The sequence below is a fragment of the Xiphophorus couchianus genome, chromosome 14 (genome assembly GCF_001444195.1).
Source record: "Xiphophorus couchianus chromosome 14, X_couchianus-1.0, whole genome shotgun sequence".
NCBI classification, from domain to species: Eukaryota; Metazoa; Chordata; class Actinopteri; order Cyprinodontiformes; family Poeciliidae; genus Xiphophorus; species Xiphophorus couchianus.
Window position 1 is genome coordinate 24,188,125 of NC_040241.1, and position 139,232 is coordinate 24,327,356.

At 40.5% G+C, this 139,232-nt stretch overlaps 10 protein-coding genes and 5 long non-coding RNA genes across 24 annotated transcripts in view; 5 read left to right on the plus strand and 10 right to left on the minus strand.

Annotated features, from left to right (window-relative positions):
- Window positions 1–29,222: 29,222 nt before the first annotated feature.
- LOC114157068 (uncharacterized) lies at window positions 29,223–33,348 on the minus strand. 2 transcript variants are annotated; one of them, XR_003598086.1, is made up of 3 exons: window positions 31,474–31,651; window positions 31,262–31,376; window positions 29,223–31,164 (listed from the first exon to the last, which is right to left on the minus strand). It is a non-coding gene; the product is annotated as an uncharacterized LOC114157068 (long non-coding RNA). The 2 variants fall into 2 exon arrangements; XR_003598085.1 differs by lacking the exons at window positions 31,262–31,376; window positions 31,474–31,651 and adding an exon at window positions 31,781–33,348.
- Window positions 33,349–59,085: 25,737 nt separating this feature from the next.
- LOC114157608 (zinc finger protein 2-like) lies at window positions 59,086–62,431 on the minus strand. The gene is made up of 6 exons (XM_028038711.1): window positions 61,780–62,431; window positions 61,454–61,541; window positions 61,232–61,356; window positions 60,803–61,047; window positions 60,619–60,716; window positions 59,086–60,349 (listed from the first exon to the last, which is right to left on the minus strand). The coding sequence occupies exons 1-6, from the start codon at window positions 62,003–62,005 to the stop codon at window positions 59,182–59,184; spliced, it is 1,950 nt and encodes a 649-aa protein (XP_027894512.1). The 5' UTR covers window positions 62,006–62,431; the 3' UTR covers window positions 59,086–59,181.
- A 105-nt stretch (window positions 62,432–62,536) lies between these two features.
- On the minus strand, window positions 62,537–66,488 carry LOC114157643 (vascular cell adhesion protein 1-like). 4 transcript variants are annotated; one of them, XM_028038774.1, is made up of 7 exons: window positions 66,372–66,488; window positions 64,275–64,379; window positions 64,127–64,162; window positions 63,779–64,045; window positions 63,454–63,699; window positions 62,858–62,974; window positions 62,537–62,761 (listed from the first exon to the last, which is right to left on the minus strand). In XM_028038774.1, exons 2-7 carry the CDS (start codon window positions 64,303–64,305, stop codon window positions 62,649–62,651), a joined length of 810 nt encoding a protein of 269 aa, XP_027894575.1. In that variant the 5' UTR covers window positions 64,306–64,379; window positions 66,372–66,488; the 3' UTR covers window positions 62,537–62,648. The 4 variants fall into 4 exon arrangements, with proteins under 4 accessions (XP_027894575.1, XP_027894576.1, XP_027894577.1 ...); XM_028038775.1 differs by having other exon boundaries at window positions 64,275–64,409; window positions 66,372–66,463; XM_028038776.1 differs by having other exon boundaries at window positions 64,275–64,415; window positions 66,372–66,456.
- Window positions 66,489–69,889: 3,401 nt separating this feature from the next.
- LOC114157640 (high affinity immunoglobulin gamma Fc receptor I-like) lies at window positions 69,890–73,321 on the minus strand. Its single transcript, XM_028038768.1, has 6 exons — window positions 71,729–73,321; window positions 71,581–71,616; window positions 71,233–71,499; window positions 70,908–71,153; window positions 70,269–70,439; window positions 69,890–70,077 (listed from the first exon to the last, which is right to left on the minus strand). Exons 1-6 carry the CDS (start codon window positions 71,757–71,759, stop codon window positions 70,004–70,006), a joined length of 825 nt encoding a protein of 274 aa, XP_027894569.1. The 5' UTR covers window positions 71,760–73,321; the 3' UTR covers window positions 69,890–70,003.
- Window positions 73,322–73,478: 157 nt separating this feature from the next.
- On the minus strand, window positions 73,479–83,865 carry LOC114157602 (RPA-related protein RADX). Of its 4 annotated transcripts, XM_028038705.1 has the most exons (19): window positions 83,724–83,864; window positions 81,072–81,183; window positions 80,809–80,998; window positions 80,627–80,736; window positions 79,615–79,755; window positions 79,370–79,536; window positions 79,011–79,167; window positions 78,561–78,669; window positions 78,391–78,482; window positions 76,848–76,973; window positions 76,677–76,778; window positions 76,432–76,605; window positions 75,819–75,943; window positions 75,605–75,750; window positions 75,478–75,528; window positions 75,370–75,410; window positions 74,775–75,038; window positions 74,572–74,706; window positions 73,479–74,043 (listed from the first exon to the last, which is right to left on the minus strand). In XM_028038705.1, exons 1-19 carry the CDS (start codon window positions 83,814–83,816, stop codon window positions 73,919–73,921), a joined length of 2,460 nt encoding a protein of 819 aa, XP_027894506.1. In that variant the 5' UTR covers window positions 83,817–83,864; the 3' UTR covers window positions 73,479–73,918. The 4 variants fall into 4 exon arrangements, with proteins under 4 accessions (XP_027894506.1, XP_027894504.1, XP_027894505.1 ...); XM_028038703.1 differs by having other exon boundaries at window positions 78,391–78,669; window positions 79,370–79,538; window positions 79,620–79,755; window positions 83,724–83,865; XM_028038704.1 differs by having other exon boundaries at window positions 75,478–75,525; window positions 78,391–78,669; window positions 83,724–83,865.
- Window positions 83,866–84,790: 925 nt separating this feature from the next.
- On the minus strand, window positions 84,791–88,332 carry ift46 (intraflagellar transport 46 homolog (Chlamydomonas)). The gene is made up of 5 exons (XM_028038749.1): window positions 87,868–88,332; window positions 87,185–87,483; window positions 86,089–86,182; window positions 85,701–85,832; window positions 84,791–85,616 (listed from the first exon to the last, which is right to left on the minus strand). The coding sequence occupies exons 1-5, from the start codon at window positions 87,994–87,996 to the stop codon at window positions 85,263–85,265; spliced, it is 1,008 nt and encodes a 335-aa protein (XP_027894550.1). The 5' UTR covers window positions 87,997–88,332; the 3' UTR covers window positions 84,791–85,262.
- LOC114157667 (uncharacterized) lies at window positions 88,285–89,194 on the plus strand. Its single transcript, XR_003598204.1, has 2 exons — window positions 88,285–88,422; window positions 88,975–89,194. It is a non-coding gene; the product is annotated as an uncharacterized LOC114157667 (long non-coding RNA).
- Window positions 89,195–90,080: 886 nt separating this feature from the next.
- LOC114157634 (high affinity immunoglobulin gamma Fc receptor I-like) lies at window positions 90,081–111,402 on the minus strand. The gene is made up of 6 exons (XM_028038763.1): window positions 111,281–111,402; window positions 105,968–106,003; window positions 105,586–105,861; window positions 105,261–105,506; window positions 90,446–90,640; window positions 90,081–90,254 (listed from the first exon to the last, which is right to left on the minus strand). The coding sequence occupies exons 1-6, from the start codon at window positions 111,309–111,311 to the stop codon at window positions 90,181–90,183; spliced, it is 858 nt and encodes a 285-aa protein (XP_027894564.1). The 5' UTR covers window positions 111,312–111,402; the 3' UTR covers window positions 90,081–90,180.
- On the minus strand, window positions 101,898–102,714 carry LOC114157676 (uncharacterized). Its single transcript, XR_003598213.1, has 3 exons — window positions 102,529–102,714; window positions 102,135–102,440; window positions 101,898–102,052 (listed from the first exon to the last, which is right to left on the minus strand). It is a non-coding gene; the product is annotated as an uncharacterized LOC114157676 (long non-coding RNA).
- A 3,718-nt stretch (window positions 111,403–115,120) lies between the features above and the next one.
- Window positions 115,121–120,679, plus strand: LOC114157659 (myelin-oligodendrocyte glycoprotein-like). The gene is made up of 4 exons (XM_028038803.1): window positions 115,121–115,276; window positions 115,389–115,504; window positions 116,279–116,611; window positions 120,609–120,679. Exons 2-4 carry the CDS (start codon window positions 115,435–115,437, stop codon window positions 120,662–120,664), a joined length of 459 nt encoding a protein of 152 aa, XP_027894604.1. The 5' UTR covers window positions 115,121–115,276; window positions 115,389–115,434; the 3' UTR covers window positions 120,665–120,679.
- A 210-nt stretch (window positions 120,680–120,889) lies between these two features.
- LOC114157633 (Fc receptor-like protein 5) lies at window positions 120,890–135,929 on the minus strand. 3 transcript variants are annotated; one of them, XM_028038762.1, is made up of 7 exons: window positions 135,793–135,929; window positions 135,679–135,714; window positions 135,325–135,597; window positions 135,063–135,245; window positions 129,666–129,728; window positions 121,361–121,519; window positions 120,890–121,293 (listed from the first exon to the last, which is right to left on the minus strand). In XM_028038762.1, exons 1-7 carry the CDS (start codon window positions 135,821–135,823, stop codon window positions 121,196–121,198), a joined length of 843 nt encoding a protein of 280 aa, XP_027894563.1. In that variant the 5' UTR covers window positions 135,824–135,929; the 3' UTR covers window positions 120,890–121,195. The 3 variants fall into 3 exon arrangements, with proteins under 3 accessions (XP_027894563.1, XP_027894562.1, XP_027894561.1); XM_028038761.1 differs by lacking the exons at window positions 120,890–121,293; window positions 121,361–121,519; window positions 129,666–129,728 and adding exons at window positions 134,024–134,250; window positions 134,441–134,617 and having other exon boundaries at window positions 135,000–135,245; XM_028038760.1 differs by lacking the exons at window positions 120,890–121,293; window positions 121,361–121,519; window positions 129,666–129,728 and adding exons at window positions 134,024–134,250; window positions 134,441–134,635 and having other exon boundaries at window positions 135,000–135,245.
- LOC114157600 (uncharacterized) lies at window positions 123,875–128,069 on the plus strand. Its single transcript, XM_028038699.1, has 2 exons — window positions 123,875–127,288; window positions 127,873–128,069. Exons 1-2 carry the CDS (start codon window positions 124,391–124,393, stop codon window positions 127,897–127,899), a joined length of 2,925 nt encoding a protein of 974 aa, XP_027894500.1. The 5' UTR covers window positions 123,875–124,390; the 3' UTR covers window positions 127,900–128,069.
- An 87-nt stretch (window positions 135,930–136,016) lies between the features above and the next one.
- LOC114157644 (high affinity immunoglobulin gamma Fc receptor I-like) lies at window positions 136,017–137,641 on the plus strand. Its single transcript, XM_028038778.1, has 4 exons — window positions 136,017–136,249; window positions 136,362–136,397; window positions 136,479–136,745; window positions 136,825–137,641. Exons 1-4 carry the CDS (start codon window positions 136,048–136,050, stop codon window positions 137,094–137,096), a joined length of 777 nt encoding a protein of 258 aa, XP_027894579.1. The 5' UTR covers window positions 136,017–136,047; the 3' UTR covers window positions 137,097–137,641.
- Window positions 137,642–137,773: 132 nt separating this feature from the next.
- Window positions 137,774–138,674, plus strand: LOC114157673 (uncharacterized). Its single transcript, XR_003598210.1, has 2 exons — window positions 137,774–138,222; window positions 138,414–138,674. It is a non-coding gene; the product is annotated as an uncharacterized LOC114157673 (long non-coding RNA).
- Window positions 138,675–139,098: 424 nt separating this feature from the next.
- Window positions 139,099–139,232, minus strand: part of LOC114157682 (uncharacterized) — a 910-nt gene continuing 776 nt past the window's right edge. Inside the window, exon 2 of the long non-coding RNA XR_003598219.1 lies at window positions 139,099–139,232. This exon is cut by the window's right edge and continues 86 nt beyond it. This is a non-coding gene — a long non-coding RNA (uncharacterized LOC114157682).

The following is a 139,232-nucleotide window of genomic DNA, read 5'->3' on the forward strand; positions in this document are numbered from 1 at the left end:
ATCATAAGGAAAACCATTTATGAAAGATAATGGCAGCCATTTTGTGTTAGTATTATTAGAGTTTATTGATCAAATGAGAAACAGTCATGATCCTGATATGTTAAATTCACTGCAAAAAACACAAAATCTAAATTCTTTTTGGCAAAGTTTCCTGTGCAGATAGTACACTTTAAATAACTAACAAGATAAATTATCTGGTTTTAAGTCAATAGTTTATTAATATTCCAGGTTTCTGGTCGATCGGCGATTATGATCTTTAAAAAGCCTGATGATTTTGGCCGATGCCATAAGACGAGGTAAAGACGTGAGACGTGTTTCCCAGCATGCACCTGGTGGTTAACATCTGAAAAAAAAAACAATTACAAGGAATGAAAACCGTTTATTATGAGTTAATCTGAGCTTAATTAGTTCAAACTCTGCAAACCTGCAGCTCAGCAGAAACTGGAGACGGGATCAGTTTATTAAATGTTGCTTCAAGGTGAAAAACAAGAACGAAGTTTTAAAACACAAACAGGGAGAAAATATCTGTTTTCCAACTGCACAGTTTGAGAAAATGACAATAAATTTGCTTAAAATGAACAGAGTTTCCATAGAGGCTCCTGATAATTTCATCCAATAAAGACACAGAACTAAACAGTTTTAATAGAAAACTTTTCAAAAAGATTCTCCAAACTAATGCTGTCAGGAATTATGTTTGCTTTAATTAATAAAGAAATACAACTTTTTGTTTTACAGCTCCAGACAAATAATATTTAATAGAAGTGAAAATAACTTGTTGATTGTAAAAGTTGCTGATATATTATTTATTACTATAAATGATTAAAAAAATCAACTGGATTAACCAGACAAACACACATTTTCTTACTTTTTGCTTTTATCTTCACCTTTGTGGCAAAATAAATAAATAAAAGTGAAAATGATTAAATCTGAAGAATGAAATGAAACAAATGACCAAATTTTAAAAACCTGAATCCCAGCAGCTGCTTCCCACCAACCTGAAACCAAACTGGACGTAAATGTTTGATTTTTCAAAGTGTTTTATTTTACGCTAAATTTAATCTGGTAAATGATTTTCATATCGAAGGCAAACGATGGTCTGGATGCTCCAAGGTTGATTTAGAGTCAGGATGACATTCATCTGAACAAAACTAATAACCAACCATAAACACTTTATATGACATTTTGTCACTTTATTATCATAAAATCCATTTTATTGACTGTTATTTAATAAATTCTAGTTTTCTGAGCTGATTGTTATTTTATCTATTTCTACCTGCACTTAGTTTTAATCTGAACCAGAAAACCAGAATAAAACTCAGGCATCTTGTCATCAGTATGTTTCATTTGTGTGAAATATATTAATATAACATCAGGAAACAAAAGCACATAGTAAAAACCCATCACCTTTAAAAGTTATATTCTCAAACTCAGTGGAAACATTAAATTATCTAAAGTATCTAATTTTACTTTTCGGTTAACTTCAGCCATAAGACAATAAACACATAATATTTGACTGCTTCACTTATTTTTGAAACATAACTGCAAAACAAAGTTCTTCATAAAACAGAAACATTTTCAAACTAATACATGATTTCTCAGAAACAAGTGGGGGCAGAACATCTTTGCCCAGCAAACGTTGGCATAAAAATGAAATTACAATAAACCATAAACTCTGTCATCCTGCAGGGATGTAAAGCTGAGCAGGAGGAACTTTCACACTTCCTAAAATAAATATGAAATTAATGAGAAATAAACGTCACCAGTTGGTCAATGACAGAAATTATGGCACCAAATTATGGACAAAGCGGCTTAATGACAACAGAACCATTTATTGGAGAGGAGACCATAAAGCACAAAGGAGTCTGTGAGCAAAGAGGCCCAGAAACCCGACTTTGTTACACCGGTTCTGTCTGGGGAAGTGGGACAAAACTCTGGCAAACTATGAGGAAAATCCTGTGGAAGAAAAACATTTGACTCAAATCAGACTGTCTGTCTTTCTGGCATTTAACAAATAAATCAAATGTTGATCAAATCTGGTTTAGAGTCAGACTGGGAGGATAAATAGCTTTGTTTTTACAGCGTATTAAAAAGTTAAATGTGTTGAAACATTGGATGTTCAACCCAACACTAGTTACTTAAAAAACACTTTATGAAATCCATAGTTCCAGAAACCGTAACATTATCGTTACTGTTGGTTTTGGGTCAGTAATTACTGTCATCAGCTAAAATGATAAAGTAGTTTCTACGTCTTTGTCCTTATTCACGTTCTCTGGCTGGTTAAAATGAACTGGGCGGTTTCAGGGCTTCACTTGTTGCTCTGCTTCTTGCAGCTTGTTAATTTTCCTGCTCGGTGCAGAAACAGGAGCGGAAGAACAAAACTGCTGGGCAGAGACATCAGCTCTGCACACTGCGCTGAGAAGCAATCAGCGTTTCCATCATTAACCACGGAGCTTTTAATGGCTTTGCAGACCGCCACACCGCCTAAACTCAGCAGCAGCACCGCCATTATCAGCAGGATGGTGTAAAACGCTCTGAGCTTTGACTGGTCCGCCTGCTCTCTGTCTCTGCCGCGGGCCGGACCCTGCCGCTTCAGAGTCCAGAGAACCGAAACGCAGCAAAAACAAATGACAAACAGCAGAAACAACATGTGGAAGAAATACAGAATCAAAGCGTCTTTATCATTAATGGCGGTAACGGTGAGAACGGCACAGGCAGCGCAGTTCAGCCAAACCCAAGCGACGCTGAAGTTTCTGATGGCGACGCCAGCCGAGGCCTTGTGGCGCAGATAGGAGATGGGAAAAACGACGGCCAGGTGGAGCTCAACACACGTCAGCATCTGAAACTCTGGCTTCACGCTCAGCGTGATGAAGATCACATACTGGCTGAACTCATTCATCCACTCGTCTCCTATCAGTATGTTGGCGGTGAAGCAGATGCTAGCTAACACCTGAGCCATCTCCATGGCGGCCATGTTGTAGGTAAAAACGTCCGAGTAGCTGGATACGGAGCAGGAACGTTCCCTCCACCGCCGGCAGCCCAGGAACAGAACGAAAACCAGCAGAGGGACTTGGAAGAAAACGTTGGCGACAGCGAAAGCCGTGTAGGTCCAGAAGGGAGCGAGGAAGCTGCTGAAGCTGCATTTGATGAGCAGGGAGGAGTTCAGGGCGGCCATGACGGTGGAGTCACCTGACATGTTCAGGGTCACCAACATCTGGACAGGAAAACCACCAGAAGCAGAGAGCAGCAGGAAATACGAAATGAAACGTTTGGACAGATTAATCTCAAATGTTACACAGATAATCACCAAGTTAACAAGCAGAGAGGAATCAACCCGTTTGGACCTGATTTTCCAGAATGCTGACGTTGTGGAACAACAGGAATCTATCAGACATTTAGTCAGAATCCAGGTTTTATTTTTGGTTGCAGATTTCTGATTTACAACATCTCAAAATATCTTAGCTTAAATTCTGTAAATTTATGCCTTTAATCATAAAAACATCTTTCTTCCTTGGAAACATACAACTTTTTGAAATCAGAGAACATCAAAGATTTTTCTTGGATATTGTCACTTCCCTAAAATAATACCTTAAGTCATTTTCACCAACAGATTCAGGCAAAGAATTTGGGCAAAAATGACTTTATTTATTATTTTAGAAACAAAACGTCTTAAATTCATTTGTTGGTTTGTTGTTTTGGCAGAAATGTTCTCCATAGCCACATTCTTATTTTTGTCTTATTTCTACAATGTCTCTAGTTTAATTAATTACTAAACATGTTAAATCAAAACAAATCAAAACATTGCATCTCGTCGCTGAAGCCAATTAATTTCTGCAGCTCAGCAGGAAAACATGCAGCAGAATAAAACTCCTGAATGTGTTGGAGACAACAGAGTTTAGCTTTTATATGTTTTATATTTGTATAACTCACATTATACAGCAAACCTAAAGGTTGTTTCAAGAAGAAATAATATTAAATATTTAACCTAAGAGGATTTGTCAGCTAATAAGAGTAAAAGACCTGGAAACCATGGCAACAAGCCAACGCTGATGCTCCTTAAAGTGATAAACTTGAGTAGATCCCAGCGCGGCTCTCAGGACTCCTGAGTTTCTCTTCCTCTAGATGGATGTGAGCTGCAGCCTCAGGCATCGTGACTCCATGTAGAAACACAAAACAACGACGGCTGGACCACGAAACTTTTAACATCTGTTACACTTTCAAATCCTGCTGATGGGAACTTTTTCATTTTGAAAGTTGGAAAAGACAAACAGCTGAGAACTCCCACTATATGATCAAATTTATTATATTTTCAATAACATCACAGAAAAATGTCACCTTTCTACTTGAGGTAAGGAAAATATTATTGATAATAACTTCAGTTTTCAGTGTGTAATATTATATACCAATAAAAATCTGATTTGGTTTTAAAACCTGGAGCAGATCTTCTATTCACAGACAAATGATCCCAAAACATCCACATTTTTAAAAATGAAAAATGCAGAATGAGAATTTTAACCCAGGAAATAAAATACATTGAAGGACTAAAAAATTTTCACCAACACTCACCTCAGTCATAAATGTATAAAACTCTGAGAGATGCTGGCCTGAGCCTCACAAACCAGGAGATAAACGTCTCAGCAAACAGGCGCGAAAAACATTCAGAGGATTTTTGCATTTTCCAGAAGCAGCGAATCTTTTATTCTAATCTTTCCGGTAAATTTAAGCAGGCAAATGTTTTTTACAGATCATTGATGTGCAGAGAAACGAGTGCAAACACCACAGAACGACGATTAACCCAACAAGTACGAGGAAACATCTGCAACAGACGTTTCCTGAACCAAAGAGGATGAAAATATATATATATATATATATATATATATATATATATATATATATATAATCTTTATTGTTCCTCATTGGGGAAACTTAGAAGTAAAAACAGCAAAGTGGAAGGAAGATTCACACAAAGGTAGAAATTTTAAATTAATAAGTAAAAGACTGTACAGTAACAGCAAATTAATAATAGAAATGTTAAGCCAAGAAAAATAATACATTAATTTTACTATTTGTAATGTATAAATATAATTTCATATTGATGCAAAAAGTCCAAACAGCAGAGATCAGAGCATAAATAGATTCAACGGGATGTAAGTCCAGAATGTTGTGGCCAAAGAAAAACTGTTAGCATCTATTTTAGTAGGTTAGTTTTGTGAAGCAGTCAGGAAGCTGCATCTCATCCAGAATGCTGCCGTCTGAGTCCTGACTGAAACCAGGAAACGCCTCACATCACGCCCAGATGTCGGCTACCACAACGCGGAAAATTATACCAACCAGAAATATGGTGAAAGAAAAACAGCTTTGTTCCTAATAAGAGGTTAAAGGTCAAGTTTATTTTTACAAGCACTTCACAGTTCTTAAAGTAAAACTCATCATACAGTCATCAGATGTTAAACAAGTGATAAGTATTTCATTTTGTCAAACATCATCAAAATCATCAAGCAAACACAAATCAAATATTTCGATCAATGTTCCAGTTATTATGGTTTAAAGACAATTTCAAACAGCTGGGACTTCAGTCCAGATTAAAAGAACTCTGACACGGCAGGAATCAGTTACTGAAGATAAAAACATGCTGAGTCATGAGTCTTCTGATCCCGGAAATGTTCTGCAGGGGATGGAAGGCCGACTCTGGAACCGTCTTTATGTGGCTCTGAAGGTTCAGGTCAGAGGTCGTCCTGATCTCTAGTTTCCAGCTGGAATAATTGAAGCTGTGCGTTGACTCCAGATCTATAACTAGATCTATAACTCTATGTCCAAGGATTCTGTCCCTCTTCCTCAGGCCTTTTTCTGGCTTCCACACGGTAGTTTTACTGTCTTGTACAAATAGAGCAGAGGTAAAATCAAGCTGCCGGGCAGACTAAACCAGAGCAAAGAAATCTCCAGGACACATCTGTCGCTCCCAACCATGACCTCTGACCCTATCAGAGAGGAGGACACAAAAACCCCCAGGAGCCACAGGCAGAGAACCCCCAGGATGGCCGTGACAGTAAAGCAAGCCCTCTGCTTTGTTTGGTCGACATGCTTCCTGTCCCCGCCTGCGTCCCCCGGCCCCGGACTGATGAGAGCCAGGAGGACGCAGAAGCTGCAGAAAGAGACCAATATCAAGGCCAAGATGACAAAGGAAAAAAACAGGGCCAGAAATATCTCAGGGATGATCCATGCGTTCACGACGTAGGTCATTAAGCAGCACAGCAGCCAGACGCAGACGATGGCAGCGTTCCTGAACGTGACTCCGCGCGTGTTTCGTAGATCTCTGTAGACGACCGGATGAACGACAGCCAAGTAGCGATCCAGACAGGTCAGGACGTGAAATGAGGTTTCTCCTACGAAAACGGTGGTTGCTAGGAACATCCCCGGAGTCTTCATGGGGAGAACGCCGACATATGTTAGCAAAGTGTGCAGAGACGTGCCCAGAAGCCAAACCCACTCCATTACACACTGCTGGTAGGTAAAGATGTCGGAGTGGCTGGCTGCGCTGACGGAGCTCCTCTGCTGCTGCCACTTCTGGAAGCCCAAGTAGAAAATGAAGATGGAAAGAGGAGTGAAGAAGAGGAATTTGGTGGAAATGAAGGAAATGCCGATTAGAGAGGAAACCGTGTTGTTTGCACAACTATCGTCAGCCGAATGAAAGGAGGAGTTGGGAATTGTTGAATTGACCGACATCCTGGTGATGATCTGTGCAGAAGAAAATAAGCGTCAGAAAGTCTGAAACTAAACCAGTTTAGTGAAAATGTTGAAACTTTGTTCATTCCCTACTAAACAACCCGAATCAGATTTATTCACTAAGGTTGTGCAAGACTGTAGCGCCTGCAGCTGTACGGCCTGCAGCTGCACGGCCTGCAGCTGCAGCTGTACGGCCTGCAGCTGTTCGGCCTGCAGCTGTACGGCCTGCAGCTGCACGGCCTGCAGCTGCACGGCCTGCAGCTGCTCGGCCTGCAGCTGCACGGCCTGCAGCTGCACGGCCTGCAGCTGCACGGCCTGCAGCTGCACGGCCTGCAGCTGCACGGCCTGCAGCTGCACGGCCTGCAGCTGCACGGCCTGCAGCTGCACGGCCTGCAGCTGCACGGCCTGCAGCTGCACGGCCTGCAGCTGCACGGCCTGCAGCTGCACGGCCTGCAGCTGCACGGCCTGCAGCTGCACGGCCTGCAGCTGTACGGCCTGCAGCTGCACGGCCTGCAGCTGCACGGCCTGCAGCTGTTCGGCCTGCAGCTGCACGGCCTGCAGCTGTACGGCCTGCAGCTGCACGGCCTGCAGCTGTTCGGCCTGCAGCTGCACGGCCTGCAGCTGTTCGGCCTGCAGCTGTACGGCCTGCAGCTGCACGGCCTGCAGCTGTTCGGCCTGCAGCTGCACGGCCTGCAGCTGTTCGGCCTGCAGCTGTACGGCCTGCAGCTGGCCGCGCTCCGTACAGCTGCAGGCTGCAGCTGTGGTTTGCGCTCCTCCTGAGCGTCGCTCTAAGACTGCGGGTTAAACAGTTAAATCTAGTCGAAACGTTGCCAAATAGAGCAGAAACTAAGCAAACGTTGCTGCTTCACCTCCTCCTCCTTTGGACGTCTGACACCACCTGAACCTGCGGTTCTCCACCCTCCTCCTCCCGTGGATCGCCCAGGTAGGCTTTGCTTTCCCATCTTTATTATTTAGTATAATTTGTTTAAAATAAAAAAGCTGTTTTTGTGGGCTGTGTGAGTGTGTTTGTGTGGTTTGTGCTGGTTTGGTGGTTGTGCTCTTGTGGGTCTGGTGCAGTGATGGTTTTGTGTCCTTCATTAACATCCTGCAGGCGCCTCTGTTCACTCAAACAGGGAATTTGACTTCAGCTCCACTTCACTCTCAAAGGTTTTAAAGTTAAATATCTAAAAATAATTGTTGGGATTTTTTCTTCTGATTTATGGCTAGATAAGGTTTGTCACATTTAACCAATAATAAAAAGTTTTCACAACAAGCGACACATTTCTGCTCAGAGTTTGGATGTTTTTCCCACGGATGGATCCATTCTCAGAGTTTCCCTCCCACAGACACAAAAGTGCATGTTAGGTTTATGGCTCCAACTAATGATTATTTTAGTAATCAACTAATCGATTAATCAGATAAAAATGGTCTCAGATATTTAATTTTAAACAATATTATAAATACATTGAAAGATGCAAATAAACAAACAATTTGATAAATTTTTAAATAAGAAAAAAACATTTTATTGTCTGAAATGAATTAGCAGCACTGCTGGAGTGAAGGCTTGATCATTTGTATCAAATGATGAATCTGCAGCTAAGAAAACACCAATAACATCAAAATACGTCAACAGTGCAACACTGATCTGTTAATTATTCTTTAGATTAGTTTATTAATAATTAGGTAGCAAAAGGTGCTCAATAAGACATTTTGTTTTACAGGATTTGAAGCTAAAACTGAAACTTGAGTTCTGGGTAGAAAATTAATGGACAAAAGTTGCTTAACTTGTAAATCTGTTGTACAGTTTTGACTTAATTTCTGCTCTGGGTATGTTGTTCTTTCAGTAATTTTTAGAGTTTGTCCACTCCAGTTAATTAATTTGCTACTAAATTAGTTAACAATTAAATAATTTATTAAATGATTCATCACAATTAATCCAGTTAATCGTTTTGTTTACTATTTTAGAAGAAAAAAACATTTCTAGAGCACAACCTCTGCAAACCTTTCAACATCTAGACTGATTTTTATTTATATAATTCCAGCTGACCCATAAAATGCTGATAAATCATGAAGAGTCGAGTAACTGACCTTTGGAGACGTGATTAATCGTTTTCTTTCTGCCTCTGGAATCGGCTCACCTGTCAGTCAGCGCTGACAGGTGTGCAGGTATATATATAACTGCTCCCTGTTTGTACAGTGAAGGTGATTAATCATGTAGATGTGACAGGATTACAAATGATGCCGGGTCAAATGTTTGCATGATTGGACCAGGACTTTATGCAAAAGGAAAAACTCCCAGCAGGCAAATGGAGCAGCGTGTGAATGTTCACGTGATTTTATCAGAGATGAACCGAAACAAAGTTTACAGCCGTCACATCAGAGCCATGGCAGCAGGTCAAACGGACATTTACATAATAAAACAGGTTGACACATTAAAATGTTACATTTTATTGAAATTTGCTCCATATGGGTGAACTCAAGCTAAACCAAAAATAAAGTTTATTCTTGATCTGCTTTAACTTTATTTTTGAGTTAAATTAGAATTTTTTTTCCTGTATTTAAAACTTTTTCACAGCAAATAACAAAAATTCACTCTCCTTTATTACCAAACAGGAAGTAATGAACCATCAGACCGAATGCTGGGCATTTCAAAAGTGTGACATTTGAAGTAAATATGATTCTAGCACAACGTTGTTTTATCCAGAAATGTGATTTACAGTCGAGCCACGCTGCAACATTTTCATAAAAATGTCAAAAAACTCCTTCAGTTCTGAGACACAGTGAATTCAGACACAACTCCTACAGGATTTATGAAAGTTTGAATCTGAAAATAACTCTTGATTTCATGCAGAAGCTCTGTCAGCGCTGATGAAGGTTCCCTCACGCTGAAGAGGCTCCAGAAACAGAACAAAACACATTTCTGGTTAATATTTAACGTCTCACAAACTAAAACACATTATATCCAATAAGCAGCCAATCAATAAGCACTTTAATAAAACTCAAACCGTGTTCTTTATGAACTATATCACTCACTGACAGGAACATTCTGACTATTTCTAAAAATAGAAACCCAATTATTCAGTGATTATTTACACAAATAAAACACTACATTAGAAAAATAAATAACACAATGACAACAAAAGACACAACAGAAAAGTTATATTATATAACTTGTTTGAATCCGTAGCCCAGCACTGCTTTAGCCATGCTCACCATCTTCTGTACAATAATTTCATAAACTAAATGTCTGTAACTTTATTTAGCTCCAATGACCTAATTTATAATAATCTGTTACATTATGAGTTGGACCAAGCTCCTTTCTTCTGGATGTAAAGTAAAGGTAAAATAAAACTACTGGGGAGACTGAACCACACCACGTAATAATCAACCACACAGCTGAAGCGTTGAGTGAACAGATTGCCATATTTAGCCGCGGTGGAGATAAGAAATGCAAAAAACCACAAAAAAATCGCCGCCAGTATGGCGGTGACCGTAAAAAACGCCCTCAGCTTCATCTGGTCCATTTGTCCCCTGGTTCTGGTTCTGTCTCTGTCCCCCGGCCCGGGTCGGATCAGCGCACAGAGGACAGAGCAGCTACATACTGAGACGATGATCAGAGGCAGAAACAGGAAACACAAGAATGCGATGGTGGACATCATGCTGTCCTGTAAAACTATCACACAGGCCCACATCCAGGACAGCAGCCAGGTCAGAACCACGCAGCCGTTTCTGATCGTGGCTCCGCGCCGGTTCTGGAGCCCCCTGTAGGTGACAGGGTGAACAACAGCCAGGTGACGCTCCAGACAGGTGAGAGTGTGAAACAGGGACTCTCCAAAGAAAACGATGCTGTTAAAAATGTAGCCGCAAACTGAAACATGTGGGAGATTAAAATAAAACCCCAGAACAGTGAGTCCTGCCCCCAGAGCCCAGACCAGCTCCATGACGGCCTGGTGGTGGGTGAAGACGTCGAAGTGACTCGCTGCTTTAGAGGAGCGGCACTGATGGGCGCCCAGGACAAGGACGAAGATGGACAGAGGGAGGATGAGGACGGCTCTGCTGATGCTGAATACAGAGGTGAGAAACATGGTGCTTGCAAAGTCACAGTCAGTTTGAACAAACTGAATGGACGAGTTGGAGGAGGAAGAGGAGTTGGAGGAAGAGTTGGCTGACATTTTGAATGGATGGTTGATCTGGATCTGGACAGACAGAAAGGAGGAGCCATTAAAATATAGTAAAATTACAGTTAAAGAACCTCATTATGCAAAATTCAAAATTTCTATTCAACAGAGCAAAAAATAAATCCAAAAGTAAATCTACTTTAGTTGATTTATATAAATGACACCAAAGGTTAAATAATATAGATAGTAAAGAGAGTTGCTGCTCCGCATCCTGAAGGGTTTAGTTTTATTTAACATGAACAAATCTGATTCCTTTGATCAACAAGTTTAATCTGGTCTAAGAACATTTTATGGTCAATTCTTTTAAATTGCATCCTCTATGTGTTAAAAGCAGCAGTTTATCTCTAATTTCCCAGCTCTGTGCTATAAAGTGTCATTACTTTATTTTCTAAGAGATAACATTATCTAATGCGGCGGTGTCCAAAGTGAGGCCCGGGGGCCTTTTGTGGCCCTCAGGCTGATTTTGTGCAGGTCCTAAATACTAAAGTTTGGCCTGCAGACGTAGATTTTTAATTTGTAATCAGGGTAAAAACTGTTAATAACGTAAAATGTGAACTACAATACAAAGTATTCATGTTTTTCTAACCAAGTTTGAACTAAATCAGCTTTTATATTTTTTAAACTTGGCCAGATGTACCAAGTGTTTTGAAAGAAGGTGATCCAAATCCTGTTATTGAAAATAAATGTATTAATTTGAGCCCAGAAGAAACTGAAAACTAGATGTCTTTCTTTTAATACAAATAAATGTGCAAATTCTGCCACAGCGTATAATATTAGAGTAATATTAATACTAATATTAAATGTAGTATTAGAAATTTTCTAGAAAAGACAAAAAGATTTACTAGAAAAAAATCTAATTTTTCAGATTAATCAAAAACTTTCTACAAAAAACTTGGACATTTCTGAATTTCAAATGTTAAAAATTTTCTTTTTAAAATCTTTCTAGAAAATTTCTGAATTTTTAGCAGAAATGTATTCCTTTTTTCTATCCACAATCGCTCTAATGTAAAACTCCTTTTCCAGTTTTGGATTCTTTATTTGCTTGATCTTGGATTTTTATGTTTTTTGCCCCACAATAACTTTTGAATCTACAGTTTTGGACACAAAGTTGATTTAATGCAAAACGTATTGAAGTTTTTGCCTTTTGTTGAGTTTTTCTGATAGAAAAATGGAAACTATTATTTTTAAATATTATCACTGTGTGATAAAGATCTGCTGTAGTGAAATTGTCTTATTAGATTGAATAAAAAGGTTATTAAAATGGTTTGATAATGGAGGATTATGAGGACAAGAGTTGGAAGGTCTGAACTTCTGAGCAACACCAACGAGTCTAAGAAAGCAAAAAGCTGGATTTAGTCTCTGACTGTTAATATGAAAGTAAAAGTTTGTCTGATGGAGGTGAATGAACCAAACGATCAGGGTAAGCTGAAGTATAAAGTCCCTTCAGGAAGAAAAACTAATCACCATGTTGTCCTTCAGGAACTGAAACTTCTGGATAAAATCTCAAATCATTCATGAACTTTGACCTTAAAATAAATAACTTCAGCTCCCTGTTGGAGACGTGATGCTGTTTGTTTTATTATATTTTGTTTATCTCATTTCTCCTTCAGAAAATCCCTTTTTTTCTCCTCCCTCCTGGAAAACATCCTGAACCTCCACGATGAACCAGCACCTACCTGATGCAGAGCGATTCCCCCAAACTGTCCTGCTTTATCTGGCCTGCACTTTGTCTGTGAGCTTTAAATAGTTGTTGATGAGATCCAGGTCCCAATATGACAAATGATGGCCTGTTGCATGATGGGGGCTCATTCGGAGCTGACCTAAATACATCTTCAGTTTTCAGGGAAGGAAAAACGAATTTTGTGCATCTCACACTTTATTTTATTTTTTACTTTTTCTTAAGGAAACATAAATTTAATGAGGTGGTGGCACTTCCACCTGTTCATTTGAATATTCTATTTTTTAACTTGTTATTTATAGAAAATGTTTCTCCTTCATCAGAGCGTCCAGCATGTGCCAGAACACCTGTGAGCTCCTCACCTGTGGCCGTCTGTGTTATTTCAGCTCAGCGTGACGAAGCTTCACATGGAAATCATTTGAATTTATTCCTGCTGTGGCTAAACTGCAGAATAAACATCAGATTATGGAGCCGAGGTTATTAAATATAAACTGGGAGTGGAAGCATGAAGACACACACAGCAAGTCACACACTTATTGATAAACCTGCTTTTTACTGCAGTAATATAATTATTTTACAAAATACCTCAAGCTTAGTCAGATCAGATATCTTATTACGTCATACAGACGTAAAGACGCTGACATTTAAATACACTCAACATTAAATACAAGATGGCCAAATGTTTAGTTGTTTAAATGAAGTTTATAAAATAAAATATTTTGTGTAAAACTGAGCAGCCTAATGTTGCTCTATGAAAGTTTTAAATCAGTAAAAATTGAAAACAACCTTGTTTTCTTTCACTCTTTGCTAATTTTAGCAGAATATCAATTATTGATGTTTATATCTTTATCCAGGAATTTACTCTTTACACAAAAACAACCAGATGTAAAATAAATGAACCTTATCTGATGACTGTAACATAAATATTACAGTAAATGTGAACTCAGTTGAAGAGAACTTGAGATTATGTGAACAGAAAATGTTCCTCTCAGTTTTTATTGTTTGCTTTAAACTTTAGACAAAGATCATCTGTTTTAACTCAACCAGTAAAACAAAAGAGACAAGGAATCATAAATTATATCCATTTATTTCAACAGAATATGACCTACATATTTTAACACTCAAAATCCTATAATTAACAATAAATATTTTACATTTCAACCAGTAAAAGCAAAATTATCATAACCAACACACAGCAAACAAAAACAAAAACAAAAACAAAAGAGGTCCCTCCCCCTGCTGGTCACTGAGCAGAACGCAGGTTTATAACTTCAGTATTTTTTATCTTACAAAGCAGGAAATTATAATTTTTTTATCTTCCATTCATAACCCGTGGTTTGGTTTTACACTCATTTATCCAGTGATTGTTTTTTTAATCTATATGTATTTTATTTTTACATATTTCTATCTAGTAGCTTGAAGAGCTTATATTGTTTTATTCACTGATCATTTCCCTGATCATAAACACAACATAAACATTACATTTTATGGAATGAAAAGAAAATTAAAGCTTAACAGGATTTATGTTCAATAAACATCACATAACTTATCAATTCAAATACATTCTGTTTATATAAAAACATGTCGTCTCAAAACACAAGAAAGAAAAACATCAAATTTATATACAGAAAAACAGAATCAGTTCAATCCAACCATAGAGACAGAAAGTAAATTACATCTCATTAAAGTTATTAATCCGGTCAGTTCAGGTTATTATTCAACCAAATTAAAAAATGTTTAATCTGAGGAAACCAGATTATTGACCTGAAACATCCAGGATGATCATCCAGTCATTGATTGATTGATTGATTGATTAATTGATTGGTTTATTGTTCGTTGCATTCAGTCTGGGACTTTGTAGGAACAATGGAAGGAAAAAAACTCTCTAACAAGAAGAAACCTCCAGCAGAACCAGAACCGGGTTCAGTGTGGATGACAAGTTAACTATTAATCAATACTAAAGTGACTTTATGTACATATTAACAAACAAGTTTAAGATATGAAAATTCTCATTAGTGTCATTCAGATAAACCCATAGTGAAGTTATATAACAGTGACAAAGCAGCAGATAATAATAATAACCATCAGATTTTACTTCAGGAAAATAAAAGCTGGTTAATTTAACGTCTAACATTTACTTTTAATTCAAAACGTTCCCTATTATTGATCACAGGAATATTTTCTAATAAGGTAGTAATGATGCAGCAGTGGTTCATTAATGTTTGTTTGATCTTTTATGACACTTTAAAATCATTTCAGGAGTGGAATATTTCCACTCAAAGATTTCCTAACAGTTTTGAAATGATCGATTATTTGAAGTAATGATGAACTTGAAGGTTTTGATGTTTAACTTCCTAATTATTTTGTTTGCAATGATGAAAAGTTTTGTCTTGACTGAACCACTTTTTACTCGACTGAAGGATTTTTCCAGAGATCTACCAACAAATCTCATCACTTCTAAATCTGAATTTGACCAATTTTTCAGTTTAAACCAGAAAGGTTTAGTTTATTGCAGTGACCATTTCTTGCCCTTCATCACTACCACTGTGTCCACACTGTAGCGTTCTGGCTTTGAGTAAATAAAGCAGAGGTAAGATCAGACTGCAGGGCAGACTGAACCACAGCACAGAAACCTCCAGAACACAGGAAACGTTCTCCGCCACCAGCCCAGAACTGAGTAAGGAACTGGACACCAGAAACGCAAAGAACCACACGCAGAGAATGCCGGTGATGGCGGCGACCGTAATGAACGCCCTCAGGATGGTTTGGTCAACAAGCTTCTTGTTTTCCGCCTTTTCCCCCAGGCCTGGACCAATCAGAGCGCACAGAACCGAAAGGCCACAGAAAAGCACGAGGAGGACGGAGCAGGTCAGAAAGCAGCTGAACAACCTGAAGTAGATCACGGACCTGAGGTTGTTGGCTGCACAGCTAAACAGGAAACACAACAGCCAAACACTCAAAACGGCGACGTTCCTGACTGAAACTCCCCGGCTGCTACGTAAGCTAACATAAAGAACCGGATGAACAACGGCCAGGTAACGATCCAGACAGGTGAGCACATGAAACAAGGTCTCTCCTGGGAAAATGCAGGAATTGAGGTAGATAGCCACCCTGAACAAGACCTCAAGGCCCATCGTTGAGCCTAAAACCTGTAACGCAGAACCCAGAATCCAGATCAGCTCCAGGACGCAGTGGTGGAAGGTAAAGACGTCAAAGTGGCTCATCGCCGTCAAGGAGCGCCGCCGCTGCCGGACGCCGTGGCAGAGGATGAAGAGCGACACCGGAAAAAGGAGGAAGACTCTGGTGGAAATCAAGGCGAGGCCGATTAGTGAGCCGTTGGTGGTGTTGCAGCGAGAAGGTCCAGACTCCAGGGAAGAGTTTGGAAAATGGAGCAAAGACATGTTGGTTGTCTAGTCAGAAGATTGAGTCTGTAAAGAAAAAGAAACCAAAATGAAGTCAGAAATATAACAATTTTAAATATGAAGAGATTGTATGATCATGAAATCATGGCCTAGTCATTTCCAAGTCTTTAAAACTTTTACACTTCAGCTACAAAAATGTCTTCAACATAGAAAAATGAGCAACTGCCTCATTACTGAATCAATAGAGAACATAGCATCACAAATTGTTGTCTAAAATACTTTATAGCTTAATATCAACCTGCAAATTGTATTTTATTTTTTTTCATTTTTTGGAAAAGACATTCTTATGAACATTTTGTTGTTTGCCTGAATGTAACGAGTTCAATAAAGATTAGAAATGATCAGGTGACACCTGCAGGTCTGAAAATAAACAATAAAATGTTGAAATATTTTAACATTTTCATCCCTTAAAGTTCAGATTTACCCAAAATTGTACAGTCAGAATATTCATGGTTCTTCTGATTTATTTAAAAACATGTTTTCATCACAAGAAATGCTCAACACTTTACTAATGAGCAAATACATAAACATATAAACATAATACAGCTCTGGAAAAAATGAAGAGACAACTTTAAATGATCAGTTTCTCTGATTTTACTCTTTATAGGTTTATGTTTGAGTAAAATGAACCTGGTTCTTTTACTCTATGAACTGATGACATGTCTCTGAAATTCCAAGCAAATATTTAGTATTTATTTGCAGAAAATGAGAAATGGTCATCAGCACTTTCAGACCTCAAATAATGCAAAGAAAACAAGTTAATATTCATTTAGAAACAATACGAATGTTTTAACTCGGGAAGAGTTCAGGTGGAATAACCAGGTTTTCTGTGGTTTCATGTTTTAAACTCACCTACGAAGAAGCGACTTTCTGCTGCAGCCTTTTGAAATGCAGTCCTGACGTAACGAGCCTGATGTTAAACTGCGTTTTGTTTGTTCCGAGGTGATTCAGTCAGCAGACGACAAGATGACAAACGATGGAGCTGAAGCTGTTTTGCATCATCACTGCAATGAAATATTAGCAGGGAGATGTTTGGCTTTGCTTTGAGTGACAGCGGGAAGCTTTTCTCAGCTCAAATTAAACCTCAGCAGAGAAAGGATCCGAACCACCAGAACCAACAACAGAACCAGTAACAGAACCAACAACAGAACCAGTAACAGAACCCTGCAGAACTGAACTCATTCTCAATGCTGAGTTTGTTTTGTTGCGGTTTCTAAACTCCGTTTGGTGACATGAAGAAGGAAAAGACATTTGTTCAACATGATGAAGAGATTTTTTCCAGCTGTTTTCCATCCAGACCAGTTGACGAAATAAGAAAACAGTTTGCAAAATTCAAACCAAAAATTATTCAAGTGTTCATGTTAAACTGCTGATTTAAGATGGAGAAACTAAACATTTCCAGGTTTTTGGATCAGGAATAAAAAGTTTAAGTGATTTAAACATGGAGCTGGAAACTTGTAAAGATTGTTGACTTAAATTATAAATGTTGTTTTTCAGTTACACAAGAAAATAAGGTGTTTAATTAAATATCACAAGCAGATGGAAATACCATCATAAATTATCTCACATTATTCTGGCACATTGAAAACCATTTCTTTCTTTTTTACAAATGTGAGGCTGACATGAACATCGATATGATTTAATAAATATCTGATTTCAATCCAACATGATGGAAACCAAAATCATAATTCCTGTTTGGACCAACAAACACTGCAAAAAAAATATTCTGATTCTACAAATATTGATTTATACATATTACTATATTTATTCATGAATATAATGAAAAGCAGCTAAATATATAAGCATGAACAAGGCCGCCATTTTGGGTTATGAAGTTTGGATTTGGAGAGGAACGCGTAAAAAATGCGTAATCCAGGCATATCAGCCCAGTTTCCACTCTTAATAAGAACCAGACAGAAATCAGCAGATGGTTTTTACCCTGATCATCCACCAGATCAGCCTCTTCTTCAGTTCTGGCAGCTGAACTTGCCCTTCTTGTGCAGGAAGAGCAGCTGCAGCACCAGACTGCTGGGCAGGCTGAACCAGTGCACGGACTTGTGCAGCAGGCAGCTGACTCTGGTGCTGAACATGTTGGACTCCCTGAGAGACGTGGCAACGATGAAGCCCAGGAACCAGAAGCAGAGCACGCCAGTGATGGCCGTGACCGTGCAGAAAGCCCGTTGCTTCATCTGGTCAACGTGCTTCCTGTCTCGCTCTCTCTCCCCCGGCCCGGGGCGAATCAGAGCACGGAGAACCGAAAAGCTGCAGAAGGAGACCATGACCAAGGAAAAGACCAGGAAGCAGAAGAACTGGATGACGGGTAGTTTAGGGTAGTAGGTCTGCGTCAGATGACTCCACAGAAAGGAGAAGAGCCAAGTGAGCAAAGCGCAGACGTTTCTGACCGTCACTCCGTGGGTATTCTGGAGTTTCTTATAAGCGACCGGATGAACCACGGCCAGGTATCGATCCAAACAGGTGAAAACGTGGAAAAGCGTCTCTCCAACAAACATGATGTTCATGAGATAAAACCCGGCCAGGTTCACGGCTGGCAGCTCCAGGGCGCCGTAGAACAAGGCGTTCCCCAAACCCCAGAGGAGCTCCAGGACGGCCAGGTGGAAGGTGAAGACGTCCAGGTGGCTCTGCGGCTTGGCGGCGCACTGCTGCCGCCGCCACTGCTGCTGGCCCAGGTAGAGGATGAAGACGGAGAGGGGGAGGAGGAGGAGGAACCTGACCCCAGTGTAGGCATAGACCACGGCGAAACTGAGCGTAACGTTCACACAGCGGGACCGGAGCAGGTAACCAGACGGCTCCAGGTCCGACAGCTCCGCAGCCATGATGGACGGATCACCTGGAAAATTTAATTAACAAACTTTTCTCACGATAAAAAAACTCTAAAACATTTGGATTAAGAATATTCAGGCTGTTGTCATACTGAACAGTTTAGGGAAGAGGAACTCATTTATTTCTTAATTCTGATTTAATCTCAACTTTTTAGATTCAGTCTCTCAGTTTGCAAACAAGAATTCAGTCATTTCAATTTTCAGCTTGAGTTTCTCCATTGGCGGAAAATCTTGAAAAATTAGGATTTAAAAAAATTATTATAAACAATGAATTTGTTATGTTTGAGACTCTGAAATCTATTTAATGCAGAAACAACTATTTAAAATAAATCTCACATTATCGGAAGCAAGAGTACCCAAATTAAAATAATCTCATTTTATACATAATTTATTTGGCGTAAAACTTTAAATAAGAGCTTAAAACAGCAGCAGATAATCTGATCAACTCACCTTTTTCTTAACGATTGCTGCTTTTATTGATCCACTTCTGAGGCTCCAGAAACTCAGACTGGAGTTCACTGACAGATGGTGATCAGGTTCAGCTGGTGAAATGAAATGAATGACGCTGCAGCTGTTTTACATGAATGAAGAACAACAAGCAAATGTTCATTTAACAACTCGGACAAAAACCAGCTGTCATTTTATATATTTGTTAAATCAATTCATCGTATTTACTTTTGCATACTTCAGGTTCAGTCATCTGGGAGAAACAAAACCACGTTTGTAAATCCTTCATCCTAAAACAACAATGGATGTAAAAAAAATAATAATAATAATCCACTGTAAGGCATCTGGAGCAAGCAGCCTTATCTGTTATTGTACTTTCACAAACCAGGAGAGAAAAACAAGAAAAAAGTCGTAAGATTTTGTTTAATTTTGTAAGAAAATTCACAGAAATAAATTGAAAATCAAATAATTTTTCTTGGTTTTGTTTCTTTCTGTAGCTATAATCAGAAAAGGGACAAAGAAGATAAAAGATTAACTGGAAAACAGAAGAAAACGTTTCACTGTAAAACATTGAGGCACATTTTTATTCTGTGTTACATCTGCAAATATGTTCAGACTTGTTGGGAAACAGATCATCAGTGAATATGTTTAATTTAAAACAACTTATAACTGTGACACTTGCTATGCTGGTGAAATCTCTTCTTCCTGTACATCACATCATTTACATGTTTTTATTTAGTGATTGTATGGAGTCCCAGTGATGCTGCAACATTTAAAACTCCTGTAAATTCACAGATAACTGACTCAGATAACTGAGTGTCCACAGCTTCTCTAAAACTCTACATGATTCTTTAGTTAGCAAAGCCTTCAGAGGCTAAATATTTAAACACATCACATATTTAGATAGTAAAAATAATCAATTGAACCTGACAGAGTATAAATAGACAAGTATAAATTTGACACTTTCTATGTTAGTGATGTCATTTCTTGCAAATAAATCTCCTCATTGATAATGTGCATGGTTTTCAAATGCTTATTTCTAAAGTTTAGATTTTTTTTCTTAATCTTTCTAGATTATCACACAGAGTTGTTTCTATCCGAGTCTCTGAAACGAGCAACATCACCTTCCCACCTCCCAGTCCGAACACAAAGAGATTTGTCTTTTTTTTGAATCTCAATTTTTCTACCAGGGGAAAAATTAATTACAATTATATTGTTCCTGGAAGAAACTCAATATTTGCATTTTCCATTACAGCTGAAGAACGACTGGATTCAAATGGCCTGTGGAGCTCAGCTGCAGCCGGTCAAATAAAACTTCAACTGGTTGATGAATATCACCAGTAACCTGCTCCACCAGTAACCTGCTCCACCTGTAACCTCCTCCACCTGTAACCTCCTCCACTTGTAACCTGCTCCACCTGTAACCTCCTCCACCTGTAACCTGCTCCACCAGTAACCTCCTCCACCAGTGACCTGCTCCACCTGTAACCTCCTCCACCAGTAACCTGCTCCACCAGTAACCTCCTCCACCAGTAACCTGCTCCACCAGTAACCTGCTCCACCTGTAACCTGCTCCACCTGTAACCTGCTCCACCTGTAACCTCCTCCACTTGTAACCTGCTCCACCTGTAACCTGCTCCACCAGTGACCTCCTCCACCTGTAACCTCCTCCACTTGTAACCTGCTCCACCTGTAACCTGCTCCACCAGTGACCTCCTCCACTTGTAACCTGCTCCACATGTAACCTCCTCCACCTGTAACCTCCTCCACTTGTAACCTGCTCCACCTGTAACCTGCTCCACCAGTAACCTGCTCCACCTGTAACCTGCTCCACCAGTGACCTCCTCCACTTGTAACCTGCTCCACCAGTGACCTCCTCCACCTGTAACCTCCTCCACTTGTAACCTGCTCCACCTGTAACCTGCTCCACCAGTAACCTGCTCCACCTGTAACCTGCTCCACCTGTAACCTGCTCCACCTGTAACCTCCTCCATCTGTAACCTGCTCCACCAGTAACCTGCTCCACCTGTAACCTGCTCCACCTGTAACCTGCTCCACCTGTAACCTCCTCCACTTGTAACCTGCTCCACCTGTAACCTCCTCCACCTGTAACCTGCTCCACATGTAACCTCCTCCACCTGTAACCTCCTCCATCTGTAACCTGCTCCACCAGTAACCTGCTCCACCTGTAACCTGCTCCACCTGTAACCTGCTCCACCTGTAACCTCCTCCACTTGTAACCTGCTCCACCTGTAACCTCCTCCACTTGTAACCTGCTCCACCTGTAACCTCCTCCACCTGTAACCTCCTCCACTTGTAACCTGCTCCACCTGTAACCTGCTCCACCTGTAACCTCCTCCACTTGTAACCTGCACCACATGTAACCTGCTCCACCAGTAACCTGCTCCACCTGTAACCTGCTCCACTTGTAACCTCCTCCACTTGTAACCTGCTCCACCTGTAACCTGCTCCACCTGTAACCTCCTCCACTTGTAACCTGCTCCACATGTAACCTCCTCCACCTGTAACCTCCTCCACTTGTAACCTGCTCCACCTGTAACCTGCTCCACCTGTAACCTCCTCCACTTGTAACCTGCACCACATGTAACCTGCTCCACCAGTAACCTGCTCCACCTGTAACCTCCTCCACTTGTAACCTGCTCCACATGTAACCTCCTCCACATGTAACCTCCTCCACTTGTAACCTGCTCCACCTGTAACCTGCTCCACCTGTAACCTCCTCCACTTGTAACCTGCTCCACATGTAACCTCCTCCACCTGTAACCTCCTCCACTTGTAACCTGCTCCACCTGTAACCTGCTCCACCTGTAACCTCCTCCACTTGTAACCTGCACCACATGTAACCTGCTCCACCAGTAACCTGCTCCACCTGTAACCTGCTCCACCAGTAACCTGCTCCACCTGTAACCTGCTCCACCAGTAACCTGCTCCACCTGTAACCTGCTCCACCAGTAACCTGCTCCACCTGTAACCTGCTCCACCAGTAACCTGCTCCACCAGTAACCTGCTCCACCTGTAACCTGCTCCACCAGTAACCTGCTCCACCTGTAACCTGCTCCACCAGTAACCTCCTCCACTTGTGACCTGCTCCACCTGTAACCTGCTCCACCTGTAACCTGCTCCACCAGTAACCTGCTCCACCTGTAACCTGCTCCACCTGTAACCTGCTCCACCTGTAACCTCCTCCACTTGTAACCTGCTCCACCTGTAACCTGCTCCACCTGTAACCTGCTCCACCTGTAACCTGCTCCACCAGTAACCTGCTCCACCAGTAACCTGCTCCACCTGTAACCTGCTCCACCTGTAACCTGCTCCACCAGTAACCTGCTCCACCTGTAACCTGCTCCACCTGTAACCTGCTCCACCAGTAACCTGCTCCACCAGTAACCTGCTCCACCTGTAACCTGCTCCACCAGTAACCTGCTCCACCAGTAACCTGCTCCACCTGTAACTTCCTCCACTTGTGACCAAATATTCTAATTTGCTGACAATTACATCTGAACAAACTAGAATATTTGCTCCAAAGAGGCTCAGATTATTTTATTTTTTGTTTTTACCCTAATCCATCTGCTGCATGTTGTCGGAAAAGAAACTTTTTATTTTTTCAGGCGTTATAACAAAACAACCAGCTGTATCTCAAAATGAAACCTAAATATATTTGCAGAAAAAAACAGAGAATAACAAGCCAACAATAAAACAGCTTTGTTCTGATTTCATTTATTCAGTTGAATGGAAACAGTAAATGCCAACATTTTACCAAAAAAAAAACAACTAAATCATCATCAGTTCACATGACATCTATAATCTATGAATGAATAATCTATACAACATTTTACTGAGTCCTTTTATTACTATTATCCGTTTAAGTTATACCACCTTGAACCTTCATTGATTAATTTTGCATTGATAAAGTTAAAAGTGGAGGAAGTTATAATTATTTATTTCTAACTTAGTTACAAATAAACCAGTAACCTGCAGGAATTGGTTGATCTCAACAGAAAGGGAACATAGTCAAGTAGGTAAAAATGTAACATTTGACAGAAAACAAATGACCTAAAGCTTGAGCCAATATTGTTAAATTAAAATTATTTGATTTTTGACGTTCAGTTTTCCTGCCCTCTGCAGAAAGAGCAGCGGTAAGACCAGACTGCTGGGCACCAAGAACCAGAGTGAACTCCATCCAATCAAACAATAAAGATATTCATAAAGCGGAGCTACATTTTGTATAATGGAGGTAATTATACTGGTCAAGAACCTGAGGAAAAGAGTTCCTGTGATGATCAGAATGGTGTTCAGAGCTCTCCTCTTTGATTGGTCGATCCGGTCTCTGGTCCTACCAGGCCCGGGACCAATCAGAGCGCAGAGAACAGAGAGGCTGCAGAAAACAAAAGCTACGGACGTGAAGGACAGAAGCAACACATTGATGAAGGCAAAAGAAATAACCGTCTTTACAATCAGAATCATTATCAGAATGGAAATCAGCCAAACACATCCGATGGTGATGTTTCTGACCCTGACGCCTGCTGAGCCTTTAAGACGCAGGTAGAAGACGGGATGGACGACGGCCAGGTAGCGCTCCATACAGGTGAGCAGGTGGAACAGAGTCTGACCTGAAAAGTAAATCCCAAACATGCCACTTCCTGCCTTCTGTATTTTTAGTCTTTCAGTAACGGTGCCAAGGAGGTATAAAACGTTTCCCAGCGTATTGAGCAGGTCGAGGAAAACCACGTTGTAGGTGAAGATGTCGATGTGGCTCCATGTTGTGAAAGGAGCCATGAAACCGTCTTTCCTCCATCGCTGGTAACCGATGGCAACGACGTAGAGGAAAAGAGGAAACAGGAGCACATAAACAACCAGGAGGCTGATTATTATTGATATTGTCTCAGGGGAAATGCAGTGTAGGTACGGAGGATAGGGCGAGGAGTTGGACGAGGAGTTGGACGGTTGCTCCATTTGCTTTAGCGTCTATAAACAAGGACAGAAACATTGACTTTCACATCTTAGGTGACAAAATAACCAAAAACAGCACCGATGACAGGTGAAATGGTGGACCACTTTACAAATATTAACATTAAATCTGATTGGTGAGCATTCATATTCAGTCACTTCCCCCAAACTATCCAGTTAGTAAAAAGAGCCTTTGTCTAAGTAACCAATCCATTTGTTATCCAGTCATTAGTGAACCAACAGTATCAGGAAACCCCAAATACAGATCTAACTGAGAATACATTTATTTTTTAATACCTACATCAAATTGGGAATTTGTTCAAACAAAAATTAAAGTAAAGGAAAACAAAAGAAGGACTAAAACTAATGTTTACAGGAACTAATCTGTCTAAGCTTCATGTAGTTGGCAAAGGATGAGCGCAAATTTTATGCAGAGCTGTTAAAGACAGCAGTGAAAAGTTGTTTTATTGTCTTCAACTTCACAAGAATATACTCAGTTTTCTTCCTCTAAAAACCAAGATGTGAAAATACAAAAAGCTTTGATAGCTTGAACATATAATCCAGAACAGTGACGTTAAATTCAGGATGAAAACGTCTGTTGGCTTTAAACCCTCAGCATCAGACCATCCACACAGAAACATTATCACTAATTACCTTAAACTCAAATCACTGCAGCAACACAAGAAGAAATAAAAGCTTTTGAATCAAATCTAGATGGACAAACTTCAGATTTGTTACAAACACTCACCTTGCAGGACGGTTCTGGTCCTTTTTGTCTTCTCACAGCTCCAGACTCAAATAAATGTTGTTATTCGTTTGTGTATGAGAGTCATGATGATGTATGCAGGCTTTTTGTTGCATATTTCAAATGAGTCATTGATTTATTGATCCCAATGCCATAAGATGGGAAATGTATTAAAAGTAGGGCCTCCAAACACATCCAGCTTTTTCACAACCACAGCTGGGGAAACACTTTTTTCTTGCTTTATATGGAAGATCGTTTTAATTATAAAATATAATCTGCAACAAGAAGTGCAAAATTACAGCATTTTCCGGTAAAAGTGTGTTTTCCTGGCAGGAAATGTATTTCAGGGAGTTTCTTTAAACCACTGTTTGCTATAAAATTTTAAAACAAGGGAATACCAACAGCTGGACACATTCAGCAGTAAATGTATTGATTTAAATCATTTCATTATCCAAAGTGCTGAATCTCATCCAGCTAACTCCTTCCTCAGACCCTAAACTCCGTCCAACATGTGCAGAGATTCCTGAACTTATTGATTCCTATTTATTGCTTTACTGCCTTCCACCATTTTCCTTTTTACAGTCACAAACTTCTCCATCAACTCTCCACTGCTCTACCTGTGCAGCCTACTTCTTCTGCTGGGTTGAATATTAATCCTGCTTAATTTGAGCACTGCTGCCACCTAGTGACAGCTTCTCTTGGCTTCCCCCGGAGGGTCGTCAACTTGATGAGTACAGCTGTAAAATGTTTTCTTAAGTTTTTGTTGAGCATAAAAAGATGTTTTTCTGGAATGATTACGAAACAACCAGCTGGAAGTCTTGATGAAGCTCAAATATATTTACAGGAATAAGATTGGAAGAAACAGAACAAATCTACAAATAAACAGGAAATCTGTTCATTTTGTTTATTTATAAATAAATGATAAAATTAACCAATAAATATCATCATCTCACCATTCCAAAATGACACCGTTATATCATCTACACAAGTATGATCTATGATTCCTAAATCTATGATTGAAAATGTATAACTGGAGTCTACAGAAGCCATTTTCTCACTTTTTATTATTGTCTTTTTCAGGTTTGCCACTTTCGAAGATGTTCTTGCAGAAATGTTGAAAGTCTCATCTTAAGACTTTAACGTCTTTGCAGGATCTAACTCGCTTAGAGGATGATGAGTAAAACGAAGCAACATTTCAATTAATGGTTGAATGGCGTCTTTGTTTCATGAATTTAACTCACAGGAGGATTTTCTTCCAAAAAGAAAAAATGACCTTAGATTTGAGCCAACGTTGATATTAAACAAACATATGTTGCTTCATCTGACATTTGCCCCAGAAGGGGGGTAGTTTTCCTGCCCTCTGCAGAAGGAGCAGAGGTAACACCAGACTGCTGGGCACAAAGAACCACAATGAAGACCAACCAACCATACAATGAGCAAATGAAAACGTTCTAAAGCTTTGAATTACAGAACTTATCATATTGCTCATGAACCTGAGGAAAAAAGTCACAGTGATGATCATGATGGTTTGCAAAGCTCTCTTCTTTGATTGGTCGACCCGGTTCCTGGTCCTGCCAGGCCCTGGACGAATCAGAGCGCAGAGAACAGAGAGGCTGCAGAAACCGAAAGCTATAGACGTGAAGAACAGAAGCAGTCCGTTGATGATGGGATAGGAAAGACCCGTCTTTATGATCAGAACCATTAGCAGAATGGAAATCAGCCAAACACATCCAACCGTGATATTTCTGGGCCTGGCGCCTGCTGAGCCTTTAAGACGCAGGTAGTAGATGGGATGGACGACGGCCAGGTAGCGCTCCATACAGGTGAGCAGGTGGAACAGAGTCTGGCCTGATATGAAAATTGCAAAAATGCAGCTTCCTGCCATCTTTGCATCTTCGTTTTTAGTGACGACACCAAGAAAGTAGGAGAAACTCCCCATCGTATTGAGCAGGTCGAGGAAAACCACGTTGTAGGTGAAGATGTCGATGTGGCTCCATGTTGTGAAAGGAGCCATGAAACCGTCTTTCCTCCATCGCTGGTAACCGACGGCGACGACGTAGAGGAAAAGAGGCAACAGGAGCACATAAACAACCAGGAGGCTTTCCATGATAGGCTTTACCTCAGGGCCGACGCACGGTTCATACTGTGGATGGAGGGAGGAGTTAGAAGGCAGCAACATGTGTATCGATGTCTGAAAATGAAAAGAAAAGAAACATTAACAACTTAAAATATAAATGAAAGATATTTTAGCTGATATTTTATGAGCTCGCCTAAGGCTTTGAGTGGAAACTTTTCATCTCAATGTAAAAGATTTTTTCCTGAAAAGGCATCATGAAGAGCCGCTTATAGTTTTATGATTCATTAAAACTGAATGAATAATTTGACTCAGGTGCTTTGAAGCAAAGAGATCTGAAGATATCGTCCCACGAGGATTAAACTGTCAGACCACAGATCAAAGTATATCAATGTGTTTGAATGTCTTAGTCAAAATCTAGATCTAAACTGTGAATTTGAATCTTTACAGAAACTCTGCCTGAGTTTGAATTAGTTAGAAAAAAATAGAAGAAAATTTCTGTTTGTAGTTTTTTGATATGCAAAGCTGGTAGAGATGTAACTGCAGATGGAGTGTTTGATTCTAAATAATCTGATTTTTATTAGTAAAAACATTTGAAACCATGTATTTCTTTCCATCTACTTCACAAGTATGTACTCTGCTTCGTACAACTAAACTTGAAAGAATCCAAGTGGCAAAATATTAAAAGCTCTGATAGCTTGTAGAGAATGTGTTGAGTTGTTTTATGGGTTTTTTCTGTTAAAGGTAAACATGCATCATTTTTATCTGACAAATATAATTAAACACAGTGACGAGCCCTGAGAGATCAAAAGCTGTTCATACAGAATATATTCTTAAGCAATCTTAATAAATTACTACAGAAATAAATTTAAATGATTACTTTGACACAAGAAGCTAAAACACTTTTTAAAGTCAAATTTAAACTGATAAGCTTCAGATTCGACGCACCTCGTCAGACGGATTTGGTTCTCGTCTTCTCAGGGTTTCAGTCTCAAAGTTTCTGTCCAAACTTCATGGATTACTTGTTTATGTACGAGTGTCACAATGACAGAAGGTTTTTGCATGTTTCACCCAGGCTCATGATTTATGCCTTACAATGAGAAGGCAAACGTTTCTAAAGCAAGGCCCTCAATCATATCTAGTTTTTTTTATCTTACAACCAGAAGCCATAATCCACAAAATACAAAACATATGCAAAATTACAGCATAGTCTGGTTTAGTGACTTTTTCCATGAACTACAAATACATAGTTCATGGAAATTTTCAAAACTAAATTTTGTGATAAAATATTGAAACAAAAGAAAGTCAGTGGCTGGAAAACTTCTGAACATAAATTAATTTCTGCTTTTGAGCCCTTGTCCTAAAGATTTAAATAAAATCTTTCTGTAAATCAACCTCGAGGTCGACTATAAGTGCATTAAAAATTTACAGAGCAAAGATTATATTATTCCAGACTGCCGTCGGTCTGGTTCAGTACGAGTCCAGCAGCCCGTTTTAAAGGTTTGGTCAAAATCGGACAGGAGTTATCGTTACTTCCTGTTTTATGGCGGAGAAGTTGTGAGGACTTCCTGTAGCTGTTGGAACTTTGTGCACTTTGTGAACCGAGGCTTGTCAAATTTAATTTGACAAGATACGGAGGAGACGGACTCCGTTAGCAAATGGATAACATGACTTTCTTGGCTGGACTCCAACTTGGCCTTTGACCTAGTGAAGCCGATCCCTTGGTCGACAGGAATCGATGTTTTTAAATCCCTGAGAAAAACACTGACCTGCATCTACTGACTGAACGTTGACTTATGTAGCAATTTAATGTATAAAACAGTTTCATTTATCTTCTAAAAACATTTACATAATAAACATACGATTTTCTAGATTTTGATTTATTTTTGCAGTCAGACTGTCTGAAACTAGACATTTACTTACATTTGTTCACTCACAGTAAACCAAACATTTTCTGCTTCACGTCATTTATTTCTATTTTCTAAACACCAGAATAATCAGAAAATTGCTTGACTTTTTTTTCAAATTCAGAAATTTGCAGACACCTATTGTTATGTCAAGGTTTTGTAGCAGCTGTTTTCTCAACATCTGAGTTAAATTGAAACATGTTGCACAATAATGAATCAAGTAATGAATCTGTTTTTTTTTAATGAGGACGATTGTTAAACAAGACATGAGAGCAACAACGAGCATCTCCATTAATTAACAGCCGAATTCTCTTTGACATGATTCAAAATAAATATTTACAACCTGAAACAAATTATTCCACCTCTGCTCACTTCTAGCACACAGACAGTTATAGCAGCATTTTTCTGTAAGTGCTGCTAGCTTATTCTACTAATAAATATTCGATTGATTTCAAACAGGTCTTTAGTTAAAAACTAACTTTTGGTTTTCTGTAATTTTTCTCTCCACAGTTTCGACGCCTGGCATTCTGATTGGCTGCGGTTGCTTCCTGGAGGAGGACATTGGCTGACATGATGCTGCCACCACCCAACCGTTCTCCCTCTCCGTTTCACTTCCACGAACATGGAAAGTTCTCCTGATCGTTGACCTGTTGTTGTGTCTCTGCTCTGTCTTCTCTCAGCTCCAGTCGGTCCTGGCAGACGGCTGCTGGTACTGAGCCCGGTTCTGGTTCTGCTGGAGGTTTCTTCCTGGTAGAGGGGAGTTCTTCTTCTCTACTGTCGCTACATGCATGCTCTGTATGAGGGATTGCTGTAGAGTCCACAACTCAACCCAAGCGATTTGCTGTCGCCCCCTGCTGGTCAGATGGAGTGAATGCTGTAAATGATGACTCCATACAATCTGCTGGGTTTTATTTGGTACAAACTTTTTAAACTGCTTTTTAATTAACTGAACCTAAGAAACTGAAAACTTTTATCAATCGTAATTTCACTAAATTGAAATGACTTTTCGTAAAATGCCTCGACAACGACACTGTTGTGAATTAACATTATAATTATAAGCTTTTGATGTCTACTTTTGGGGTTTTGAAATCTACTTTTGGGGGTTTTGAATGTTTTGGTATCTACTTTTGGGGTTTTGAACTTTCTTGTATTGTTTGTTGTGGGGTTTTTTTATTGTTTATTGGTGGGGCCCATTTGTTAGTTTGAAAGTTTAATTTTATATATTGCCAATTCACAACAAATGTCGTCTCAATGCACTTTGAAATAAATTTAGTTCAATCACATGTACTCCAATTGCTAGTACAATGATCTCAGTTAATTATTAAAGTAGTTTAAAAAGTTTGTACCAAATAAAACCCAGCAGATTGTATGGAGTCATCATTTACAGCATTCACTCCATCTGACCAGCAGGGGGCGACAGCAAATCGCTTGTGTTGAGTTGTGGACTCTACAGCAGTCCCTCATACAGAGCGTGCATGTAGCGACAGTAGAGAAGAAGAACTCCCCTCTACCAGGAAGAAACCTCCAGCAGAACCAGAACCGGGCTCAGTACCAGCAGCCGTCTGCCAGGACCGACTGGAGCTGAGAGAAGACAGAGCAGAGACACAACAACAGGTCAACGATCAGGAGAACTTTCCATGTTCGTGGAAGTGAAACAGAGAGGGAGAACGGTTGGGTGGTGGCAGCATCATGTCAGCCAATGTCCTCCTCCAGGAAGCAACCGCAGCCAATCAGAACGCCAGGCCAGGTGTTGAAACTGTGGAGAGAAAAACAGAAAACAAAAACAGTTGAAATAAAATGACAAACAGCAGCATAAACACAGACAGATCACAATAAAACAGTATAAGCCTTTCATAATCAATGCCATAACCATGGTAACGCCAAATGATGCAAACATTCTCAAAAATCAACAAACATTTGTTCTAACATTTAACACTGAAATTGGAAGACATTTTAAATATCTAAAATAAACAGAGCAAATAAAATTAATTATGAAGTCTCTAAACAAAATTGTCCAAAGAAAAAAAAATTAAATAAAAAGGCTGCCAAAGTACCAGACCCAGTTTTTGGTTGAAAGAAAAAAAGTTTTGGTAAATGTTTTAAGTTCAGCCATTTTCCTTTGTCAGTCGATGGGGGCGATGAAGGGCGAAATCATAGACAGAAACAAGATGATCCAAGAGGATTCCTGAAGGACAACAGGACAGGTGCAGGTTTAAGGTCAAACTCTTTAACTCAGAAATCACTTTTCAAAAACTTAAAAGATCTCTGAAATAATAAAATACCTGCAGCATTTCTTGAAAACTTCTGAACCAGATGGCAGGGTCACTGAGGTCATCCATCAGCGGTGGGGGCGATGAAGGCCTTTTCCGTCATTGGGGCAATAATCCAGGAGGGTTCCTGAAGGACAACAGGACAGGTACAGGTTTGACCCTTTAACTCAATGAATAATCACTTCTCAAAATCTCACACTTGTAAATATCAATCAGAAAAATACCTGCTTCATTTCTTGAGGAAGACTACAGAGTCCGATGGTAGGGTCATTAAGGTCATCCCATCAGCAGGGGATGACCGGTGCGATGAGGGCCTTTTCCGTCGTCGTGGCGATGAGGGCCTTTTCCGTCGGTCGATGGGGGTCCATTGAAGGGCGAAATCCGACACGAAAAACCAGATGATCCAGGAGGATTCGTGAAGGACAACAGGACAGGAAGACAACAAGACGGCTGCAAGTTTAAGGTCAAACTCTTTAACAACTCAGAAATCACTTTTCAAAAACTTAAAAGCTCTCTGAAATAATAAAATACCTGCAGCATTTCTTGAAAACTTCTGAGCCCGGTGGCAGGGTCACTGAGGTCATCCATCAGCGGTGGGGGCGATGAAGGCCTTTTTCGTCGGTCATTGTTGGGAGCAGTCAAGGAGTGGCTGGGTCACTTGAGTCGTTGGTCTCGTCAGTTTTGGTCGTCACTGAAATGTTATTTATATTGGTACCTTCTTAGTAAATTTTACAATGGATTCCATACACATATTTGACTGAAGGATCCAAGTTTGGTTAGTTTTCACACCTTTACCTGTCGGTCGGATTCTTTTTCACACAAACCCTACCGAAGGGCAACACTAACCCTTTACCCGTCGGTCGGGTTCTTTTTCACACAAACCTGACCAAAGGGCAACGCTAACCCTTTACCCGTGAGTCAAATTAGTTTCACACAAACCCAACCAAGCCCTTACCCTTCAGTCGGGCTCGCTTTCATACCTTTACCCTTTTGAAACCAAGGTCAGAGCTACCCTTCAAATAGCCTACCGTGCTTTTCTTGTGTGGAGCATCGTGCATGGAATGAATCAATCCCGTAGTTGTCCTCATTTGATACCAAATTCCTTGAACTCTTCCTATGATATCATAGCCTTAAGGAGTGGCTACTGGAAGTACCATACCACATTTCTTGCCGTTGGATTCCCACTCCCATCTTTCACAGTCCAAAGTCATCTGGTGTCTTCAGAGTTGTCTTTCCATCTCAACAAAATTTGTTGATTGGCTTCTATGTCTTCCCAGTCCATATACCATGTGGTGATGACCAGGCCTTAAATTCTCAACCATGAGCTAAAACTATCATCCACCACCACAGACACTGAGGATGCATGTGGTGACAGTGATGAGACAAAAATTCCCCTTTACAGAAAGACTTCCCAAAAAGAAACATTTCCTTTTAACAGGAAGTTGTACCAAAAAAAAACTGCAGTTATCATACAATGATTAAAAGTTATGTAAGCTGAAGCTGAGACTCATACTAAAGATGTATGCTGTGACAGTGTTTAGGAAAAACTTCCCTTTAACAGGAAGACTTTCCAAAATAAGGTCAACACTTCACCAATTTAAATTTATTACGTTACAGTAAGCTTAGGCAACACCTCATAATGAACATGCATGTAGTGACAGTAGAAAGGAAAAACTTCCCTTTAACATGAAGACTTTCCAAAAAATAAAAACCGGTTATCAAACATAAGTTAAAAATTATGAAAGCTTAAGCAATGTCTCATGTTGAGGATACATGTAGTGAAAAACTTCCCTTTAACAGAAAGATTTCCAAAACATTAACACTGCACCAATTACGTAAATTCATTATAAATAAGCTTAAGCAATGTCTCCTACTGATGACCCACGTGGTAACAAAAACGGAAAAACTTCCCTTTAACAGGAAGATTTTCCAAAATAAGGTCAACACTAGACCAATGATCTAAATTAGTTAAAAGTTAAGCTAAAGCAATGATTTGTACTGAATATCAATCTGGTGACAGTGGAGAGGAGAGGAAGGATTCACTTTAACAGGAAGACTTTAAATAAAAAATAAAAATAACACTGCACCAATTATTTAAATTCATTAACAGTTAAGTAAGCTAAAGCAAGGCCTCTTACTGAAGATGAAGTGGTGACTGTGGAGAGGAAAAGCTTCCCTTTAACAGGAAGATTAAAAAAAAAAATACTGCACCAATTATTTAAATTCATTAAAAGTTAAGTAAGCTAAATCAATGCCTCATATTTAGGATGCATGTAGTGACAGTGGAGAGGACAAACTTCCCTTTAACAGGAAGAACCCTCCAGCAGAACCAGAAGTTGGTTCTGTATGAAAGGCCATCTGTCACGACCCCCCGGGGATTTGAAAGGACAGAATAAAGAGAGAGACAGAAATGAAAGAGCTGCTCCAAGAGTGTTGCTATAGGAGAAAATAGAGTTAGTTGTAGTAGAAGCTCCTTTGGTGGTTTTATCTATGAGAAAAAATAAAGTTATTTGCAACAAAAGGTTCGCCAGTTGCTTAATCTAGGAGAGAAAATGGGTTAAAACAAACTGAAGGACAGGTCCCAGTCGATCCTCTTCAGAAGGAAAACATGGAGTTCAGCTGAAAACCTGAGAATAAAAGATGGTGGATTACAGTGTGAACATTACCTCTGTGACCTCTGACCTGCAGCTCCAGCAGATCCCTCCGTCTTCGTCCAGAAGAAATGAAGTCTCATGATGAAATGCACGACGCCGCGCCTTGTTTCGGCGCAAAAATTATCCGGTTTTCACGTTTAAATTGAACGTAAATTAAATTTGTTTGAGTTATTGAATTATTAAAGTATGGACCCTACATTTCAACCTAAATGTTAAGTAGGTACAAAAAATTAAAAAAAATATGTATGTTGAAATAGATAGACCTCATGGTCACCCAAAAACATATTTGATATTCATTGGAAAGATAAATATTATCCTAATGCAGTTATACTAATAACAGCCTCATTATATTGGTACTAATAAGTAGGTATGTTATCAAGGTTTATTAGTAATATTTACAAAGCCCAAGCTGAATCACTTCCTACAGCATCTAAACTGTAATTGCCAAGTCTTTGGCAGCCATCTTTCTTTCTCATCACAACTGACTTTAAGCCAGGAACTTCAGATTGTAAATATATGATTCTAGTTACACCTAAACCTGAACAGGTCACAAGATCCATAATCGATCATCTGCTAGCTCCAGATGCCATTATATCCCCTCAGATGCTTCAGCTGAGAGGCCTTGGTCTGGTCTCTGCCAGGTGCTGCTCTGTTTAGACACAAAAAAATGGCTTCACTAACGTCATCGGTGGAAAAAGACAAATAACTTAGAATGAAGCTTCTGAAAAATAACTTACCGAATAACCAACGCAGCGATTTCAAACATGGCGCTCCCGCGGCCTCCTTGCACCACTGCGGCCTGCTAGTAGGTCAAGTACAAGGAACCAAACTGGGCCTCGATGAACAATGACAGGATGTCAATCGGACCACAGAGGTTTCAGAGGTTTCAGCCACCAGGCTGGGCGTCCACTCGGATTCCGCGTCTCAGTAAATATCATTTAATCCAGGTCCCAACGTCCATGAGTATCAGACCGACAGCTTCGTGTCTCCGTGCAGCCGCAGCTGGTCGCGTCTTTAATTAAAAGGTCACGTAGAAGCTGCGTCATGGTTTTATCCAGTATGGCGCATGCGCCTCACGCTCATTAATAACAAAAATGGCGCCATTCGCCGCTATGGCCAGATTTAACATTTTCCAGTCCAAACACAAAGTAAAACTAAAGCTGTAAAACCCGCCCACTACAAAGAAACAGTCCAAATCTAAACCTCTAATGAAACTCATGTTAATAGCATTATATGTTTTATTCATAATCTCTTATATATCTTTATAATAATTTCAAAAAATATATTCTAAAAATATATTTAGAAATTTTGCTGTAGAGAAACAGCAAAATGTGATATTTATTTTTTATAATGTAGGACTGAATAACTTTTTTTAAATTTTCAAAATGTACATTTTTCTACCACAGTGTTTCCAAGCCCTGGTCCTCAAGGCACATTGTCCGACATGTTTTAGAGGTTTCCCTGCTTTAATGTCCTGATTCAACTGACTGCAGCTCAACAAACGCCTGTTAATCAGTCATCAATTGAAATCAGCTGATCTGAAGCAAGGAAATCCCTAAAACCTGCAGGGCGGCGAGTCTGGAGGTCAGGACGCCCCCTGGTGGATTTAAATAATCCCTTCACTCCTTTCAGAGCCTTTGTTGTGCACAAAACAAGTTTATCTGTTTCTCCACATGCAGCATTGTTTAACGTGCTGTCCTTGATTAAATACATTTGAATTGAACTGAATTTCCAATGTGAGCCCCATTCTGTGTCCACATTGGAAATGAATCATGCATGCACAAAGCTGCTTATCAGGGTGTAAATATAAACGTAACATTTAGAAAATGTGACAGGAAACGTATTAAAGTACTTAAATTATTCCACAAAGTTAATTTATTGTTCCAAACATATTTAGAGTTTTATTTTATTTTATTTTATTTTTTTGGCACTATCTTAACTTGATAGGTTGGATGACAAATACAATAGCAACAAATATGGTAATTAATTATGACGTCATATTGAGGTTTCTAAGCCACTTCTCACACAGCCAATAGCAACTTTCCTTCCCGAGGTTTTGGTAGAGGTTGTTGGTTTGTTAGTTCGCCCATTTCAGCTCCACCTGCTGACCTCACACCTGGTTCAGTTTGTTTTCTTTACAAAAGTGGTTTTTATGTGGATTCATTGTACAGTTGGTAAAGTGATATGTTTCTCCTGTTTTACCTGAAAACCCAAAACCATGTAAGTATGTTATTATTGATTAGCTTGCCTATTTAAAGGAGTGTTACTGTGTTCTACTTCACATCATGTGTAGTGTAATTTACGTCAGTAGTGTCCAATGCGATGGATCCATAAGTATTAGAGAGAGGTTAAATGAAATAGTAAGAGAGTATACTGAAACAAAGAACCCAGAACTCACTTGTTTATTGATATTGCTTCAGTGAGGGCACAAAAATATATCTGATTCTCACTCATGTGCTATGGTTTGCAAATGCTCTTCTTCTAATCTATCTTTTCTAGTTCGTTGCGATTATTTTACACTTACACTCTCTGAACTGAGTACTATCCCTAAATGTTGCAACTGCATAACCTCACATTTAACAGCAAGAAATAGTTTAATAGTGTCTTTGGTTCAAAGATTTAACCCTCATAGAAGATCATTTATTTCCAAAAAGAACATCTTATCTTATATTTGATGCAGTGTTGATATTAAGGTGATATATTTATTTGACATTTGCCCCAGAGGGGGGTAGTTTTCCTGCCCTCTGCAGAAGGAGCAGAGGTAACACCAGACTGCTGGGCACCAAGAACCACATTGAAGACCAACCAATCAAACAAATATCATCTCCAAGATGATTTTGAATTACAGAGCTGATCAAGATGCTTGCGAACCTGACGGAAAGAGTTCCAGTGATTATGAGAACCGTATGGAAAGCTTTCTCCTTTGATTGGTCAGCCCTGACCCTGGCCTCGTCCCGTTTGCCAGGACCTGGACGGACCAGAGCGCTGAGAACAGACAGGCTGCAGAAAGCAAAAGCTACAGACATGAAGAACACCATCAGTCCATTGATAATGGAATAGGAAATATGGATATGTACAATCAGAATCATTATCAGAATGGAAATCAGCCAAACACATCCGATGGTGATGTTTCTGGCCCTGACGCCTGCTGAGCCTTTAAGACGCAGGTAGAAGATGGGATGGACGACGGCCAGGTAGCGCTCCATACAGGTGAGCAGGTGGAACAGAGTCTGTCCTGAAAAGAAAATGTTAAATATGCCGTCTCCTGCCAGCTGTATACCTGCGTTTTCAGTGACGGCACCAAGAAAGTAGAACAATGTCCCGACTATATTAAACATGTCGAGGAAAACCACGTTGTAGGTGAAGATGTCGATGTGGCTCCACGTTGTGAAAGGAGCCATGAAACCGTCTTTCCTCCATCGCTGGTAACCGACGGCGATGACGTAGAGGAAAAGAGGCAACAGGAGCACATAAACAACCAGGAGGCTTTCCATCACTGATAGTGTCTGAGGGGCAGTGCAGAACACCAGCAGAGGACGGAGGGACGAGTTGGACGAGTCAGAAGGCAGCAACATTTATATCGATGTCTGAAAATGAAAAGGAAAGAAACATTAACAGCTGAAAAAATAATCTCACCGCAAAACACAAAGTCCCACCAAGTAGTTTTGGTGTAGTTTCTAGTCCAGATATTTTAGTGCACATTAAATAAGACAAAACCTACTGAAACTTTATTGACAAGATATAGTTTTGTTTTAAGCAAATAATACCTTAATATTCATAAAAAAGTATTTGTTCCACTGGCAGATTATTTCACTTATAACAAAACATTTTCTCCTGTTATAAGTTAGTTTATCTGCCAATGGAAGAATTTTTTTTTTCAGTATTAAAGAATTATTTACTTAAAACAAGACTCTACATGTTACTGAAAGGTTTTGTCTTATTTTGCACTAGAAACTGGACCAAAATTATTGGTAAGATTTTGTGTTTTTGCAGTGCATTGGTAACTGATACATTAGGATCTCTCTAAAGACTTACGGTGCTTTGTAACATTTATTAATGTCAAATTTTAAGGAAAGTCTTACAATCCCAGAAATTAGCTTGGAGCCTCTTGAAAAGTCAGATTCCTGATTATTTGACTCGGGTGTTTTGAAGCGAAGACGTTCTGCTGGATCCCGTCTCTCCAGGACTGGAGATGAAGATCAGCGTCAGATCAGCGTTTGAATGGCTTAGTCAAAGTCTAGATCTAAATCAAATAGTGAATTTGTAAAAAAATATCTGATCTTTACTGGATCTCTGAATCTGTCTGAGAAAAACTGAGGATGGAAATTTGAGTTTGTTGAGTTTCTTCATGTGCAGAAGTGGTGGAAACGTGGCTGCAGTAAAATGTGGTTTTATTTAATCTGACAAAGACGTTTTATTCTGATCTGTATTGGTAAAAATATCTAAAAACATTTGTGTGCTCTGTTTTCTTCCACTAAATTTTATGAAACCAAAATGATAAAATATTAAAAGCTTTAATAGTTTTTAGATAACTGTGCTTAGGGGTTTTTCTTGTGTTTTTATGTTTTTCATTTTCATCACTTCTGTTTAAGGTAAACCTGCATCATTTATATCAGACAAATAAAATTAAACACAAGCTATTGCTGCAACACAACAAAAATAAATAAAAGCTAAGAAGCATTTTTAATCAAATTTAAATGAACAAGCTTCAGATTTGTTAAAAACGCACCTCGTCAGACGGATCTGGTTCTCGTCGTCTCCTCAGAGTTTCAGGCTCAAATAAAGTTTCTGTCCAACATTCATGGATTACTTGTTTGTGTCACAATGACAGAAGAAGGTTTTTGCATGTTTCACTCAGGCTCATGATTTACGTTTCCCTTTCAACGAGAAGGCAAACCTTTCTAAAGCAGGTCCTTCAATCACACCTCGTTTTTTAATCTCACAACCAGGAGCCATAATCCAAAAAATACAAACCATATGCAAAAATGCAGCTTGGTCTGGTATTAATGTTTTACATTTCAGGGAATTTTTTAAAATCTCCGTCTTGTCATAAAATTAAAACTGGACATAGACAGTAAATGTATGACGATACACAGTAAATAAATAATAAATAATCTGATCAAATATGTTAATGAGGTGATTCTGTTTAAAGAGACAAAATTATTTAAAATGATTAATAAAAGCTACATGAAGTGTCCAGAAAAAACACAGAGGAAAAAAAACATTTATAATAATACAAGAAACCAAAGAAAACGTCTTCATGAAAACAAATTCTGTCATAAGTTGGTTATAATTTCCAGACCCACAAGCAGAAAAAATAGTTTAGAGGGTTAATTTACAGAAAGTAAAATGTGAAAGAAAGTAAAGTTATATTTATTTTAAATAATTAAAAAAAAGAAAAATATTTCCATACTTTTTAATATGGAAATACTTCCATATTAAAAAAAAATTATATCTGTCCAGATTGTTTTGAAGTGATTGAATAAAACTTTAAACACCTTATGTGGAAAACAAAATGCGTAACTAAACACATTAATGAACAACTATTAAGCTTTAAAAATAAACATTACAAGGAAAGTTTGTTAAACAGCATAAAACGAACATATAAATGAAAGTTTATTAATTATTTTTGTAATTTTTTTAGACTAATGAATAAGAAATAAAGAAATGAAAAGAAACTGGGTTGTGACTCATTTCTTTTTTCAAGATAAAGGCAGAAATGCAAAACTAGTAAATGCAAATTCTTCATTTGTTTAACGTGGAGCGGATCTATGATGCATCATCTGTAAATGAAATGTTTCTGGTTATAATTGTTCCAGTATTCAAATGCTGCCTCTAGTAAATGTTTCTGCTTTAATGTGTTTGAAACTTTAATTTTTACATCGTGCAAAGATTGAAGCAAACATGCCGAACTCAATAAAAACTGAGAGACGGTTTCAGGTGCATTTTATTCTGACTGAAGGTGAGAAAGACGACACAATAGCAAATGGATTTTGCAAATTCTGCCAGATTTATAATCTATAATCCAAACAGACATGATGAATCCAAAGCAGACATGATGTTCTGTGGACAATAAGAGCTATCAAACAACAACACATTAGGATAAAAATAAATCCAACAACAAAGGATATTCCACCCATCACTCTGCTTATGTGAGATCAGGTAGCAGGAGTTTTGGCTTCAGGAGGGAATCCAACACGTATATTTCTCTATGTTTACTTTTTAACTTATTATGATATACGATATATAACGATCATCTGTTGGAGCCTTTGTCAGTTTTGCTCGTACAAATGAGTCAAAGTCTTCTGGAGAGAAATGTTGAGGGCACAAATGTAGATCCTCTGGAAGTTGTGTCCCACTCAGTGACCTCTTCTTTCTTTCATGTGGGAAATAATCCAGATTCATCTCACTTTTTATCACAGTGTGGCAATATCTAAAATTCAACCAGTCAAACTGGATGTGATAAACAACAACTCAGGTAAAGTTAGCCTCCCTGTGTTTACGCTGTAGACTCCAGTACCGAATGGACCGAAACATGTGAATAAATGGCAACTCCAAGGGTGAAAAATATAACAAAAGGTATACATTTTTGAAGTAAATATGAGTTTTGGCATATCATTTTTTTGTTAATAAGAAAATTACAACATATTTAGGCCAACATGTTCAACTAATCCTGGTTCACTTTAAGACGGTCTTTTTTCACAGATAATTGTTTTCTCTAAATAAATGACAAAAGAAAATTTAAACGTTTGCTTGTATATAGAGTAAAGAACAATGATGTCAGGATGACCTCATTGAAAAAAAACCCTCTAACTTCACGCTGTTTCATTTGGTTTGTGTCCACAGACTGTTAGTTTGCCAACCTTCTGCAGAAAGAGCAGCGGTAAAACCAGATAGGTGGGCAAAAGGAACAACACTGAAAAACACGCTAAGACACAGAACGTGTATCCGTACAGGACGGAAACTGTTTCTACTACAGAGATAATAAGACTGCTAATAAGCATCGGTAAAAGGGTTGCTGTGATCAGAGCCATTGTGTGGAGAGCTCTCTGCTTTGATTGGTTACTAAGCCTATTGTCCCCGCCCCTTTCTCCAGGCCCTGGACGAATCAAAGCCCAGAGAACAGATACACTGCAAAAACAGAAAGCCGCGGTGGTGAAGAACAGGAACACAGAAGACAAAGTTAGAAATGATACTCCCAACCACACACACAGAAACATCACACCAATGCAGCTCAGCCAAACACAACCAATGATGATGTTTCTAATCCTGACGCCTGCTGAGCCTCTCAGGCGCAGGTAGCAGATGGGATGAACCACAGCCAGGTAGCGCTCGATGCAGGTGAGGAGCTGAAGCAGCGGATGTCCAAGTGAGGAAACGACTATCATGCTGTATCCTACGATCAGTACCTCCAGCTGATCAGCATATACGCCAAAATATGTAAAATAGTTCCCTGAGACACCAAGGAGGTCCATGAACGCCACGTTGTAGGTCAGGATGTCGATGTGACTCGACGTCGCAAAAGGAGAGCTGAAAGGTTGCTTCCTCCACCGCTGGAAACCAACAACCAGGACATAAACCAGAAGAGGGATCATCAAGCTGAGGAGCGCTAAGATGGTTGGCATGAGGAAATTTATCAGTGGGAAGTTACAGCTCAGAGTATGGAGGGAAGAGTTGGCGGCCATCTTCACCTGGAAAACCAGACAAATGAACAACTGAGGAGAGGAAAACAGGGTAAAAGACAAAAGATGCCTTCAGAAATCAGTCCAATCAGCAGAGACTCATTACATCAATTATATGTTTGGTATTTTACAGTAAAATAAACAATTACCCAACAGGGGCTTCCTGAGGGGCTGCACTGTTTAGTAATATATTTTAAAGTATCACTACCGTACCAAGACAACAACTGAGTCCTTCACCAAACTTTACTTACTTCACCGAATGAACAAACAAGTTTGTACAAACAATGCACCAAATTCACAAACTCATCCACAGTTTCTGTTGTTTCAGGTTTTTTGTTTTTTAAATGTAGGTTTACAGATTTTGATTTGATTAAAAACACGAACCTGATCAGCAGGTTTTGGTTCCCAGTGTTTCTTCTTCTGCTGCTCTTCAGTAAATGGCTGACTGTGTCTGCTGGCGTCCGATGAAAACCTTTTACACCTGTTTGTGTTTCTGTGTCACAATGATGGACAAGTTTTTCAAATATTGTAAAACCAGCTCATGATTTAATGTCCCGCTGGGCTATAACTCAATGACCTCATACTGTAGGCTGTTAATTTTTCTTTGGTATTCCCTCACAATAATTATGTATTTACAGGTCAGTTCATGAGACATCTTGAATACTTACAGTCTTCCTGCTGTAATATAAAACTTTGAAAGGTTTTTACTTTAATATCTTAAGGTTTTATGTCTTTATCCTGGGGATACAAATGAAAAATAAACATTTGTGCAAAACACTGGAGGTAAAACAGATCGAATGGGTTTTTCATCTCTGCTCTAAAACATGAACATGATGGAAAGGTTCTGTATGAAGGAAAGAAATAAAAAATGACATTAAACTGTTTGGACTGTTTTGAGTTATTCTTACAAGATAATACTGCCACCTGCTGGCAGTATTGGTTATGAACTTTTAATCTGACTGGTTAATTAAGGGCCAGTTTTCATGTGAAGTCACTAGTGGCGATTCTAACCCAGTTTTAGGGGAGCTTTAGCTTTAGCCCCCTAAAAGTGTTTCAGTATCCCTGAATCAGGTTGCCACCCTTATACATATCTATATATCTATATATATCTATATATATATATATATATATATATATATATATATATATATGGTATATATACGGTATATATGTATATATATATGAGAAATCACACAGTTTGTCTACATAATTCTAAAACTGTATTAGAGATAAACTGGCTTGTTCTTTGAAAAGTGTAGATTTTCTAAACTTAGAAGTATTTTCTTCAGTCCTACATTGTAACATATAAATTCAAGACTAAATACTAAATTATACTAAAACTATATTGGGAATAAAATAAACATTGCCAATACAAAGAAAATTTGCTTAACAGCATAAAACAAACATATGAATGAAAGTTTATTAATTATTTTTGTAATTTTTGTAGACTAATGAATAAGAAATAAAGAAATGAAAAGAAACTGGGTTGTGACTCATTTCTTTTTTCAAGATAAAGGCAGAAATGCAAAACTAGTAAATGCAAATTCTTCATTTGTTTAACGTGGAGCGGATCTATGATGCATCATCTGTAAATGAAATGTTTCTGGTTATAATTGTTCCAGTATTCAAATGCTGCCTCTAGTAAATGTTTCTGCTTTAATGTGTTTGAAACTTTAATTTTTACATCGTGCAAAGATTGAAGCAAACATGCAGAACTCAATAAAAACTGAGAGACGGTTTCAGGTGCATTTTATTCTGACTGAAGGTGAGAAAGACGACATGGAAATGAGATGTTTTTAATATAAATTAGATTTATTAGTTAAATATAATATTTGGTTGGCGTGGAGCTCAGAGTTGGTCCCTTTACAAGGTTTTACTCTGTTCTCATTATTTTTTATCATTTAAAAGTAATTCTAAAATATTTTAACTGATTATTTAAACAAATTTTTAAACTGGAGTTAATTAGAATACACTGTTGTTATTCTAGTATTTTTATTATCTATTCTTTGAAAATAATGTGATCATCTAACATCCATCCATCCATCCATCCATCCATCCATCCATCTAAATGTGACATTTGAAATATTTCATGTTTCCAAATTTCACATTTTTTTGGCAGACATTTCCTCCGTTTTTCATATTTTTGCCAGATCATGTTTGACTTCATTCTGCGATGAGTTTAATGCTGAATCTGACTTTGTGTCCACAGATCTGCAGCTTTTCCATCCTCTGCAGAAACAGCAGAGGTATCACCATGGTGCTGGGGTAAACGAACAGCAGCGAAGACCAGGCAACAGCGCAGAAAACGTATCCAAACGGTTCCAACAGCACCATTAGTAAGGTGGTGATCAAACCATTGATGAATCTCAGTGACAGAGTTCCTGTTATGAGGATCATGGTTTGGAAAGCTCTGCGCTTTGATTGGTCAGCGCCGTCCCTTTTCCCGCCCGCCTGGCCTGGCCCTGGACGCCGCAGCGCGCAGAGAACAGAAAGGCTGCAGAAGAAGAAGGCTGCAGCTGTGAAGGACATCAGCACAAAGGAGATGGAAGCAAATAAAGCAACGATCCACAAAGTGGTAGCCATGACTACAAAGCAGACCAGCCAGACACATCCGATGGTGACGTTTCTGATGGAGGCGCCCGCCGGTCCCCTCAGGCGCAGGTAGAAGATGGGATGGACTACAGCCAGGTAGCGCTCGATGCAGGTCAGGACGTGAATCAGCGTGTGACCCGTTGAGGAGAAGCCGAACACCGAGCATCCTGCGGTCCAAAGCTTGGAGTTTTGAAAGGTGCTGCCAAAGAACATGAGGGCGATCGCTGCGATACCAAGCAGGTCCAACAGAGCCACGTTGTAGGTGAAGACGTCGATGTGGCTGGTTCCTCCGGAGCGCTGGCTCCTCCACCGCTGGTAGCCCACCGACAGGATGAAGACCACAACGGGAACAAAAGACAAGCTCATGATGGTGAGGCTCAGCTGGATAGAAAAGACCTCAGAGCACAAATAACCGAAGGGGGAGGAAGAGTTGGCCGCCATCTCAACTTCTGCACCCTGAGAAGAAAAGAAAACCAAAGCTGTTAGTCGTCACTGAAGCTTTTTAAAACCAAATTGTTTCTTATTTGTGTTGGTTTCCCGGTCAAATAAAGGGTCTGGTGTTTGAACACAGCCTGCATGTTGTGTGGCTTCAAGGATTCAGGGGCCAAACTGAACACACACCTCTCTGCTTCAGTTCAGTCCAGATGTTTCTCTGCTCCAACGTCCAGATGGTCACCAGGTTCTGCACAGGTACACTGAAAAAAGAAACAGTTCAACCAACTTAAATGAATTGCTTCCGTTGGTAACAAGGAATTCAATTAACTTCAACTTAATTTATGAAGTTGGTTTAACTTGATAAATGTAAGTCAGTTTTCTTCAAATCATTTAGTTTCCTTCAAATAGAGAAGTAAACCAATAAAGGATCTTTAAGCTCAGGCGGCCATTATTTGGGAGAGTTAGACAGGAAATGGAGCAAAGGTCATCAGGCTGGAATCGAACCTGCAGCACTGAGGATTAATCTCTCCTTGTGTTTATAGTTTTCTAGCCCTGCTCCACCTCAGCGACCCGGTCGGTACCGGACCTGTCCCAGGTGAAGCTTGGGTCACGACATCACAGCACTGAACTTAATTGTTTCAAGTAAAGTAAAATGTTCCTTTAAGTTCAAATGTGTCAAACTTTTAAGTTAATTCATCACAATAACATAATTTGTCATCAGTAAACAGAAAGAATTAAGTGAGATTAAAATAAAAAAAGTCCCAGAACCCAGAAATCATCCAAACATCCAAGCATTGGCTAATGTTACTATAACAGGGAAATTAAAGTTACTTTTCATAGTAAAGGTAACTTCCTAAAGTAAAGTTGTTCCTCAAGCAGCTGCTGTTGGTGTAAAAACACAAACCTGATCAGATGTTTGGTTCTGGTGTTGATTCTTCAGCTGCTCTTGAATAAATGAGCTTCTTCTTTCCTGTTCAGTATCAACCTGTTCTAGTGCTGATTTGTATGTCTGTCGCTCATAATCAATAAGCATTATTTTGAATATTTCAACAATAAGCCATGATTAATGCCACTCTGTGCCATAAATCAATCTGATGACCTCTTCTCTATGCAGCTGTCAGTTACTGGTAAGTTAGTTTGACTTGTTTAAAGTTTACTAAAATATCTGCACCCGAAACTAGACCGGATATTAAATGGGTTTTTGCATATTAACAAATTACAAATACGATAAACTTAATGATCCAGGATAGATTGGTGGGTGGATGTTTAAAGCTTTCAGTTCAATTATTTGATGTAATATTGCTTTCAAATCCTTTAGATTTCCAACAAGTTCAGCTAATAACTCTAAAAATGTCCAAGTGAAGGAATATCAGGACAAAACACAGAAATCATGAGCAATGCTGTTAAATTAAAAACATTTTTGGTGTAACAGTGGATGTGAATGTGTCAGGAGAACCAGAGATCTCAAGTTGCTTCTGTGGTAGAAAAACATCAATATGTGACTTTAAGAACAGTTGAATTTTTCAAATTAAAAGCTTGTGCTTTCTTTTTATGAAATGAGTTTGTTTTTCATTTTATGTGCAAAATGTACTTTTTTACCCATAAAAAACATTAAGTTTACATCATAAAGATTTCAAAAGATCTAATATTACATTCCAGTTTGAAAGCAGCTGTTCATAAAGGAAAATATGTTTTTCAAAATAATTACAATGCAAGATTTAATTTAATGAACAATTTTAATAAATTACAGTATATTTTCTCTATTAACACCCAAACAGCAACACACTGCACATCCTCCCACAACCTTAAGTCTTTGTAATTTCTACATCCATCTTAAATATTAAATCATTTAATTAAATAAAAATACATTAGTATATCCAGTCCAGTGGCTTTGATGCATATAATTCAGCATTTAAATAAGAAAATAATTTTGTTATTGCTAATAAACGTGTGATTTTCATATATTTTTAGTGCAAAATGTCAGTTTAATTTGATTTAACACAAAATTAACACACTGATGCTTTCATAACTTTATTTATTCCTAAGATTCCTGACAAATTTCATCACATTGTTGTATATCTGCCTGTGTTTTCAATGAAGAACAAAAATGCAGAGTAAAAACACCATAAAGTTTCTATATGTGCCTAAAATTCCTGATCACCATTGATTATTAGAAACACAATATTTCCAGAGCCAGAGAGGAGCGATGAGTTGGAAGAAGAGTTACTGGACATCTCAGTTCACATCAGCGACTGAGGATGAAGAGGAACGACGATGAACCGCTGAAAAAACCACAGAAAGTGTCAGACATGTTAGTTTTCTATCTAAAGGCAACCAACTGTATCCATTTTAGTCTGTAACAAACCGGCCAAGCTTTGATTTACTGAATGACAAACTTGGATGGCCCAAAACAATGTGGCTTTAGTTATTCAAATTTCACTTTACAGACTTCAAATGTGTCAAAAACACAAACCTTATAAACTTTGTTTGGTCCCAACGCTCCTTCCTCAGCTCCTCTTCACTAACCGACTGCTTCCTGCTGGAGTCCAGTCCAAAGTAGTGTTTATGTTAATGTGTCACAATGATTGTGAAGGGATTTTTGAATATTCCATAAGAAATCCTTGATGAACAGCTGCTGTGGGTCATAATTCAATTAGAAAACCAGTCACAACAACAAATGGATTTTGCAAATTCTGTCACATTTATAATCTATAATAAAAAGCAGACATGATGAATCCAAAGCAGACATGATGTTCTGTGGACAATAAGAGCTATCAAACAACATTAGGATAAAAATAAATCCAACAACAAAGGATATTCCACCCATCACTCTGCTTATGTGAGATCAGGTAGCAGGAGTTTTGGCTTCAGGAGGGAATCCAACACGTATATTTCTCTATGTTTACTTTTTAACTTATTATGATATACGATATATAACGATCATCTGTTGGAGCCTTTGTCAGTTTTGCTCGTACAAATGAGTCAAAGTCTTCTGGAGAGAAATGTTGAGGGCACAAATGTAGATCCTCTGGAAGTTGTGTCCCACTCAGTGACCTCTTCTTTCTTTCATGTGGGAAATAATCCAGATTCATCTCACTTTTTATCACAGTGTGGCAATATCTAAAATTCAACCAGTCAAACTGGATGTGATAAACAACAACTCAGGTAAAGTTAGCCTCCCTGTGTTTACGCTGTAGACTCCAGTACCGAATGGACCGAAACATGTGAATAAATGGCAACTCCAAGGGTGAAAAATATAACAAAAGGTATACATTTTTGAAGTAAATATGAGTTTTGGCATATCATTTTTTTGTTAATAAGAAAATTACAACATATTTAGGCCAACATGTTCAACTAATCCTGGTTCACTTTAAGACGGTCTTTTTTCACAGATAATTGTTTTCTCTAAATAAATGACAAAAGAAAATTTAAACGTTTGCTTGTATATAGAGTAAAGAACAATGATGTCAGGATGACCTCATTGAAAAAAACCCCTCTAACTTCACGCTGTTTCATTTGGTTTGTGTCCACAGACTGTTAGTTTGCCAACCCTCTGCAGAAAGAGCAGCGGTAAAACCAGATAGGTGGGCAAAAGGAACAACACTGAAAAACTCCCTAAGACACAGAACGTGAACTCGTACGGGATGGAAACTATTTGTACTACAGAGATAATAAGACTGCTAATAAGCATCAGTGATAGGGTTGCTGTGATCAGAGCCATTGTGTGGAGAGCTCTCTGCTTTGATTGGTTACTAAGCCTATTGTCCCCGCCCCTTTCTCCAGGCCCTGGACGAATCAAAGCCCAGAGAACAGATACACTGCAAAAACAGAAAGCCACGGTGGTGAAGAACAGGAACACAGAAGACAAAGTTAGAAATGATACTCCCAACCACACACACAGAAACATCACACCAATGCAGCTCAGCCAAACACAACCAATGATGATGTTTCTAATCCTGACGCCTGCTGAGCCTCTCAGGCGCAGGTAGCAGATGGGATGAACCACAGCCAGGTAGCGCTCGATGCAGGTGAGGAGCTGAAGCAGCGGATGTCCAATTGTGTAAACGGATAAAATGCTGTATCCTACGATCAGTACCTCCAGCTGATCAGCATATACGCCAAAATATGTAAAATAGTTCCCTGAGACACCAAGGAGGTCCATGAACGCCACGTTGTAGGTCAGGATGTCGATGTGACTCGACGTCGCAAAAGGAGAGCTGAAAGGTTGCTTCCTCCACCGCTGGAAACCAACAACCAGGACATAAACCAGAAGAGGGATCATCAAGCTGAGGAGCGCTAAGATGGTTGGCATGAGGAAATTTATCAGTGGGAAGTTACAGCTCAGAGTATGGAGGGAAGAGTTGGCGGCCATCTTCACCTGGAAAACCAGACAAATGAACAACTGAGGAGAGGAAAACAGGGTAAAAGACAAAAGATGCCTTCAGAAATCAGTCCAATCAGCAGAGACTCATTACATCAATTATATGTTTGGTATTTTACAGTAAAATAAACAATTACCCAACAGGGGCTTCCTGAGGGGCTGCACTGTTTAGTAATATATTTTAAAGTATCACTACCGTACCAAGACAACAACTGAGTCCTTCACCAAACTTTACTTACTTCACCGAATGAACAAACAAGTTTGTACAAAAAATGCACCAAATTCACAAACTCATCCACAGTTTCTGTTGTTTCAGGTTTTTTGTTTTTTAAATGTAGGTTTACAGATTTTGATTTGATTAAAAACACGAACCTGATCAGCAGGTTTTGGTTCCCAGTGTTTCTTCTTCTGCTGCTCTTCAGTAAATGGCTGACTGTGTCTGCTGGCGTCCGATGAAAACCTTTTACACCTGTTTGTGTTTCTGTGTCACAATGATGGACAAGTTTTTCAAATATTGTAAAACCAGCTCATGATTTAATGTCCCGCTGGGCTATAACTCAATGACCTCATACTGTAGGCTGTTAATTTTTCTTTGGTATTCCCTCACAATAATTATGTATTTACAGGTCAGTTCATGAGACATCTTGAATACTTACAGTCTTCCTGCTGTAATATAAAACTTTGAAAGGTTTTTACTTTAATATCTTAAGGTTTTATGTCTTTATCCTGGGGATACAAATAAAAAATAAACATTTGTGCAAAACACTGGAGGTAAAACAGATCGAATGGGTTTTTCATCTCTGCTCTAAAACATGAACATGACGGAAAGGTTCTGTATGAAGGAAAGAAATAAAAAATGACATTAAACTGTTTGGACTGTTTGAGTTATTCCTACAAGATAATACTGCCACCTGCTGGCAGTGTGGGTTATGAACTTTTAATCTGACTGGTTAATTAAGGGCCAGTTTTCATGTGAAGTCACTAGTGGCGATTCTAACCCAGTTTTAGGGGAGCTTTAGCTTTAGCCCCCTAAAAGTGTTTCAGTATCCCTGAATCAGGGTGCCACCCTTATACACTAGTCTAACACTAGTTAGCTTATATTCTAATTTCTTCAAAGTAGCAACCTTTTGCTGTGATTACTGCTTTGCACACACTCTGCATTTTCTTGATGAGCTTCAAGAGGTAGTCACCTGAAATGGTTTTCACTTCACAGGTGTGCCCTGTCAGGTTAGTGAGTGGGATTTATTGCCTTATAAATAGTCATGAAAATAAAGAAAACCCATTTAATTAGAAGGTGTGTCCAAACTTTTGGTCTGTATATATATATAATATTCCCTTCTCACCCACCGTGGGTGGTTCTTATCCTCTGAGCTCGGGTCCTCTACCAGAGGCCTGGGAGCTTGAGGGTTCTGCGCAGTATCTTGGCTGTGCCAAGGACTGCACATTTCTGGACTGAGATGTCTGATGTTGTTCCTGGGATCTGTTGTAGCCATTGGTCCAGTTTGGGGGTGACTGCCCCGAGGGCCCCGATGACCACAGACACCACTGTGGTCTTCACCTTCCAGGCCCTCTCCAGTTCCTCCCTGAGGCCCTGGTATTTCTCTAGTTTCTCGTGCTCCTTTTTCCTGATGTTGCAGTCGCTTGGTATTGCTACATCTACCACAACGGCTTTCCTCTGTTGTTTATCCACTACGACAATGTCTGGTTGGTTCGCCATTACCATTTTGTCTGTCTGGATCTGGAAGTCCCACAGGATCTTAGCTCTGGCGTTCTCCGTCACCTTTGGGGGTGTTTCCCACTTTGATCTCGGGGTTTCCAGTCCATATTCTGCACAGATGTTTCTGTACACTATGCCTGCAACTTGGTTATGTCGTTCCATGTACGCTTTCCCTGCCAGTATCTTGCACCCTGCTGTTATGTGCTGGACTGTCTCAGGGGCCTCCTTGCACAACCTACACCTTGGGTCTTGTCTGGTGTGGTAGATCTGGGCCTCTATTGCTCTGGTGTTTAGGGCCTGTTCCTGGGCGGCCAGGATGAGGGCCTCTGTGCTGTCCTTGAGTCCAGCTTTTTCCAGCCATTGGTAGGATTTACTGATATCAGCCACTTGGGTTATTTGCTGGTGGTACATCTCATGTAGGGGCTTGTCCTCCCATGATGGTATCTCTGGCACCTCAACCTCCGTTCCCTGTTGTCTGAGATATTCACTGAGCACATTGTCTGTTGAGGCTTTGTCCCTGATGTATTTATGGATCTTAGTTGTTTCGTCCTGTCCTCTAGTCTTAATATCCATGGCTTTTATCTCCTCCTTTGGCCAGCTAATTATTCCAGCAGGGTATCTGATTACTGGCAGGGCATAGCTGTTTATCGCACGGATTTTGTTCTTGCCATTGAGCTGGCTTCTCAGGACTTGCCTTATTCGTTGGAGGTATTTAGCTGTGGCTCCTTTCCTTGTGACCTCATCGAGGTTGCCATTTGCTTGTGGCATACCTAGGTACTTGTAACTATCCTCTATGTCTGCTATTGTTCCTTCTGGGAGTGAGACCCCTTCTGTGCGGATGACCTTCCCCCTCTTTGTGATCAGCCGACCACACTTCTCTAGTCCGAATGACATCCCAATGTCCGTGCTGTAGATCCTGGTGGTGTGGATCAGTGAGTCGATGTCTCGCTCACTCTTGGCATACAGTAGCGGGGACAGAGCATCTCCTTGGTATATGCCACATTTGATGGACACTTGTGCAAGTGGATTGTCCGCCCTTCAGTTAACCAGTTCAGTTGGTGGGTATCTTATAGCCAAGTGTCTCAAGGATCACTGATGTTGAGTTGTAGATCAGCTCATTGGTTTCTGTTATGGTCTCAATGCTGCATTCACATTCTCAATGATCTCTGATGGTACTTCACTCAGCCGTTGTAATTGGCGCCGAACTTAGTGTTGACTGGGGATGTCGAAGTAACCATTCCTTCACCAGTCTTTGCATGTAACCTCTCTGATTAGGGTTACTTGAGTAGTAGCATTCCAACAGATCCACATTTTCATCTCTCGCCCATTTCCGTCTTGTTCCAGTAGCCCATTTGTCATCAAGGTGCTCTGGTTCCCCAACACCTGACGCAGACCTTGCTTGGCCGGGCGACGTCTGAGCTGGCATGTTATGCATTTTTGTGTCTCTCATGGTATGAGGTAGGCAGTAGCTTGAAGGTTCTTGCCTAAGGACCCAGACTGGATTCGAACCCCGCCCTCTCGGGTGATATACCGATGCCTTATGCCTTATTTTTTTATATAAAACATTTTTTATATATATATAGATAGATATACAGTGATTTATATATACATCACTGTTTCTCTAAATTATTCTAAAACTATTGGGAATAAACTAGGAATAGTGCTATTCACCTGGCCTCCAATTTACAGGTTTTTATGCCTGTTTTTATTACATTATTTCAGACGTTTTAATATTTTGTGGTAAACTGTAAAGCAGTTCCTCTCCAGCTAAATCACTTTTAACAAAAGTGATTTTTATTTTCATCCCTACTTTATCTAGCACACTTCAGGTTCAGAGGGTGTTGGTCCCCATCTCCAGGGGTCAAAGGGCAAGAGGAAGGGTACACACTTTACAGGTCACCAATCGCTCACTTGGCTGATTTTTTTGTAAAATAATTTTTACTTAAGGGATTAGTTTTGGAAGGTCCTGATTTTATTTTCCACATAATAAAAATTTATTATGCTGAAAATAAAATGGTGACCATCCAAAAATAATGCCCTAAGTAATATTTTTACCAAAAGTGATTTTGGCTACAAAAAAATATAATCTGTTACTTATTATTTTTTCCTAAATACAGATCCTTTCTTCTTCTTCTACTTTAGGACCGCCTCTTCTTCTTCTGCTCCTGTGGCTCTGCGGTCGTTGCCATGGTGATGCCGGGCTCGGCCCCATCATGCTGTGGGTCTGTTTCATTATGAAGGATTATTTTAAAAATCTTCACCTCAACATCTAGAAGGTTCTGCAAATTTAAAAGATTTAATAATAAATCGATGAATCGATTCTTCATTATCAATCTGAGAACATTTCCAGCTTTCAGAACATTTTTCCTCTGAGATCCTGAAACTCCACCAGGCTGAGCATGAATGAAAGTGGGCGGAGCCATGATGGCGTGTGTGTGTGTGTGTGTGTGTGTGTGAGAGGTTTATCTCCACTGGTGTGTGGATGTGAGCTGAAGGAGCCATCCTCATGTATAGTAAGATAATATTCATCATTTATTATTCATAAATCTATTTTCTGGCATCATCGCCGAATTAAATTTAGCTTTTTTTATAATCCGACTAAATCTCTTTATAAATTTTATATTTTTAAAATAATTTTCATATTTCTAAAGGTTGTTTCCTCTTATTTAGAATAATGATGGGATTTTAATCACATTTCTCTTTCAGATTAAACAACTGTTAATCTGAGATTCTGAGTGACAACAGGTTGAAACCCTAATTCTCTAAATGTCCTCCACAATTCACCAACATGACACAACTGGAAGAGTTCACTACGTCAACAACAGGACACAAAGACTGAGAAAAATCCAGTGTTTGCATCATTATATCCCATATAAACATGCTTTGAATGTTTAAATTAGCTTCAGACAAATAAATACTCATAAAACTTTATAACTATCATAATTGTTGCTTTAGAGAAACAGAAACAAATATCCTGGTGTCCTGGACGTCCAGTCCTCTGCAGCTGATCATTTGCCTGCTGCAATTTACCGTGAAGAACATAATCAAGTCAGTGTCTGTTTTGTTAAAGTAAACATGCAAACAACCAGAATGTCCTCATTTCACCTCCGTAAAACGTTCTGTATAAAATGATGAAGGTCTTTGAGCCTTTGGGTTTAAAGCAGAGCAGCAGGGAGAACGCATAGACCTAAAACAATCAGAAATACTCATCAGGTAGGTCTTCCATGGTTTATAGTCAGAATTTAATTTCTATTTATTGTATTCCAGTTGTGACATGTACTGATGGTTTCTAAGATTTTATAAGATTTCCAAAAGTATTTAATTTTCCTCCGCTACTGTCTGATTGGGTTATGAATGAATACAAAACATGGATCAAATCTAAATTTAAGAACATCTGCATGTTCAAAATATGAGTCAATCAACGTTGAAATATTGTTAGAAATATTGAATTCATGTTGAAGCCTGACATTTAAATTCTGTGGAAAATGGTCGGTGACTTCCATGTTGCATCAACGTTTTCAACCATAACTGATATTATATCAATGTAGATTCAACATCTACATTTTGTTGATTTTATATTGAATTTTAATTCAATATAAAGAAATTAAAATTCCTTTATAAGGAATCAATATTGATTCATGTCAATATATTAATTTAAAACGTAATAAACTTTCGCCCAATAATAAATTGGCATTTCAATCATTACAAATCGAACACAAAATATTTATTCAGTGACATCAACTAATGTTAATTTTAGCCAGTTAAGACGAGTTAATTGGCTAAAATTGGGTGTTTTTGACCATCATTGAACCAGCATCTCTTGGGTTCTGATGGTTTCAGTGGGACCAGCTCCTTCACCACTGCTGTGTTCTGCTCTGCAGGATTTGTCTTCCACAGACTGTTGACATGATGTTTAACTGGACCGACCCGTCTAACACTTCGGATCAACTCCAATCCCAGTACTGCCAGGCATCCCATGTTTCCATTTCCGCCACAGCCTTCTTCATCACCAGAGCCGTCGTCATCGTCCCTTTTGCCGTGTGGGTCCTGTTCTTGGGTCACCGGAGGTGGTGGCAGCGGCAGCAGCAGCCCGTCAGCCACTATGATGTCATCACCTATCACATGGCCGTCATGTAGCTGACCGAAGCGCCAGGCCTGGTCTTCTTTCTGTTGGGATATCCTGTTCCAAGCCTCTCAGTAGTCGGTTTCTCTATTTTATCACTGACAATGGTTGGGGAGATTCTGTTCCATGTGCTGACCTGTGTGGAGCGCTACCTGGCTGTTCTCCACCCGATTACCTACCTAAAGCTGAAAAACACAATCGGAGTCACCATCAGAAATGTTTGCGTTGGACTGGTCTGGGTTTTCGCTCTTGGCTGGGGCGCGCTGGTTGTCCTGTACTTCCCTGGAATCCCCTTTGTCCAACTTTTCTCCTTGTCAAGCCTCAGTTTTGCCGTGGTTTCCTTCTGCAGCTTCTCAGTTCTCCGGGTTCTGGTCCGTCCGAGGCCAGGGGACGTGTGTGGAGACGGAGTGGACCGCTCAAAGAAAAAGGCTTTCAGAACCATAATGACTATAATAGGAGTACTGTGGATGTTGTTCTTTGGATACTTTGTTTGCTTTGCTCTAAAAGTTTCACCTCTGATGAGCTATAGTGATTGGTGTTTGGTTGCTTCCTGTGTAGTTTGGTTCAGTTTGCCCAGCAGTTTGGCGGTTCCACTGCTGTTTCTGTACAGAGCAGACAAAAACATGCTGTGCTGTGCGAATAATGCATGAAGTATATTAAAAACAAGACGTTTATTTAGCAGTAGCAAAGAAAAAATATACTGATAAGGTTAAAGTCTATAAATCCTGAATGTAGGAAAGTTTTTTATGCTTAAACACAATTAGAGCCTGATGTTCACTGACTATCTGAAAGTTTCTGTCTTGTAAAGCAACAGGATTTTATTGGCGTTGCAGTAAAGAGGAATTGAATATTTATTATTTATGCTTATTAACCAATGTTATTTCTGTGGTCAGAGCTGGTGAGTTTGTTATGTCTTTATATTTAACTGGGTGATATTTACTGTTTAACAGTTAGATCCTTTCCTGGATGGCAGAACATGCAGATTCTGCAGAAAGATGAAATTTGAGCCACTGTCTCCTTGTTTTAAGGCAACATTTCCACCATGATGTGACTGAAATAATATTCAAATAGTTTTATCGCTTTGCTTGCCAGTAGAAAACAAACATTTAAAGAATAAATTTGCCTTTTGCAGTGTTCCATAAAATGTCTCATAAATTCTTGAATTATGCAAAGTCAGCAGCAACATTTACACAAACACTCAGGAATAAAAGTCCTAGTTCAAACCTTCATCCAGAGATGAGCAACAAACCGAAGGCAGAGAGACTTTGTCCTACCTGAGTGACATTTAACATCATTTTAAATATTTATTGTCATTTCTTATGATTTCTATGATGATGACTTGAAATCTGAGTTCAAGAGCAAAACAAGTTGGTTCCCAACTCTGAGGCCATTTTAACAGGAACAATGGTGAACAAAGAGTTGGTCTTTGCCTCAACTGGAGGAGTTGGAGTATCTCAATGTTTAGATAATAAACGATGGCAGGATCTAATGTAGGATGGACAGGTTGTCTCACATGTATCTCCCTTGGTTTCAGGTCTGGAGGTTTTCTAACATTCTTCCTTTAATACTTTTAACCTGAAGTGGTGCAAGAATTTGAAAATTGTCCCATTCAAAGGAAAATTCTGTCCTTTTTTCAGTTTTTTGCATCTCCTTTTCCTCTCAAGGTTTTCCCATACCTATAAAATAAAATGTTGAGTAATTATTCTCTTGCCGACTTCATGCCAAATACTCACCTGTTCTCTCCACCTGCTGATGATGAACTGCTTCAAGTCATCGGCCAACTTCTACATTTTCTCTGTTTTGTGCATCATGAACTTCCTCCTCTTCCTGGCCTGCAGGCAGCTGACAGCAGCAGCAACGCTCTCCTGCCTCCAGCAGCTCCAACCATTTCCTCCTCCACTCCATCGTCCTGCAGCTGAATTTGTTCGTTGGGTTTTCGGTGCTGTGTTTTTTTCAGCTATAACAGTCTGTACCGATGATGGTGACTGGGCTCTGCATCCGGCCGGTCTTCATTCTGGGACAATCTCTGCTTCAGCTCCTGACCTGTGTGGAGCGCTACATCACCTGTGACCTGCCTGAACCTGAGACGAGCAGCTGGAGTGAGGATGAGGAGGATCTGCTTGGCTGCTGAGCCTCCTGAATCTGGTTGAGTTCAGTCTGGGCAGCCATAAGCTCAATCTCATCACCAGCATTTACAGTTTTGGAGAGCATGTGGTTATCGTGTCGTTTTGCACCATTCCAGTTCTCTGCGCCCTGAACCGGGGGAAGCGGAAAAAATCACATCGACCAATCAAAGAGAAGAGCTTTCTACGCTATTACAGCCATAACAATTGTTCTCCTGCTCAGGCTGGTGGCAAACTCAGTGAGCAACATCCTGTTCATGTCAACTCAGCAGAAGAGAAGTGCAGAGTGTGGTATGTTTCTGTTTGACATTTGGTTTGAGCTTCCCAGCAGTCTGATTTTATTTTACCTCTGATGTTTCTGCAGCGGGCAGGAAGACTCCGATGCTGCAAACAGCAATGAGGCAGAATGAGGTCTTAGTTTTTCCACAAAGTCTTATATATATAAAAAAGTTTGGTCGGTGCAACAGACAGCACATTTTGAACTCTTAGCATGCAGTGACTTTAAATCAACTAGTTTAAATAGTGAAGCTTTGGAGAAAACAAAGCTGAGGCTTCATTGAGAAGTGGGAACAAGTAGTTTGGATTGTGGTGAGTTATAGTCAGTGATAGTCTGGATGAAGAAACACAGTCGCGTCAAACTGTAGACGTCAGAATAACCTGAGACCTTCTGCATTTCCATTCACTGGTTTTGTTTCTAAAATTAAAAAAAAACAAACAAGTTTTTCATAAAAGGTTTTTGTGCTGGAACAACGTTGTTTTCCTGTTGCATTAAATGAGTTACATTTTTTGGCACCCAGATGTTTGTCCTAAAGATTTAAAGTTACACATTGTTTTATTTTGTCGTAAAGCTACAATGTGATGGCACTGATTATTAATAGTGTTGAAGACCAAATGAATGTGGACATTCATTAAAAAGCATCAGCTCCAGGTGAAACAGCCGCTGCAGGTGTTCTGATCTCTGGAGCTGAATTTGAATACAAACCTGGTTCTTCTCAGATCATTTAAGGTCTGAAAGATGTTTGTTTTAATACACAGACAAAATCAACTGATGCATCAATGACACCTCAAATTATTCGTGACTGAACTTTGAATACCTGAAATTTATCAATCTCTGGAAGAATATTCAATATTGTGTGTGCTATTTTAAACGTGTACAGTGTGTTCTTTATTATATATAACATGATATTTTAAACTATTGTACATTTATAGTTGGAATTAAAAAGTGCTAATTCTTGGGATGCTATTAAAACTCGTAGTTATTGTTTTTCTCTGCCTGATCTCAGATTAATACATTAATGAGGAAAATTTGTTTGCCTCCAATAAATGAAATTGTCTCATATTTGTTTGTCACAAACACACAGTAATAAAGTACTTTTCTCAAGTTTGTTAATTTGTTCGTCTTTGTGAACCGTAAGGTGATTTGATAACATTTGCACTGTTTTTTTTTCACTTTTAACTTCCCAAATAAAATTAAAATCTTTCTTTCATAACTGAAGTTACACACATGAGTTTGACCAGAGAAATGCCAAAAACAAAAGACACAAGAGCTTCACTTCACTCTACAGACTTCAGTTAGCATGCTAAACATGCTACATCAGTTACCATGCTAAACATGCTACATCAGTTAGCATGCTAAACATGCTACATCAGTTAGCATGCTAATCATGCTAATGTTCAAAACACTGCACTGTTTGAAAGTGTTGGAAGAGAAAAACCATTTTCTCTCAATAAACAAGAATATGACAGATCAATTTATTGAACAGTGAATTCTCATAGTTAGAGGAGTTTAGTGATTAATGAAGACATTTTATCAGGTAAAACATATTGATGTACAAATCCTATTAGTGTAGCTGGTTAAGGAAAGAAATAAACCAGAAAATTGTACATCGATTTCAAAGTTTCCAATTTCTTCTGCATTCTGTGAGAATATTTAAATAAAGAGCTGCCTCATTTTATTAAAGGACAACGGCTCATTATAAAGACCATACATGTGACGCCACATCAATGGTCTGTTTTACTGGATTTAAAATCTTTATCATTAATATTTCTTGTTTCTCTATAAATTATTAAAATTACTTTATTGCCAAGAACTGTTTATGATGAGGAAGAAAAACCCAAGAGACAAAAACTTCCTGCTCAATTTTATTGGAGATATTTCAGCTTTCAAAGCCAGAAACAGTTTAAGAGTCATAATAATAAATAACTGAAGAGTCACATTAAAGTGGCTACGATGCTGCCTGCGCAGCCTTGTGGCTCTTCATGTGCGTCTTCAGGCAGTGGCTCTGAGTGAAGGCCTTCTCGCACAGGGAACACTTGTACGGTCTCTCTCCGTTGTGCGTCCTCATGTGGACGGTGAGGTAAGTTCTCCTGGCACATGTTTTCCCACAGATCCCACAGACGTACGGTTTGGCTCCCGTGTGGATCGCCACGTGGTCGTCCAGGTGAGTCTTCCGTTTAAAGGACCAGCCGCAGTGAGGACAGCGGTACGGTGTCTCCCCGGTGTGAACCCGCATGTGTATGGTCAGCGGCCCCCTGGTGGTGAAGCCCTTCCCGCAGCGGTCGCAGCGGTATGGCTTCTCGTTGGTGTGCGTCCTCATGTGGATGACGAGCTGCTTGCTGGTCAGGAACATCTTGCAGCAGACGTCGCAGAGGTACGGTCTCTCTCTGTTCATGTGAATCTTCTCGTGTTGCTTCAGAGTGGTGGCCAGTTTGAAGCCCCTCTCACAGATCTGGCATCTGTGGGGTCTTTCTCCAGAGTGAGTCATCTTGTGGCGGGACAAAGATCTGTTGCTGCTCAGGAATTTGCCGCAGACACCACAGAGGTACGTTTTACACTTCCTGTGCGTCCTGTGATGAGCCTTTAGCTGCGCCTCCACCTCAAACAGCTTGTGGCAGGTGGAGCATTCGTGACGGAGTTTATGGTTGTTCTCCAGAGGCAACCCAGACGTAAACGAGCTAACCTCAGGTTGGACAGGTTGCTGTCCTGAATGGACCTTGAGGTGCTCATTCAGACTGAGGACGCTGAGAAAAGACTCTCCACAGACTCCACAAACACTTCCTGCTTCCTCCATGTGTCTCCAGGCGTGTTTAATGAGAGCAACCTCAGATTTCTGGGCAGCTTTGCAGACTTTACAGAATAAACCAGTTTCTGTCCAAACGTCATTAGACGGATTGACTTCTTCTGTCTCATTAATGAGCTCGGAGTCTTTCTTTTCCTGTCCATCACTTACATCTGGTTTCCAGCTGCTGTCGCTTCTGTTCGTCTCTCCTTCATTCCCACCTGCTGCATCTCTGTCCATCTGAGCAGCAGGGGGCGCCACAGAGTCGTCACCTGACACTGACATCATAAGACCGTCATCTCCTGTTTCCCTATGATGATGTTGTGATGATGTCCTTCCAAGAAAACCAATTAAACCAAGAAAAAGAATTAATTTTTTGTTTTATTAAAGATTTCTGTAGATATGTTGATAGTCTGCTTTATTTATTCATTAATCCTAAAGTATTCAGTCCAAAAACAAAAGTTTTACAGAATTATGCCTTTTAAATCAATAAAAAATTACAATAAAATATAACTTATTCGCCCAAATTGTTGTTTTATAAATTATTGATGCATAATCAAATGAATAAAAGCTATAACTTTATTGACCCTGTGGGCGTTCTACCTCATCTCCTTTGGTTGTTGAGTTTCCTCACAGACCAACATGGCAGAACTTTTCTCCATCTGAAGAGAAGGAATTTCTTCCTGAGTTTCCTTCTTTGTCTGGAAAAGACAAAAAACCATCAGAACCTGAAAACTAAAAGCTGCTGAGCAACAAAACGAGCCAAGAGCCAGAAGTTCTGTTTTACCTCCAGTCTAATGTAGATTGTAAGTTTTCTAAGCCGTGTGGGTTTGACGTTTCTGACGATCTCCTCAGGCGTCACCGTCGTCAGAGTCAGACGCTGAAGTCTGCGCCTCTTATCCGACGTTAAGATGTGAAAAGGTTTGTCGTCTGCAGCCAGCTGGGGGACAGCGGACCTGAGCAGGCTCAGAAAGTCCAACTCCTGCAGGCCTGGAGGACACTTCAGGGACACCAGAGGACATTTCTTCACGACTGGAAGCAGAGAAACACGGACAGACAGAATAAAGTCACTGCTACGTTTACATCAGCATGAATCCAGACACTTCATGAAAAAAATCTGACAGATTTACAAGAAATGAAGAAAAATGAAAACGAATTGAATTAAAATGGATGTTTTTTTTCTGGGAGAAATAAACAAGTCAGTGGGTTAAGGTACCGTTTTTGGACAGGATGCTGATGTTGGAGTCCTTCAGGACGCGGACGCTGAGGTGTATGGCGCTCTGTGCTTCACTGATCTGAGGTCTGCCAGGCCTCCTTCCATCAGACTGAGGCGATGAAGAGCTGAAAGGTGAGCAACAGCAGTACCACGTTAATGGACATTATTCAAACCAGTCAGTGTGTAACAGATCATCTACTGAATCAGATCAGCAGCAGGAACCTTGATGAAGCAGTTTGGGTCCGACTCTTCAGACAATCATCACCCTCCTCTTCCTCAGCTGATCCATCACTTCTGCTGGATGGCAAATCTGGAAATACATCAAATTATTTAAGAAATAAGGTAAATGTTTCATTTATTAGCATTACAAAAGAGCCGAATCAAAGAAAATTATGTAGTGTTTTAAAATAATACTTAGTTTTATTCCTATTTGTATCAAAACGTAAAATGTTGAAGAAAAAGCTTAAAAACTTTATGTATTTAACGGAGTTCTGCATGCAGCTCAGTGCTCTGTTAGATTTAACTATGAATGAATTAAAAACACGAACCATTTGTCCCGACAGAAAGCTGCTGGTTCCGAAGCAGCTCCAGCTGCTTCCTCTGCCGGCGGATCTCCAGACGGAAGCCCGAGGCCTCCTCCTCATATCCGGATACCACCGTCTCTACCGCGGCCAGGATCTCCCGGGACACCGCGGCGAGTCTCTCGGTGACAAACCCCCGCAGAAAGTCCGCTTTGTTCGGCTCAACTGGACTCTCCACCGGGTCCTCCTTCATCTCTGAGCCCGGTATGGTTCACTGTTTCAGGGGAATGTCATCCACTGTCCGCGGTGTTTACTGAAGCTGCTTCTTCTGGCCAAGCGTAACTGCAGCTTGACGCTTTTACGGCGCGCTGTCGCCCCCTGCTGGTTCTGACTCGGTTTCACGCGGTAAAATAATTTTTAGTGACCAAAAGCGGAAGAAATCTTTAGGAATCTAAACTGAAAATGTGTTTTTGGATTATCAATAAAATGAAACACACAAAAAAGATAACCACGTTTTATGTAAAATATGAATGAGTTAATAAAATACTTTGTATTTTTTAATGTAAAGGTAAAAAGGCCAGATATCTTAATTCTGCCTGCAGCTTAGTGCTCTGTTAGATAAACTGAGTGGATTTTTGATTTCTCAATATAAAAAAGCAAAGAAAACAACAGTTTTAAAATAATTTCTTATAAATAAATAAGTGCATCAAGTGTCTTTACTTTTTCTTAAGAAACAGATGTTGGTGTGTTTACTTGTGATTTTAATTCAGAAAATGCAGCCCCGTTTGATTTTTGGTAAATTATTTTATTTAGAGATTTTTTACAGCATAAAATGGTTGAAGTTTTGTAAAGCAGTTTTTTCACATTTCTGCTGAATGTTTGGAAACCATTTTATGTCAGAAGTGATGCTGTGTGGTCACATCACTGATGACGTTTTCATACACATCGTCCAATCCCTGCCCAGCACGGAAGGATGAGGTCATTTCCTCTGACACAGGTGGGTCGTTTGCTGAATTTAGAGAAATTATTTATAAGAAAACAGAAAATTAATTAATTAATTGATGAACTGACTGTTTGATTTTCAGTGAGTTTTTTAAAGTGTTACCTTTGGTTCTCTGGCGAAATAAAGACAGCATGAGGAGGGTGGAGATGAAGTACGGACAAACCACCAGCAGGTGGCAGACCAGCCTGCTGTGGAGGGAGAAGGTGGTTGGATGTTTTCCTGCAGGTAGAAACGTCACCATGTTGTGACAGAATAACATGAGACAGAAAATCTGTGAAAAATGAAGCTAATCCACCTCCTGCCTATGCTAATGCTGCCACTTCCGGTCAAAAACAACCCAGCAAAGCCACAACTAAGGTCTTAGTGCTGTCAATCACACCAGTGAAGATGCTGCTCACAGTGCGATGTGTAGCAGGAGGGTGTGAGCAGCACAAACATGAGGATGATTGAGTGTACTAAGGCCCTAAGAGAATAATTGACGGAGCAGCAGTTCATAGTGACATCACACATCAGAGCTGAGAGACGAACCACAGGTTTGATGAAGCAAAGCAGCGAAAGCAGCTGATTGTTTTTAGAATATTTGAGACGTTGATCAAAAACTATTTTAAATTTAGTACCAAGAACATCACTGGAAGAAACAAGTGATACTAATTATTGTGTATGAATAAAATACATACATAAAATACAAAGTTCCTGACCTTTGACAGAGATCCTGCTGGATGGAGACTCTCCATGACCTTTGACATCACATTTATAGAGGCCTTCATCAGATTTCTTCACTGAGTTGAGAATCTTGTTTCCAGTAGTTTCATCACCAATGAAGGAGCCATCTTTATAGAAAGCAGCTGGGAGGTTGTGGGTTGAATTCTTTGCTCTGCAGCTCAGAGTGACGTCATCTCCCTCCATCACAGGGAGGACAGGACTCTGCAGGATCACTGATCCACCTCAACACAGAGACAAACTACAGCATTTCATCCATTTCCACACAGCTTCAGCAACACTAACTCCACAGTCTGATCTTACCAGAGACAGAGAGCTGGATGCTGCTGCTGCTGCTGGAGGATCCATTGATGGACTCACACCAGTACAGACCAGTATCACCTGGGAGGAGGTAGTCCATGTTACAGGTAGAACCAGCTGGTGTTCCCCATCCTTTACACTCAGTCCTGGTTTCTCTGCTTGTGTTTCTCCTCACAGTCCATCCATCAGGTCTGTTTTCATCCTCACAGATCAGAGTCACTGATTCTCCTCTAAAGAACTGAGATCTGCTGGGACTCACAGTCAGACGAACTGAAATAATAAAACATTCATCCTTTCATTAGTTCCACAGGATCAAATCTAGATCTAGAGTTAACAGAATCAGGTTGTAACCTTGGTTTGTTGAGCGGCTCAGCAGAGAGATCAGAGCTGCAGAGAAATGAGTCTCAGGTTAGTTGGAGCTTTAATCAGCTTCTGCTGTGGGAAGCAGCAGTGATCGTCTCTCAACATTTCCACACCAACATCCAGCAGATGGACTCACCCAGCAGCCTGAGGACAGATGTTCCCTCCATTCTGCAGCTGGATCCAATGAGACCAGCAGCAGTTTGACACTCACTGAAAACATCCTCTTCCTCTTCCTGGATCTCTGCATGTCAGAGGATCTGAGAGTTTTTCTCTGCAGCTCAAACCAGGAAACACAAAGACGAGAGCAGAGGAGAAAAACCCACAAACTCAGCATCAGCTGGAGATGAAATGAGTCTGTATTCCTTAATAACATCCTATTAGATTTCTTGAACAATTAAAAACTTTTAATTGTAGCAGCAACTGTTGCTCAACATGTTTTGGGAAATCTAAATATTTCAGATGTTCTTCTGAACGTCACCAGTGAAACTTCAGCTTCCTCATTTTCTCAGGTGTTTATTTCTGCAGCAGCAGATGAAGTTATTATTTTTATCAGTCTGTTACTTTCTGATCTATTTATCTTTTTGCACATTTCCACTTGCAGCTAATCAGAAAGACTAAACCAAAGTAATATTTATGCAATTATTACGTGGGAACATGGGCTGTTTCAGAAGAGTTTAAATGTCTTTCTGTGGGTTTTTGGAAATGTTTGTTACAGTAAAGAACTGCTTTGAGAACTAAATCTGGTTTCTGGGTTTACTTTTAAAAATCCAGCGAATTGGTTTGGCTGTGAAATAACAAGTTTCTGATTAAAGGGAAACGGCCTTGAAATGTCGAAAAGAAGAACTAAAAACCAGAAATCAGATTTATTTTTGACACATGATGAGAAGAGAATGAATCATGTTATAATCTCCGAAGTTTCATTTGATGCTTTGATTTTAAAGTTAAAATTGTTTAATTCCAGACTTTATTACTTCATATTGATTTTTTATTTTTGTTTGGATGTTAAATCTGGAGACAAACTAAAAATGTTAAAATCAAAAACATATTTTCTTTATCAACATTGTTACAGAGACAGATTACAGCATAACTGTAGCTTATTATTGTAATACTTTACTTTGTTTCCACTTGTAAAGAAATATGTGGATGAAAAGATTGAAAAACTAAATTTGGTACTAAACTAAAATGGCAGACTGCATGGGAAAAGACTTACACTGTGAGGTAGGAGTTATTTTTTGAATACATGCTGATGTGAGAGGACTTGATTTTGTAAAACGTTGTTCTGTACGAGTGATTTAATTTACATTTTAAAAAAATATATAAATACAATTTAAACAGCTTAGATAACAAATCATGAAATATCCTCAGATTTTCTTTTACTTTGAGTCATTAAATTTATAGATATTCTAATAAAATATTGATTAATCTTTATTTTACCCTGAAATGTGGATTATTTTAATTTATCGTTGATTATATCTGTATTCAGGGTATTTTGGTGCAGAGTTTCTAATGTTGGTGGCAGATGGGCTCTGGTACCGAGTCAGGTTCTGGTTCTGCTGGAAGTTTCTTCCTGTTAAAGGAAAGTTTGACCAAAAGTGTCACTTTTTATGCATCGATGTATCCTGAGGGATATAACTCCTAAATTTAAAAATAAAAATCCTATTAAAAAAATAATTAAAATGTCATTTTAGCCCAGATTCATCAGAAAATGGATATTAAATAATTTCCAAATATATATATGTGTATATATATGTCTGTGTTAATGGCTGTCAGGCTCTCAGTTTATCAGATCTTCTAGATTTGACTTGTTGCTCAACAACTGAGGTCAGAGAACCAGAAACAGAAAACTATCCAACCTGGAAATATTCAGACAGTGAAGAACTAAAAACCAGCTTTTATTTCACATTTTCAGCTCCAAACTTTACAATTAAAAACAAAGAACAGAAACTCTGTCAACACACTCACCTCCCAATCAGAACAATCTGCACCACAATAACAGTAATGAACCCAGAATGTAACGTTCACTGGAAAAATACAACAGCTTCAAGAAAATCCACAACATTCAAAGATTCAAACTGGCAGGAGAAACTGTAAACAACATGACCTTTGACCTGATTCAGCCCATCGGCGTCACCAACTCCAGCAAACTGACCCACTGAGGCCAAACAAAACTCTGACCCGTCAAATAAAAACGATTCATCAGCCGTGGAAAGAAACAGAAACAGGATCTACTTACAAGCAGAACCAAAAGGAAATCCAGGAAAGCTGAGGAAAATTTCTCCCAGTCCGTAAACAATCTGGAGAAAAATGGGGAAAAAATTATGGCAAGACGTTTTAGCATTTATTATCCAGACTGGACACCACAAATATGTGAAGAGTTTGGTTATTTTAAATGCTATTGTTCATATAAATATGACGTTATTTTTTCCTTTCAGGTGTTTTGTGTTTCCACAAATACATTTTTTATGTAAAAATTATTTTATTTAACTGAACCTGAGATCTCATGAGGAGAAACTCATTGGTCAAATGAAATCAAAATACTATTCCAGATATCACTAGTTTAGTTTTGGACAAAAATAAGATTGTTATAATATCCATTCACAGTTTAAACATATAAAAATACATTAATTACAATTAATAAGGTACATTCAGGAAACACCTAATTTTTCTGGGATATCTAGTGATATTTCATAGCGACGCCATTTTAACATAAAATATGTTCAGAGACTAATTATATTTGCAAATAATATAATTGTTTCTCATCAAAATAACATTAGCAGTGAAATTTAAATTCCAGCTCATCAAATTGACTTTCTGATGATTAATAATGTTATTTTTCACGAGATTCCAGAAAAGTTCTCTAAGAAATTTTAATCACTTCCATTTTACAAAGTGAAATCTTACAAACTTATATTAATAAATAATTTTTCATGGTCAAATACTGAGCATGCTTTTTGTATGAGTCAAAGATCCTCAGAACAACCGGAGGGCGTCAACCAGAAAAGGAAAAATCTGGTTCTGGTTCTGATTGTTTAAGAACTGAAGCTTTCCACAGGCTTTCTTTAAAAAAATAAAAATAACAGAAATGGTAACTTGTGATCATTTAAAAACAGTTCTCATGGGCTGTTTTTAGCTAGAAAAGTGTAGATAAAGCATTTTCTGCTGCATAGTGAAACGTTGGTCAGCTGTAGATCCACATGTTAGAAATTAAAACCGTTTCCATCTTCACTGGTTTAAAACGTCGGATAATATTTTTATTCTTCATTCTGCTGATGCTCCTCTTCATCTGAACACTCAGGTTTGGATCAGAGGAAAAATTACATTTAAAATCCCTGAAATGTTCATTTTATGTAGAAAGAAAGCAGCTCTGGATGTTCTGGAACAATTTGATTTATAAACATCTGGAATAGATATTAAATATTAAAATGCGACCTGAGACTTTTATGAATTTTCAGAAATTTCAAATGTATTTTTTACTAGTGCAATTGCAGCTATAAGTATCCTAAGATATAGTATTAATTAATATTTTTGTTTAAAGTTTGAATAGTAAGAAAATTATTTTGATTAGTTGAATTTATGTTATTGTTATCTTAACTAGGAATAACAGATAGGCGCGGCTTTTGATTAAATGTTGAACTGGCTGGCCATAGATTTGAACAGCTGTTTAATATTTAAAAATTATGTAATCAGACAGACAATAATACAAATTCTGCCATTTGAAACACTGAAATAAATCATTCAAGCTAAAATCACTAACAGACTAAAAAACACTTTTATTATTCAGATCATTTGAACATCCAAAGTATGAAACTAATACTTTCAATAACTGATGAATGTTTGTTAGAACAGTGTGAAATATTTGTTTGTTGTGACTTTAATTGGTCTCCAGATTTCCAACCAGACAGAAAATAACGTAAAAACAACAAAGCTGGTGTGTAAACAGGAGGTCTCACTTTGGAGTATTGTTGGTTAAAACATGTTTGTTCCTCATTCAGTGAAGTTTCTCACAGTGGTAAAGGAAAACAAAATGTGACTAAAGAAGCTTCATAAAGTTATTACTCAAGTAAAAGTGAAAGTTCAGTAAAACTAGTCCTGGAAGTATCTTGTGTTCAAGTTGTTACTCAACTAAATGCAAACAAACTGGATTTTGACTTAATCTAATTAATAATGTTTAATTATTAATGTTTAATTATTAATTAGACCAACATGGTTGTTTGTTCCAGACGGGCTGGTCTGAGTATTTCACAAACTGATGATCTACTGGGATTTCCACACACAACCGTCTCCAGGGTTTACAGAGAATGGTCAGAAGAAGAGAAAATATCCAGTGAGCCTCAGTTCTGTGGGCCCAAATGCCTTTTTGAGGTCAGAGGTCAGAGGAGAATGACCAGACTGGATGGAGCTGATAGAACGACAACAGTAACTCAAATAACCACTCGATACAATCGAGGTCTGCAGAAGAGCATCTCTGAACCCACAACATGTCAAACCTTGAGGTGGCTGAGCTACAGCAGCAGAAGACCACAGCAGGTTCCCCTCCTGTCAGCTAAGAACAGAAAACTGAGGCTACGATTCACACAGACTCACCAAAACTAGACAACAGAAGATTGGAAGAACGTTGCCTGGTCTGATGAGTCTGGATTTCTGCTGCGACATTCAGATGGAAGGGCCAGAATTTGTGTCAACTAGATGAAACATGAATCCATCCTGTCTGGTATCAACAGTTCAGGCTGGTGGTGATGACGTTATGGTGGGAGGATATTTTCCTGGTACTTTGGACCCATTAGTACCAACTGAGCATCATGTCAAAGCCACAGCCTGCCTGAGTATTGCTGCTGAATGTCCATCTCTGTATGACCACAGTGAACCATCCGCTGATGCTCCTTCCATCAGGATAACGCTCCATGTCATAAAGCGCCAATCATCTCAGACTGGTTTCTTGAACCATGAGTTCACTGAACTCGACTGGCCTCCAGTCACCAGGTCCAATAGAAACCTTTGGGATGTGGTGGAACGGGAGATTCACATCAAGGATGTGCAGCCGACAAATCTGCAGCAACTGCTTGTTGCTATCAGGTCAATATGGACCAGACTCTCTGAGGAATGTTTCCAGTACCTCATTGAATCTCTGCCACGAAGGACTAAGGCAGTTCTGAAGGCAAAAGGAGTCCAACCCGGTACCAGCAAGGTGTACCTAATAAAGTGGCCGGCGAGTGTGCATGCTCATGATTACTGATGAACAGCAGCTGGATCAATAACGGATAAACAACCTGATGTAAACCAAACTCTTCAGTGGTCGTGCTAACAACCTGCTCATTGGTCGCAGGTTCTGCTGTGGGAGAGCAGCTGCAGTGTAGTGGAGAGCAGGAGGAGGGTCTGAGCAGCACGTACACAAGAATGACTGGCAGCACCAAGACCGTCCTCCTGGCTCTGATTGGTTGTTTATGAGTGGGAGTGTTTTATTTCTGCAAACAGCAGAAAGACAACAGATGGAGATGAAGAACAGGAGCTGAACTCTAACAGATTATCCGTCTCATATTCTGTCAGAGCGATAATTATAATATAAAAATATATTTTTAACTAGTTATCTAATGCTGATTTTAAAACAAAGTACCTTTGATAAAAATGCACTGTGCTATGATTCATGGTGTCAGCTTGGATTGATGGAATTAAAAGAATATCATCGGTTTCATTTATTCATAAAGTTTCATTTATTCATAAAGTTTCATTTATTCAGACAATAAAACAATTTTCCCTGAAAACAAAGAGGAAGAAGAAATTTGGAGCAGATCAGGATGAGACTGTTTGGATCAGAAGTGATGCTCTGTGGTGACATCATCATCATCATCATCATCATCATCATCATCATCAATCATCATCTTCTGGTACCAGCTCAGCCTGGGGGGGCAGAGTCATCTTCACACATGGTAACGGGTCACTTCCTGTATTTAGAGGAAGTTAAAGAGAAAACAATTTATTACCACTAATACAACTAATTCAGGAAACTGGATAATTAGAGACATTTATAAAGCAAATTAAATAAAATATAACAACAAAACCAGAATCAGTGAAGAACATCAGTCAGTCAGTGATTGGTTGGATCATCAGGTCAGTAAATGATTCAGGGTTTTACCTTTGGTTCTGAGTCCAAATGAAAACCCCAAGAGGAAAGAGCAGATGAAGAACAGGAACATCACCACCAGGTGGCAGAGCAGAGTGATGATGAGGAGAGGGGAAGGTGAACAAGTGGGAGGAGCTTCGGTAGTGGGCGGAGTTTCAGGAGGGGCTGTGGTTGTTTTTTTTTCTGCAGAGAATCAAACCTGATCAACATTTAGAGATGAAACTGAAGGAATGTTTGACTGATGGATTCATTGGTTATTATTCACACTGATTACTGGAACACAAATAAACATTAAACACAGTTTGATCAGTTCAGTTAGCAGAACAAAGCATTTATTCTTGCATCTGTTACAAACTTGTTAAAACACATTTTAATATGATTTCAGAAAATAAGAAGCATTAAATTGAAACATCAACAGCCAGAGGAATATGAAGCTTCTCATTGATGACAAAGCAACATTCAGACATGAGGAATGTTCTGACTAATTTGTATCAAACGTTTTAAACCAATATTTGAAATTTAGATGGTAGAAAAACAGTTCCTCTTAAAATTGTAGAAAGCTCAGATTATTGGACGAAAACTAAATATTAAAACACAGAGTTGTAGTGATCTACATGTTGCAAAACTAAAGAGAAGCTGCTGACCTCTGACCTTTGACAGAGATCCTGCTGGATGGAGACTCTCCATGACGGCTGATGTTACATTTATAGAGGCCTTCATCAGAGCTGGAAACATGGAGGAGGGTCATGTGACCTGATGGTCCATCACCAATGAAGGAGCCATCTTTATAGAAAGCAGCTGGGAGGTTGTGGGTTGGATTCCTTGCTCTGCAGCTCAGAGTGACATCATCTCCCTCCATCACAGGGAGGACAGGACTCTGCAGGATCACTGATCCACCTCAACACAGAGACAAACTACAGCATTTCATCCATTTCCACACAGCTTCAGCAACACTAACTCCACAGTCTGATCTTACCAGAGACAGAGAGCTGGATGCTGCTGCTGCTGCTGGAGGATCCATTGATGGACTCACACCAGTACAGACCAGTATCACCTGGGAGGAGGTAGTCCATGTTACAGGTAGAACCAGCTGGTGTTCCCCATCCTTTACACTCAGTCCTGGTTTCTCTGCTTGTGTTTCTCCTCACAGTCCATCCATCAGGTCTGTTTTCATCCTCACAGATCAGAGTCACTGATTCTCCTCTAAAGAACTGAGATCTGCTGGGACTCACAGTCAGACGAACTGAAATAATAAAACATTCATCCTTTCATTAGTTCCACAGGATCAAATCTAGATCTAGAGTTAACAGAATCAGGTTGTAACCTTGGTTTGTTGAGCGGCTCAGCAGAGAGATCAGAGCTGCAGAGAAATGAGTCTCAGGTTAGTTGGAGCTTTAATCAGCTTCTGCTGTGGGAAGCAGCAGTGATCGTCTCTCAACATTTCCACACCAACATCCAGCAGATGGACTCACCCAGCAGCCTGAGGACAGATGTTCCCTCCATTCTGCAGCTGGATCCAATGAGACCAGCAGCAGTTTGACACTCGCTGAAAACATCCTCTTCCTCTTCCTCTTCCTCTTCCTGGATCTTTACATCTTATTTTAGCTGAACACAAAGTTTTTTTTGCTAAAGTTTGTTGCTCAACTTAGAAACTTTTAACTTCAGTTTCCTGATTGTCAGACCAACTCAAACTTCTGCAGCTTTTAGTTCCGCTGGTTTAAAATGTTTCTCTCCTAAAATCTTCTCTAAACTGTTTCTGCGTTTCTTTCAAGCCTCAGTTAAAAAGTCAAACTAAAAGTTTAACTTGTAGCAACAAAAATCTAACAGCTGTTCTTAGCATGTTTTAGCACTTTGAGGTTCACAACCTAAACCTTCAGTTTGTTCTCAGTTTAAATCATTTCTGATGAAATAGAAACATATTATATTTATCTCTCAGTTCCTTCCTGATTCCTGCAGGATCACAGGAGAGCTGCAGCTTAGAGACGTAATGTAGACGGTTTGGTCGTTTTTACTCTGAGTTTAAACGAAGGAAAATATATATAATACATTTTATATCAGTAAATGCTGTTATTACAGCAGTTTTAATGTCAACCTGGAGAAAAAACACAGAAATCTGACATTATATTCATTGAAACAACTAAAGTAAAAGGCAGCAGTCTCACAAAAAAGATAAATGTTTATATTTCAGGAAGTGTTTTTGTCTTCATCCTCCTGAATCAGTTCATTAGATCAACTCACTCTTGACTTCCAGGTTTTGAGGATGTGACCTTTGGGATCTCTGATCCCTTCGCCATAGAAACATCCGCTGTGTGCATAGTTAGTTAAAACACATTTCTGTGAATTTTGTTTTGTAGTTAGTTCATTTAAAGCTACAGTTGTGCTCTGTAAGCATCAGCTGTCAGTTCCGTCTCTGAACGGATAAAAACAGCCACTTCCTGAAGATGGTAAGATGTTACGGTAAATAAAGTTTGTCATATTCGATGCGTCAGACCAATCAGTGTGAGTACGCTTTATGTTCCTGAATAATAATTAGAAACATTTTCATCAGTCAAACATGATGGGAAAAGCTCCATGTGGCTCCATGTTTTACAGGTTGATGGTTGACTTGTGGTGAAATCATTTTTTTGCATAATGCATCACACAGACAGAACCAAAATAAAGGTGTTTAACAGAGACTGGGCCAGTCCAGTACCAGCATGTGTGGTGAGAATATAATGGAAACAGAAGAAATGTTGGGACAGTGACCCCACTGGGAAAATGCCCAGTGATCCCAGTGATCCCAGTGGTCCCAGTGCTTCTGGTGGTCCCAGTGATCCCGATGGTCCCAGTGATGCCAGTGGTCCCAGTGATCCCAGTGACCCCAGTGGTCCCAGTGCTCCCTATGGTCCCAGTGGCCGGTCCGTCTCTCTGCTTCTCTCATGCCTCGCTCTAAACCAGTTAGATTGGCTTGAACTATTTGTGTAAATATGCTGGAGGAAAAACTGACCAATTTTCCTCACTCTGTTACTTTCTCCTGCTACTCTCCAGTTTGCATAATTTCCTGTTAATTCAGCTGTTATCTTTATGTTTTCTCAGTTTTGTTCTCTCCATAGATCTATAGATCTATAGAAGTTCAGTTTGGCTGTGAGAATCAGCTGAGATAATGCTGCTAAAAACTAAATGTTCTCCCTCACCTGTTAACTTTTTACTTTTCTTTAACATAGAAAGTAATGAAAACTTATGTAAAACTTATTTGGCACTTTATTAGACACTCAAAGTCACTTTACAATAGAAACCAGATGAACTGAATCAGTTCTTCTGGTTTCTATTCTGAATAAAATGAAAATCCTTTGATTGGTGACTAAGATTAAAAAGAATAAAAGTTACTTTTTACTAAGGTCCATTAAGATGACATGTTATAAATGTTGCTACATAAATAAACTGAATAAATAAATACTTTCTGGAACCTCTTATTGTATCGTTCCGTTTCCCTGGGGAACAGATATGATGGGACACAGAGCCCCACTTGTCCACCGGGTTGGTCCAGAGGATAAAACCTCCTCAGCTCAGGTCTCCATGACAACCACTAGATGTTTTGGGTCTGAAGAGTCAGAGTTTGATTACGATGTTTACTGAAAAGTTCTTGTTGGTTCTTCTGGGTCGCAGTGAGGAACCTTCAGGTGTCAGTCCTTCAGGTGGAAACCTCGACTCAGAACCAGTTCGGTTCTGGCTCCGCCCAGGTGACACGCCTCCAGGACGCAGACCAGCCTCTGATTGGCCAGCTGGGGCGCCATGGCGATCAGGTCAGCTGACAGAGAGAGAGAGAGAGAGAGAGAGGTTAGCTTGATCGTCCCGGAGAGGCCAGGTGGGTAGTAACTAGTTACATTTACTCAGTTACATTTACTTGAGTAACTTTTTTTGAAAAAAGTTACTTTTAGTATTTTTACTACGCTGTACTTTTTACTTTTACTGTCAAGTTTCAGATTTTCTCCCACTGAATGAGAAACAAACATGTTTTTACCAAAACAGACTCACAGCTGCAGTTTCTACGTTTTTACTGGCAGAAACTGATTTATTTGATCTGATTTTGTTATTTTATGTTATTTTGATCTTTAAATGCAAAAATTTTCACATAACTTTATATTTTTTTCTGTCTGATGATGTAATATTTAATTATTAAATGATTGATAATCTGATCAGTTACTCAGAACTTCAGTCGACTTTTTACCGAAAACTTTTTTACTTTTACTTGAGTAAAAACACGTTGAAGTATTTCTACTCGTAGCTGAGTTTCCTGGTTCTGTTCCTCCGCTGTGATCGGGACGTCTGGACTCACCTGGAGACGGCGGCGGTGTGTGTGAGGAGAAGGCTCCCTGGGACAGGATGGAGGTCCAGGTGTTGGCGTGGCGATGCGAGGAGGAGGACAGGTGAGGCAGGAAGACGGCGTCGATCGTCAGGCCGTCGGACAGAGCTGGAGGGAGAACCAGAGACAGTCAGAACCGGTCCGGTCCGCTCCGGCGTCTCTCTGTGGGTCGGTACCTCTCAGCCTCACGGTGTAGTAGTCTTTGGGGGCGGAGCCAAAGCTCTCTGCGCTGGCCCCGCCTCCCATCGCCATGGCAGCAGCCTGCTCTTCCCTGTGACTGTAGTCGAAGCGCAGCGGTAAGGTTTCCGTGGCGACGGGTGAGAATGTCGGTGGGAGGGCGGTGGCGTAGGATGAAGAGTCATCATCATCATCTTCATCATCATCCTCATCTTCTTCACCAGCGGGGACCACGAACTCCATGGAGGCTTCAAACAGGATCTCTGCAGAGAGACGGGTCCACACGGTTCTGATCCAGTTCTGGACCAAAATCCATTTCATCCCCACAGAACCCTGGGACCGCTGTGGCTGAGCACTGCTGGTCAGCTGGCTTAAAGAAAACTCCTATACCCTGACCGACAAAAACTACAGGAAATATCTCTGGTTCTGGAACCCCAGGAAGGTCCGGATCATTTCTGGCCCGTTAACCGGTTCTGACCCGTTTTACTCTCCTGTATTTCCTCATTATTTCTGCCACCATGTTTCCAGTGGTTCTGACCCGTTTGGACCTGCTGACCGTACGGAGCGAACAGAACCAGAACCGGACCGCCTCACCTGTCCTGTTGGGTTCTGGCTGGACAGCGAGCAGAGGACGCCTGTGGAGACAGAACACGTCCGTCAGAGAGACACTGAGACAGACAGGCGTCCTCTGTGACCTCTGACCTCTTGCTGGGCGTCTCCGGCATCAGCAGCTTCCTCCGCCTCCCGGACCTCCTGCAGGGACAAACCCAGAGACCTGAGACCCGTCCTCATGTGGAGACGTCCCCCTGCGTGCGGCCCGCCGTCTCACCGTGGCGCGCCTGCGGGACGCGGCGTGGACGCGCTGAGGGACGAGGACGGCGACGTCGGGCAGAACGGGGAGGACGGCGGCGCCTTGAAGGACGGCGGACGCGGCGAGGGCGACGGCCTGTCCGTCCAGAACAAACAGCGGTCCTCCTGGGGGACGACAGAACCGGGTCAGCTCCGGGTCCGATCGGGACAGAACCGTCTGCGCTCGGCCTCACCTCCCCCGTGCAGCTGTAGGTAACCATGGAAACGGTCGACTGGAGGCAGAAGGTGCGTCGCTCCCGGTAACAGAGCCGCTCCAGCTCCCTCTGAAGCTCCGCCCCCTGCAGGAACCCGATCTCACCTGTAAAACAGAACCGGAACCAGAACCGACCAGCAGAGGTGAGTAGAAAAAAAAACTAAACTTATTTTAACTAAAGTAAAACTAAAAAAGTGACCAAAACATCAATGATAATATTTAAAAATTACATCAGACAAATCAAAATATAAAGTTATTTGGAAGTTTTGGTATTTTAAAAATCAAAATGAAAATAATTCATATAAATAACATTTAACAAATCATAATGTCAAACAGGACATTAAATGTTGTTATGACTCATTAACGGTTATCCACGAAAATAAATTTTCCCCAGAAAGGCAGGAATGAAAGTTTGAAGAGAAGAAAAAATGTCAATGAAAGGTTGATTTTACATCCTGTTCTACAAACGTTAAAGTAAAAAGTACAGCAGAGTGAAAATACTCTAAAAGTACTTTATTGTCTAAAAAGTTACTTCAGTAACTGTAACTAGTCACTGCCCCCCTCTGTCAGGACTTTTGCACCAGGGGGCTCACCTCTCCTCTCCCTCATGAGCGTTTCCAAGGAGACGGGAGGAGGCGGGAAGATGAAGAACCCTCCAATCAGAGCCCTGCTCAGCACCTGCTGGTCCTCCTGGCCCCTCAGCCACTGCAGGAAGCTCCGGACCGGCTGCAGCCGCCGGTAGCTCATCCGGGGGTGGTGACCCTGCCCTGCCGGCCAATCAGAGCACAGGTCAGAGGTCAGGCTGGAGCAGGAGAGGAAACGGCAGGTTGAGGCCTACCTGTGCAGTACACCTGTGTGTAGGTGGTGTTGGTGAGGTAGAGCCAGGCGGGGTTCTGGTGGGTCGTGACGGGCCGGAGGCGGGTGCAGACCACCACGGACACTGCAGACAGAGCAGGAACATCTGGGCTGCTGCTGTAGCTGCGGAGCGACCGCTGCTGGGCTCACCTACGTGGGTGGAGCTTCAGCTGCGTCTCAGGCTGCGACGTGGAGAACAGCTTCACCATGATTGGCTGCTCGCTGCTGCCGTCCTCCAATCGGAGCCAGCGGTACTCCAGAAGCCCCGCCCCTCGACCATCTGACGGAGAACAGGAAGGGAAGTAATTAAACAGAAACGCGCAGTAGTGAAACCAGGAACAAGACACCAGAACAAAAACAATACAAAAAAATAATAAAAGTTGAGGTTTTTTTTGCTAATTGTACCAAGAAAAAAAAATCCAGTCAGTTGTAGGTTGATTTCACACCTGATAGTCCAGTAGACTCAGTTTATTGGGGACAAAAGTTGCAACATTTGCTGCCTTTCTAGCTGCTGTGGTTCCTTTCAGCCCTTTGAGAAACCTGTTCCCTTTCCCGCCTGTGGAGGTGCTGCACAAAAAAACCACTGAAGGAAGTTACATAAAAAGTTCTGAAGAAGACATGGAGCGTAACTTCTTTCTTCATGAAACGTAAACACAAATGGAGGGTTGGAGTTTTAGCCGTTGTTGAATTTCTCCTTTGTTTTTGGTAAAAGACCTCAAGCCATTTCTCCCACTAATGCTACACTAGCATGTTTGTTTTGGTTGTATTTACCCAGAATGCCCTGCGCTGTAGTCCACTTCCTGCTTTTGGAGTCGTCTTTAGTCCGCTTGGTGTTCATATACGTTTTTGAACCAAACGAGACTTAACTTCAGGGAAACCGAGGCCGAGGTTTGTAGGCAGACCAGAGTTCAGGTTCTTTGTCCACATCAGTGTCTGATTACGCATTCAGACCAAAGGAACCGAACTTTCTAGGCCAACAAACTAGAGTTCAATTAAAGCAGATTAAACAGGCCTGGGGTGAATACATCCTTAGAGGTTTTAAAATGATAAATTTTGTGTTTGAATTCAGGTTCTTTACAGAGTAAATCTGAGCCTTTTCTGTAGGTGGTAAAAAATACAGAGCTGATTAACATGCTGGGCTTTATTGGCTATTTTTGTTATCAGGTTCATTTTGAAAAGAACATGTGGCTTCTTTAGGTGTAACTAATCTCCAAATAAACTTTATTTTGCTGATAAACTTTCTAACTAGGTAATTAAGGATTGCATCTTTATTTTTCTGTGCAAACTTGGACATTTTTATGTAAATTTGTTTAGTTCTGCAACATTTGACCAGAAACCGTCTCAGAAAACGTCGTCTAGCATGTTATTTTTAGTGACTGTTTAATGACAACGACTCACAAGACAAACTCAGCCTTACTGAAAAATGGAAGGAAAACTGAAAACTGTTAAAAATAAATATTTCTGACTCGACATCCCAGATAAAATTTCACTTCTGTTGTACATCAGATTTGGGGAAGTTTGGTTTGCAGAGTGCCAACGTTCAAAAGGCCATAACGTCTTCATTTATTTATTATTTCTATATGTTTTAGAGAACAATCCCAGAATTTTTAAATAACTCAAAACGCCCACAAAGAAACTTGGTCCTGGTTCTGTCATGGCGGGTCCATATATGACCTCCATCAGCATTTCTGTCTCACCTTTATTCCGGACTCGCTCTGACCGACCAGCGAAGGTCAGCAGGCCGATGACATCACACAGGGAGCCGTGACGACACTCCTGGAACTCCTTGCTGGTTGCATTGGATGACAGGACAGGCGGGTCGGCGGGAGGTTTGGACCAGGACAGACGGACACAGACGGACACAGACCTGTTGTAGAAGCTGTGTGACGGTGCAGGTGGGACGCTCTCAGGTGAGACGGACGACTCGGAGACGACGCAGAGCTGAGCTGCCGGGTTCCTGCTGTTCACACTGATCTCTGCAACAGAGACGGGCCGGGTCATGAGTGCAGAACCTGGTCCGCTCAGCGACTGCAGAGACCCCACATCATCACTCCTCCACCACTGAGAGGCGCACCTATCCCACATTCAGCTGTTCTGGATCGGATCGGTAAAACTCAGTAGAGGAAAAAGTGAATTTCACTTATAACGTGGGAAAATGTTTAGTTTTTCTGAAAAGCTTCTTGTCGGTTAATTTTACTCTTATCTCAAACGTACCAAGGTATTTCCACTAGATACCAAAATAAAATATACGGTTTTAGTTTTTTGCAGTGCGCTGAAAATGTTTCTGTCTCCACAGAAAGTCCAGAGTTCCTCGTACCGATGTCGTCGACCTCGGCCTGGTAGTGCTGTTTGACCCGGAAGCGTCGCAGGCTGATGATGTCACCGAGCTCCAGGCGGCGGTACCAGCTGACGCACACACTGTTCCACAGCACCACACACACGCTTCCTGTCCGGTCGCAGGCCTGCAGCACGGCCTGGAGAACACATGGAGACAGCTGTTGGGCACGGCGGTGGAGGAGTGATGCTGTGGGCTGAGGGGAGCAGGAGCTGCTCAGGGTTTCATCTAAAGGTTTCTTCCTGAGCAGGAAGTGATTAATTCCCAGCTTTACAGATGAAAATCGGCCCACAGCATCACACGTCCTCCACCGAGCTTCACGTTATGCGTTTCCCACTGACCTTATATGGGCATTCACAGTTCCTGTCTGTCCTGCCATAGTACATCAGGTGGGACTTGTTGATGATGCGTACGATCAGCTGATGCTGGATGGCGCCCCTGGAGACGCCGCGGTGACTGGACAGGAAGCGTTCCCGCAGCTCGGACACGGTAACAGACGGCTGTCGTCCTGGCAACACACACGCAGGTCATGTGATGGACTAATTAGTAACTCCCTTGATGAACCTGCGCTGCGATTGGCCCCTACCTTCCTCCTCCTCCTCCTCGTCCTCCTCCTCCTCCAGGCTGTCAGTGGGCGGAGCCTCCGTCCACTCCTCGCCGCTGTAGTCCACGTTATTCCACAGAGGGAGGAAGACGCTCCTGCTGGCTCTGAGAGGAAGCAGCGCACCTGACCGACCATAAACCAATCAGATGGCAGGAAAAACTTTGATGATTCTACTGCAGGGGTGTCCAAAGTGTGGCCCAGGGGCCATTTGTGGCCCACAGACTGACATTTTGTGGCCTCTTAAATGCAAGTTAATAATGATACACCTTTTATTTTTAATCAGAGTTAAATTATTGCTGATAATTTATAATTTTCTTGCAATGGAAGATATTAAGTGTAACACAATATTTATATGTATTTTTATGACCACACAAGTTTTCTAATGAATAGAAGCACATTTATCCAGAGTTTTAGTCAAAAGCTGACATTACAGAAACCAAGTCAGCTTCTATTTAATTTATTAAACTTGCAAACATTTTGAAATAAATCCTGCTTTTATAACTGAGAATAAACTTGTTCCATAAGAATTTGAAAACTAGACGCCTTTAGTTTAATAAAACAAATGTGCAAAATAATTTTAAATATTTGGCCCTACAATAAATAACATCAACATTTTCTGAAGCATTCATCATGTCATAAACATAAAAATTGTCCTTTAAATCATTCCCATTTGAAATAAGCTTCTTCAGGAAACCACTTACTATAAAATGTTTGATTTAAGTCACTAAGCTGCTCACAGTAACTGCATTTAATCATTTTATTAAATTTTATTTAAATATTTTACTGATATTTATTGATGCTCTAGTGCAGGGGGGTCCAAAGTGGGTCCTGGAGGCCCGGCATCCTGCATGTTTTAATCTCTCCCTAGTTTAACGTAGCTGGATCCAATGATACAAATAACATTTATTGGGATAACTATAAACCACCTGCTTCTGACTTGAAGATTTTCGCCCACATGACAAAAAGTTTGGATACTGGTTCTACTGGTTCTCACCTGCTGGTTCTGATGGTCCGAACCAGGGCAGAGAGTCCCAGTCCGCCTCGGACCTCCTGACTCCCTCCTCCTCCTCCTCATCGTCAACCTGAACGCTCACCATCCTGTAGCTGCAGGGGGCGGAGCCTCAGTCAGTTCCTCTCATGACATCACTGCACAGCGTCTCACCTGGCTGCACTCACCTGTCTCTGTCTGCAGAGGCCCCAGGGCATTCTGGGAGTTGGGCGCTCAGGGCCGGGATGAAGGCGGCGTTACGGAGCGCCGACCCCGGCTTCAGGACCCGCCTCTCCACCAGCCGGTTCAGACCGGGGTCCAGAGTCACCTGGAGGCGGCAGTCACCGTCTGTCAGCGTGACGTCATACAGGTCCTCACCTGGAGACAGAGGGCAGATGAAGGTCACAGAGGATAGAGGACACTGTGTCTGCTTTGTTTCTGTCCAGCTCACCACTCAGGACGGCCTGGGGAAAGTAGATGGCGGACGCCGGGTCTCTGCTGTAACGACGAATGTCCACAACATGCAGGGACTCCCTGCAGACAACTGGAGAGGACGAAGACGCCTGCAAGACAAGCAGAAGGGGGAAAAAAACAAAGAAATTTGGAGGAGAACACAGACTGATCCTTAGTTTGGTACCAAACAGAACCATCTACAATGGGGTGACTCAGTCTTTTCCCACACAAACATATTAAAATGTATTTTCCAGTCTGGATGCAAGAAAAATGATTTCATGACTTGAATAAATAAGATGCGCCAACAGGTGTTTGGTCCATTTTATTCCATTTTGATCACAGGTCAGAATCGCTCATCTGGTCCAATTAGGGATCAAAACCAATCAGTGGAAGCAAAATAAAGCTTTCAGAGCTTAGATAACTTATGCCAGATTTTAGTATTTTTTGACAGAAACAAATAATAGACTAAGCAGAAAGGACAGCACTCAGGGATAATATTTCCCATTCTAAACCTGCTTAGGAAATCTTGAAATTGAAACCAACCAACCTTATTTCCCATTAATTAATAATGTTACTAATCTTTTAAAAAATAGCTACTGTCAAGAAAACTGGTAGGGGGTATGAGATCTATCCAGGTACACGCAGAAACAGGTGCATGAAAGCCTGAGAGAAATAAAGCAATCTTGTGTTTTGATTTATAATGATTGAATGTTTTGATTTATAATGATTAAGTTGGACATGTATGAATACAATAGGTAAAATGACTGTGTGTAAGTAATCACTGAATGATTCTGAAATGTACGAATCATGATCTGTAATGACATAACAACAATGATTAATGCTTATGATTAATGCTTAAATGGAAATCAGCACATAGTTTTTAATATTTAACTGTGTTTAAAAGTTAATCAGAAGAAAAGCACATAGTTGTTAATGTTAAAAGGAAAAGGGGAAAAAGGAGAAGGGGAACTTATGAGTTCCTGCTGTCGCAAGCAGTTCTGAACAGATGGCCAGACGCACAGGATGGGTGGAGCGGTATGGTTGGCTAAGATCAACACGCTGAGGAAAGGACAGGACTTTCCATCCCAGCCAGCAATCAGCAGATGTTCAGGAAACCACGTAAACTAACACTCCCCATACACATACATGGCAGAGAACTGTATATAAGCAGACGGAAAAGGAGAAGTTCTTGTTCTTTGTCTGCGGCACCGAAGTAGAGCTAACACGAAGAAGCAGATCAAGGAAACAACAGCAGACCACACCCTGGAGCCACGGGGAAAGCTGAAGCTTCGTGCCGCCAAAGAGAGACAAGTTCCAATCGTCCAACCCGGGTTCCTGATTCGATCGTCGGTCTTACCTCAACCCAAACATTGCAACAGACTTGGAGAAAAGACAAAGGTTCCGGAGGGATAAAGAGTTGGGTTTTCAAAAGCAATTGAGCCCTCTCTACTTTGCTTCTATTCTAAAGAGGATTTTTCCACACAAAGGACAAAGATTCAGACCAAGGTTCTCGGACGTTCCTGTTGCTAAAGATCCACCACCAACTGGGTATGAGTTGAACTTGCTTCCTAAAAAGCTATCTCAGAATCTGCGACATAGGTTAGGGAAAAGAGACAGTAGGGTATGATTATACATGTTGATTTTATTACACTGCTCTTGAATTATATACAATTGATTATTGATTTGTATGTCACATATCCCTGCTCAAGCTTGCTTAATAAATTCATACTCTAAAATTCTAATGAGGTTGGTGGACATTGGAATTAATTGAGTCATTTATTCATTTTTCAGTTCTTTTAATAAAGGTAAAACTAATGTACATGGTTCTAGTAAAGAGGAGGCTTCATAATTTTCTTTGGCGAGAGTAAAATAATGACCCAGGGACTTACATCCAAGTCACTAAATCTAGTCTAGTCGGTTCCAAGAGCAAGTTATATTTTAGAAAGCGAGCTACCGTTAACAGAAGTGGTTATTGGAATTATGCAGCTGTGAGGGCTACTCAGCTGACTGTTCCTTAACTGAAAAGGGTCGTAACTTCTGGATTGGAGGTAGTTAGAGCTAGACGAATCGCTTTCGACACCAGTTTGAATAGATTATCTCCTATAGATCTCATTCAGGGTAATACCCAGGTCTTAGAGATTTTCCGGACCTGTTAGACAGAGAACTGGTCAGTAGTCAGCCCCGGAGGGTTGTGATGAAGTGGGCGGGGCTAGCTATTGCAGGATAACGGACACTACATTATAAGGATCACACAGTTAATTCGGGATGAACTGATCAATCTCAAGGTTCTTTATTTTAACAGTTCTGAACTGATCAGAACCTGACCTGTCAGACTCACTAAACACATCATCTGCCTGCGCTGCACCGGTTTAAAACCATCAGAACCGAAACAACTACAGCTAATCAGCTGCTAATTAACAGCCGAACTGATGGTCTGGGTGCGTTTCATAAGAACCCGAACCAAACTGAACTCCACAGAATAGCTGCTGTTGTTGATAAGCGGAACCGCCTTAAAGCAGCTGGGTTCTGAATGGAGTCTGGTGGAGGAGGATTCGATCACAGAGGCAGGACGGAAGCCGCTAACAGCCGCTCCTGCTCCCGTTCAGCTCATCAGGACGGTACCGGTAACAACAAAGCTTTGGGTTCTGACCTGGTTCGGAGCGGGTCTGGACCTGGTCAGGGTCCTGTGGAAGATGCAGCCGTCTGCCGCCATATTAGCCCTGTCAATTCCAGAGAGGTGCATTGTGGGAAATCGAGGCCAACTGTTTGACCTCTGTGGAGCCTACAGATGGAGAACCGCTGTTCTAGAAATTATTCCTGAGTGAAAATGTATTCCTTTATGGAGAAATAAAATTACGGAATCTAATTAAAATTTTATAAAACATATATTATAATTATACATAAAAACATTCATTTTTTATTACTTTGCTTCTTGTGCTAAAATCATGTATTAACTGAAATTCCTATTGCATTTCAATGAAGAGAACGAGGAGAAACATTGTAATAAAAAACAATCATTGGATAAAATTAAATCTTTATTTAACAAAACAATCACTCAATTGTCTGTTTTAAATAATTAGATTTCATGTTTAATTTCTGTTAACGTGTTACATTAGTGTGTTCATGGTTTAATATTGACTGTAATTTAATTATAAGTGGTAATATTCTGAGAATAAAAATATTTCATCATTTTTCACAGACAGATCATTTACTCTTCAGGTTATAAAGTTTCAGACTGATGGAAATATTTGTGAAGCTTTAATGTTGAAGCTTTAGTGAAACATTATTTTAAATACGTTTATTAAACAGCTAACATGTGATTTCTGGTTCTCACCTCCCCAGGATCTCTGAGCCAGTTTCTGTCATTCCTCACCTGATTGTTCTGCTGTTCTTCTTCTCTCTCCGGTTGTTCTGGTTCTGTGTTGTTTGTCGTCTTAAAATAAAAAAAAATGTCTCTTCTATCTCAGAGTTTTGGTCTTTTATTAGCCGTTTTCTTTTTGCTGGTATTGTCTTACTTTTAATCATAAACTAAACTCACCTGTTCCTCATAAAGTGACAAGTATCTAATTCTTATTGATGACAATTTACTAAAAAAGAAAACAGAAACCATCTTGCCGAAAAATAAACTAAGGAAATTGTTTGTCTTCCTTTCAATAAGGTTCAGATCTACAATGATTTGCTAAGTTTAGCTGCATTTTCATTAAAATACAATTGTAATTAGTTTTGTAATTTTATTTGTAAAATAAAAAATGTGACCCAGAAGTGCTTTAAGGTTCAGGACTGCGCTTCGTCTGCTCCATCAGATCATGAAGTCCTTAGCAGAACTCTGCAGAACCCGACCTTAGTTAAGAGTTCAGGTTTTATTTAACAAATTTAATTATTAACAGAAGTCACGATGATTTCTCTGGTTCTGCTCCTTCATCCCTGCTGGTGGTTCTGACCGGGTTCTGGTTCCACTCCTCCAATGCTTCAGGAAATGAAGTCAAACTTCCTGGATGTAAAACCTGTTGCCATGGTGATGCTGATCACCTGCTATCCAACCACAACCAGTTGGTTCTGTACGGTTCTCCTGCTCTCACCCTTTATTGGACAGCAGAACCAGAGAAATAATCTGAAACCAGAACCCCTCAGTCATCAGAACCGGTGCAGCACTAAGCTGGGGCTGTGGCCCCTGACCTCTGACCTCTGCCTACACTCGGCTGGTGAAGTGCTGGGAGTCTCTGAACTCCAGGTAGAGGCAGAAGAGCAGGTGCAGGCTCTGGACCCTGGTTCCGTGGACGGGGATTTCCAGCAGGCTGCAGACCAGGTCGGCGTACTGCAGCAGGCTGCAGGCCAGGCGGGCCGGCGGCAGCTGCAGGGCCCCCAGCAGCTCCTCCACCTCCGGGGGCCACTCCTGCATCAGGCTGTCCAGGTCCGGCATGGTTCTGCTGTAGCGCACACTGGCCGGTGGCTTGGACCGGTGCAGCGCGCTGATGCTATCCACCCAGCTGTCCACGGCCCGGGGATTGGTCCGCGGGCCCGCCACGCTCGGAACCTTCTTCAGCTGCAAAGGGGAGACAGAGCGGGGTTCTGATGGTACCAGACCGGACCCTGGAGGCTGCAGGTGTGTGTGTGCAGGTGTGTGTACCTCTGTGGTTCCGTGCTGTTTGGTTTCCTCCGACAGCCACAGAGACAGAACCGTCGGGTCCGACTGCTTCACACTGGGCTCATCCAGAACCAGTAGGCCCAGGTTGTCTGGTTTCCCATCTGGCCTCGGTACCTGAGCACACCACACACATTTCAAATCAGGGCAACCCGGTTGAGACGGTTCTGAAGTTTTGATTTGGACCCAGTTCTGATCCAGGGTCCGTTTTCCAGCAACCTTAGAACAAACAGAACCAACTGTAGTTCTGAGAGTTTATAGAGAACAGCTGGGGTTCTGTCCAAGACCGGTACAGAACAGACTGGACCACGATTCTAAAACATGTTCTATCAATAGAAGGCCTGGTTCTGACCCGGTTCCCAGTGTTTGGTACCTTTAGGAAGGCATCGATGTCTCCTACAGCTGGGATGAAGTCCGGGATGAAGGGCTTGAGGCAGAGGTCCAGTTCCTGGTTCTGAGGAGAGTACCTGAGAGGAAATTGACCCGTGTATCAGATCCAGATGTTCTGACCCAGTGAAGCATGTAGAACCTGCAGGACTCTGGTTCTGGGCTGTTTCTGGACTCCCTGCAAGAACCTTCTCATCTCTATATCATTAACCTGTGAAGCTACAGGAGAACCAGATGGTTCTGATCCATTCTATATAACAATAACACATCACATCTGGATCAGAACCAACTAAACTCTTTCAAGTGTAGAGAGCAGAAACCAGAACCTGGAGCTTCAACTGCAAATTCTACTGGGTCAGAAAAGCCAGGTTCTGTTACATACAGAACCGAGTGATAACCCACATCCTACTGGTGCCAACATGCTAGAATTAGCCCTCATGCTAACTTTAGCCTTATAGCTAAAATTCTAATAATAATTATATTTAGTATACAGAACAGAGTAAGTCACTATTAGTCAACATGCTAATAACTAACATATGCTAATGAAAGTTGTTTAGCTAACTTTCACATTTTAATTAATTTTTAGCTCATTCAAGTTCAAAAATACTTAAAGGGAAAATTTAATGTTGTTATAATTCATATTAATTAAAATTCTTCAGAGTTATTATAGATAGTGGCAGCTGCTACAGCTGCTTCCTGGTTTTTGTGGGGTATCGCTAGCAACATGCTAGCGATACCCCACATGCTACTTATAGCATTTTAGCTAACCTTAGCATTTTAACCAATTTCTTATTTTATACTAACGTTTGTAAACTGAATGTTTGAGCAACAATGCTACATTTAGCTAAAATATAGTCTATAGTATGTGGAGTGTAATTAGCATGTTGACTATTTTAGGTTATATAACAATGTTTTTGTACTGATTGGACTAAGTCCATATTATCAGAACCAACCTGTCCAGCTTTAAGTGAGTGGGACAGATGTTCAGAACCATCTACAGTGGAATTCAGGTCCTTGTATGAACCAAAGGTTCTGTTGGTTCTACATGGTTCTGATGGACTGAGGTGTGTGTCTTTGCTCACCGGGTGATGTACTGGAACAGCTCTCTGATCTCCGTGGTAACCGGCAGGTTGGAGTAGTCTGCAGGGTCGTACACTCCCTCCAGAGTTTCAGTGGGCTCATCGTCATCATCATCCTCATCAGACTCCTCCTCATCGGAGTCCTCCTCTTCTTCCTCCTCCTCTTCCTCCTGGGTCAGACCGGGCCCTGGCTTCAGCCCTGCCAGCTCTGTGGCCCTCACAGGTCTGTGCTTCTCATCCAGCGGGATCCTGCTGCTGCTGGTGGACATGATGCCAAGAACCTTATTGCTGCTCCACTCGGTCTGACAGGAGGAAAACATGGAGGTCAGAGAGAAGCAGTCTGACCTCTGACCCCTGAGGATCAGCTGAAAGGCCATCAGGAAGTAGAAAACCCCAATCTAAGAGCGGCGGCGTTGGCGGGAATCCTTTTATTGTTGTTTAGAAAAACTGCATTAATCTGTTAATTATTTTAAGTAGCCAAAAACTGAGGAGACATATTTTATTACTATATATATAAAATATATACAATTATATAAAATATATTGTTAAAGCTGTTTTGTTTTTGGGTTTTTTGCACAATTTTCTAGAGGGGAAATAATAAAATTAATCTTTTCTAAAACTCGGAGTTTTAGACTCCCGGCTTCCAGATTTAACATCGGGCAGCTCAGCAGGCTGTGACCGGGTACCTGTCTCTGTCCTCGGGGAGTCGGGCTGTAGACACTCGGTACCTCCTCTCCGTCCTCCACGTCCAGACTCTCGTCGTAGGGTTGGTTCCTCAGCAGCTGGGGGTCCTTTCCCCGGTCGGTCCGCTCCATGGGTCACAGCTGCCTGAGGAGATTCGGGTGGTACCTGGGTTACAGCAGCTTCAGCTTCAAACCGTTACCTGATGTACCGAAAGCAAACCTAGCAGAACTAGCGAAGCTTTAGCCCGAGCTAACCGCTACCAGCAGCTCGTAAATCGGCTTTTAAACAACTAAAAGCACAAAGTAACCAAGTAAATGCGCAGCGAAAACTTCAAATTCGTCGTTTAGAGACTGAAAATAATCGCCTGACTGCAGTTTAAATCTGTTTATCCTCAACCAAACGCTTCTTGTTACAGCAGTTATAGAAGCGACTGAGGAATGTACTGTATCCTAGCAACGGAAGATGGTTGGCAGCCAGATGATGTGGAGCATCACCGCCACCTACTGGTCAGGAGGGGAATCAGGAGTTTATAACCCGGGATGGTAGAGGCATTGGAGGTACACAAGAAAATACATCTTTTTCCTTTGTACTTCTGCTTGTGATCGCTTCAAATTTTGTTTTGTCAGATATTTCTGACTTAATAGTGTTTTGATTTCTGTCTTACTATGTTTAATGTCAATGGCTACAGTAGCTGTCTGTGTTGCTTGCTAAGCAAACATATCTGCTTGTCATTCCCTCTTACTCCTCTAAGCTGCAGGGCATAATAAAAAGCTCATAAACGTTTTGCAGCTGTAGCAATATATATTTTTTATGTTCTGCATAAAAAAGCCCTCAGTGTTTTACTGCAATAAAATGGAAGAAATCCAAATCTTGATGTTCTGAAAATTTTAAAATTTAATTTTAAAGATACAAAAAAAACATCTAATTAGTTGAACTGAAAATTAAAGAACCAGACTTCAGCTGTTTTTCAGCAAACAAGAGAGAAACTTCCTTATAGATTGAGAGATTTATTGCAGCGTCAGACTTTAAAATAAATATGATAAAATGTTTGAATGAAAGTCTGAACAAGCAGTTAAACTATTAGAAAGTTTCCCTTCTTCTGTTACCAGCTGCAGGAAGTTCTGATGGAGGACCGGCAGAACATCTGAGACCTTCACACCTTCTGTGTGTTTCTACTCATGACTGTGATGGTGTATTGATGTGTGGAATACAGCTGAAAAAAGCTGGTTTGGGTTCTGAGTCCAAAGACCGTCCAGTCTCTTACATATTATGTAAAATCAACTTTTTTGAACTCTACATCATGTTATAATATTATTCGCTCATCAAAAACATACCTTGAGTGTTGCCCTGATTCTTCAAGCATGTTTGAGAAATCCTCTAATCTCCATGGCAACCATTAAACTGTTCAAAACACCTGGGTGATCCTAGCTCCGTCTCCGAGGTGTAGCTCCTCCCACACTCAGCTCCTCCAGATTAGTTTGTTGTTCAAACTACATCTTTGAACAACAAGGCAAAGTTCAAACACCTTGTTGAACTAAGCATCTGCTGAGCTCATTACAGGAGCTACTGCTCAGTGAAACTCTGCTAAACATGTTGTTAAAGGGTTAACAGAGGAGCATTGTGATGACTTCCTGGAGGCAGAGTTTCAGTGATAGCAGGAGCTTCTTAAAGAGACAGAGGCTCAATTTCAAGGCATTAAATTATGATGTCAGATTTATTTTATGTTATATATGTAAACTATATATATATACAGTACAGACCAAAAGTTTGGACACACCTTTCTAATTCAATGGGTTTTCTTTATTTTCATGACTATTTATAAGGCAAGAAATCCCACTTATTAACCTGACAGGACAGGTTGACCTATGAAGTGAAAACCATTTCAGGTGACGACCTCTTGAAGCTCATCAAGAAAATGCAGAGTGTGTGCAAAGCAGTAATCACAGCAAAAGGTTGCTACTTTGAAGAAACTAGAATATAAGGGCTATTTTCAGTTGTTTTACACTTTTTTGTTTAGTGCATATTTCCACATGTTTTATTCATAGTTTTGATGCCTTCAGTGTGAATCTACAATGTCAATAGTCATGAAAATAAAGGAAACTCACTGAATTAAAAGGTGTGTACAAACTTTTGGTCTGTACTGTATATATATATATATATATATATATATATATATATGTATATATATATGTATATATATATATATATAAGAAGACAGCAGGAGCAGATCAGGATGAGACTGTTTGGATCAGAAGTGATGCTCTGTGGTGACGTCATCATCATCATCATCATCATCATCATCATCATCATCATCATCAATCATCATCTTCTGGTACCAGCTCAGCCTGGGGGGGCAGAGTCATCTTCACACATGGTAACGGGTCACTTCCTGTATTTAGAGGAAGTTAAAGAGGAAACAATTTATTACCACTAATACAACTAATTCAGGAAACTGGATAATTAGAGACATTTATAAAGCAAATTAAATAAAATATAACAACAAAACCAGAATCAGTGAAGAACATCTGTCAGTCAGTGATTGGTTGGATCATCAGGTCAGTAAATGATTCAGGGTTTTACCTTTGGTTCTGAGTCCAAATGAAAACCCCAAGAGGAAAGAGCAGATGAAGAACAGGAACATCACCACCAGGTGGCAGAGCAGAGTGATGATGAGGAGAGGGGAAAGTGAGCAAGTAGGCGGGGCGTCTGTAGTGGGAGTGGCTTCGGTAGTGGGCGGGGCTTCTGTAGTGGGCGGGGCTGTGGATGTTGGTTTTTCTGCAGAGAGAATCAAACCTCATCAATTCAACATTTACACATGAAACTGACAGATTATTTGATGAGTTCATTACTTGTAATTCACACTGATTATTAGAATAAAAACAACAAATTTGTGTTTTTCTTTTTATTTGCAGAGAATTAAGAAACCATTTATTCTATAATCTGTTTAAACACAGAATGATGGATTCAGTCATGATGAATTTTCTATCTGTCAATAAAAGGATCATCTTGAATTAAGCACATTTCACATTTCTATTTTTGAAATTACTTTTTCCTATTTGATTTCTAGCTTACACAGATTATTGGAAAAAAACTAAATATTAAAACACAGAGTTGTAGTGATTTACATGTTGCAAAACTAAAGAGAAGCTGCTGACCTCTGACCTTTGACAGAGATCCTGCTGGATGGAGACTCTCCATGACGGCTGATGTCACATTTATAGAGGCCTTCATCAGAGCTGGAAACATGGAGGAGGGTCATGTGACCTGATGGTCCATCACCAATGAAGGAGCCATCTTTATAGAAAGCAGCTGGGAGGTTGTGGGTTGGATTCTTTGCTCTGCAGCTCAGAGTGACGTCATCTCCCTCCATCACAGGGAGGACAGGACTCTGCAGGATCACTGATCCACCTCAACACAGAGACAAACTACAGCATTTCATCCATTTCCACACAGCTTCAGCAACACTAACTCCACAGTCTGATCTTACCAGAGACAGAGAGCTGGATGCTGCTGCTGCTGCTGGAGGATCCAGACATGGACTCACACCTTTATTTGTGTTTTCAGTTAAACTACATATTTTTTTGGTGTTTCATGGAGTGAAGTCAACTCGGCAAGAACCCTGCCATCACGTTTCAGCTGAGAAAAGTATTCTACTTTTATTATCCTCCGAGGAAAACGTTTGGTAAAAAAAACGAGTGGAATAATGCCTCCAAAAGGATCCAAGACCGAGATGAGACCAAATGAGGAGAAACAATCTGGTTATCAACTGAGCTGCCAAACAAAACTTGGGCTGAGGCGGAGGAGAAAGTGTAGACAGTTCTCTCTGATAAGTTAAACCAGATCTCATGTCTCCATCTCGACATGAGATCGAGATGGAGAGAGCTCACCGCACTGGGAAACCCAGGTGAGACAGACCCAGGCCAATTGTCGGCAAATTCCTGAGGTACATGGACAGATTGACTGTTCTGTAGTGGACCAAGCCACTTAAGGGATCCAAAAACTACATTAGCAAGGACTTCACAGATGCTGTAAGGAAGAAGAGGGCGGAGATGATGCAGGACTTAAGAGCAGCAAGTCAAAGAGGAGACGTCGCTTATCTCCGTTATGATAAGCTGATCACCCATCGCCTCTCGAGTTCCCCAAAATTACTCAGCGACGTTTAGAGGACAACCAGGCGGTCTGCACCCAGCATGCCAATCAGTAGCCAGATATACAAACGCTACCATGGCAACTGGCACAGCTGATGCGCCCCGATGGAAAAACTTGCTACGGATCGGTGATTATGAGGATGTGGAACTGACTACATTTCAGTACCATCATCAGCAAGACATAGAAAATGACATTGATCCTGATCATATTTTTTACTGGTATCAATGACAATTGTCACTATTACACTGATGACCAGTTCAGCATTAAAACTGAACATAAGCTTTCAATAATTAACTTAAACAGCAGAAACTTGTATGTAAATTTCTACATCAAACTGTCCCTCCAACAACTCAGACCTTTAATATCATCGCATTATCAGAAACGAGGCTCAATATTGAAAAGGGTTTTGAAATGGATGGTTATGAAATGGTTTGTAAAAACAGAGAAAACAAAAATGGAGGTGGTTTTGCTCTTTTAGTGAACAAGAACATTAATTATAAGATGACAGAAACAAAGTCAGCTGTCATAGAAAACCTTGTTGAATGTGTGATTATAGAAAAACTCCTGGAAAAAAAGAAGAATGTCTTTATGAGCTGAACCTGGATCAAATATGGAAATATTCAATAACTGGATGGAAGAAAAAATTATTAAAGTTAATCAATAAGTTATTTTTATCTGTGGGATTTTCAACATTGATCTTCTAAACCCAAATAAACAGAATAATTTATTAACACCATTACAGTCTAAGATCACCAGTCACATTGCCTCGCACTGTGAACATTAACTGATGATATTTTTACAAATGATCTTGAAAATAGTTTAACTAGTGGAATATTAATAAATGACATAACTGATCATTTACCAGAGTTCACAGTCTGACTGCAAAAAACTGATCAAAACATCAGATCAATACAGACGATCAATACAGACGATCAATACTGTACAGACGGTTCGGTCAGGAGATTCACTGAAGGCACTAAAAACTGATTTAATGACAAATGATTGGAGATTAATTTATAGAATAAATGATGTGAATTAAACATATGAAGAATTTGTAAGTATATTTAAATGACTATATGATAAAAACTGTCCAGTTAAGGAAAATAAGATGAAAAGCATAAAAATGAGCAGTGGATTACAGAAGGAAACAAAATGCATGTAAAAAGAAAAACAAACTTTTTCGGGAATTTATAAAACGTAGAACTTCTGAATCAGAAAACAAATATAAGAAATGTAAAAATAAGTTAACTAAGTTGAGTTAACTTTATAGACAATCATATTAAAGATTATCAGACCGTCTCCAAGCAGCTCCATGTTCCTGTAATTACAGCTGCAAACATTGTTCAGATATTTAAGATCCGTGGGACTGAAGCCAACCTGACTGGACGTGACGACCGCAGGAGGAAAACTGGTGAGAAAACAACGAGACGGAGAATATGAACGGTAACTAAAGAGTCCAGAAAAACTTCTAAAGAGGTTAAAGGTGAACTTGAAGGAACATCAGCATCAGATCGGACCAGCTGACGTTTGAGCCAAAGTAACTTAAAGAGAGATGATCACAGAGAACAACATGGTTGAAAACAAATCATAAAATATCCAGACTGGAATTTAAAAAACTACATGTTGACACAAAAATTCTGGGAGGTTTTCCTCTGGACAGATGAGACAGAAACTGAACCTTTTGACACATCAGCTCTATGAAGGATGGAAAAACAAAGCAGATCAAGAAAAGATCACTGTCTCTCCTGTGAAACATGGAGGAGGCTCTGTTATGCTCTGGGCTGCGTTGCTGCATCTAGAATAAATCTGTTAGAATGAACCTCCAGACTATCAGTGGATTCTAGAGAGAAATGTGCTGCTCAGTGTTTGGTCTTATTCTCCAGGTCACCAGGATGATGATCCAAACATTCAATGTTTCAACACTGCAGACTGGTTGAAAACATTCAACCATTCTGCAGTGACCTCTGACCCCTGACCTGAATCCTACTGAAGGAGCTGAAACATGTTTGCTGATGAGCAAAGAGATAAAATCCCAGAATCTCACTGATAGTTTCAGGAATCGTTTGGTTGATCGAGTCAAAAGGTTGAGCAACAAAATATCAATATATATAAATATCATTTAATCCAGGCCTGATTCATGAGTTTAATTTTAAATAATTCTGTTGAAGATGTTTAAAAATCAATGTCTGACTTTCATTTGTTCATTTTCATAGAATCTTTATTCATTATTATCTTTGTCAGATTCCAGTGATTTTCTGTGACCATTGTGGGTTTTTCCTTCACTAACTGAAAACCAACAGTTTTATCCATGTGAACCAACAGTTTTATCCATGTGAACCAACAGTTTTATCCATGTGAACCAACAGTTTTATCCATGTGAACCAACAGTTTTATCCATGTGAACCAACAGTTTTATCCATGTGAACCAACAGTTTTATCCATGTGAACCAACAGTTTTATCCATGTGAACCAACAGTTTTATCCATGTGAACCAACAGTTTTATCCATGTGAACCAACAGTTTTATCCATGTGAACCAACAGTTTTATCCATGTGAACCAACAGTTTTATCCATGTGAACCAACAGTTTTATCCATGTGAACCAACAGTTTTATCCATGTGAACCAACAGTTTTATCCATGTGAACCAACAGTTTTATCCATGTGAACCAACAGTTTTATCCATGTGAACCAACAGTTTTATCCATGAGAACCAACAGTTTTATCCATGTGAACCAACAGTTTTATCCATGTGAACCAACAGTTTTAATCAGATGAATTAATGTGAGATAAACTCTGAGGTTAAAGGTCGACACTTTGCCTCATTTCTCTGGAAACTGAGTTAAACATTTCAGAGAAATCAGATATTTAGAACCACATGACCAGGAAGCTGAAACTTTTCCTGTCTCTGTTTTTAAACTCAAACATTTCTCACCATCAACAGCATCAAGTTTTCACAGTTTTTTAATCACTAAATATAAATCATGTAGAGAAGAGGAACTGATCGGCTTCTCGTCTCTATCAGCAACAATAAACACATTTCACCACAGAGGAGAAAAACGGTTCGCTGCTAAAATTATGATCAGAAAAAATGAGCAGAAATGTTCAGCTAGCAGCTGCAACATGTGATTTTCTGATTTTAGATGTTAAAAATAACCATAAATGTGGAGTTATGGTGAAAACTGAGAGGCTAAAAGGAGCTGATTTAACCTGATGGCTGATTAAAAGAGCCAACAGATGAAGAAAAGTCTGGAAACATCAGAGCCTGAAGCAACGATGGGAAGAAGAAGGTCAAAGGTCAAACTTTTTCCACAATGAGGAGAAAAACAGAAACAGGAAACAAGAAGCCGAGTTTCTGCTGCTGATGTTGGTTTATCTACAGGCTGCATTAAGTTACTGAAACCAGAAGTTAGATGATGAAATAAAAGACTTAAAGTTCAGGTCATATTATCAGTCAGGCTGATCTCAACCTGAGTGATGAAGCTGAGTGAGATCAGCCTCCTCTTCATCACTCCTTCATCACTGAAGCTCTCAGCTGTAAATAAAACCTTCATCTGAACTCAGAGCTGATAAAAACTGAAAATCCTCTTTTAGTTCATGAAACAGTTTTAAAGAAGCTTCATGTCTGAGTGAAATCAGTATTTTAGGATCTCCAGCTTCTCATCCATCAGGATAAATCAGACTCTGATGTTCAGCTTCAGCCACCATGTCTGGATTTAAAGCTGATCAAATAACAGCAGAATCTTCAGTTTTCACCATTAACTCATTTCTGCTGTTTTATCAGTAAATTAAGATTTATATTGTAATTCAATCTGTTCAGGGTAACAGTAACAAAATGACATCTGTTGTCTCTGAACTAAACACAAACAAGAGTTTTATAGAAATTAAGTTATTATAAAATCACCTCTAAACCTGAGACTAACATTAAAGTTACATAAAAAATGGAATAAATTCATTCATTTATTATTTGATGCAGATTCTGAGACACCTGAAAATTATTTATTGTAAAGCTTAAAATAAAATCCTTTCCATCTTCAGAAGCTAAATTAGCATGAAGCTAATCTGAAACTTAAATTTCCAGATTAAAAACATTCAAACATTTAAACCCAGAGCTTAAAATCCAACATGGCCGCCGCACAGTAACAGCTGCTGTGATGAAATGTTTTCTTTCCTCTGCTGGTCAACATGTTGCTGCTCAGTTAAAATACATAAAAAGCAAAGAATTAGCTTGTTGTTAGCTTGTTGTTAGCTAGGGCTGCTGTTAGCCGTTAGCCCAGTCTCTGACTGCAACACTTAGCTCATGCTACTGGTTTCCTGAGCTGCTACTGGAAACCAGTCCAGCTAAATCCCAGTAGATCTGACTCAGTGATGAGAAGCTAACAGCTGCTGGAGGTCAGAGGTCAACTCTGGGCGACCTCACTGAGGAGTAGAGAAGATTTGGGTCTGGTTGATTCTCTGGAAACAAAAACAACAAAAAGTTTGATAAAGATTTTAAACTGCAGCAAAGAAACAAGATAAAAATCAGAAAAACTTTTTTATAAATATGAGACGAGAATTAATGAGTTTAAACAAACGTTTCATTTTTCATGTTTTATTATTTCCATGTTTCTGTTTTTGTCTATTTCATTGATAAAAGAGGATCAATCCTCCTGCCTTCATTTCAGATTCCTGACGTTGATTTAAAGAGAAAAACTAAATAGTTTGGATCTTAATTTGTTGATTTCCATTAGATTTTCATTTCATTCAATAATAAATATGAATAATTCATGTAAATAATAGAAATCATGAGTGAAAAGGAGCAGAAAGAAGAATAAAAATATAATTTCTGTCCTCTATTCATGTAAAGATAATATTATCTCTTCACCGTAAAAAACTATTTTAGACACAAAAACACAGAAACTATCAGTTTGTTCCTGTTTGGTTCTGGTTCTGTTTCTCCTCTGATGGACCGGAGGTTGGTCCAGTCGGTCCTCTGGTTCTGTGGAGATGAACCTCCACCTAAACTTTACTTTATCAATGAACTCTTGGACTCTGCTTGTATTTTGGTCCAACTTCATTCACATCATGAGGATATCAAGTCTGAAACCAGCTGCTGATTAAGGTGTTACATCATATCCTGTAGCCACCATATTTTACTGTAGGAGGCGCTGTTGAGTCTTTACATCTTAACTTGATCTCAGCAAAAGAGAATCCTTTTGTAAGAACAGAAGTTTGGGAGGAGAGATCATGGAAAACAAACGCAACAATCAGAAGAAAGAAAAACCCAGAAAACTCATCAGGAGAAGTTTTACCTTTGGCCTTTGACCTCTGCTTCTTCTTCTTCTTCTGGTTGATGACTCTCTCTCCATGAGTCCCATCTCCTGCCTTTACTGCTGAATAAACTTCAGCTGCTTCACTGCCTGATAAAAGATAAAAAGTGATTTATTTCTGTCCAATCTGCTGCCTGCATGTAAAGATCAAAGATCAGTCAAAGCTGAATAAAAACCAACCTGCTAAAGTTGAGTTATAATCAATATCAGAGCAACAAATGTCAGATTACAGAGGAAATGAGAAGCTTTGGGTTAGTTCATTGTTTTTAGATTCAGTTTGTCTGGATTTTAAATATCTGTTGTTGTTTTTTCAGATTAAATATAATAATCCTGAACAGAGCAGCAGCTGGTATCTAACTGTTCAGGTATTTTATTTGTTTTCTAACATGTTCAGCTTCACATTCAGCTGAAGAACAGAAACAGGAAGCTGGACGACTGCAGAGCTGTTAGAGTCAGTTAGCAGAAAAACCACAAACTGCAGCACAAAGTGCAGCAAGGAGAGTCAAATATTCACTGATCTGCTAGAAACAAGCAGAGACTGAAGTTTGACCTGATTTAATCATAAATAAAACATCAAACCAAAAATAATCCATGTTTTCCATCTAATGTTGAAAGTATGAACTATAAAGAAAATGTTTTATCTTTCTAAATTAAATAACCAGATAAATCAGGAACATTTTCTACTTATAAAGTTTTGCTTAAATAAATTTTATTCTTGTTTGGACTTGAGTCTCAGTGAGAAATGTTCTTGGTTTTTAGGAGTTAATTTTCTTATAAAGCTCTACACACATCAACAGCTATTTTTATTTTTATTAAAAATTATTTAAATAGAAATAAAAATATTTAATTTTGAATAAATGCAAAATATGAAATGGGTGGATAATTATTATATTTCATTTTGGTGAAGAGGATTTTTTTTTCAGCCAAAACAACTCAAGTCCATTTTTCTTTTATTATGATTCTAAACTATAAATAACTCTTAATGTTTTTAAGATAAACAACACCAGTAGTAAAGATCTATATTACATATATATTTATATTTTAAAGGCTTTAAAGTTTTATGAAAATACATAACCATCTTTTTCTGCAAGATTTCCTGTGGTTGTATTTGAACAAACATTGATTAAAACAGGTGATTCTACTTTTTATGAATTTCATTCATAAACATTGTATTGGGGATAAAATGATTTGTTCTTAGAAATATAAATGTTCAAATTTAACTTCAAACATTCAAATGACCATATTTAATTTATTTCTTTGTGTTTGTCAAAGTTTCTGAATCTGTAAATAACTCAACAGATTGTTCCTGGTTTTGCTTCAGCCAATCACAATCTGATATTTTTATTTGTATTTTGATGGAATTTTAATTTGATGGTTTTTGCTTTTCAAAATCTTCCAGGTAACGTCACCATAAAACTCCAAATCAATTTCCAGGTTTGTTACTAGACAACATTTTAAATAAATTATTTAGAAAGGAAATATTATGTAGCCAAAAGGCTTCAGATAACTGCAGATCTACAGTATATTATTGTGTTTTATTAAAGATAATTTGATGCTTGAACTCATGTTGACTCAAAAATTTACTCAGGAAACATGAAGTTAAACATCAATAAAAGTTATTTTCACCGCAAACTGAGAAACTGATGAAGATAAATGAGAAACAGAATGCTGACTTCTAAACATATTTAATGTTTTTCTAAACTGAGTGGTTTAATAAAGGTTTAATAAGTTTTTAATAAAGGTTTAATAAAGTTTTAATAAAGGTTTAATAAAGTTTTAATAAAGTTTTTAAAAAAGTTTAATAAACTTTTAATAAAGGTTTAATAAACTTTTAATAAAGTTTTAATAAAGTTTTAAAAAAGGTTTAATAAAGTTTTAATAAAGTTTTAATAAACTTTTAATAAAGTTTTAATAAAGTTTTAATCAAGGTTTAATAAAGTTTTAATAAAAGTTTAATAAAGGCTTAAAAATGTTGTAATAAAGGTCTAATAAAGGTTTAATAGTTTTAATAAATTTTAATAAATGTTTAATAAAGTTTTAATCCAGGTTTAATAAAGTTTTAATAAAGGTTGTATAAAGTTTTAATAAAGGTTTAATAAAGGCTTAAAAATGTTGTAATAAAGGTCTAATAAAGGTTTAATAGTTTTAATAAATTTTAATAAATGTTTAATAAAGTTTTAATCCAGGTTTAATAAAGTTTTAATAAAGGTTGTATAAAGTTTTAATAAAGGTTTAATAAAGGCTTAAAAATGTTGTAATAAAGGTCTAATAAAGGTTTAATAAAGTTGTAATAAATTTTAATAAATGTTTAATAAAGTTTTAATAAAGGTTTAAAAAAGTTTTAATAAAGTTTTAATAAAGGTTTAATAAAGTTTTAATAAAGGTCTAATAAAGTTTTAATAAAGTTTTTATAAACATTTAATAAAGGTTTAAAAAAGTTGTAATAAAGGTCTAATAAAGTTTTAATAAATGTTTAAAAAAGTTGTAATAAAGGTCTGATAAAGTTTTAATAAAGTTTTTATAAACATTTAATAAAGGTTTAAAAAAGTTGTAATAAAGGTCTGATAAAGTTTTAATAAACATTTAATAAAGGTTTAATAAGGTTTTACCTCTGGCCTTCGGTTTCTTCTTCTCATTGATGATTATCTCTCCATAAGTCACTCCTGTTTTTACTGCTGAATAAACTGCAGCTGCTTCACTGCCTGAGAAAAGATAAAAACTTCACATTTATTTCTGTCCATCTGCTGCCTGCATGTAAACATCACAGTTTGATCAAAAATAAAAACCTGTAGAAGTTTAATTATAATCAATATTACAACATCAAATGTAAAATAGGAAGCAGAAATGAGACACTTTGAACTATTGGCTGATTGTTTATTAGATCCAGTTTGTCTGTAAATAAATTGTTAAAGCGTAATTTACATTTTAAATGTTTGGCATTTCTCATTAAAGACTGTAATAAAATATTATTTCAATAATTAGTGAAACACTGAGTCATTCAGAGAAATTTGTCCTTTAGATATTTTATTTTGAAAAATCTGAGATGAACCTACAGAGCCAGAGAAAAAGAAGAAGAAGAAGTGAAACTTGAACACGTATAATTTTCTTTTCTATCCCATCAGTCTCATACTGGGTTAGGGTTAATCCTAACTGGGCGCCGTCCTCCCAGTTCTTCCAGTAGGGAGTTTCTCTCTGTTAAACACTAAAGTGGACCAGTTTTTCCTTCCAGATCGTTTTCTGACTCTGGAGGTTTTTAAAAAGCAACTAAAACATTTTGATTTTCCCAGGCTTTTATCTCTTGATTTTATTGTTTCTTATGTTGGTTTTATGTTTTGTTCGGTTTTAAGGTTGATTTTTTTGTACAGCGTTTTGTGATTTCATGTCTGTGAAAAGAGCTTCATAAATAAACTTTACTGACTGACCGTCTCTGGTTAATTGTTACCTCTGTCCCTAAATCAAACCCGGTTCAAAGGAGTTTCAGTTTTGATAAAGAGAAGAAAAACATTTTCACTGAAACCTTCGTTATCAGTTCATCTTCCCAGTAAATAAGTCAAAGTTTCTTCTGTCATAAGACAATGATAATCCTGAACAGAGCAGCAGCAGCTGCTGTTTAACAGCGTTCAGGTATTTTATTTTTGTCCCAACATGTTCAGCTTCACATTTGCCTGAAGAACAGGAACAGGAAGCTGTTAGCGTTGTTAGCAGATAAACCACACGGCTCCTTCAGACTAGTAGCAGCAGATGGAACGACATCCATCTTCTAACACATAAACATGTTGTCTGGATGTTGTTTACATGTTTTTATGTTGAAAGTTTTTACATATTATTAAAAGATAAACTCTGAGAACAAACGACATGTAAAACACATTATGTTTAAGGTGTATAATCTGTTTTCCCTTTTGTGACGTCACTTCCTGTAAGTGTGGTAATGTGGCCTCAGTTTTCCTTTTTGAGTTAAATTTATGTTTCTTTTATTTCTGATTTGGATTGCTTGTTATATTTTGAAGTTATTTACTGTCTTAGATTTAGTTGAGTTAAACTCTTGAGTTACTGTTCTGCATGTTTTCTGATTGGTTGTTTTTGAGGTCACGTGCCCTGGATACCTGGAGATGCCCCACTGTAGCGACGCAGGTGTTCTGCATCTATTTATCTAGCATGCAGACTGGGAAGGACAGAAGAAGACAATACACGGCTAGATAAGGAGCAGATGAACCCGGGGTGGCCATGTTGTTGGAGTTGGGGGATGATGCAGGTGGACCAGAGGACTAGAGACGGGAAGACTGGTCGCTGTTGAGAAGCGGGAGGCTGGATCGTTGTCGAGGTTCGACAGGAACCGGAGGATTGGTCGGATCGAGCCAAGAAAGGGTTGGGAGCAGTGGAGGGTCGCGCCCTTTTCCCTTTGACCAGCTAAGAGTCCACATTACAGACTTGTTTATTGACTTATCGTCAAGGACTGCCGCACCTCCTTCTCTTTTATTATTTGTCTTTGAAATAAATTATTGTAAATTTTATGGGTCTGTTTTGAAACTGTTCACAATCCTGCGGTTATTTATTTGGTCCAATACTCGGGTGTGTCATGATGAGTATATAATTCCAGCCCAAATGCAGAACACGACACAGGAGAGCGATATATATAATAAGTGAATTTATTACAACAGCAATAATAGAATGTACTGAAGATTGCGGGTCCTTTCCAGGGGGAAGGAAAAGGCTCACGGAGTGGTCGGCTCACTATAAAGAACACAGCGAGGAGATGGTGCGTTCACAGGGTGTAGGAGACGGGAGTGATGACAGAGAATTGGAGCAATCTTACTTGTTGAGTGGGAGTTTGCAGGTTTGGAGGGATAACTGCCGTACTCGGGGTTCTTGATTCCGTATGATCCAGGTGGAACAGCGCTGGGCCACTGAGATCCGGAAGGCGGCGAGGGAATGTTGTCGGGGTGGGGACGGACAGGTAGGTTTTGGCAGGACAGAGACAGAGGAGCCACACGACTGCCAGTCGGAACATCCAGGAGGGAACTGCGATAGCCGGAGGAGGTGAGTCTGGAAACTCGGGCAACCAGTGGGTAGGTTCCACAGCGTCACGAGGGGGGAACCCAGGACTTCTCAGGAAAGACACCTGAAGACAGGAGACAACAAGGAGATTCACTAAGAGATCAGACACCGAGGAGAAAAACAGAGACTAGCTCAAGGGGGCTCAGAGGTACCGTTACTGGCTAACACTCAGGCGTCGAAGTGCTGGCAGTCAGCTCCTCTTGTACACCTTGCCTGACGAGCAGATAGATCACAGGTGCGCCGGATGACAACACCCCACTCCAGAGAGAGAGGTGAAGCTGGCGCCATCTGGTGGCTAGATGGTGAATAGCAGCAAGCCGACCTCCACAAGGGAAACCAAGAACCCCGGAACACGACAGGGTGCCACTTAAGCTTGCAACACGTCTTTCTCATTGGCTGTTTCTGATCCTTAAATCATTTTAGTGACAATCAGTTTGACCATTTTCATCTTTTTCAAGCCTTGCTACTTCTTGACTTTGAATAAAACTATAATTTTTCATAAAAAATATTAAAAGTCAAAAACTCAATGCCAACTTCAAATATAACCTTTAGTCACAGTTTGAAAGATGTGTTGAGCGTGTAGAGAGAATGATAGATATATGAATGATAGATATATCTCTGTGAACAAAGATCTAAGTATGTGGTGTGTGTGTGTGTGTGTTAACACCTCACACACACACTGGCCCGGTCCGCTGCTCTGTGTGCTGATAAAGTTCCTCTGTGGTCGATGGTTCAGCTTTTTATAGTCACTCAGCTGCAGAATGTTTTCTAGCTGCAACATGATGCCTCAGACTTCGTCACACCCAGGGCCGGCCCAAGACAGAAGCAAATTAAGCAGCTGGTTAGGGCCCCAGGGCCACTAAGGGGCCCATCAGTGGAGCTGATTTTTTTTTCTTTTTGTAATAATTTACAACGGATCTCCTAATGGAGAATGAATCTGTTCGGGGTGAACCGGGACCGAATCGGGACAGAACCGGTTAGAGACGTTCTAGTGGAAAAGTGTCTTTAGGAAGCCAAAACCATCGGCACCAGTCTGAGTTACTGGTGATCTTTGTACTCCAGTAGGAGTTTCCCAGCTTGACTGTTTGCCCTAAAGAACAGAACTGGCCATTTTATTAATACATTTAAAACCAGGAAACAATATTTACTGTCATAAATTTACATGGTTTAAATCTGGTTCTGATTTTTAGTCCATAAGTAACAATGGAGTTCATGGGGTTTAGATCAGTCACTGCAAAATGACAGAAACACTCATTACTATACAGAACAACTATTGTTAAGACTCTACATTCATTTAAACATTTTATCTGACATTATGAAGAAAACCTGATAAACAGCAGCAAGTTTTTAAAACTGAACATTTGATCCTGACAGATTTTAAAAACCTGCAAGAGAAGAAAAAGTTTAAACAACTGTAACACCTTTAAACAGTGAGTCACTAAAGATGTGATGGAAACTGATCTGAAACTAAGATCACAAGATTCTTGACCATCTTTAGAGATGAAACTTTTCACCACAAAGTGGAAAATAACAAGAAACCACTAAGACCAGACCACAGAGAGGCCCAACCAGTCTGAGCTGCTGGAAGAAACAAGATAAAGTTTCACTTCTCACTTCACGTCAGAGACTTTGGCTGAATTCACTTCATAGAGAGGCGCAGGCTACAGCAGAGCTTTGGGACCGGACTCAGGTCAACCTACCAGACCTGAGATGAAGATGTTATCATGTGACTGATGTTTTTCTGTCTCTCATCAGTTTTTATTATTTTGTTCTTAGAAGGAAGAAATCTTTGTTCCAAGTTGTAAAAGAATCAAATTAAGAGTTTCTACTGTTGAAGTTTCTCTGCCAGCGCTGGGTTCAGATCCAATATGGCCGCCCTGCCTCAGCATATAGAGAACAAACTGAACTGTGCGTCTGATCAGATCCAGACTGAATCAGTGAGGATGATTGTTCACTGCTGGACGGAGACGACATTCCCAGATCTGGGATCAGAACCAAACATGGCTGACCAACCCAGCTGGATCAGAACCAAACATGGCTGACCAACTGGACTTCACAAGATGGAGGAGAGGAAAAACATTGTTCTACTGTAACCAATTAACAAAGATATATTTATATACAGTAATAAATGTCCAGTGATCAACATTAAAGCTTTAATTTAATTAACTATTTCCTTAAACTTTATTCTCAACATGACATTAATAGAGACTTTAAATGTAAACCAGATTCTGATTAGGAAACATTTTCTGATCAATCTGAAAATCTAACAGAAATAAAAGCACATGAACATAATCACCATTTCCTATTCCTGGTTTGGTTTTCTTCTGTTTCCTGTGGAACATCCTGATGTTTCTGGAAGTGATGTCATCCTCTCCTCTTCCTCCTTCATCACCTGAAATAAATCCAAAGTTACCAGAAAGTTTTTCAGGAAAATCTGAAAAGTTTCACTGAATGAAATCAAGAGATTTAACCAAGAGGTTTGTCTCACCTTCAGGTTTGTTATGAAGTCGTTTCACCAGTGAAACCAGAACAACCAGCAACACCAGGATAACCAAAACACAACCAAGTTTAACAAGGAGCAACACTATGGGAAGGATGGAGGTAGAACCTGGACCAGGTGTGACTGTAGAGTCAGAGATGTTGGTGAGTTTCTCTAGAAAGAAGAAGCTGCTAAATAACCGTCTGCTGTAAACATCAAGACTCAGAGCTGAAGGAGAAGCTGCTCACCTGAGGAAGAGGAGGAGGAGGAAGGTGGAGAGATAGTGGAGGGTGGAGAGGTGGTTGGAGGTTTCTCTAGAATAAAGAGGTTGGATTAAATATATCACCAGGTTATGGATTCTCAGACATTATCAATGAGATTCACTGTTAGAGGATGACCTCTGACCTTTGACAAAGATCCTGCTGGACGGAGACTCTCCATGACCTTTGACATTACATTTATAGAGGCCTTCATCAGATTTCTTCACTGAGTTGAGAATCTTGTTGCCAGTAGTTTCATCACCAATGAAGGAGCCATCTTTATAGAAAGCAGCTGGGAGGTTGTGGGTTGGATTCTTTGCTCTGCAGCTCAGAGTGACATCATCTCCCTCCATCACAGGGAGGACAGGACTCTGCAGGATCACTGATCCACCTCAACACAGAGACAAACTACAGCATTTCATCCATTTCCACACAGCTTCAGCAACACTAACTCCACAGTCTGATCTTACCAGAGACAGAGAGCTGGATGCTGCTGCTGCTGCTGGAGGATCCATTGATGGACTCACACCAGTACAGACCAGTATCACCTGGGAGGAGGTAGTCCATGTTACAGGTAGAACCAGCTGGTGTTCCCCATCCTTTACACTCAGCTCTGGTGTGTCTGGTTGCGTTTCTCCTCACAGTCCATCCATCAGATCCGTTTTCATCCTCACAGATCAGAATCACTGATTCATGTTCAAAGAACTGAGATCTGCTGGGAATCACAGTCAGACTAACTGGGAGGACTGGCATGGAAGAGATAAAGAACACATCTGTTATTCTAGCAGTTCTTTTCCTTTGAGAAAATTGATCTAAAAATATTTTAAATATTTAAAATGAAATATGACCAACCTTGACCTGATGTCCAGAACAGCAGTGAGATCAGAACTGAAATGAAATAAAAGTTTTTGTTATTTTAGAATAAAACTTTCTAAAAGGTTTTTAGAAAATATTAACCAACATCATAAATGTGATTCATTGATAAAGTTGACATTTAAAGTATTTAATAAACTCCTTGTGCTAATATTTCATTTGAATGTTTTTCATGATTTTTATGTCCTTCATTTGGAAATATTAAAATTAACTGAATCAAATATTTTGTGGTTTTATTGGTTTCCTCTTGTTATCGATCAATATACACTGCTCAAAAAAATAAAGGGAACACTTAAACAGGTGTTTAACACTTAAAGTGTTTCCTTTATTTTTTCGAGCAGTATATTTGCTCATAATTTTCTGTTTTTGCTTCATAAACTAATTGTTTACATTTTTTTCTGCAGTCAGTCTGAGTTTGTGATGACATCATCACACTTTTATTGAATCATGTTTATTTGACATACAAAGGAACAGATTTTAAGCTTCTGACTCTTAATCTACAGAAAGTGTAAATGTTGCTGGGATCAGGCTCAGATGGCGTCTGGAGTTTCTTTGTCTTTTATTTACCGTCACATAAATAACTCAGGTTGTTTCACTCGGTGCCTAAAGCTGCTCAGCAGAACGTAGCAGAGCACCGCCTGGCAACAAGGCAGTTCAAGGAACAAACAGTAACATTCAGGGACATCTAGGAAATATCAGTACTGCTGATTAAAGCCAGGAGACAGACATAAAAACCAGGTTTGGACAAACTAACAAACTACAATGAAAAATGAATTTCTTATAATAAGCAAAACAAACCTGTGAACAATAATCCATAAACAGTAACAACATATTGATATGTGATCTGATTGTAATAAATCATCATCTGGACATTCAGGTCTACCTGCTCATTAATGTGTGGAGACAGAAGAAAGGAATGGATTATTATACAGGTTACATTACAACCTTCTCTTGAGCTACACAGACTACTGTCCACTGCAGCCTCACATTCCTGATGTCATCAGTTTAGCTTTTATTTTAGTCCCATATTTAGTTAATAATATCCAAACTAATTATCCTCCTATTTGGGAATGTGTTTAATTCTACATTTCATTTCCAATCTCTACATCTGTCCTGTAGTTCATATGTATCTCATCACTTTGTAACAGGAACCTTTGTTACTGTCTGAAACTATGGAGAAATGTAAAGGTGCCTAAACTCATAGGATATATAAATAATTAATTACACAAGACAATTAGTCAAAAGGGAAGAGATTTTAATGCACATCTGCTGATCCCAAACATCACATACACATCATCACAGAAATCCAAAATCTCTTGATTTCTACTTGTGATATCAATTTTTTACAGAGTCCCAGCTCTACTGGTGTGTATTGGGAAGCCTCGACCAATGGCGTTGCTCTCCTCCATTTGCGTAGCACTTCTGGCTCCGTTTTACACTGGATGTGTGTTGGAAGATCTGAGAATTAGGAGTTGACTTCCTGGAATAGTTAGAGAGGTCATGACCTCAACATCTGCTCCATTTTCAGATAGAAGAGAATTACTTTATTCAGCTGACCCAGATGACTATTAGTCAAATTGTTTGTTCCTCATCTGTCCAAACAGAGGTTCCTTCCCACGTCTCGAGCTCCGGCCCAGTTCCTTTGCTGGTGAGCAGGGGAAGGAACGGTTGCCAAAACTTTCCTGCACAACAACTTAAACTAACAACAATCTCCAAATCTGAATTCCTTCCTGACTTCTAGGTCAGATTGACCCAATCCATTTGACACAATACATTTCTTTTAGGTTAAAACATATCTTAGTGCGAACCAACCAAACAACATCATTTTTAACTATTAATATAATTATATTCCTCTACAAAACACAAAATGGAGATGTTTATTTTCTTCACCAAGGCAGCCATACCTGGTACCTGAGCCCAACTGACCCATTTGTTTATGTAATTCATCTGGTACCAGAGGACGGTACACTGAAGGAAGGACTCAGAGCTTTTTGTGTTTGGTCGTTCTAAACATTGTTCCATCCTGGGTGGTTTTTAGTTTGCTCCTCTCTCTTGCCAAAGCTTTAAACTCAGGACTCTCAGTTTGGAGTTCATGTGCAGCAGGTCTTTGGTTCTGCAGCCTGAACTCAAACATTTTAACTATTACAGGGTCTTGCTGCTGGGCTGCACAGATTTCCATCCATCCATCCATCCATCCATCTTCTTCCGCTTATCCGAGGTCGGGTCGCGGGGGTAGCAGCTTCAGAAGGGAGGCCCAGACTTCCCTCTCCCCGGCCACTTCTTCCAGCTCTTCCGGGGGAATCCCGAGGCGTTCCCAGGCCAGCCGAGAGACATAGTCCCTCCAGCGTGTCCTGGGTCTTCCCCGGGGCCTCCTCCCGGTGGGACGTGCCCGGAACACCTCACCAGGGAGGCGTCCAGGAGGCATCCTGACCAGATGCCCAAGCCACCTCAACTGGCTCCTCTCGATGTGAAGGAGCAGCGGCTCTACTCTGAGTCCCTCCCGGATGACTGAGCTTCTCACCCTATCTCTAAGGGAGAGCCCAGCCACCCTACGGAGAAAACCCATTTCGGCCGCTTGTATCCGCGATCTCGTTCTTTCGGTCATGACCCAAAGCTCATGACCATAGATGAGGGTGGGAACGTAGATCGACCGGTAAATCGAGAGCTTCGTTTTTTGGCTCAGCTCTCTCTTCACCACGACGGACCGGTACAGCGCCCGCTTGACAGCAGACGCTGCGCCAATCCGCCTGTCGATCTCCCGCTCCCTTCCTCCCCCATTCGTGAACAAGATCCCGAGATACTTAAACTCCTCCACTTGGGGCAGGACACCCCCCCTGACCCGGAGAAGGCACTCTACCCTTTTCTGGCTCAAGACCATGGCCTCGGATTTGGAGGCACTTATCCCCATCCCGGCCGCTTCACACTCGGCTGCGAACCGCTCCAGCGAGAGCTGCAGATCACGATCCGATGAAGCCAAAAGGACCACATCGTCTGCGAAAAGCAGAGATGAGATCCTAAGGCCACCAAATCGGATCCCCTCAACACCTTGGCTGCGCCTAGAAATTCTGTCCATAAAAGTGATGAACAGAATCGGTGACAAAGGGCAGCCCTGGCGGAGTCCAACTCCCACCGGAAACGAGCCCGACTTACTGCCGGCAATGCGGACCAGACTCTGACACCGGTCATACAGGGGCCTGACAGCCCGTATCAAAGGGCCCGGTACCCCATACTCCCGGAGAACCCCCCACAGGGCTCCCCAAGGGACACGGTCGAACGCCTTCTCCAAGTCCACAAAACACATGTAGACTGGTTGGGCGAACTCCCATGCACCCTCCAGGACCCTGCCGAGGGTGTAGAGCTGGTCCAGTGTTCCACGACCAGGACGAAAACCACACTGCTCTTCCTGAATCCGAGGTTCGACTATCCGACGGACCCTCCTCTCCAGGACCCCTGAATAGACCTTGCCAGGGAGGCTTAAGAGTGTGACCCCTCTATAATTGGAGCACACCCTCCGGTCCCCCTTTTTGAACAGGGGGACCACCACCCCAGTCTGCCAATCCAGGGGAACTGCCCCCGATGTCCATGCGATATTGCAGAGTCGCGTCAACCAACACAACCCTACAACATCCAGAGCCTTAAGGAACTCCGGGCGGATCTCATCCACCCCCGGGGCCTTGCCACCGAGGAGCTTTTTAACCACCTCGGCAACCTCGCCCCCAGAGATTGGAGAGCCCAACCCAGAGTCCCCAGGCTCCGCTTCCTCAATGGAAGGCATGTTGGTGGGATTGAGGAGGTCTTCGAAGTACTCTGCCCACCGACCCACAACGTCCCGAGTAGAGGTCAGCAGCACACCATCCCCACTATAAACAGTGTTTGTGCTGCACCGCTTCCCCCCCCTGAGACGCCGGATGGCGGACCAGAATCGCCTCGAAGCCGTGCGGAAGTCTTTCTCCATGGCCTCTCCAAACTCCTCCCACGCCCGAGTTTTTGCCTCAGCAACCGCCCGAGCCGCATGCCGCTTCGCCCGCCGGTACCCATCAGCTGCTTCCGGAGTCCCACAGGCCAAAAAGGCCCGATAGGACTCCTTCTTCAGCCTGACGGCATCCCTCACCGAAGGTGTCCACCAACGGGTTCGAGGGTTGCCGCCGCGACAGGCACCGACAACCTTGCGGCCACAGCTCCGATTGGCCGCCTCGACAATGGAGGCACGGAACACGGTCCACTCAGACTCCATGTCCCCCACCTCCCCCGGGACGTGTTCGAAGTTTTGCCGGAGATGGGAGTTAAAGCTCCGTCTCACAGGGGATTCCGCCAGACGTTCCCAGCAGACCCTCACAACACGTTTGGGCCCGCCAGGTCTGACCGGCTTTCGCCCCCACCACCGGAGCCAACTCACCACCAGGTAGTGGTCAGTGGACAGCTCCGCACCTCTCTTCACCCGAGTGTCCAAGACATACGGCCGCAGATCCGATGAAACGATGACAAAGTCGATCATCGAACTGCGGCCCAATGATGTTTTTACTCATCATTGGGGTCTTCAGGCTGCACTTTGTCTGGTCCCTCACCTAGGACCTGTCTGCCTTGGGTGACCCTACCAGGGGCATGAAGCCCCAGACAGCATAGCTCCTAGGATCATTGGGGCACTCAAACCCCTCCACCACGATAAGGTGGCAGCCCATGGAGGAGAAACATTTTAACTATTACAGGATCTTGCTGCTGGGCTGCACAGATTTCCTGTCCAGTTATTGGTTGAATTGTGTAAAAGTCTCTCTGCTCCTGTTTGTTGCTGGATTCAACGTTGGTTCTGGTTCTGCTTGCTGCACTAAGATGCCCTGCTGTGTGGCTCCTGCAGAGTTCTGGCTAATTGTGTGCAGCTTCTCATCTAGTCTTCAAAATCAAGGGGCCTTCCAGATAATCCATCTGCATCTGCATTTGTTTTCCAGGTCTGTATTTTATGGTCAAATTAAAATCTGCTAACTCAGCAACCCAACGCTGACCTGATGCATTTCATGTAGCTGCTGTCAGAACATCAGTGAGTGGATTATTGTCGGTGTGAACCACAAAAGATGAAACCAATAATCCCTGAAGCGTCGCAGAAAGACCATTTAGCTCTAAGAACTCAAGTTTACCTGCATATGATAGTTTTTCTCAAGTGGGTTAAAGTTCAATAATCCTTAACTTGCTGTTTCAGCGTTGATAGAGAAAAGCCCCTAGTCCTGCATCAGTATGCAACATTTCTGCTTATTTCCAATCATATTAATATCAGTTATTAAACATTATTTCTGTACTTACAGATCAGACGCTGAGCAGCTGCTTCCTTCATGTCTGCTGACTTTGACTGGACCGGTTCCCTAGAGGAGAGTTAGAGCAACAACTAGAGTCCGCCTCTTCCTTCCTTTAGCATCTGTTTTTCTCCAGAAATGTTACAACAGACAGAATCCAAAAATGGTGCAGACTAAAAGTTTAAACACACACAGCCTTGATTTAGTTTAGTGCAGCTCAGTAAATTCAGCAGAGTTAAAATTTCGGCGTTTTATCAGAGTTGATACTTCAGTGTTTTCACCATAAATAACTCAAACTGCTGGAACACCTGAGTGAAGTTTCCCCTCGTTCTTCAAATCAGACAAAATGGGTGTCAAATGTTTGTGCTGCAAAACGTTTTGTTTGTGCTGCTTTCATTTTAAAGATATAAAGAAATGTTTTTAGAGGTCACGTATTGTTCATGTATTTAATCTGGTCAGTCAAGCAGAAATCGACTGGATGAGTTTCTTTAGATCTCACCTAGACATTAGTCCTCTAGATGTTCTTCAAGTGATAGAAGGCCGACTTTGTAACTGTCTTTATGTGGCTCTGAATGTTCAGGTCAGAGGTCATCACTACTTACAGGTCTTACTTACTGGTTTTTAGTTCTAATATCTGAAGCTGTGCATTGACTCTAGATCTATAACTCTAGATCCATAACTCTAGATCTACAACTCTACATTGTTTCTTTTAGGTCCAATAATAATAACTTCAGTTTTGTTTCTGTTCAGCTGGAGAAAGTTTCGTCTCATCCACACATTCATCTGTTCTAAGCCTTTATTAAGTGACTGGATGGGGTCAAAGGTCACCAGGATTCTGCAAATTCAATATTTCATAATATATTTCAATCATTCTGTTCATACAGTTCAGGATCCATGAACAGGAGAAATTACCTGTTAGAGAAGATAATATTTTTTATTGCTTTGAGTTTGATGATATTTTCCTTAATCTGACTGATATGATCTTTTTAACCCATATGGATGTTTTGCATTGATCGTTTATAGCTTTAGCATTGGAACCTTATCAGCCACTAGAAGTGAACTGTATTAGTTAGTGAACATTAGTGACCAGATGCATCATTAGGACCAAGGAGCAAAAGCTGCAGATCATTTTAAAGGTAACAAAACAATTCACCATGTTGGGAGCAACTCTTGGAGCATGGTTGTGTAGTCAGTATGTTCTTTTGGTTTTTAGGTAAAGTGTACCAACAGCAAACTTAGTCAATGTTATTATAAGTTGGGCTGGTTGTCAGAAGATGTTAGTAAGTCTCCATGAGGGGATTTAAGAACAAAACAGATTCAAATTCATTAACATATAAACACTTCATAGAGACAAAAGGTATTTTTATGATGTAAATAAATATTTGTTTAAACGATGTTTGAATTAAATTGCCCATTTGTTTAATTATATGAGGAAACTAAAGTTATTTACATTATAAATGTTACTTTAAGCTAAGAGGGTTTAATTTCTATCAAACCTAGAAATGATCAGTAAATGTCGTCCTTCAATGGAGGGAGTTTGCTACATGCTAATATGACTTAGTTTAGTTAAAATACGTTTGTTTCTTTATCAGTCGTTTCTCTAATCACCTCATCGCTGCAATGGTCTATTAAAGGCCTTTCTATCAAACTAGAACAGCGCTCTAAAGGAACAATCCAACAGTAACAGTCTGATTATTTTAACATTTATAATATTTTCTACCATTATAGTGTTAAAATGATAATAATATTCAGTCATTTTGACAGAAAACCAAAATGAATTTGTGGTTTTATAACACAGGTTGTTAAACAGACAAGAAAACAGAATCAGTGATAAAAGTGATTGATTTCTGATCGGTCTGATCAGTTCAGTCACTAAGCTGCTTCTTAGCTGCAGTTTTAGATCCTATTAAACAGGAATGCACCGATGTGAAAACTTGGGCCAATAACTGATTATTTCCAACATCACAGAGATTAAATGTATATTTCTTTACACTTTGGACTCTCTAACAGCAACCACACTACCTCTGTTCAGCACCAGGGGGCGCTGAAGGTTCTGAACAGGTTAGAACCGCCCTGAAGGAAAAGGCTGTGAAAGCAGAAAACATGGCGGTCTGCAACACATTTCCACCAGTAACCAATAAACACTGGCCGCCTTCACAGGCCGCCTGCAACCCGCCCACCACATGAACATCAATTATTTTTATCACCAGCCGTTTTTCTCTCCTTATTTGGAGTCTTTTCAGACCCAAACGGTCCAGTCAAAGTCCCAGAAGCTCTGATCTGAGAACAGAAGCAGAAGTGGTCGGTGGTTTGCATCGTCACTCTGCAGCATGACGTGTTCCTGTGAAGTCAACTTCATTTCTACTTTATTAGATTTGTTATAAAACTTGTTCAGTCAAAACTTCAGACCCAAAAACAAGAAACTGAAAAGTTGAAAAGTTTACAGCAGAAAAATGAAGCAAGAATTAAAGCAGCTCTGAAAAATGAGACACTGACTGAATAAAAGGCAGTAATAATATAAAACACATTATGTTTTATGAATGACTTCCTCATTGTAGTTGTCATCTCCAGCATTGCCTGGTTGTCTTGTTTCTGTTTAACATGAATCTAATTGTTTCCAGATGAATCTGTTAAATCTGTCCATCATGGCAGGAAACTTTAAACTCAACTTTTTCTGTTTGATTTCTGGTTTCCTGTCAGAAGTTCAGCTTCCTGCTGATGTCGGCATGGATGTGCAGATTAATCCTCTGATTTTTAACATTTTCTCTGAAAAGAAACTGGAAAACTTGTTGCAGGCAACATTAGATTGAAGTTCAGGTGGTAAATTTAGTATTTTTTCTCAGGTCATTAATGTTTCCTTTGTGGTTTGGTATCTGATGACCATGTTGAGCTGTTGGTGTAATTTTTATGAATTTGATTGAATAAACTCTGGTTGATTGTGACGTTGATCAGTGACTGCTGTCTTTGTGGTTTCACTTTTACTCACGACATTAACGGTGTTAAAAAAGAGGATAATTTAATGTTAACTTTGGACAAAACGTTTGGCTCTTTCCTCTTTAATTTTTCTGGGATCCTCAGCGAGTGGCGGCGTCGTGCTAAAGTGAAACAACAACAAAGCGCGTTGACGTCACAGATCACAGAGTTTAATCTCATACAAAGCAATCAACAACAAAGCTGCAGAGGAACAGAGATATGCATTTTTCTCATAAAAATAAAGACAGACAAGGGGAAGACAGACAAACACAAAACAAAGACAAACAAAAAGGCAAAGACGCATCTTTGGAGAGAGCCGATGCAAAAAAGGCAAAATGGTGGCCGCTCTCTGCATTTTCTCTCCTGACACGAAATCTTATACTAAAGAGGTGTTTCTCTATTTAATTTATGCACTCAAGGCGTTCCTCTTGTTGACCAACTGGAAACTCCCTTAGGCACTCAGAGAAACTTGGAACTCCCCTCAATCTACAGCCAAGATCAAAGGACCATCTGTCTTCTGACGAGACAAAAGAGCGGATCGCTGGCCCTGACCCCCCGTGGCTCCCACGGTCATTCTGAGTACAGAACGACCTGAGATAAGACCTCACAGATACCTGAGAAATCTAAAGTCTCTCTGCATTGCCAGGAATGCTAATTTTATGGCCTCCTATGGCCCGGCCTCACAGCAGGGAGACTCTATTGAGTGATCTGCATTTTGGCCCCGGTTTGTCTGAATGCCTGCTCATCTGCTCAACAGAAAACTGTTCCAAATAAGAGTGCTGAATATACCTTTTACACATGTCGTAAGATTAACTGTATTAAGCACTAAAAATAATCATTTTTCCTTAACAACGGACCTGAGGAGACGAGAGAACAAGAAATAAATATATCTCATTTCTTAACACTAGAATTAATACATCTTAATGTTAGATGTCACCAGTCATTAACATTAAAAAAGAAGAAGAAACCCTCCTCTGGCTCAGACCGTTACAGCCCCTCCCTTTCTGCCTCTGCAGATCTCTGTCGCAGCGCTGTGAGTTTCTCTTTCCTGACTTTAATTTATCCTTGTTGTCTCCTAACAGACTGCTGTATTCTAAGTTAAACTTTAATGTTTTTGGTGTTTCGTTACAATATTTTCCACTCAGAAACGTCGCATGAATCTATATTTCGGACGGAGAGACCAACCAGGAAATGGCTTCTTCTCTTCCTGCGTCTCTGTTCCTGCTGTCTGTGGTTTTCTGCCAGTTTCTCTCTGCTGCAGGTGAGATCAGGGGAGCAACTACATACTTTCTGAACTTTCTGAGTGGGAGACGGGGAACACGTCATCGGCGTCCCGCCCGCCCGTCTCCATCTGCCCCAATGACATAAACTTGTACAACTCATTTTTAATTAAAAAACAGGGCAAAATGTCATCATTTAATATATATACCCGTGTTGGTGACCCCTGCTCTAGAACAACTTGGCTGCAGATTTAAAGACCAAAAAGCTCAGAGGGTTCACTCTGCATCAGTTTTCTATGTTAAACCTCTAGATCTAAAATTATAAGACATTCCAGACATTCAGGGGCCTCCAGATATTCAATAAAGAAATGATTAATTAATTTCAAAGGAAATTTAAATGTCTCATTTTCCAGCTGAACTCAATGAGCCTCAGAGTTTCTGATGTTTCAGATTTTCTGTTTATTCATTTAGTTCCTTCAATAAACAGATTAAATATTAATAACTGGCTGGATTTTGATTAAATGTTTTCTTTAAAAATGATGAGGCATAAATGAGTCCTGCAGAGTTTTTATAGTTTTTTAAAAATGATTTAAAATTGTCTTCATAAAAACATCAGTTTTTTTTCTGAATATATTTACGACCATGACCTTTGACCCAGATCCATTGATGGTCCTGCTGTGAACTCCTGGATGAATCTTCAGATTGATGGATCTGATCTTGTTGTTCCAGCAGCAGAAACTGACGAGTCTTCATCAGAGACCTGATCACACTTTGACCTCTGACCTCTCTGCTCTGTGCTGTTTTCTCTCCTGCAGCTCAGAACTACGTCACAATCACAGCTACAGTTGGAGAGAACGTCATTCTGCCATGTAAAGATCCTGACCAGGAGCGGATTGTAGCCGCAGAGTGGAGCAGAACTGACCTGGAGTCAGGATCTGTCCTCCTGTACAGAAATTTGCAGTTTGATCCAATAAACCAGCTTCCATCTTACAGGAACCGGGTTGATCTGCTGGTTGGTCAGATACAGAAAGGAGACGCGTCTTTGGTTCTGCAGAACACAACGACTGATGACAGCGGAACGTATGAATGTCACGTCGTTAAAACAACTGAGATGAAACGGATCAGCTCCGTCAGCCTGGTTGTAGCAGGTGAGTGTTTGTCTCTGGATCAGAACCAGCAGCTTCCTGGTTCTGATCCAGATCAGATGATGAGACTCTAGAAAGCAGCTGGTCTGAGATCAGATGATGATGATCTACTCTTATCTCCTACCTGACAGGTCTCACTAGAGGTTAAAGGTCACATATTTAGACAGTAACTTATTAATTATGACCTTTAACATTTATAATTCAGGTCAATTGAATTTGATTAATTTTTTCCTTTAAACATCAAACTGTGTCCATAAGTTATGAGAAAGGTCAGGTAGGCTGATGACACTGTGACCTCTGACCTCCAGTGATCAGAGCCGATGAATCAATAATATTGGATCATTTGGTTCTGATCAGCAGATCAATAATAATAATAATATCAGAAACTCTTTGGTTCTGAATGAATCTCAGCGTTTCTGACTCCTGGTTGGTTGGAAGGGTTGAAGCGGTTCTGAAGGCTGACGGGTCCAATCTGGTACCAGCAGGGAGTTCATGATGGAGAGGCTGAAGTCCAGGTCCAGTTGGTTTCCTTTATAAAGCCTGAGTTCACAAAACGGGTCCTGCAGCTTGAGTTCAGCACAACACAAAGGTGACGGGTTCTGTAAAAAGAATGAACCTGATTTAGTTTTAAAGTGTCTTTTTGTTCATATTTTTAAAGCAGCTGGCGCTCTGGTTTATGTAAGTTATAGAGTTATAAATGGAGTCCAGCTGAGGTTCACAGGTATGGTGCGGTTTCATATTCATGGTCATAGTGGTGAGGAAACCATCATAATGGAGACACTGACAACTTGGGAACAAACTAACTGGACATTAAGTGGGAGAGACTTGATAAAGGACAAACTCTTAGTGACTCGTTTCAGTCCAGTGATGTAGTTTAATTAACTCTGGGTTAAGGCAACCTGCTGTTATGGTGAACTGATGCTTTTTGCATGAACAGTTCCCAGGGTAGGTCACTTTTTCTCTGTCTCAGGTCAGCAGCTTCAGTTTCAGTTCAAAACATTTTCACTTGAATTTTGAACTGAACAGATCCTCTCTATAGGAAATCCTTCATCTTCTCCACCTCCTGCCTCCCTCCTGATCAGACGAGTCTGCCACCTGCTGGTCTTCTGTCCGTACTGCATCTCCACTCTCCTCATGGTGTCTTTATGGCAACGCAGGAAATCAGGTAACACTCTAAAAAATCACTCCTCAATCCTAACACTTTCACTGTCTCATTGTTTTAGAGACATACTCCAAACAATACTTTAGATACCAGAAATATGAATAAACACAGAAAATAACAATTTTTCAACTTTGTTTAGCTTTAATAAGTTCATGTTCCCAGCTGAGCAGTTTACCATCATTAAGATGCTTCAACATCATGAGGAGAAAATCACGTTTTTATCCCTGAGGTTTGATCACCTAATCAGACGTTTCACTGAATCCCAAAAACAGACAAACCGATGAACACGGAGATTATCCCGGATCTGAAGAAGTCTGTTTGTTTAGCTCTCATTCACATTGACACATGCTCTGTAACCAGAGACAAAACACACACAGCTCTCTGTAAACAGCAAAAAGGATGTCTGCTGGAGGCTGGAGGCTTCTTTTACAGACGGGAACATATTAAAAATCAGAAACACCAAACAGCATGAAACTTACGTATTTTAAGGGTTTGAAACAGAAATAGCAGCTCTCAAAACACCGCCTGCATTCTCCCGTTTTTACAAGTATAAAATTTGGTCCACTTAAAGAAAACTCTCTAAAAGCCTCTTACTGCCAAATCACAACTCATCACTTCTCTACCAATAAAATCATTTGTCTAGTTTAATCTTAATATTCTCTTTTTTTCCCGTCACTGCGTCTCTCACTCCAACCACCAACAATCATCAGACCTGACAGTAAAAGTGTTTCTGATTTCCATACGGTTAAACATCTCCTCATCTCAGTGCAAAACCGTTTTATCAAAACACAGCTGGTCAGGCCACAATATTCCCAGAATGCATAGCGGTGCGGCGCCTGCGCACATCCCCGATCCAAAGTAATAGAAGCATCTTCATGAAATACGTAGAATCATTAAAGAACCTTCAACATAAAACGTTTCTCTGAACCAAATGTAGTAAAAAAAATCAAGTAAACTAGACGAGAAACTCCAGAGCAGCTTTACCAAAACCCAGACTGAAGTGAAAAAACACAAAATATTAACAAGTATTTTCACAATGACACATTCACTGACCTGAAGTCAGAATTTATCCTTATTTCTTAACTTCCTCTGACTGCAGGAAGTGACTCTTCAGTCTCCATGGTGATGACCCCACCCAGCCAGGCTGAACAGGGATTGGACAATGATTATGATGATGTCACCACAGAGCATCACTTGTGAAATGAACAGATTTGATCATAGATGCTCTATGAGCAGCTGTTCTTCTCTCTGTGACCCAAATTAATCTGACCGCTCCCAGTTGTCCACAGAATTTAAGAGTCTCTGTTAATTCTTGTTGTTTTATTGCAGCTACCAAGTCAAATAAAGATATTGGGAATAACTGCAAAAACATTTTCTCCTCTTCTTTGACCTCAGAGTTGGATGAACCCAATTCAATGCAATAATGTTGCTTTAAATAACAGAGTTTACAGCAGAGGCTCAGACCAGAATTTCTCTCTAAAGCAGGATCAGATCACAACATTTAGCCACAATGAAAAGATCCTGCAGGAGAAAATTCAGGTTTGAAAACATCAGGTTGTGAGTTTGCTGGATAAATCTCCTTGAATGTTGCTCGTCTCAACAGACACTTATTGAACGGTAAAAACACTTTTCTAGGAAAAAAACTGGAAAAACAACCATGAAACTCATGGAAAATCCATCTTTAAAATACTAATTTCTGCATATACATCCACAAAACATGGTTAGAGTTTTTCTCACCTGTGTTTCAAGGAGGTTCCTAGTTTTTCTTTCTGCTCTTGATCCATTCCAGACATTTTCTTTACCATGTCCATAATCAATGAAGTCTAATGGTTTTGGTGTTGCACTGACGTTCAAAGCCAGAAATTACAGTTTGTCAATTAATTTTAACCTTTGATTATATTCAGTTTAAAGAGATTTTTTCTTCCTTGCTTGATGACATGAGTTGGATGCCTAAGTTCACCACAGCATCAATGATTAGGTATCTGTCAGACCTACGGGCCTTTTGGTTATGAAGGTGCAACACTCATATATTGTCATTATGAAATGAAGATGAAACTGATGAGCACAATCCGGACCATAAGCATAACGTTGAAAGCCTTTCAGCGTTTTAGCACAGAGCAGAAAGGGAAAGTGTACATCACACTGATGAAAAGCTTTATCAGAGTTTTTAGGATGCAGAATCCTAAAACAATCAGTTTGTCATCAAGCTGATCATCAACATCTCTGGGTTGGATGTAGCATTGATGTTCATCAAGGACTACATCTAGACCAGAAGCTGGTTTTTCACTGCAGATGAAATATTTTATCATGATGATACTGGTATCATTGCATGACATGTAATTGTTTTGACTGTAACAGTTAAGGGTTAATTCATGTCAGTGCAAACTTGGTTATTGGGATAAGATAAGATCTTTTACAAATGGAAGACATTTTGTCATCTTAAAAGAACTAATGAACATTTTGAAATCAGGTCTGTGGTCAGGTTCTTTGTGTCCAGTGAAGTTTGAGGATTTATACCAGCTGCTGTTACAGTCATCACAGGGCACAGGGTTATTATGGTCCTAATGTGTTCAGTAGGAGTTGTAGCGGACAGAGAGATGCATGCTGGGATTGTTTAAACCACTGTAGAAGTAAACACAGAGAATCTGTAGCAGATAAAAACCTTTCTGATTCTTTGGTCCAATATTATGGTTTTGGAAAAACAACCAAAAGAGAGAGTTTGAAAGGCCTTGGCCGCTGGTCTCAGTTTTACTCAGAGATGTTCTGAGAGGTTTGACTGCAGAGCATCAAGAAGACGATCATCCTGGACGTGACTTCTTCATCTCAGTCCACTCACAGATCCTCCAGAAGAACATTCTCCTCAATGGCTGACCCTGAGTGGGTGGCTTTGGTGACAAAACACTGCATGGTGGCGTATGCAACACTAATGACTCCATGCTCTGGACACTGGAACCCTCAGGAAAAACATGATTGGACTCTCAACCTTTCCAAGGAGAGGAGACTCCTGCAGCTAATGTTCTGTCCCTGTTATCAATCAGATCCTTTGTTCTGTTACTTTGAGGGTCACAGGCTGAGAAGTTTGAGAATCTCTGATTTCAAAGAACATTGAACATCTGCAATAAAAAAAATGATCAAGATGTAGTTTTATTGGCAAAGGGAACATTTACAAAAATTAAACAGTTTTTTTAAATGAATAAACCTGAGAAGCCTCTAAAACTTTCAGCTTGTCATCAATAAAACAGAAACTTTATTCTTTAGGAAACTGTCAGGAACTTTTCAAGAAAAGTGAAAAATGTAAATTTGAATCTGTAAATAAACCAAAACAGGTTGAAGTCAGACTGGATTGAATCAGTGAAAACCTTCACATCATCTTGATAACTGTAAGAAACAACAGGAGCAGAGAGTGATGGCATAATCTCTTCAGTTCAGAAATGATGCTCTGTGATGACATCATAATCATCATCCAATCCCTGATCAGCCTGGGTCGGATTAGTTACTGCCATGGAAACAGAGAGGTCACATCCTGCAGGTAGAGAAAGGTAAAGATTGATAACAGGAAATGGACTGACAAATCAGAAACAAAGTGCTACCTTTGGCTTTCTGACAGTATAAAGACATCATCAGCAGAGAGGAGATGAAGTACGGACAGAAGACCAGCAGGTGGCAGACCAGCCTGATGCTCCTGGAGGCTGAGGCAGGAGGTGGAGTTGCAAAGGTGGGTGGAGTTTCTCTAGTGGTTGTGGAATTTTCTGCAGAAAGAGTTCATCTTGATCAATTCTGGGGTCAGAGGTCACGTTTACCTGTATAGTAAGTTCAGCTGATTGATTCTGTTCACCTACAGACTCTAATCACGGTGGTTTTAGCATCGTTTACACTCCAGTTAGGTATACTTAGATAATCTCTGTGTTTTACTGCTTATTGTGGAAACATATTTCATGTTTAGATTATAACATCTGTGAATGAAGAGTAATGATTAGAGGAATTACAAGATCTTGTTAAATCACATCTCATGAAAACATCACCAAATCTCCCACAGAGTTGACTGATGTTCTGTGATATTCAACTGTGTCCAACTGGCTTTGCATGATGAAGGCGAAGGAGACGATACCCCAACCATCCCCAAACCAACTTTAGCAGAATAGACACTAAATCAAGAGGAAAGACATGAAGAAAAGGTAAACACTGAAAATTGTTCAAATGCTAATAGAAACATAACTCTTTGTTATGATAACCGTTGGCTGAGTGTCTACAACTACGTTGAGCTACATCACAGTCACATCACTGGCTATCAATGGCATATGGGAAATGGTCACTGTTACTGCAGATATGTTTACCTGAAGCTCTGCTGTAAGGTCTAAAAACATAAAAAGTTTTTTAAACCATTTGTGGCAAAAATCTTTTGTGACGATCCCCTCCTATCCAGTAGGTGTCTCTAGTCCATTATTTGTTTTCTTTGTTCTTTTCAGGAAACGGGGGAATGGCCTGTTAATTGAACGCACCGGGTGGCTGATAAATACTGGCGTCCTGTCAGTCACGGGGTCTGCTTGGTTGGCCTCCGGACCAGACCGGGAGAAGCAGCATTGGTCCACATCTCTCTCTCGGACTGGCTGAGCAGTTCACCCAGCACATATTTGGGATAAAAATAAATTGTTATCTCTGTGGATCCGCTCGTCTGTCTCCCATTTTTGTCATCGCCTATGAGTGGGGCGTGACAAATGGGGGCTCGTCAGTTGTGAATCCAGATCAGCTGTCAGGTAGTGTGTTTTGAGTTGTGTACTCTGTCTTGTTGGGGGACGTTGACGAGCGTGCTTGGTTTGGTGAGTGCAGCCATTATACATCTATTTTGAGAGGCTGTGTTTGTCTAGCAGTTTGACTGCTCGCTTCCGTACAATCGTAGTAAGTTGCGGTGTTTCTGTCCCTGTTAGGCTTAACAACGACTTCCTGTATGGAGTTTGTTGGGGGGGGGGGGGGATTTTAGTGTGGTGTGTACGTGAGTAGAGCAGTTGTCTCGGGAGCACATCCGGAGTTGCAGGGGGGGTCGCCATTTATTGGTTGCTTTTCCGGACTCTCGGGCGCTAGTGCATAAATACCCATCACGGTAACACCCGAAGACTAGGGGGGAGATTAGTTAGATTCTGGTTAGGCAGTTAGAGGGACAGGGTCACTGTGACGCTGTGATTGTTTTGGGATTGTAGGAGCTCAGAGTGCTACTGGTAGGGTTGGAATTCAGGTGTTGTGTGAATAATTGTTAATGTTATGGCTGCTGTTGACGAGTTTTTGCGAGATCCGTCTGAAGAGGGGTTGGAGAGCTGCACACGCAAACAATTGTTAAAGATCGCTGAACATTTTAAACTGGAGGTCAGTGATAAGCGGTCTAAAGACAGTATTCGAGCTATCATTAAAGCTAATCTGATTGACTCAGGTGTGTTAGGACCAGTTAAATTGCAGGCTACCGGGACATGGTTGGACACTGATGCTTCTGACACTAGCTTGACTTTTGAACAGAAGCGGGAGCTGCTTTTGTTGCAGGCTGCGATAGAACAGAAAAGATTGGATGTGAAAACACTGGAGTTGGAAGGACGTAGATTGAATTCGACTACTGATGGCCACACCCCCCTCGATGCTTCCGGTAGGGGAACTTCTAGCTCGTTTGATGTTGGCAATAATCTGCGTTTAGTTCCTCAGTTTTCTGAATGGGATCCAGATACATTTTTTTCCCTGTTTGAGCGTGTTGCTGATAGTAGAGGTTGGTCTGATCTGGACCGAACTCTGCTTTTACAGTGTGTGTTCACAGGCAAGGCTCAAGAAGCATACTCTGCTCTCACAGTGGATGACAGTAAAGTTTATGCCACTGTGAAGAAGGCTGTTTTAACAGCTTATGAGTTAGTACCAGAGGCTTACAGACAGAGGTTTCGGACATGGCAGAGGGGTGGGAAACAAACCCATGTTGAGTTTGCCAGGGAGCTGGGAATCCATTTCAATAGGTGGTGTGCTTCCTTAAAGATTAGCTCTTTTGTTGACCTCTGTCATACGGTTGTCCTGGAACAGTTTAAAAACTCTGTTCCAAGTCATATTGCTGTGAACATAATGTGAAGACAGCTGCTGAAGCTGCTAAGCTAGCAGATGAGTATGTTCTTATACACAGGGCTGGCCGTGGTTATCAAGCTTGTAATGATTTTGGTTACAGGAGCAGCAGCCACTCTTTTGTGGGAAGTCATGCGAAGGAGGAAGGTGTTGGTCCTGATCTGAACAGTAAGTCAGAACGGGTTTCCGGTGGGCATGTTTATTTGGATCCCACTGACGTATGTCATTATTGCAAAGCCAGGGGCCATTGGAAGCGTGAATGCCCTAAACGGGGTGCTCAAGTGAAATCTGCTGCTTTTGCTGCCTCTGAAAAACGTGCTGGTTTTGTTTCCTCTAAGCAGGTGGAAGTAGGACGGAAGTACACCTTGGACCAGGGGGATTTTTCTCCTTTCGTTTCTGATGGCCATGTGTCCATAGTGGGGAGTGATGCTACAGTGCCGGTAAAAATTTTGAGGGATACTGGGGCTTTTAATTCATATATTGTGAGCTCTGTATTACCCTTTTCTGAGGAAACCGACACTGGAGACCATGTTTTGATGCGGGGCATGGGGCTTTTGGTGGAACCAGTTCCACTGCATAAATTGACGTTGACTATTGGATTGGTTCAGGGTGAGGTTATTATGGGAGTCCGCCCTGCACTTCCTCTAGAGGGAGTGGATGTAATCTTGGGCAATGATCTTGCTGGTGGACGGGTGTGGACTGATTGTCCGCTACCTGCACCCATAGTAACTTCTTCCCCTGTTTTAGGGAAGTTGGATGAGAGTGCTCAGTGTTTCCCTGGGGTTTTTACGGCTTGTGCAGTGACACGAGCTATGTGCCGTGCTGAATCTGCATCGCCCCCTGACCATGATGATGGGGGAGCAGAGGAAAGTGATTTTTTCTCTGTTTATGTCCCTGTTTCTCTTTTGTCTGTTTCTCATAGTGACCTGATGGCGGAGCAGAGGGCAGATTCTTCTCTTCGTCATCTGTTTGATCAGGTTGTCACTGAGGAAGAGAGTGTGGTCAGTGGGTACGTGTTGAAGGATGGATTGCTGGTACGGAAATGGTTGATACATGGGGAAGATTTTGTTGGTGGTCCACTCTGGCAGACTGTTGTTCCCTCTAAATTTCGCAGTGAAGTGTTGCGGGCTTCCCATACTCAATCGGGACATTTGGGGGTTCACAAAACTTATAATTATATCCTGCGTTATTTTTTTTGGCCTCGGTTGAAAAAGGATGTGTCCGAGTATATCAAAACCTGCCATACATGTCAGATGACAGGAAAGCCAAACCAGAACATTAAACCGGTTCCCTTGTATCCAATTCCGGTAATTATGCAACCCTTTGAACATCTCATTATTGATTGTGTTGGTCCTTTGCCTCGTTCTAAGGCTGGGAGTAATTATTTGTTGACCGTAATGTGTCAGACAACAAGATATCCAGCTGCATATCCACTCCGTACTATCACTGCTAGATCTGTGGTGAAGGCTCTGACCCAGTTTATTTCCATTTTTGGTATTCCGAAAGTTATCCAGTCTGATCAAGGTTCAAGTTTTTCTTCTCATTTATTTGCTCAAGTTTTGAAACTGTTACAGGTGACGCATAATCAGGCTTCTGCATACCATGCTCAAAGTCAAGGTGCTCTCGAGAGGTTCCATCAGACCCTCAAGTCCTTGTTGCGTGGTTACTGTGTGGAGTTAAACCAGGATTGGGAGGATGGTTTGCCTTGGCTTCTGTTGGCTGCTCGTGAGGTGGTGCAGGAGAGCACTGGTTTTAGTCCAAACGAGCTTGTTTTTGGACATGCAGTGCGTGGGCCGCTTAAACTGTTGCATGACGCTGTGAGACCTTCACAACCTCCGAGTAACTTAATTGACTATGTCAATGGTTTTAGGCGTCGTTTGTATGTGGGGGTGGAAATGGCGAGGGAGAAGTTAACCTCTTCTCAGGAGAAAATGAAACGCATCTATGACCGTAAGGTGGAACATCGGTGTTTTAGTCCTGGTGATCGGGTACTTGCATTATTACCAGTTGTCAGCTCCCCCTTTCAGGCTAAATTTACAGGCCCATTTACAGTTCTGCGCAAGCTGTCAGATCAAAACTATTTGCTGTCAACGCCAAGGCGGAGGAAGTCAACACAACTTTGCCATGTAAATTTATTAAAACCATACTACACTCGGGACTCACAGGTGTCCGCTAGTAAAGGTGTGGAGGCGCAGGTTGACAGGACTGTCTCTGTTGTTACTACAGTGGGTGGTTTAGGTTTCTTGTCTGCACTTGACAATGATGAGGTTATTTCACCTCATGAGAGTTTGTTGACTGGCAGGCTAAACAATTCTGATGCATTGAGGAATCTGGATTCTTTATTTGCACACTTGTCTCAGGAGGGGGTCGCTGAGTTGACTGCTATGTTTAATGAATATCGTTGTTTGTTTGGTGATGTGCCCAGTAGAACACACTTAATCCAACATGATATCGATGTAGGTGAGGCACGACCAATTCGGCAGCGTTTTTACAGGATATCTGTAGAGAAGCGGAAGGTCATGGACGGCGAGATTCGGTACATGCTTGATAATGGTATTGCTGAACCCTCTGCATCTAGCTGGGCTTCACCTTGTTTGTTGGTGGAGAAGGCTGACAAAAGTTTTAGATTTTGTACGGATTATCGGAAAGTGAACATGGTTACAAAATCTGATGCTTACCCTATGCCACGCATGGAAGACTGTGTTGATCAGGTGGGTTCAGCTCAGTTTGTCAGCAAATTTGATTTATTGAAGGGTTATTGGCAAGTTCCATTGTCTGAGAGAGCTAGAGAGATTTCTGCCTTTATTACTCCCTTTGGGTTGTTCTCCTACTCTGTCATGAGTTTCGGATTGCGAAATGCACCGGCAACGTTTCAGCGTCTCATGAATATGGTGGTTTCTGGGCTGGAGGGGTGTGCCGTATATTTGGATGATGTGGTGGTCTTTAGTGATACGTGGAAAGAACATCTGGCTCGCGTACGTAAGCTGTTCGAACGACTGGCTGAAGCACACCTGACCATTAACTTGTCCAAGTGTGAGTTTGCTAAAGCCACTGTTACCTATCTGGGTAAGGTGGTGGGGCAAGGGACAGTGCGTCCAGTGGAAGCCAAAGTAACTTCAATTTTGCAGTATCCTGTACCAACCACAAAAAAAGAACTCAAGCGGTTCCTGGGTCTTGTGGGGTACTACCGCAGTTTTTGTAAGAACTTTTTTACGGTGGTTTCTCCACTGACAGATTTGCTGAAGGATAAGGTGAAGTACACCTGGTCAGCTTCCTGTCAGAAAGCTTTTGATGATCTCAAATCTGTACTCTGTTCTTCCCCTGTCCTTGCAGCTCCACGACTGGATCATCCTTTTGACCTGCATGTGGATGCAAGTGATGTAGGTGCAGGTGCTGTCTTATTTCAGCAAGATGATGATGGGGTTGATCGACCTGTGAGTTTCTACTCTAAAAAATTCAACCATTTTCAGGTGAACTATTCTGTCATTGAAAAAGAGACATTGGCATTAATTTGGGCTTTACAGCATCTTGAGGTATACCTGGATTCTGGCAGTGTTCCTCTGGTGGTCTATACCGATCACAACCCCCTAACATTTTTGCATTCATTACAGTGTCCGAATCGCAGATTGATGCGATGGATGTTGTTTTTGCAGCCATATTGCCTGGATATCCGCCATATTAGAGGCTCGGACAATATTGTGGCGGATGCTTTATCCAGGGCACTTTGTCCTTAGATTTAATGGACTATGCATTTAATTTTCAGTCTCCTTCTCTAAAGGTTTCTTATAGGCTTCTCCAGTGGCTAGTGTGGGTGAGCTGTTGAGGTGGGGATTGAATGGGTGATTGTGGTAAGGCAGCAAAGTCTGATAGTATTGTACTTGGCACCTAGTTCAGTTGACTTGCTGTGGTTTTTTTGGAGTTCCATTAGGGACTCCATTTTTATGGGAGGGGGTGTGACGATCCCCTCCTATCCAGTAGGTGTCTCTAGTCCATTATTTGTTTTCTTTGTTCTTTTCAGGAAACGGGGGAATGGCCTGTTAATTGAACGCACCGGGTGGCTGATAAATACTGGCGTCCCGTCAGTCACGGGGTCTGCTTGGTTGGCCTCCGGACCAGACCGGGAGAAGCAGCATTGGTCCACATCTCTCTCTCGGACTGGCTGAGCAGTTCACCCAGCACATATTTGGGATAAAAATAAATTGTTATCTCTGTGGATCCGCTCGTCTGTCTCCCATTTTTGTCATCGCCTATAAGTGGGGCGTGACACTATAAAACTGCATTAAAATTGACATCCTCTCCTTGGGCTGCCACCTTATCGTGGTGGAGGGGTTTGATGTGGAGCATAGCTCCGATGATCCTAGGAGCTCTGCTGTCTGGGGCTTCATGCCCCTGGTAGTTTCACCCAAGGCAGACAGGTCCTAGGTGAGGGACCAGACAAAGCGCAGCCCGAAGACCCCGATGATGAATGGAAACTTTGGACTTCGTTTTCCCTTGCCCTGACGCGGGTCACCGGGGCCCCACTCTGGAGCCAGGCCTGGAGGGGGGCATAATGGCGAACACCTAGTGGCCGGGTTTTTACCCATGGAGCCCGGCTGGGCTCATTTCCGTCAGGCTCGTTTCCGGTGAGAGTTGGACTCCGCCAGGGCTGCCCTTTGTCACCGATTCTGTTAATTAATTTCATGGACAGAATCTCTAGACTAGCCAAGGTGTTGAGGGGATCCGTTTTGGTGGCCTTAGGATCTCATCTCTGCTTTTTGCGGATGATGTGGTCCTTTTGGCTTCATCAGGATGTGATCTGCAGCTCTCGCTGGAGCGGAGTGTGAAGCGGCAGGGATGAGGATCAGTGCCTCCAAATCCGAGGCCATGGTCTTGAGCCGGAAAAGGGCAGAGTGCCTTCTCCGGGTCAAGGGGGGGTGACCTGCCCCAAGTAGAGGAGTTCAAGTATCTCGGGATCTTGTTCACGTATTGGGGAAGAAGGGAGCAGGAGATCAACAGGCGGATTGGCGCAGCGTCTGCCGTCAAGCGGGCGCTGTAGCGGTCCGTCGTGGTGAAGAGAGAGCTGAGCCAAAAAGCGAAGCTCTCAATTTACCGGTCGATCTACGTTCCCACCCTCATTTATGGTCATGAGCTTTGGGTCATGACCGAAAGAATGAGATCGCGGATACAAGCGGCTGAAATGGGTGTTCTCCGTAGGGTGGCTGGGCTCTCCCTTAGAGAGAGAAGCTCAGTCATCCGGGAGGGACTCAGAGTAGAGCCGCTGCTCCTTCACATTGAGAGGAGCCAGTTGAGGAACATCTGGTCAGGATGCCTCCTGGACGCCTCCCTGGTGAGGAGTTCAGGTCCCACCGGGAAGAGGGGAAAACCGGGACACGCTGGAAGGACGATGTTCCTCTGCTGGCCTGGGAACGACTTGGGATTCACAGGGAGGATCTGGAACAAGAGGCTGGGGAGGGAAGACTGGACCTCCCTTCTGAAGCTGCTACCCCGCAATCCGACCCCGGATAAGTGGAAGAAGATGGATGGAAAAATTGAAGTTTTGCAGAATGAATTGATCTTTCAAGATTCTTGAAAGAAATTTTATAATTTAGTCCAATCTTGTTCTCATGAACTCAGAATTGTTTTATCTCGAGTTTAAGCTATTGCTGCAAAGCTAATAACAATGTGGAGAGAGAGCAGTTCTGATTTTTCCAGACTATCACAAATTCTGCTATTAAATTTAAAAAAATTATTTTCATAGCAAATTATCCATAAATCAATGAGAAGTTTTAAGAACAGAAATGTCTTAAGGAATCATGATGGAAAGTTCCTGACCTTTGACAGAGATCCTGCTGGATGGAGACTCTCCATGACGGCTGATGTTACATTTATAGAGGCCTTCATCAGAGCTGGAAATATGGAGGAGGGTCATGTGACCTGATGATCCATCACCAATGAAGGAGCCATCTTTATAGAAAGCAGCTGGGAGGTTGTGGGTTGGATTCTTTGCTCTGCAGCTCAGAGTGACGTCATCTCCCTCCATCACAGGGAGGACAGGACTCTGCAGGATCACTGATCCACCTCAACACAGAGACAAACTACAGCATTTCATCCATTTCCACACAGCTTCAGCAACACTAACTCCACAGTCTGATCTTACCAGAGACAGAGAGCTGGATGCTGCTGCTGCTGCTGGAGGATCCAAACATGGACTCACACCAGTACAGACCAGTTTCATGTTTGTAGAGGCTGCTGATGTTGCAGGTAGAACTATTTAATTTCCCCCATCCATCTCCACATCGCTTCCTGGTCTCTAAAGTTGTGTTTCTCCTCACAGTCCATCCATCAGGTCTGTTTTCATCCTCACAGATCAGAGTCACTGATTCTCTGATAAAGAACTGAGATCTGCTGGGACTCACAGTCAGATGAACTGAAATAATAAAACATTCATCCTTTCATTAGTTCCACAGGATCAAATCTAGATCTAGAGTTAACAGAATCAGGTTGTAACCTTGGTTTGTTGAGCGGCTCAGCAGAGAGATCAGAGCTGCAGAGAAATGAGTCTCAGGTTAGTTGGAGCTTTAATCAGCTTCTGCTGTGGGAAGCAGCAGTGATCGTCTCTCAACATTTCCACACCAACATCCAGCAGATGGACTCACCCAGCAGCCTGAGGACAGATGTTCCCTCCATTCTGCAGCTGGATCCAATGAGACCAGCAGCAGTTTGACACTCGCTGAAAACATCCTCTTCCTCTTCCTGGATCTCTACGTCGTCTTTTAGTCGACCACAAAGCTTTTTTTTTGTTAAAATTTGTTGCTCAACTTAAAAACTTTTAACCTCAGTTTCCTGATTGTCAGACCAACTCAAACTTCTGCAGCTTTTAGTCCGACTGGTTTAAACTTTTTCTCTTATTTCTTTTCTCTCATCTTGTTGCTTCAGACCAGCTTTGTTTCATCTGAGAGGAAACCAAAGAGCAGAGAGGACTGAGAGTGTGAAGCCACACAGTTCTCTCCAACATTGAATTGATCAGATCTTCTCTGCAGAAAAACCTTCAACTTTAGCTCCGCCCACTTCTCCACCTCCTGCCTCCCTCCTGGTCAGGCTGATCTGCCACCTGCTGGTCTTCTGTCCGTACTGCATGTCCACTCTCCTCATGGTGTCTTTATATGGACACAGGGTCAAAGGTTAAACACTGACACATTCACTGACTTGAAGTCAGAATTTATCCTTATTTTTCAACTTCCTCTGACTGCAGGAAGTGACTCTTCAGTCTCCATGGTGATGACCCCACCCAGCCAGGCTGAACAGGGATTGGACAATGATTATGATGATGTCACCACAGAGCATCACTTGTGAAATGAACAGATTTGATCATAGATGCTCTATGAGCAGCTGTTTCTCTCTCTGTGACCCAAATTAATCTGACCGCTCCCAGTTGTCCACAGAATTTAAGAGTCTCTGTTAATTCTTGTTGTTTTATTGAAGCTACCAAGTCAAATAAAGATATTGGGAATAACTGCAAAAACATTTTCTCCTCTTCTTTGACCTCAGAGTTGGATGAACCCAATTCAATGCAATAATGTTGCTTTAAATAACAGAGTTTACAGCAGAGGTTCAGACCAGAATTTCTCTCTAAAGCAGGATCAGATCACAACATTTAGCCACAATGAAAAGATCCTGCAGGAGAAAATTCAGGTTTGAAAACATCAGGTTGTGAGTTTGCTGGATAAATCTCCTTGAATGTTGCTCGTCTCAACAGACACTTATTGAACGGTAAAAACACTTTTCTAGGCAACCATGGAAAAAACATCCATGAAACTCAAAGTCCGTCTTTTCACCGTCCATTTCTGAATATCCATCCACAATATGGGATCAAATTTTTTCCTCACCTGAGTTTAATTCAAGTTAATGTCTTCTGTTTTTGCTACTGCTGATCCATTCCAGCCACTGGATGGACATGATAGAGAAAACTTTATAGATGTGCCTGTACAGCTAAAGCTTTAGGAGGAAGGATGATAAAACATGTCTGACTTTTGATAACCACTTCCTGTTACCTTTAAAACGTTTAACCTCAGTTTCCTGCCTGTCAAACCAACTCAAACCTCTGCAGCTTTGAGTCTGAATGATTTTAACTGATTCATCACTGAAATCTCCTCTTTACTGCAAACCTTTGAAACAAAACAAAAATTAAACCTGAAGCAGCAGAAATCTGTCACTAGAGCTCAACACATATTTTCATGTGTTAAACATGAACCGACTGTTCAAGGTTTAAATCCACAACTTAAACTTTCACCTTGTTCATCTTCTCAGTTGCTCAAGAACTGCAAATGATATTTATCTCTTAGTGGAACAAGTCAGAGTTGGCCGGAGGGCGGGGCTTTACACCCAAATAATAAAGCTCATGATAATATATCTTTACAACATCGACATGCCTGCAGTAGAGGGATTTACAAGTTTCACCACCACAGAGAGAAACTGTCATTCTGAAATCCAAAGCCTCTAGAAATTATTTGTGTCTGTTTCAGGTATATTTCCTGATCTGCGTTCTTTCGCCCAAAGTTACCAGGATCGCAGTTTGGATCCGGTCCTGGATCGCTCAACCCAGCAGCCTGAGATCTGCATCCCCGCAAGAGTTATTCTGGACTTTTTGGACTGGGCTGGACACCTGGAGCCATCTCCTCCCCTCGGGGCTGGAGCTTGCCCCGTCCTCTACTGCTCCCGGTCATCAGAACTAAGGGACGACCTGCCAAGTTGTGTCTGCAGAGTCGGATCATTTCCAGGACTCCTTGATCCTCATCACCTCTCCCTGGAGGAAATTCCCCGGCACGAGTAGCTCAATCCACAAGTCCGAGTCCCAGTTTGTTCTTTATACTCACTTTCCTGGTCTGTCTCTCCACAACGCCGATCATGTCAGTCCTTCCCAGCCTGGCCATCAGCAGACCTGTCATCGCACATTTAACGTTTATTCCTTGTAAATAAATCCCCAAAACTTCCTGGTTTCCTGAGTACATTCCTGCATGTGGGTCCAGAACGTTGCTAAAACCTTGACAAGCACAACATTTTATTCAATATTTTACTCCTATTACACCTAAAATCAGTCGGTCTTGCAAAGTTTTTATTCATCAAGAGTCAACAATGATTCTGGCAACCTGCTAAATAATCTTACATACACAAATCTCATCAGAACCGGGCCGGCCTTCTCCAGGACTCGTCAGACGTAACAGAGTCTTGGATCAGTCAGATTCTGCCTAACGCCCACCACCCTAACATCTCCACCCGTCTCTCAGTTCCTTCCTGGTCTATTTTCCATCCATCCATCCATTTTCTGTTCACCCTTTGTCCTGCATGGAGTTTGCATGTTCTCCCTGTGCATGCGTGGGTTCTCTCCGGGTACTCCGGCTTCCTCCCACAGTCCAAAAACATGACTGTCAGGTCAATTGGTTTCTCTAAATTCTCCCTAGGTGTGAGTGTGTGTGTGCATGGTTGTCTATTTTTCTTTATGAATATTGCAACATGCAGTCAATCATGAGGGGCCCAGAAAAAGTGACCTACCCTGGGAACTGTTCATGCAAAAAGCATCAGTTCACCATAACAGCAGGTTGCCTTAACCCAGAGTTATTTAAACTACATCACTGGACTGAAAACGAGTCACTAAGAGTTTGTCCTTTATCGAGTCTCTCCCAGTTAATGTCCAGTTAGTTTGTTCCCAAGTTGTCGTTTCCTCACCACTATGACCATGAATATGAAACCGCACCATACCTGTGAACCTCAGCTGGACTCCATTTATAACTCTATAACTTACATAAACCAGAGCGCCAGCTGCTTTAAAAATATGAACAAAAAAACACTTTAAAACTAAATCAGGTTCATTCTGTGGGGGAGATTCCCAAACTGCAATTTAGGTTTCTTCGTTAAGTTGTCTAAGGGTAGAAAATAACAGAACCTTCAATCAGAACAAGGATCAAACTGATGCCATCATGTGTTCTGTTGGAGAGTCTGATATGTGACTGGAGGAAAAACTTTTACAGGATAATAAAGAAAGTCAGAGAATCAAAATCAGTGTTTTAGTTTGTTCCTCTTTTTAATCTAAATTATGTTTAATTAATTGTCCTTTCTTAAATGTTTGTAGAATTTTAATAAAACTATTGCATCTTTATGTTTGATGTTGGCTTTGAATTAAAGAAGGTTTTGAGTTTTATTCATTCATGAGGCTTTAATTATTCATCCATTAAAACAATTTTACAAGAACAAGAAGAAATTTGGAGCAGAGGAGGATGAGATTGTTGAGTTCAGAAGTGATGATCTGTGGTGACGTCATCATCATCATCATCATCATCATCATCATCATCATCATCATCACCAGGTACCAGCTCAGCCTGGAGGGACGGAGTCATCTTCACACATGGTAACGGGTCACTTCCTGTATTTAGAGGAAGTTAAAGAGGAAACAATTTATTACCACTAATACAACTAATTCAGGAAACTGGATAATTAGAGACATTTATAAAGCAAATTCAAAAAATATAACAACAAAACCAGAATCAGTGAAGAACATCAGTCAGTCAGTGATTGGTTGGATCATCAGGTCAGTAAATGATTCAGGGTTTTACCTTTGGTTCTGAGTCCAAATGAAAACCCCAAGAGGAAAGAGCAGATGAAGAACAGGAACATCACCACCAGGTGGCAGAGCAGAGTGATGATGAGGAGAGGGGAAGGTGAGTAAGTGGGAGAAGCTTCTGTAGTGGGAGGAGCTTCGGTAGTGGGCGGGGCTGTGGATGTTGGTTTTTCTGCAGAGAGAAAACGACCTGATCAACATTTACAGATGAAACTGACAGATTATTTGATGAGTTCATTACTTGTAATTCACACTGATTATAAGAATAAAAACAACAAATTTGTGTTTTTCTTTTTATTTGCAGAGAATTAAGAAACCATTTATTCTATAATCTGTTTAAACACAGAATGATGGATTCAGTCATGATGAATTTTCTATCTATCATTAAAAGGATAATCTTGAATTAAGCACATTTCACATTTCTATTCTTGAAATTACTTTTTCCTATTTGATTTCTAGTTTACACAGATTATTGGAAGAAAACTAAATATTAAAACACAGAGTTGTAGTGATTTACATGTTGTTAAACTAAAGAGAAGCTGCTGACCTCTGACCTTTGACAGAGATCCTGCTGGATGGAGACTCTCCATGACCTTTGACATTACATTTATAGAGGCCTTCATCAGAGCTGGAAACATGGAGGAGGGTCATGTGACCTGATGGTCCATCACCAATGAAGGAGCCATCTTTATAGAAAGCAGCTGGGAGGTTGTGGGTTGGATTCTTTGCTCTGCAGCTCAGAGTGACATCATCTCCCTCCATCACAGGGAGGACAGGACTCTGCAGGATCACTGATCCACCTCAACACAGAGACAAACTACAGCATTTCATCCATTTCCACACAGCTTCAGCAACACTAACTCCACAGTCTGATCTTACCAGAGACAGAGAGCTGGATGCTGCTGCTGCTGCTGGAGGATCCATTGATGGACTCACACCAGTACAGACCAGTGTCATGTTCTCTGATGCTGCTGGTTTTACAGGTAGATCCATCTTTTCTCCACCATCCATCTTTATCACATTCAGTCCTGGTCTCTAAAGTTGTGTTTCTCCTCACAGTCCATCCATCAGATCTGTTTTCATCCTCACAGATCAGAGTCACTGATTCATATTCAAAGAACTGAGATCTGCTGGGACTCACAGTCAGATGAACTAAAATAATAAAACATTCATCCTTTCATTAGTTCCACAGGATCAAATCTAGATCTAGAGTTAACAGAATCAGGTTGTAACCTTGGTTTGTTGAGCGGCTCAGCAGAGAGATCAGAGCTGCAGAGAAATGATTCTCAGGTCAGCTTGAAGTTTGTCCTCCATGAAGTCAGCAGAGTAAAATGAGTCGTTACTTACAGATCAGCCTCAGTAGAGATGTTTCCTCCATGCTGCTGCTCGATGATCTGAGGTCAGAGAATAAATAAACTGTGTGGCTTCACACTCTCAGTCCTCTCTGCTCTTTGGTTTCCTCTCAGATGAAACAATGCTGAACTGAAGCAACAAGATGAGAGAAAAGAAACAAGAGAAAAAGTTTAACCAGTCGGACTAAAAGCTGCAGAAGTTTGAGTTGGTTTGACAATCAGGAAACTGAGGTTAAAAGTTTTCAGACTAATGACAACAAGATGTGGTCAAGAAAAGTTAGAGATGTTTTATCAACGTTCAAAATCTTTAACAATTAAACTTTGTGGTCGACTAAAAGACGACGTAGAGATCCAGGAAGAGGAAGAGGATGTTTTCAGCGAGTGTCAAACTGCTGCTGGTCTCATTGGATCCAGCTGCAGAATGGAGGGAACATCTGTCCTCAGGCTGCTGGGTGAGTCCATCTGCTGGATGTTGGTGTGGAAATGTTGAGAGACGATCACTGCTGCTTCCCACAGCAGAAGCTGATTAAAGCTCCAACTAACCTGAGACTCATTTCTCTGCAGCTCTGATCTCTCTGCTGAGCCGCTCAACAAACCAAGGTTACAACCTGATTCTGTTAACTCTAGATCTAGATTTGATCCTGTGGAACTAATGAAAGGATGAATGTTTTATTATTTCAGTTCATCTGACTGTGAGTCCCAGCAGATCTCAGTTCTTTATCAGAGAATCAGTGACTCTGATCTGTGAGGATGAAAACAGACCTGATGGATGGACTGTGAGGAGAAACACGACCAGAGGAACCAGGACGCGATGTGAAGTATGGGGGAAATTAAATTGTTCAACCTGTAACATGAACTACCTCGTCCCATTAGATACTGGTCTGTACTGGTGTGAGTCCATGTCTGGATCCTCCAGCAGCAGCAGCAGCATCCAGCTCTCTGTCTCTGGTAAGATCAGACTGTGGAGTTAGTGTTGCTGAAGCTGTGTGGAAATGGATGAAATGCTGTAGTTTGTCTCTGTGTTGAGGTGGATCAGTGATCCTGCAGAGTCCTGTCCTCCCTGTGATGGAGGGAGATGATGTCACTCTGAGCTGCAGAGCAAAGAATCCAACCCACAACCTCCCAGCTGCTTTCTATAAAGATGGCTCCTTCATTGGTGATGGACCATCAGGTCACATGACCCTCCTCCATGTTTCCAGCTCTGATGAAGGCCTCTATAAATGTAATGTCAAAGGTCATGGAGAGTCTCCATCCAGCAGGATCTCTGTCAAAGGTCAGAGGTCAGCAGCTTCTCTTTAGTTTTGCAACATGTAAATCACTACAACTCTGTGTTTTAATATTTAGTTTTTTTCCAATAATCTGTGTAAGCTAGAAATCAAATAGGAAAAAGTAATTTCAAAATAGAAATGTGAAATGTGCTTAATTCAAGATGATCCTTTTAATGATAGATAGAAAATTCATCATGACTGAATCCATCATTCCTATTGTTGGTGTTTAAACAGATTATAGAATAAATGGTTTCTTAATTCTCTGCAAATAAAAAGAAAAAACCACAAATACAGTGAACCCTCAATATAACGCGGTTCATCTTTCACGGCTTCTGAGGTTTTTGTGCAGTTTTTTTTCACAGTGCATTGTGTTCTGCGTGCTGATTGGCTAAACAGTCTCCGCGCTTCTTCTCTATATACCATAACGTGCCAATAACATTACGGTATTTAAATATACCTAACACAGTTTGGCAAATTTTGGCAAAGATTTTTGCCCACATTAAAAAAGAGCGACAACAACTACCGATAACGATGTTCTTCTCTCAAAAAAACTCACCTGCACCTCAGGCTTCAGAAGAAAAGACACTAGAGAGCAGAGTCAGGTCAGAGGATCAGTGAAATACTCGAGTCACAATTTGTCCTACTGTGATTCGTGTTGATGACTAAAATGATTATTTTACTGTAGTTATTTGTAAGAAAGTGTTTTATTTGTTATAAAATGCTTAGGCCTGATATCAGTTTTCGTTCTTTGGTTTCAATGTAGAGTATTTAATTATGCTGTATAATAGTTGTAAAAAGAATAAAGGTAACTACTTCACAGATTTCGCCGATCACGGGTTCTTTTAGGAATGCAAACGAGGGTTCACTGTATCCTGCTTTTATTCTAGTAATCAGTGTGAATTACAAGTAATGAACTCATCAAATAATCTGTCAGTTTCATCTGTAAATGTTGAATTGATGAGGTTTGATTCTCTCTGCAGAAAAACCAACATCCACAGCCCCGCCCACTACTGAAGCTCCTCCTACTATAGAAGCTCCTCCCACTTACTCACCTTCCCCTCTCCTCATCATCACTCTGCTCTGCCACCTGGTGGTGATGTTCCTGTTCTTCATCTGCTCTTTCCTCTTGGGGTTTTCATTTGGACTCAGAACCAAAGGTAAAACCCTGAATCATTTACTGACCTGATGATCCAACCAATCACTGACTGACAGATGTTCTTCACTGATTCTGGTTTTGTTGTTATATTTTATTTAATTTGCTTTATAAATGTCTCTAATTATCCAGCTTCCTGAATTAGTTGTATTAATGGTAATAAATTGTTTTCTCTTTAACTTCCTCTAAATACAGGAAGTGACCCGTTACCATGTGTGAAGATGACTCCGCCCCCCCAGGCTGAGCTGGTACCAGATGATGATGATGATGATGATGATGATGACGTCACCACAGAGTATCACTTCTGAACCAAACATTCTCATCCTGCTCTGCTCCTGCTGTCTTCTTCCTCTTCGTTTTCTGGGAGCATTTCTTTAAAGCTTTTATAAAAAATATTTGTTTTTTCTTATTTGTTGAAACTGTAATCTTCAACTTTGGAATAAAATGTGGAGTTAATGCTTCAGTTGTTTTCTTTACATATATAACATAAAATAAATCTGACGTCATAATTTAATGCCTTGAAATTGAGCCTCTGTCTCTTTAAGAAGCTCCTGCTATCACTGAAACTCTGCCTCCAGGAAGTCATCACAATGCTCCTCTGTTAACCCTTTAACAACATGTTTAGCAGAGTTTCACTGAGCAGTAGCTCCTGTAATGAGCTCAGCAGATGCTTAGTTCAACAAGGTGTTTGAACTTTGCCTTGTTGTTCAAAGATGTAGTTTGAACAACAAACTAATCTGGAGGAGCTGAGTGTGGGAGGAGCTACACCTCGGAGACGGAGCTAGGATCACCCAGGTGTTTTGAACAGTTGAATGGTTGCCATGGAGATTAGAGGATTTCTCAAACATGCTTGAAGAATCAGGGCAACACTCAAGGTATGTTTTTGATGAGCGAATAATATTATAACATGATGTAGAGTTCAAAAAAGTTGATTTTACATAATATGTAAGAGACTGGACGGTCTTTGGACTCAGAACCCAAACCAGCTTTTTTCAGCTGTATTCCACACATCAA

Bases quoted from the DNA above. Each gene is read 5' to 3' on its own strand.
- LOC114157608 (XM_028038711.1), bottom strand. From the start codon at position 62,005: ATGAAGGAGGACCCGGTGGAGAGTCCAGTTGAGCCGAACAAAGCGGAC. The intron at 61,542-61,779 runs GTTCGTGTTTTT...ATGTATTTCCAG, and splicing joins GCTTTCTGTCGGGACAAATG to ATTTGCCATCCAGCAGAAGT. The intron at 61,357-61,453 runs GTTCCTGCTGCT...CTCACCTTTCAG, and splicing joins ACCCAAACTGCTTCATCAAG to CTCTTCATCGCCTCAGTCTG.
- LOC114157643 (XM_028038774.1), bottom strand. From the start codon at position 64,305: ATGGAGGGAACATCTGTCCTCAGGCTGCTGG. The intron at 64,046-64,126 runs GTTACAACCTGA...TTATTATTTCAG, and splicing joins GAGCCGCTCAACAAACCAAG to TTCGTCTGACTGTGAGTCCC. The intron at 63,700-63,778 runs GTAAGATCAGAC...CTCTGTGTTGAG, and splicing joins CATCCAGCTCTCTGTCTCTG to GTGGATCAGTGATCCTGCAG.
- LOC114157640 (XM_028038768.1), bottom strand. From the start codon at position 71,759: ATGGAGGGAACATCTGTCCTCAGGCTGCTGG. The intron at 71,500-71,580 runs GTTACAACCTGA...TTATTATTTCAG, and splicing joins GAGCCGCTCAACAAACCAAG to TTCGTCTGACTGTGAGTCCC. The intron at 70,078-70,268 runs GTAAAACCCTGA...CTCTAAATACAG, and splicing joins ATTTGGACTCAGAACCAAAG to GAAGTGACCCGTTACCATGT.
- LOC114157602 (XM_028038702.1), bottom strand. From the start codon at position 83,816: ATGCACCTCTCTGGAATTGACAGGGCTAATATGGCGGCAGACGGCTGC. The intron at 80,737-80,808 runs GTGAGTGCAGCC...CGCCCCCTGCAG, and splicing joins GCCTCTGCAGACAGAGACAG to CTACAGGATGGTGAGCGTTC. The intron at 74,044-74,571 runs GTGAGTCCAGAC...TCTCTCTGTCAG, and splicing joins CACACCGCCGCCGTCTCCAG to CTGACCTGATCGCCATGGCG.
- ift46 (XM_028038749.1), bottom strand. From the start codon at position 87,996: ATGGAGCGGACCGACCGGGGAAAGGACCCCCAGCTGCTGAGGAACCAA. The intron at 87,484-87,867 runs GTACCCGGTCAC...TCCTCCTGTCAG, and splicing joins CTCCCCGAGGACAGAGACAG to ACCGAGTGGAGCAGCAATAA. The intron at 86,183-87,184 runs GTGAGCAAAGAC...ATTTCCTCTCAG, and splicing joins CTGTTCCAGTACATCACCCG to GTACTCTCCTCAGAACCAGG.
- LOC114157634 (XM_028038763.1), bottom strand. From the start codon at position 111,311: ATGAAGGAAGCAGCTGCTCAGCGTCTGATCT. The intron at 105,862-105,967 runs GTTGGTCATATT...CTTCCATGCCAG, and splicing joins GTTCTGGACATCAGGTCAAG to TCCTCCCAGTTAGTCTGACT. The intron at 90,255-90,445 runs GTAAAACCCTGA...CTCTAAATACAG, and splicing joins ATTTGGACTCAGAACCAAAG to GAAGTGACCCGTTACCATGT.
- LOC114157659 (XM_028038803.1), top strand. From the start codon at position 115,435: ATGGCTTCTTCTCTTCCTGCGTCTCTGTTCCTGCTGTCTGTGGTTTTC. The intron at 115,505-116,278 runs GTGAGATCAGGG...TCTCTCCTGCAG, and splicing joins CCAGTTTCTCTCTGCTGCAG to CTCAGAACTACGTCACAATC. The intron at 116,612-120,608 runs GTGAGTGTTTGT...GTCCACTCACAG, and splicing joins CGTCAGCCTGGTTGTAGCAG to ATCCTCCAGAAGAACATTCT.
- LOC114157600 (XM_028038699.1), top strand. From the start codon at position 124,391: ATGCGGGGCATGGGGCTTTTGGTGGAACCAGTTCCACTGCATAAATTG. The intron at 127,289-127,872 runs GTGAGTTTCTAC...TGTTCTTTTCAG, and splicing joins ATGATGGGGTTGATCGACCT to GAAACGGGGGAATGGCCTGT.
- LOC114157633 (XM_028038760.1), bottom strand. From the start codon at position 135,823: ATGGAGGAAACATCTCTACTGAGGCTGATCT. The intron at 135,715-135,792 runs GTAAGTAACGAC...ATTTCTCTGCAG, and splicing joins ATCTCTACTGAGGCTGATCT to CTCTGATCTCTCTGCTGAGC. The intron at 134,251-134,440 runs GTAAAACCCTGA...CTCTAAATACAG, and splicing joins ATTTGGACTCAGAACCAAAG to GAAGTGACCCGTTACCATGT.
- LOC114157644 (XM_028038778.1), top strand. From the start codon at position 136,048: ATGACAACAAGATGTGGTCAAGAAAAGTTAGAGATGTTTTATCAACGT. The intron at 136,250-136,361 runs GTGAGTCCATCT...ATTTCTCTGCAG, and splicing joins ATCTGTCCTCAGGCTGCTGG to CTCTGATCTCTCTGCTGAGC. The intron at 136,746-136,824 runs GTAAGATCAGAC...CTCTGTGTTGAG, and splicing joins CATCCAGCTCTCTGTCTCTG to GTGGATCAGTGATCCTGCAG.